General features: G+C 33.6%; 9 protein-coding genes across 13 annotated transcripts; 3 read left to right on the forward strand and 6 right to left on the reverse strand.

Annotated features, from left to right (window-relative positions):
• Nucleotides 1-396: 396 nt before the first annotated feature.
• Nucleotides 397-9,759, reverse strand: SUB (Leucine-rich repeat protein kinase family protein). The gene is made up of 16 exons (XM_088207384.1): nucleotides 9,168-9,759; nucleotides 8,691-8,820; nucleotides 8,537-8,608; nucleotides 4,649-4,714; nucleotides 4,455-4,526; nucleotides 4,278-4,349; nucleotides 4,121-4,192; nucleotides 3,701-3,766; nucleotides 3,495-3,560; nucleotides 2,940-3,313; nucleotides 2,444-2,847; nucleotides 2,086-2,357; nucleotides 1,859-1,997; nucleotides 1,432-1,547; nucleotides 1,140-1,296; nucleotides 397-984 (listed from the first exon to the last, which is right to left on the reverse strand). The coding sequence occupies exons 1-16, from the start codon at nucleotides 9,259-9,261 to the stop codon at nucleotides 922-924; spliced, it is 2,235 nt and encodes a 744-aa protein (XP_088063510.1). The 5' UTR covers nucleotides 9,262-9,759; the 3' UTR covers nucleotides 397-921.
• Nucleotides 9,760-19,050: 9,291 nt separating this feature from the next.
• LOC110817836 (uncharacterized) lies at nucleotides 19,051-20,383 on the forward strand. Its single transcript, XM_022046552.2, has one exon. The coding sequence runs from the start codon at nucleotides 19,227-19,229 to the stop codon at nucleotides 20,106-20,108; it is 882 nt and encodes a 293-aa protein (XP_021902244.1). The 5' UTR covers nucleotides 19,051-19,226; the 3' UTR covers nucleotides 20,109-20,383.
• A 1,024-nt stretch (nucleotides 20,384-21,407) lies between these two features.
• LOC110817914 (CTTNBP 2 amino-terminal-like protein) lies at nucleotides 21,408-25,165 on the reverse strand. Its single transcript, XM_022046632.2, has 2 exons — nucleotides 24,709-25,165; nucleotides 21,408-21,868 (listed from the first exon to the last, which is right to left on the reverse strand). The coding sequence occupies exons 1-2, from the start codon at nucleotides 24,964-24,966 to the stop codon at nucleotides 21,692-21,694; spliced, it is 435 nt and encodes a 144-aa protein (XP_021902324.1). The 5' UTR covers nucleotides 24,967-25,165; the 3' UTR covers nucleotides 21,408-21,691.
• An 8,748-nt stretch (nucleotides 25,166-33,913) lies between these two features.
• Nucleotides 33,914-39,916, reverse strand: LOC110817862 (LisH and RanBPM domains containing protein). Its single transcript, XM_088207607.1, has 7 exons — nucleotides 39,585-39,916; nucleotides 38,315-38,441; nucleotides 36,903-37,062; nucleotides 36,693-36,799; nucleotides 35,243-35,374; nucleotides 34,832-34,988; nucleotides 33,914-34,272 (listed from the first exon to the last, which is right to left on the reverse strand). The coding sequence occupies exons 2-7, from the start codon at nucleotides 38,363-38,365 to the stop codon at nucleotides 34,151-34,153; spliced, it is 729 nt and encodes a 242-aa protein (XP_088063733.1). The 5' UTR covers nucleotides 38,366-38,441; nucleotides 39,585-39,916; the 3' UTR covers nucleotides 33,914-34,150.
• A 3,128-nt stretch (nucleotides 39,917-43,044) lies between these two features.
• Nucleotides 43,045-72,155, forward strand: LOC110817739 (uncharacterized). Of its 3 annotated transcripts, none has more exons than XM_088207525.1 (23): nucleotides 43,045-43,700; nucleotides 44,491-44,584; nucleotides 44,710-45,087; nucleotides 45,237-46,435; nucleotides 47,252-47,323; nucleotides 47,823-47,897; nucleotides 47,992-48,913; nucleotides 49,102-49,232; nucleotides 49,415-49,636; nucleotides 50,592-51,206; nucleotides 51,334-51,543; nucleotides 53,201-53,250; nucleotides 65,466-65,509; nucleotides 68,321-68,548; nucleotides 69,340-69,447; nucleotides 69,621-69,716; nucleotides 69,888-69,980; nucleotides 70,077-70,159; nucleotides 70,425-70,712; nucleotides 70,923-71,056; nucleotides 71,184-71,279; nucleotides 71,367-71,472; nucleotides 71,783-72,155. In XM_088207525.1, exons 1-23 carry the CDS (start codon nucleotides 43,539-43,541, stop codon nucleotides 71,933-71,935), a joined length of 5,559 nt encoding a protein of 1,852 aa, XP_088063651.1. In that variant the 5' UTR covers nucleotides 43,045-43,538; the 3' UTR covers nucleotides 71,936-72,155. The 3 variants fall into 3 exon arrangements, with proteins under 3 accessions (XP_088063651.1, XP_088063652.1, XP_088063653.1); XM_088207526.1 differs by having other exon boundaries at nucleotides 70,926-71,056; XM_088207527.1 differs by lacking the exon at nucleotides 43,045-43,700 and having other exon boundaries at nucleotides 44,710-44,837; nucleotides 44,899-45,087.
• Nucleotides 53,476-54,671, reverse strand: LOC110817792 (alpha/beta-Hydrolases superfamily protein). Its single transcript, XM_022046483.2, has one exon. The coding sequence runs from the start codon at nucleotides 54,472-54,474 to the stop codon at nucleotides 53,518-53,520; it is 957 nt and encodes a 318-aa protein (XP_021902175.1). The 5' UTR covers nucleotides 54,475-54,671; the 3' UTR covers nucleotides 53,476-53,517.
• Nucleotides 72,156-73,566: 1,411 nt separating the features above from the next.
• SCPL32 (serine carboxypeptidase-like 32) lies at nucleotides 73,567-82,230 on the forward strand. 2 transcript variants are annotated; one of them, XR_015813332.1, is made up of 10 exons: nucleotides 73,567-73,895; nucleotides 74,191-74,298; nucleotides 74,447-74,542; nucleotides 79,553-79,645; nucleotides 79,725-79,807; nucleotides 80,573-80,863; nucleotides 80,980-81,116; nucleotides 81,270-81,365; nucleotides 81,465-81,559; nucleotides 81,751-81,888. XR_015813332.1 is itself a non-coding variant. In XM_088207653.1 (10 exons), exons 1-10 carry the CDS (start codon nucleotides 73,667-73,669, stop codon nucleotides 81,901-81,903), a joined length of 1,392 nt encoding a protein of 463 aa, XP_088063779.1. In that variant the 5' UTR covers nucleotides 73,620-73,666; the 3' UTR covers nucleotides 81,904-82,230. The 2 variants fall into 2 exon arrangements, 1 of the variants encoding a protein (XP_088063779.1); XM_088207653.1 differs by having other exon boundaries at nucleotides 73,620-73,895; nucleotides 81,454-81,559; nucleotides 81,751-82,230.
• Nucleotides 82,231-82,328: 98 nt separating this feature from the next.
• TPS04 (terpene synthase 04) lies at nucleotides 82,329-86,441 on the reverse strand. 2 transcript variants are annotated; one of them, XM_088207652.1, is made up of 12 exons: nucleotides 86,015-86,441; nucleotides 85,735-85,930; nucleotides 85,416-85,642; nucleotides 85,223-85,346; nucleotides 84,947-85,068; nucleotides 84,584-84,819; nucleotides 84,147-84,262; nucleotides 83,936-84,037; nucleotides 83,614-83,829; nucleotides 83,382-83,511; nucleotides 83,053-83,304; nucleotides 82,329-82,949 (listed from the first exon to the last, which is right to left on the reverse strand). In XM_088207652.1, the coding sequence occupies exons 1-12, from the start codon at nucleotides 86,361-86,363 to the stop codon at nucleotides 82,404-82,406; spliced, it is 2,616 nt and encodes an 871-aa protein (XP_088063778.1). In that variant the 5' UTR covers nucleotides 86,364-86,441; the 3' UTR covers nucleotides 82,329-82,403. The 2 variants fall into 2 exon arrangements, with proteins under 2 accessions (XP_088063778.1, XP_088063777.1); XM_088207651.1 differs by having other exon boundaries at nucleotides 84,947-85,080; nucleotides 86,015-86,440.
• A 7,200-nt stretch (nucleotides 86,442-93,641) lies between these two features.
• On the reverse strand, nucleotides 93,642-97,869 carry LOC110808483 ((E,E)-geranyllinalool synthase-like). Its single transcript, XM_022033991.2, has 12 exons — nucleotides 97,441-97,869; nucleotides 97,127-97,322; nucleotides 96,784-97,010; nucleotides 96,581-96,704; nucleotides 96,290-96,411; nucleotides 95,936-96,171; nucleotides 95,455-95,570; nucleotides 95,244-95,345; nucleotides 94,921-95,136; nucleotides 94,689-94,818; nucleotides 94,360-94,611; nucleotides 93,642-94,256 (listed from the first exon to the last, which is right to left on the reverse strand). The coding sequence occupies exons 1-12, from the start codon at nucleotides 97,793-97,795 to the stop codon at nucleotides 93,729-93,731; spliced, it is 2,604 nt and encodes an 867-aa protein (XP_021889683.2). The 5' UTR covers nucleotides 97,796-97,869; the 3' UTR covers nucleotides 93,642-93,728.
• Between the last annotated feature and the right edge of the window lie 16,508 nt (nucleotides 97,870-114,377).

The raw sequence follows: 114,377 nt of genomic DNA on the forward strand, positions 1-114,377 counted from the left end.
TCATCATAACTCCGCCGATAAATAGCAAGTGAAATTCTAAATCTCGTTGAATGAAGCATTACGTTCTAACCACCGTTAACCAATAATATTAATAAAGTATAATAAAATTTAAAGTTGTAACCTTCAAAATTGAGTCAAAAAAATATTAATCACTAGATCATATCATATCATGTTGATTGCTAATCTCTTGAGGGTTAGGTTTCATAAAATATAAATCTCTCATTAATTTGATTGGTTAAAAATAAGTTAGAAACAGGTGTAAACAAATCTACAGCCACAAACTAATGCAAAGACTAGATATAGGCCAAAAAAACAAGTCAGTCAATTTGGCAAAATTACATATAAAGAAAAAAAAAAAGCACACCACATGTGAGAGTTTAAAAAGGAGATGGGGACTTGCCATCAACAGATTCCAAACCTTGGATATATATAATATACATACTCTGTATTATATCCCAACCCCAAGTATAATTTTTGTTGATAACATCTGAATAAAGAATAACAAAGGATGACAAGTCAACTTGAGCAAACATTTAAACAAACTCACCTTACAGCCCAAAGCAACAGATTAACCAAAAAGCTTACATATCAAAACTGTAAAGAACTGCAGATATTGATGAACACAAACAAACTACATTAGCAAGTAGAATTTGACATAAACCATGAACTGATCAATATTTACACTACCATGTCTCTGATGGATAAGGAAAGGAGCTAAGGAGGCGAAAAATGTAGCTAGTTTACCTTTCAGATACCATCTCAACAAGAATTCAGGAAGGGATATGGTGACCATATCAAACTTGTGAGAGGCTCTCTCTGTCAACATCCCATATGTTTTCGTCTGCCAAAATTTTAGCCTCGTATGCATACCGTTTTTTACGTTTTGTTTTCTAAATCATCGCTCCTTGTTCCACAAATCCTCTAAAGCATGTGAACAAGGTCCTGGACAACTTCCGATGCTGGTGGTCTAAACCCGGGTTCCAACTACAAAAGTTTTAAACAAGGAAGAGAGAGAAAAGAAAAGGATTTAAGAAAACTTGCTTTTAGAACCTTTTTCTCACTATTTGGGAGGGGCGAGGATGCATTAATCGTAATCTAGAAACAGACCATTATAATGAAAGAGGCATGAATAAACTCACTTGTACACATCGGGATATGATGTCAGCAAAACGAGATAATGACTTGATTGGATACGCTCCATTTACAGCAGGATCAACCATTCTTGATAAGGCATCAATATCATGAAGCTGGGGAATAGCCCATCGAGCTAGAGATTGCTCTGCTCGAGGCCGTGTCCTGCACATTTTTTCCATCAGATATATATTTTTTTCTAAAATCAGGTATTTCAAATTAAAGAAGGCAGACAAGACAGAAATAGAAACAGATGTGAAGACCAAGCAAAAACATTTTACAGTTAATGGTCTTACTAACCTATCATAGGACTTCCGTCCCGTGAGAAGTTCTAACATTACAACTCCGAGGCTATAGACATCACTCTGGCAAGTATAGTTACCAGACTCAAGCTCAATCGCAGCATAACCTGACCACTAATAATGCAGACACCAGTTATCAGTCATAAAGTTATTTCATCTGTAGCAAAAAGAAACAAGAATGTAGTTACTTAGGAAATTCTCTCTCACTTCTGCGCCACACAAATTACTCCCACATTCTTCAAGTAATTCGAGAGATCAATGCCTATAACATCATCTATTAGTTCTTTTTTTTATGCCTCTTATTCGGCTTGTAATTTCTGATTTTCATTAAATTTTCAGATTTCTCCAAGGATCAATCAATTTCAACTATCGGTAAAGTTCACAACTTGATGCAAACCCAGTAAAGATCCCCTTGCAAAAATTACCTCACTTGTGGAGCAAGATGATAATAAAGGAGCCAAACCACAATCCGAAACACATGCTGCAAACTTTTCATCGAGAAGAATATTGGCAGACTTGAAATTTTGGTGCACAATTGGTGGCTGACAGACCTCATGTAGATACCTGTGCCAAAACAAAAAGGATAGAACCTCTTTGATAGTTGTATGACACTATCTGTATTTATATTTAGCAATTTGGTTGCTTTACTTACTGGAGAGCTCTGGCAGCTCCAACTGCTACTCGTACACGTGCACTCCACGAAAAACTTTTATGTATCTCCTCATCAATATGCAATGCATCATAAAGTGTACCATTTCCATAATACTCATAAACGAGTAGCCTTTGACCACACTCGTTACAGTAACCCACAAGCTCCACGATATTAGCATGTTTAAGTCTAGAGATACTCGATACTAAATCAAGAAATTCATCGTCACTCAGTTGAGCTGAAGTTGTAGCATGCAGTTTCTTTATGGCAAGTAACTAAAAAGAAGAATCAAGAAATGCACATCAGATGTCAGTATATGAACTATCAAACAGAATTGCAAGATTAATAAGCCTAATCAGACCTTTCCATCAGGAAGCTCAGCCCTGTAAACACTGCCAATCAGACCTTCTCCAATAAAATTTTCTTCAGAAAAGCTATCTGTATATTGCTGAAGCAATGCAATGGTGAAAACACTAACTGAAGATGAAGTTGTTTTGCTTGAAGAAATACTAGCTGCTTCTTCAGTCATAGCAGGACTTTTGGCAGCATTCTCAGCACGGAGGAATAAGGGGGGAGGTTGTGGTGGTTGCAGCAGCTGGTTAACATTTGCATCAACACGTTTCTTGTGTATCTCATGATCCTTATGCTTTGAACTTGCAGCCATTAGTGATACGTCTATTACTTGTTCAGGGTTCCTAATGGATCCCGTTCTTCTACTGTCTACTTCATATCCTCCTAGAGGTTTCAGCACTGGCTCATGAGGAACTGCCAAAACCAGCACTTCAGAAAAACTAAACATGGATAAAATGTAGAAATTCACCTAAGTCATACAAAAAGACGAACAAGAATGAACTTACCTTTCTCCATCTTGCACATGGACGGGAGTGAAGATTTACTATAGTTAGGCCCCTGTCCAGCGCCCTCATAAGCATCCATATGATGCTTCTCAGAATGTTTCGCCAATTGCCTGCCTCTACAGCATCTCCAAAGTGAAAAGCAAACTCCTGCTGTAAGAAGTACTATTGCTCCTATAATTACAATCAAAATGACCGTATCACTTTTCCAGAATTTGCTGGCTCTTGCAGAAACTGGTCTTTTTGAATCAGAAGGTCCATTTGCCTGTTTCCTGTGTTCTTCCTTAGAAGATGGTGGCCAAGCTGGAGAGGGAGGGAGTGCTCGTGGAGCCGAAGGTGTAGGAATAACAGTAGTATTGAAAGGATTTCCATCTTTTCTGCACAGAAGCAATTAAAATGACAAAAGAAGCAAGTAAAACTTCAAACAGAAAAACGCACCAAGGGTGATCGTTTGTAGAAATGCAAAAAGTACCAAGGCTTGGAAAATAAAATGATCGTATCACCAACATCCATCAATAATACTTAGAAATCTAAATATACAATTGCCGACCTCTTTACCTGAAATCTGGAATATTGTACAAATTCGCAGGTATAGGCCCAGAGAATAAATTATTCTCTATGTTCCTACGCAAAAAAAGAATAAGTATTAAATTGGGTTACTGAAATGATCTAATGGATACAAATTACAATTTTTTTTAAAAAAAGATCCTGTTAAATAGCTAAAACTTTTATGCAAATCTTAGAGAGGGATGTAAGAAGAATACAATTCTGTTAGGAAAAGATCCTGTATAACGTCAAGGATCCCAGTGAGTTTATTGTTCTGCAAGTTCCTGCAAATAAAAATATACATATGTAACCATTTTCTTTTAAGAAATAACATCTATAATAGATGAATTACTTATATATGCAAAGTGAAATGCTGACAACACATTTTACAGTAAATTGTAAAAAGTACAACTAAGGGCCTTAATAGGCAGAAACGCCATTTTAAGACTTCAGACAAAAACCATCCAGTTTCAAGATGAAATTACAACACTATGGTAGCTTTCGTGCCAATTTTTAGAATGGGGGAGCTTTTGAGTAGTAGGTTAAATTCAAAGATACAATGAGGGGGCTTTTGCATAGTAGGTTATATTCAAGGAGCTTTTACAATACACCCAAAGTTTAGTAAGTTACTGACTTACAATGTCTTAAGGGACGATAAACTCCCCATTGAGGGAGGTAGGCGACCAGTCAAATTATTATCAGACATATCCCTGCACCACAACATTATGATTACAAACACAACCTAGAGACATATAAGCAAAAGAAAATCCATATGATTTAGCAGAAAATGCTTACAGATTTATCAAACCCGTTAGAGGTTGAAAAGAATCTGGTATCTCCCCACTTAGATGGTTATTGTTCAATGCCCTGAGCAAAGCATGGTAAAATTGAAACAAGAAGGCCAGATTAACAGTAAGGAAAATTATAACAATTCAGGAGGATGCCAGAGTAAGCAACTATAATTAGACTTACAGGTCCGAAGATTGAGATAGCAAGGACAAACTACTGGGAATGGTTCCATTTAACTGATTACCTGATAGAAGACTGAACGAAGAAAAGAAACCAGATGGTTTGTCAGAAAACACAAGAATCATATGTGATCACTAATGTGTTTGAAACTTGAACCATCATGCTAAACTAACAACAAAGTTAGGGTTCGAACATACAAGATCCTGACAGTTGGAGGCAAGTTGTCTGGGATACTTCCTGCGATGTGATTATTGCTTAAATCCCTGTTAAATAAAATAGTGCAAAGCACTGTAAGTTCTCGACATGGAGAAACGAAAAGACTTGGCTAATTGAATGCTTCATTAGGTGATGGCAGATGAAACACATTACAATCAGAAAAAATATATAAGTATCAATTGTCTCCGTCATTATCATTTTTAACTAGGTTCAAAACAATCATTGAGGATCAGGATCTTACAAGCACTGACACATTTGTCGATGAATTCACTTCTAAGATATCTTTTAAGGGTTAAAATTTAACCAGTGAAAAAAATACACACACCACAATAACCTGCTTCATATGCGTATAATCACACAAAGTTAATAGCAAAATAAGAAAAGACATAAGATTTAACATGTTGCGGCAAGTATGTCTATATCTATGGGAAAGATTATGAAGAGACTTTGCATTATGATGAAAAATGAGAATACATCACTATAAGGTTGTAAACTTTTATATAAACAAAATACTCTGATTTCCTTGCAGAATATGCACAAAATATTCTCAGAATCAAGTCATATCAACACTACTATGTTATAAATACAAAAATAGAAGGCACAACAAGAATAGAAAATTGACATTCAATTTGTAATATCCAGATCAGAAATTTGATCCAGAAATAATTTTAACATTTTAAATATATAAAAAAATTATTTTAGAATTAATTTATTTTAATTTTTTATTGAATCGTTGGAAAAAAAAATATGTTAGAAATGAAACTGAAAATAATTTTGAGAAAAATAGGTAAAAATTTAGGTACGGGGGGTGTTTTTGAAAGAAAAATCAAAAACTGAGAGTCAGAGTGCAAATAAAAAAAATTTTGTCACGTAGAGCCGCCCAGTCAACAATCCCGACAAATCGGAGCACGCCGCGTAGCAAGCCGTGCTGACACGGAATGCCACGCGGGCGATCTGCGTGCCCCGCGATTGAACGGCCCAAGATCGATTCTGCGCGCGTGGACGATCCAGATTTGTTCTCCTTTTAAACGCAATTGGACGGTTAAGATCAAATCACGATGAACGGTGCAGATTCATTTCCTCTTTAAACGCGATCGGACAATTAAGATCAAACGTGATGAACGATCCAAATTAACGTGAGATAGGTATAAATATTTCGTATCACACTGAACTCAAACCATAGCCGCCAGCTTCCTGCCGGAGAAGAAGAACCAGTCGCCGGAGAAGGGAGCCGACCGCCGACCGCTGCCGCACCAGAGCCACCTCTGACTGCCAAAAAAGGTAAAAATTCTTTTATCCGCTCGAAATTTGATTCCGAACACCCATATCGCCAAATCGAAGCAAAAGGAACAACAGATGAGCCAGAAATCACGAGAAAACCCAATGGCGCCGCCGCGGACAAAACCCGCAACCTCCTCCGATGAGCCCTTCCCATTTCCCATTTCGTGCGATTTTTCTACCGTTGTGTTCACCGTTCTGTTTTCTACAGGTTGACCGAAGAAAAACTCCTGACCGTGAAGGTGAGCCGGTAAAGCCGCCGCACCCAGGAAACCCCACAACCGATAGATTTTTATTTTTTGATTTTTTCGGTCAACCAAGCCTCCCTAACGTCTTTTTTCGCAATAATATATATAAAGCCGGCCGAAACCGGCAAAAATTGGTCGAAAACGGTCAGGCCAAGGTAAAGCGACGCCACAGGCAGTGGTGTAGTCGCCGGAGCACAGCAGCACCGTTGTGGGCGGTGGTGTCGTCGCCAGAGCACGACAGTATTGCCGTATCGGAACTCCGAAATTAGCCAAAAATGATTTTTTTCACTGATTTGGATTTCTAAAGTTTTTTTAAGTACGTGACAAGTATTTTGGATTCCGCATGGATAATTCAGGAAACCTGGGGACCGCCAATAGGTGCAGTAGAAAGTTCAGTGTTTCAGACCTCGATTCGGGTAAGGATCTCTTACCCTTTTCTCCGTTACGGCAAATTGAAACTCAATAATTAATAATTGTGTGTTTTTACGAAAAATTAGAGAACTCTAAAATTAATTACAGGTCACTAGTAAAACCGAAATCGGTTAGTTCACAGTCGTTTTGATTTCATATTTATTTCCCTGTATTGCCTATATTTGTTTACTATTATACTGTGCGTAACTCAATTGATGGTTTTTTGGGTCTTTTTGGTTATTCTGTTATTTTTTTCCTCTGCATTGCGCGCCGGTATCCCGATCATTGATTATTTGGCGGTATGAAACTATATTATTGTTTAAGTGAACAGTGAGTATAAAATGAGATATGATTATTGCATGATTGATTATTATGCTGATAGAAATCTATATAGGAAAGACTTAGAGGGTACCCGAAAAATGGCGGATGGACTCGGTACATAAGAAACCCTACCGTCAACGTTATCTCAGTCGAATGGGGCTGGAAAATCCCTTACCAGGAAAATTTGGAAGATATGTTTCACCCTTATATCAGATGGGATATCGAAGTGGTGGCATGTTTGGCGCCCATACCGAACGGGGTATAGGAATGACCGGTTAATTGTTTAATTGGATATTGGACTCACGAGTAGGATGATATTCCTATGAACCCCAAGAGGTACCGGTAAGCGAGTAAAAATATAAAATGATCATTCTTATTATCTTTTATGTAATAAATAATAGTGCATGAATATGAATTTTTATAAGTTATTGTTGGAAAAAACTTATTACACAAAATAGAATAAATGACATTAAATTAAGTGCTTCATTGGTTATTTTTCTGATTTTTACAAATTTTCAGTTTTCCGTATCTGTTATTAATGTGATATTCTTACTACGCTAGTGTAACTCACCCATTCATTAAGTATTTCAGATCAAGAGGACCAACATCCAGATCTCAATCAACAATAAAGTTGCGAATAATTCACCACCTGAACTCCCTTCAAAAGTTAGTGAAGGTCGTTCTAGAATGCTCAGTGATTTGTTTTTCGTTTATTTCTTCAATTTCCTTTTGTTCTTTTAAAATGAACATTCTCGTATTTCTATTGAACATTCTAAATTATTGTGTAAGTAATACAAACCCTAACTCTATTATTTCACTTCTGTATTTAATTTATGATTTTATTTTATCTAAGTTTCTGGACCTTTACACAATTAAATATAAAATTTTAATTAGTATTAGATTTCTAAATAGTTGAAATTCTAATTAGTATTAGATTCCTAAATAACATATATATTTTCCATTAGTGCTTGATTCCTAAATAGTATAGGATTTCCAGTATTTTAATAAAGTATTCCTAATTAGATTTAGACTTCAAATTAAATTAATATTTCTAAATTATTGTGTAAGTAATACAAACCCTAACTCTATTATTTCACTTCTGTATTTAATTTATGATTTTATTTTATCTAAGTTTCTGGACCTTTACACAATTAAATATAAAATTTTAATTAGTATTAGATTTCTAAATAGTTGAAATTCTAATTAGTATTAGATTCCTAAATAACATATATATTTTCCATTAGTGCTTGATTCCTAAATAGTATAGGATTTCCAATATTTTAATAAAGTATTCCTAATTAGATTTAGACTTCAAATTAAATTAATATTCCTAAATAAGAATTGTAGGGTATGTTTAATATTAATAAAAACAAATTAGAATATTATTTTAAATTACAAGATTAGAATTCTCTTTAACAAGATCCAATGTAGCAACTCCCTTTGATAAATTGTAATTTATTTTCACAAAATAGATCGCTTTCGCAATAAGAACAAGGGTGTTAACCGTTTACTTAAAGATAACTTAGTTGTTGACCACCCGGTGACTCGATAATTAAGAGAACATAACATACTATCACAAAGATATTATATTTCAACTAAGCTACTACTTACACTGTTAAGATGGATGCAAAATCCCCCAGGCTATCGCTCAAATTTCCACCCAAATTCATGCCACTTAGTCTTCTGTAAACACAATAACTTGTAAATTCAGCAAACAGAAATCTTCATCAGTTGACGAACATAAAAACAAGAGGAACCGACATACATCTCTGTTATGTTTGAGAAGACACAGTACACGCCCAGCCACCCCTCACCACATGGGTCTCCTCCAAACGAAACCCATCCAGGAAGAGAAGGGGAGCCCAGAGAAACATACAAGTCATTAATTGCCATAACTGAAATTTCAAACATAAGACGCTAATCAATTTAGCTTTCCAAGATTATAAAAGAATAACTTGAAAACTTGAAAACAAAAGTTTGAGAACATAAGCAGATCAAAACAATCGTTCATCAATGTAGAACTTTTTATCTCTGTGTCTATCAAGCATAGTTAATCAGTAATTATCTACACCAGAAGTTCATCAACTTTCCGGCACATTTTCCCTTCAATTTCCTTCACGCTTTCAGGAGACGCAAACAGAGCATGATTGAAGGGAAAGTTTCAAGTTTTCTAAAATAAGCAGCAAGCAAACAAACAAAACCGAAAATTTTCTACATCATAAATATGAAAAGAAGACTATACCGTCACGAGCATCAGTCTCTCCAGAAACAGAAAAGGGCAGCGTTAAAACCAGTAGGGGGAACCCAAACAACATCCCCCAACTCGCAAAACCCATTTATCTTCTCAATATTGGAAGAACCCACCTCAAAGATCAAAACTTTTCATTCAAGCTCCGTCCTTTTTCCCGTAAACTTCCTCGGTAAACAAACACCAAACTTCTTGGCTCAACAAATCATGAAAAAGAGCGACCAGAGAGCATTGTACCGCAGGAGAGTGAGAGAAAGAGGGGAAAACAAGAACTAATAAAAGAATCTGAGGGTGAGAGGGAGAGGGAGAGGATGAAAAAAGGAAAGTGGATCAACGAATTTGAATTCTCTAGATTAGGAAGAGGATGAGAGAAGAGGAAAGAGGTTCAAGGATTCATCTTTTTGCCTCTCAGTGTTTTGGTTTCCATAGCAAGAGCTAAATTTTCTGTAACGGATAATTTGAAAGGGAAATCTTTTATGCATTTTTCTTGCTTTTTCTTTTCAATTTCCTCTTTTTTTTTCTCCACAAGAGGGTCCGATTTGTTGACAAGTGATAATTATGGGAGGTGAGTGTTTCATGATCTTCTCCCCGTGATGAATCCAATTAAAAAATAATTTTCGAATTTCTTTTCTAATGTTTTCTCCTTTCACTTTTTCCCCCTTTATCATTATGTCGTTTGCTTTTGTGCTGTTTGTGTCTCGAGTCCCTCAAGTGCCTTTTCTTTTTTTTTTAATTTCTCAAGGACCTTAAATTCTTTAACTTAATTTATAAAATAAATAAATTAAAATTTGCAATCTACGAAATTATTTTAATTAATTATATATAAATTATTATTCACTAAATAAATAAATTTTAAAAATTAAATACTAAAAATAAATTAAAGTCAAATATAATACAAACAATCTCGCACAATAGGTAATGCGACAAGTAATTTACCATTATATTTTCATAGTTTAATAAAATATTTTTATATAATATATTTAACTTTTGAAAAATTAACGGATTTTTTTTTTTACAGATTTCACTAATTTTTATATTAATTAATGTGATAATAAATTGAGTGAAAATATTATTTTCAAAAAATTGGAATTTTAATGCAATATTAATTAATACAACATAAATAAAAATAAAAATTTATTTTTGTAGAGAAAATATATAACTATAACACAAACAGGATAATTTAGTGGAAGAAAATTGAGATTTAAAATATATTTATTACTATTATTACTATATGAACATGATTGAATTTGTTTACCTTGTAAGTCTATAATGAAAAAATCACTTACCCATAAGTCTATGCAAATTATTACATAATAATGTATTATCCTACATATATTTAAATTATCTAACATACTCGCATAAATTTATTTATAAATCGATCTGTTTCGAATGTGGAACCTCGAACATTTTTAGTTATCATTTAAATATATCAAATTTAATTAATAGGCTTAATTTTGTAAATGAGTGCCAAAATTTTCACTAGCCAACCATACGTATATGCATATATATGCCTATACACACATGCAAAGGATGTGAAACGAGGAATGAGATAAAAGCGTAGGTGACAAGGAATGTGTTGGTTCGCGCAGGAGAAAGAAAAAAGTAAGCCATGACGACCGTTGGATCAGTCAGGTGTGATGGCCAACAAACGGTTGTGATTTCAAGATGGGGGAGGCCTTGGGCCCCGGTGGTCGAATCTGATTGAAAATCACAATCCAAACACGTACAGTTTCCTCACATGCGATGTTCGAGCCATACGACGGAAATCCACCGTGCGCCGCATTTGTTAAATTTCAGTGACACAAACCACACTTTGACTTTGACTTTGACTTTGACTTGAGTAATTATGTCGCGATAATATTTATTTATGTTCGTAAAATATAAAATAATATTGTTTAATTGTTGTATTAATAATTATTAAAATACATTTTGGAAAATAATTATCTGAAAATGATTTAAGGTATCCTCTGGAGTAATCTTGGGCTTTTGGAAAGTAATATAATAGACATAGTATTTGGACCACCCATTTCTTTTGGAATTGTAAGTACCCAAAATTTTAGGAGATGGTAACCATTGACATTTTGTTTCATTCACTTCTCACCAAAAATTTCCTAGTGAATTGAATAATTTGATTGATGACTAATTCAATTTATGGGCATATACATATGTAATTTAATGTGTATTGTTGTTTTAAAGTATAGTTAATTTTATTTGTAGTATAATGAAGTCGCTAATTTAATTTTAAAGTATTAAATTGTCTCGAGTTTAATGTATAAAATTTAAATTATTATTTTTAATTTTATGAGGAGTCAAGTTATAAATAATAAAAGTATTTAATTTTTTTATGTGTTTTTTAAAAGGTTATGGTACTTAATTTAAGTTTAAGATTATTTTAAATTGAAAAAATCAAACATTAACCATCGAGAAGATGAGGGTATGTTTCTACTTTGCAATTAGTGTGGATTGGGTCAAAGACTATTTTGCCAACATATAAGAGTGTTGTTCCTATTAACTTTTAGTGGTAATTTCAAATGCATATGGTGGCATTAGACAATCGAGATAATAGTCTTAGTTTTCATCTCACATCACGTGTCGTGTGCATAATGTTATCTGTATGAAAACCTCTCATCGTGCATCATATATACAATAAGTAATAATATTAACAAATTATAAGAAAGTACATCAATTCATATGAAAATTTGTTTAGATACAATCGAAATGTGTTATATGGTGTAATAATCGGATCCGAAATTTGGTCCGAGATTAATTTTAACGTTAGAAAATGTATAAATATTTAATTTTAAAATTAATAAATTTTAATTTAATGTAGAATTATGGAAAAAAAATAAGTTGAAGATGAAATTAAAAATAATTTTGAAAAAAAACGATGAAAATTTGGGTACGTATGGTATTTTTGAAAGAAAAATCGAAAATTTGGGGTCATAATGCAATTACGAAAAATTTTACAACGTAGGACTACTCAGTCAGCAGCCTCGACGAACCCAAGCGCGTCGCGTGGCAAGGCATGCTGACTTGATGCCATGCGGGAGGCCACGCTGACGATCCGCGTGCCCGCGATCAGACAACCCAAAAACATTCCCACGCGCGTTGACGGTCCGAATACGTTCCCTCATCAGACGCGATCTGATGATCGCGATCAAATGTGATTAACGATTCATATTCGTTTTCTCTTTAAACACGATCGGATAGTTGAGATTAAATCATGATGAATGATCCAAATTCATTTCTTTTTTAAACGCGATCAGACGGTTGAGATTAAACGCGATGAACAGTCCAAATTAACATGAGACGAGTATAAATATTTCGTATCACACTAAATATAAACCCTAGCTGACAGCCTCCCGTCAAAGAACAAGAACCAGTCGCCGGATAAGGGAGCCGACCGTCGCCCGCCATTGCGCCGGAGCAACCTTCGACTGCCAAAAAAAGTAAAAATTCTCTTATCCACTCGGAATTTTATTTTGAGCACCCTCATGGCCAAATCGAAGCAACAGGAATGGCGTGTGCACCGAAGATTGCGGTCAAAGCCCGACGGTGCCACCGCAAGCAAAATTTTTCCACTATTGTGTTCATCGTTCTGTTTTCTACAGGTTGACCGAATAAAAACACCCAACCGCGAAGGTGAGCCGGCAGAGCCTCCGTACTGGAAAATTCCACCACCAATAGGTTTTTGTTTTTTAATTTTTTCCGGCCAATTGATGCCCCATAACGTGTTTTTTTGCAGAGATGGGTATAAAACCGACCGAAAAAGACCAAGTCGAGTCAAACCGCTGCTGCGAGAGGCGGTGCCGTCGTCGGAGCACGACAGTTCCACGTGAGGCAGTGCAGTCATCGGAGCACGACGGTACCGTCCTGGTGGAACCCTAAAATTGGCCAGAAAAGGATTTTTTAATACCAATTTTGAATTTTTGGGATTTTTTTAGGTACGTGAAGCGTATTTTAATCTCTCCAAAAAAATTCAGGAAACCCAGGGATTGCTAGTAGCCACAGTAGAAAGTTCGGTGTTTCGAACATCGATTCGGATAAGAATCTATCACCTTATACTCTGTTATGGAATTGAAGCTTAGTAATCGGTAATATAGTATTTTGTACAATTTAGAAAACTTTGAGAATAATTATAAGTTATTAATGGAGCTAGAACTAGTTAGTCATTTATTTGTTGTCTTGTGTAACTGATTGTTGAATTTACAGCTTTAAATACATGATCATATATTGGAATGGTCGAATGATTCAGTTGTGCTTCCTTAAAATATATATATCGCTTGTCTTACGTGATTTACGGTTGATTTGTAAAATTGAAAATTAATATGCAAACAGAAAACTGTTTGATCATATGAATTAATGAATGGTAGTCTTACTAGATATCTTTAGAGATGATGGATGGACTGGGTACATCAATTCATATAAAAACTTGTTTAGATACAATTGAAATATGTTATATGGTGTAATACTCAGAATCGAAATTCGGCACAAGATTAATTTTAACGTTTAAAAATAAATAAAAATCTAATTTTGAAATTAATACATTTTTATTTAATGTAGAATTATTGAAAAAAATAAGTTAAAGACGAAATTAAAAATAATTTTGGGAAAAATGGATGAAAATTTGGGTTTGGATAGTATTTTTAAAAGAAAAATAGGAAATTAGAGGTTAGAATGTAATTAAGAAAAAATTTACCACGTAAGACTGCCCAGTCAGCAGCTTCGATGAATCAGAGGCGTTGCGTGGCAAGGCACGTTGACTCAGTGCCAGACCAGAGCCCACGCTGGCGATCCGCGTGCCCGAAATCAGACGACCCAAAAGCGTTCCTACGCACATGGACGGTTCGGATATGTTCCCTCCTCAGGTATGATCGGACGATCGCGATCAAATGCAATGAACGATCCAGACTCTTTCCTTCTTTAAACACGATCAGACAGTCGAGATCAAATCGCGATGAACAGTTCAGATTCATTTCCTCTTTAAACAGGATCAGACAGTCGAGATCAAATGCGATGAATGATCCAAATTAACTTGAGACGAGTATAAATATTTTGCATCAAACCGAATCTAAACCCTAGCCGACAGCCTCCTATCGAAGAAGAAGAATCAGTCGTTGGAGAAGGGAGTTGCTCGCCGCCGCACCGGAGCATTTTCTGACCGTCAAAAAATGTAAAAATTCTTATATCCGCTTAGAATTTGATTCCAAGCAACCTCATGGCCAAATCGAAGCAAAAGGAACGACGAGTGAGCCGAAAACTGTGGGTAAAATTCGTAATATATTCCAATGAGCTTCTTTCAGTTTCTCGTTTCGTACGATTTTTTCACTATTGTGTTCATCATTATGTTTTCTATAGGTTGACCGAAGAAAAACACCCAGCCGTGAAGGTGAGCCGGCGGAGCCACCGCACCAGAAAATTCTACCACCAATAAGTTTATGTTTTTTAACTTTTTTTGGTCAACCGATGCCTTCTAACGTGTTTCTCGTATGGATGAATATAAAACCGACTAAAAATTACCAAACCAAGGTAAACCACTGTTGCAGGCGGCAGTGCCGTCGCTGAAGTACGGCAGTCCTGCATGCCAAAACCTCAAAATTGGCCGGAAAAGGATTTTTAATACCGATTTTTAGTTTTTGAGGTATTTTTATGTACATAAAGCGTATTTTAATCTCCACATAAAAATTTAGGAACCCCGGGGACCGTCAATAAGCGCAGTAGAAAGTTCAATATTTCGGACACTTATTCAGGTAAAAATCTCTCACCTTATTCACTGTTATGGAATTGAAGTTTAATAATCGATAATATGGTATTTTGTGTAATTTAGAAAACTTTCAGAATAATTACAAGTTACTAATGAAACTGGAACTGATTAGTCATTTATTTGTTATCCTGTATAAGTGATTGTTGAATTTACAGCTTTAAATACATGATGATATACCTGAATGGTTGAATGATTCAGTTTTGCTTTATTGATATATATATATATATATATTGTTTGTCTTGCCTGATTTATGGTTGATTTTTAAAATTAGAAATTAATATGCAAATGAAAAATTGTTTGGTCATGTGAGTTAATGAATGATAGTTTTACTGAATATCTTGAAAGATGGTGGATGGATCGGGTACATAGGGAACCCTACTGTGAACGTTGCCTTATACCAGACGGGTCATCAAAGAATGATATTTTCAGTGCTCATACCGGACGAGATATGGGGACGACCCGATTCACCCTTATATCGGATGAGGTATTAATGTAACAGCCTGGAATTTTGAAAAAAATAAATTATAAATTAAATGCGGAAGCAAAACAATAAAGTTAGAGTTTACATTCCTTACACAATAATTCGGATTATGCAATAGGATTACGGGAATAACTCTTTTAAAATAAATAATAAAAAATAAAAAAAATAAATGGAAAGTAAACAAGTAAGTATCCTATTTGCAACTCTTTTGAGAATCGGGAACCTGATCTTAGTCCTCCTGATCTAAAATAATTAATGAAAGAATGAGATATACTAACCCAGTAAGAATATAACAGTACTCACCGATACATAAATAAAGGTTAGTAAAAATCATGAAAACAACTAATAGAATTCTTAATTTAAGTAAATTCATTTATTATAAATAAAATCATTTTCGCATACTTACCATAGTGAGATTTTCAAAACTGACCTATAGAGCTAATAACATAACTAATATCATAATCTCATATTCAATCAGTCAGAACAATAACTTTCACTTTTATCTACCTACTGGTATCGATAGGTGTCCATAGGGATGTCCCTACTAAGTGTGAACTATTATTCAACATTGTCAACTACCTGGTCATCCCCACACCCCATCAGGTATGAGCGCCAAAAGTATCATCCCTCAATACTCCATCTAGTATGAGGGTGAAATGGATCATCCCATACTCCATCTGATATGAGTACTAAAAATACTAATCATCAATACCTGTCCGGTATGAGGGTGAAAAAGACCGTCCCTATACTCCGTCCAATATGAACGCCAAAAATACCAATTCTCGATACCCCGTTCGATACAAGGCAACGTTCATAGTAGGGTTCCCTATATACTAGGGCTGTCCACCATCTCCCAGAATATCTAGTAAGTCTACCATTCATCCATTCAGTTAATTAAGAAATTTTCCATTTACATTTAATTTTTCAGTTTTCTAATTTAACTATAAATCACGTAAAACAAGCAATGCATGCATCAATGAAACACAATTGAATTATCTATCAATTCCAGTGTATTATCATGCATATGAAACTGTCAAATCAATCAATAGTTAAAACATGACAAACAGTAATAAATAACCAGTTCTGGCTCTATTAGTAATCTATAATTAATTATCAAAATTTTCTAAGTTTAATAAAATATTGTATTATTGATAATTAAACTTCAATTTCATAATATGAAATAAGATGAGAGATTCTTGCTCGAATCGGTGTCTAAAATGTCAAACTTATAGCTGCGCCTACTAGCGGTCCCTAAATTCTCTGAATTTTTCTTCGGATATAAAAACACACTTCAAGTACCTAGAATACAACAAAAAACTCAAAATTGGTGTTAGAAATTCTTTTTAGCTAATTTTAAAATTCCAGCATGGCACCACCGCTTTGCTTCGACGATAGTATCGCCGTCCATGGTGGCAGTTTGCCTTGGGCAGGCCATTTTTGACCAGTTTTGCCGATTTCAGCTGGTTTTGTACTCACCCTTGTGAGAAAACACGTTAAGGGGCCTCAGTTGACCCAAAAAAGTTGAAAAACAGAAGCTTACTAGCGGCAGAGTTTTCTGGTGTGGCAGCTCCGTCGGCTCACCTTCGCGGTTGAACATTTTTCTTTAGTTAATCTATGGAAAATAAAATGGTGAATACAATGGTAAAAAAATTACACAAAACAAAAATTGGGAAGGGTCTCATCGGAGGCGATTTTTTATTTTTTTCCAAGCTTTACCCACGGTGTTCCTCTCATCCGCTGGTCCTTTTGCTCCAATTTTACCATGAAGGTCTTCAAAATTCAATTTCGAGTGAATTTAAATTTTTTTTACCTCTTTTGGTGGTCAAAGGTAGCTCTGACACAGCGACGGGCGACTCCCTTCCCAGCAATTAGTTCTTTTTCTCCGGACGGAGGGGGGGGGGGGGGGGGGGGGTTGGGTTGTTTTTGGTATGAAGTGGGGTATTTATATCTGTTTTCCTCTAATCTTAGTCATCCATCGCGTTTGATCTTAACCGTCCGATCACGTTTAATAAATGAATGAATCTGGACCGTTCATCAAGATTTGATATGAACTGTACGATCGTGCCTTAGGAGGAAATGGATTCAGACCGTCCACGTGCGCGGGAATAAATCCGGATCGTCCGATCGTCAGCACACGGGTCGTGTGCCTGGCCTCCTGTGTGGCACTACGTCAGTGTGCCTTGCCACGCGGTGCATTCTGGTTTATCGGGACTGCTGATTAGGCGGTCATACGTGACACGTTTTTTTTAAATTGCATTTTGACTGCTAATTTCTGATTTTTTTCTAATTTTTATATTAAATAAAAATTTATAAATTAAAAAATTATATTTTATTGTTTAATTTAAAATTTTTAAAATTAATTTTGGGTATTATAATTGAGGGATGATATTTTTGGTACTCATATCGGATGAGGTATGGAGATGGCCTGATAATTGACAATATTGAATATTAGTTCACGCGTAGTGGGACATCCCTATGGACCCCCAATGATACCAGTAAGCAAATCAAAAGAGAAAGTAGTTGTTATTGCTCACTTGAAAATGAGGTTGGAATGTTATTTGAGTTATTGTCTCTTCAAGTCGATTTTGGAAATCTCGCAACGGCAAATATATACAATAAATATTTTTCCTTATGATAAATGAATTTACTTAAATCAAGAGCTCTATTGATTATTTTTATGATTTTTTCCAATCCTTAGTTTCTGTATCGGTGAGTAATGTGATATTTTTATTGAACTAGTGTAGCTTACCCTTTCGTTAACTATCTCAGATAAAGAAGATAAAGACTCAGATCCCGATCAATAAGAGGGTTGTAAATATTGCACTACCCGAATTCTCTTCAAAAACTAGTGAATATCGTTATAGAATACTCTTTTATTTGTCTTTTGTTTATTTATTTGATTTTAGTTTATTATTTTGAAAATAACATTCTGGTACACCTATTGGGTATTCTAAATTATTGTGTAAGGAATATAAATCTTAAACTTCATTGTTTCACTTCCGCATTTAATTTATAACTTTATTACTTTTTAAGTTTTAAGTCTTTACATATGGAGTTGATTACCAATTATGCAGAGAGATCAATGTAAATAATTTTAATAAATAATTTTTTTTTTAAAATAATTTTATTTATAAGTTAGCAACATCATAGTGATTTAATAATTAATAATTTAATAATTTAATTAATGATTATAAGTTTTGATCTCATTAAAATATATAACTTATCACTTTATAAATATTTTATTTAATAAATTTAAAATTTAATTAATTAAAATATTAATAAATTAGAAAGAATAAATTAAATTTAATTCTATGAAGCTACTAAAAATCTTGCAAAAAAAAAAACCTCATTATATAAATAACTTTTTTTAATTATAATAATTGCAGTAAATTTATGTGAAAATTACATCAAAGACACTAAATAAATGAATAAACAAATTACTAAAGGCATGTGACAATTCAATATCATCTTATTTTATTTATTTTTGTAGTCATCTTATAGAAAGAAATTTATTTTACCTTCCCCGGGTAAATTCTTTTTACTATTTGGTAACTTTCTGTAAACTCTGTAATCCGTATCTTCTTCAACCGTAGAGAGCTATAAGAATTTAAGAGCTTTCATTGACTCCTCCTCCTTTATATGTATGTATGCATTGACATCTTCAACCACCTACTCTCTCCCCCTCTTCTCTTTCACTCTCCGCCATTACCACTCTCCAAGCTCTCTCTCTTATTTTACTCAAAATAACTCCGTCGTCTTCCTCATTCCATTTCTGATTCTGGTTCGTTAAATCACCTCTTTCCTCCATATGGGTTGCTGTGTAAGCACCAAAGCTAACTGCAACATTGAGGATAAAAACCAGAAGTTGGAGTCTGAATCTGAATCCTGCAACGGAAAATTCAAAAATGAGAACAGAGCACCTCCTCCTTCTCTGCTAGAAGAAGAAACAGTAAAGGAGGTTTTGTCTGAAACTCCTAAGCTTCCTTCTCTTGCTTTTATCGAGCCAGATGAGAAGAAAAACCCACAAAACACAGTCCTCGAAAAGATTCAGGAAGCAGAACATGATCTCGAGATGAAGACCAAGAAAGTCGCCATTACCACCACCCCCGCCGTCAACGTGGACGTTGGGACCAACACTGAAGATGCAGAGTCCGAGGTCTCGGAGATTTGCAGCGTGAGCATGAGCGAGAGTGTTTCTGTAAATGAAAGTATTAGGAGAGAAGATGAAGAAGAGGTGAGACAACAAAACCAGGTGAGGTTGAGATCGCCGGGGAAATTGCAGAAACCATCGTCGGCGAGTAGGAATCGGGTCGTGGGTAAGTCCCCGACTCGAAGATCCGATCCATCACCCGCTAGAAGAAACGGCACAATCGGCATTGGCGGTGTTGAGTCAGTGAAGATAGTTCAGGGAAGAGACGCGAGTCAAGGGATAAGGAGAAGCGGGTCAAGGCCCGACCCAAGAAAGAAGGACCCCGGTGAGAGTTCCGGGAGGAGGTCGAAATCGCCGGCAATCAATAGATCTGAAATGGGTCGGAGCCCGTCGGCGAGGAGGACAAACAGGTCGCCAGGTCGTGTCGGGTCGGATTCATCGGAGAGAAAGAACAGTAAAATGGAGAGCAAGTTAGAAATCACCGATACTGAATCACTAGAAAATCCACTTGTCTCCCTTGAATGCTTTATCTTTCTGTAACACAGAGAAGAATATTCCGGCCAATATTCCCGCCGGCGTCGCTGTCTTACCTGCCGGAGATTCAGTGGAAAAAAAGAAGAAAAGATCATGTTCACCTTTGTTTTTTTGGCCTGAAGCTTTTGTGAGTATGAAGTCAAAAAGTCAACGCGATTAAAGGCATGTTTGGATGCCCAAAAATGAATTATTATTTTTTTTTTGGGTTAAACTCATTTTGGGTGTTCATCTTTGTACTAGCAAAGCAAAAGATTTAATGTCTGGAGGTACAAATTACAAAATCTCTACTGTTCTATTTCCCACTTCTTCAATCTCAAAAGCACAGTTTAAAAATGTTTCCTTTAAAATACAAATTTAAGCCGAAGAAAATAAAAATTAAATCTTTTAATTTATTGTTGCTGGGATTGGGTGAATAATTGATTAGAGAGAGAGTTATTGTAATGGTAATTAATAAAGTTAATCCTTTTTTTAAGCAAAAAAGCTTCTCAAATTACTCTTGTAAAGCAACAAGAATTCGCATGGGATTCCTCATGCTTTGGCAATTCCCCCCAAGCTTTCCAAACCAAAAAAAAGTTGGTAAAAGTATGGAATTCGAAGGACATAACATTATAGAACAAGAGTAAATGATTTGAGTTTGAGTTTGAGTCTTACTTCTGAAGTAATGATCTCGGTTCATTATTACGCCAGAGTAGATTAAGAAATGAACTTAGGATTCGATTATATTAAGAACTGAAGATGGATTTCAAATTTGAAGGGATAAGGGTATGTGATAGAGTTTTGGTTTGATATGATATAACGGTAAACAAAGGATTGATGTTATGTATACGTGTATAGACAGAATGGAGTATGAGGTTGCAGGGATTTAGGTTGAAAATTTGGAGAGAGAGGGAGGGAAATCCAGTTTATAGCCGTTAAGAAATTGGACAAGTTAGTGGGTGGTCCTAATTTTTATGTGGATCGTTTGTTTGGTAGGCGAGAAAGTTTCTGTGATTTTGGATTGTTGCTTTGGCTGTCTTCTACCATTAATAATACAGACAAAAACAAAAACCCTTTTGCAATCCAATCAAATTCAAACACTTTGGGCAAAGAAAGAATGTTCCAAAACATTCAAAATTACCCAACATTAAGACAACGGATTTAGGGTTTTGGTCTTTCGGTGGAAGATTAGGTGTTCTAATACTCAAAATGGAAACTTGGGCTACTCAATAATCATGAAAAGGCCTACTTAACAATTGTTAAATAAGATCTTAGAGTAATGTCCAGAGGAGTTGGGAAAGAAATGCAATTTTAGAGTAACTGAGGAGATTTTGGTAACTTAAGAGAAATATAACCATAAAATTTCGTTTTGATTCTGAAAACATAAAACAGATGGGAATACCAAGCCAGCCAACTTCTATATATCCCAATGCTACCTTCCCCATCTGAAAAAGTAATGGCAACTATATACACTACTCTGATTATATTGATATATCCAGCCAAGAAGATGACCCAGAAAAAAAAAAAAAAAAGAAGAAAAGAAAAACCCCGTTGTATTCTCTCAAATGATTGTAGCTCGGTGTTGAATCCTTGCGCGGAAGCAATGGCTGTTTTCAGCTTTCCTGCATTGAGGTTGAATTGGAATTATTTGTATTCGGAAAGGAAACATGATGATGGTGAGGACAGAAAATGCATCCCGGAGGACAAGACACCGGGGCTGGCTTAGCGATGAACGTAGGAATATCTTCTCCGGGCATTAATACAGAAACTCCGTTGGAATAAAATGTCATCTGGATTTAAAAAAATGGATCAAGAAAACATCTTATATAAATATGAAATAACTCTTGATTCCAACACAAAATTATAAGAGTGTTCTAAAAGTTACAGCATATATCACAATTTCAAATGCGAAGAAGACAACCCACATTTCTTTTTTCCCAAAAACGCTGAACCAAAACTGGTGACGGAAATTACAGCAGTAAAAAACACAGAACTGAATCATATTTACTGAGCAGGTTAACGTCAGACGTGAGTCAGGATAAGTGAGTATTTGAGTTCATGCACCAGCTGTTAACTTCATTACAATGTAGTGGGAACCCATATAGGAATCAAATATGTATATATAACTGCATGCCTTGATTGATCAAGGCTATTAAAGATACACCCCAACAATATTATGGTCTCAGGTAGGTATCCTAGGCAAAAATTATATATACTATTAAATCTTGGCAATGACAAGTCTAAGCATCAAATATTAATTCTTCACAAATTTCGAATGAGGTTTCGGAATATCATATCCAAGGAACAATTGTAGGAAGAGAATCCTATTGATGAGATCATTTCAGCTAAATTTCCCCCAGAACGGAAAAAAAAAAAATTCATGAACCAAGAAACTGTCTTGGTAGCTGAATTCAATCTATCTATTAAGGGATGTAATCCTACAGACTAAGTATGAAGATTTATACTGGTTTATGTACATTTTAGACGATTCTTTGTAAAACTGCATGATTTAGGATAAAAATCTAAGATGGTGTCAAAACCAATTCTGTCTCGTAGCATAATGTAATCCTATATCGATCAAGTATGAATACCTATAATAATTTATATACATATTGAGCAATTCTTACTAATACCATATGATTTTTTATAAGAACCTAACATTGTCATCGAAGTGTTAGATTTGGGTACTGTTGTCAGCACGAGGCCACACGAGTTACCACATTATATCAAGGTTCGTATTTTGTTGGGTGTTGCAAAGCTAATAACTCTAATAAAGTATTAGGCAGAAGATGACAATAACTCTGAACTTGGACAAATGCAATGTTCCCCCCCAACCGCAGCTCAACAAACATCACAGGCCATTTCCTGTCTAAACAGATTATAGATATGAATATGGTACATAAGGTGTCTTACGAAATGATGTAACCGGACGGTTAGTGTAGATATTCTTTTTTTTCTAAAATAGCTATCACTGTATTTTAACAAATGATTAAGGCTAATCTAATCGGATGGGTTCCGAAAAATGCTCCCAAGATTCATGGTTAAGACTAGACTAATAAGTATCAAACCAACCTTTAAACAAAGCATATTTCTTTTCAAAGCTAATGCCATAACCCCATATCAAAAGAATCTGGCCCTCAAATTGAACAATATAGCTTTGAGAGAGTCAGTGGGCCTTGTGTGTTCTTCAAAAGGTATGGCAAATGGTAGACCACAAACATGTTCGTACTTAAGAATATTTTAAAGCAAATCAACCTGATTTAGGCTAATCTAATCATCAACTAACATTAATCTTAAAACATATTTCTTAAGCAATAGATTGATTGAAGCCAATTATCTTAGAAACTTAAACTGATAGGAAAGGAACCAATCAATTATTTAGATTTTCACATGTCCCCTCACGCATAAATCATGCACAAGCCTATGAAACGTTGTACAAACGAAGCTAATAGAATTTGAACATTAGACCTCTGACGTTGATACCATGTTAAATAATTGATTAAACTAATTATCCAAAAAACGTAATCTAATAGAAAATGGTCCAACCAATTATTTATAGTCCAACAATATTGAAGAATGTTAATAAGTTTAGTGAGGCTAAATGGGATGTATTCGTTTAAATTTAAAGCTAAAAAATAAGACACTGAACTAATTAACAAAGACTTATCCAAAAACAGGGGGTGACCACCTGTCCCCTAACCCTAGTCTTCAGCCATCTAGTCTCAAGACTATTTGGTTATGGGACCAAGTATTCAATAGACAACTACTTGGATGGGCCATTTTCCAGCAACCATAACTACTTAGACAGCACAGCTATTTGATTAAAATCTCCATGGAAAAATCTAACTTGCAGAGTAAGAATTAATTGTGAAAATTTATCAAATCTGTTAACTGGGTATTGTTTTACCAATGTTTGGAACTTTGATGACCTGGATTAAGACTGTAATAACATTGAGATTCTCACAAGTGAAAAGGGTAAAAGGAAGAGGAAAGAGTAAGACAGAAAGTTCTAATCTTTGGTATGGGAGAAAATGATCAAAATCTAACTGATAGAAAGTCATAAATCCTGGAGATAACCAAAGAGAAGAAAAAATATTGGTGCATATATGATGAAATACCGAATAGTATTTAAGAGACAGTAAGAAGATTGCTGAAATCCCAGAAGAAATTTAAGAAGATAGAAGACCAAAAACTCCTGAAATAATAAATTCACCACTGACAATTTTGCAAGTTCATAAAAGATTTTACTGAAAAATAATGACAACAGCAAAATTTTGTGTCAGACCCATAATCATCACTGTTTGCAAGACAATGAAAACCACCCCAACTGTCAAAAGGACTTCAAAATGATCTCCTTTAATTTTATCACTAAATGGTTTCTTACTTTCTCATGAAAAAGAACCAGACAAACAACAATTTTAGATTTATCCAGAGAAAAATTCCAAATTTGCTCGTCAAGCAAACAACTTTAAACACAACCCAGAAAGGAAAACCAAAGAACACAAGAAAATGAATGGATGACTAAACAAAAGATGCAAATTTGAACACTAGCCAGAACTGAAAAACATCAGTCTAGCAAAATACATGCAAATAATCAAGCAGGAAAATGAAGAAAAAGGGGGAGACTCACTTTGGGTGACTGAAGACCAAGCTTGCCCGTCTGAGATTCAAGGTCACCAGCATGGGCTCTGGAATCAGGTGGAGAAGTGGGTCTAAGGAATCTCTCAACGATAGCCATGACCAAGAACATGGAGATAAGAATGGCAGTGGCAACAAACCCAAACGACACCGCATTGACTGAGTTGTCAAAATGTCGCCAGTGTTCTTCTCTCTGCAAGTTCAATGGAGATCCAACCGGTGGCCAACTGCTGCTACCTTCTTGTCCCATGTTTTTAGGGTACCCTGGTCCTAGTTCATTACGTGGGTCTTGATCATGGCAGTTCAGTTCTTGAAACAAAGAAAGAAGGATAAAGTTATGGAGACAGTCTTAAACCCAAAGCTTTAGATTCACACTAGAATCAAAGTTTGGTTCTTCCAAGCAAGCTCTGCAAAAGGAGGGACATGTATGCACATATATATTATATCTACGGGAAGGGAGGGAAAAGGAGATATCATGAATACCAACAAAAGCTCTAGTCTTTAAGGTAAAAAATTTAATTTATTAATATATTTGTAAGATTATAATAATTAAATTTGATTAAATTTCAGTATGTTTATTAAATTTTTAAGTATAAAAACACTATTACAGTTATATTTTTTCAATTAAAGTACCATAATAAATTAAAAAATTAATATAATTTTATATTTATTAAAAATATATATATATATGTGACTTGGTGTGATTGAAAAAAAGGGGAGAGCTTTGGAATTTGGAGAAATTTTTTCTTAATGAAAATTTCTTTTGGACTATATGGTAAAAACCTGAGCTTGCTCTTGTACATATTAGAAATATGACTTACCAGTTTTTAGTTGTTCGATAATTCAAGTTGGACTTTCTTGCACTTCCATATGAGGTATACTATTTTATCTATTTGTTTATAGTATGGGGTGCATAAATTTTTTTATATCTAGATAAAGTATAGAATATAATTATTTAAATATAATTTGCATAATTTGAATGATAAATAAATTTTTTAAAGCCCAAATTTATGAAGGGCATTATTTTATTCTTGAAGATTAAGAAGAAGAATTTTTTTTTTTTTTTTAAAAAAAAAAGGAAGGAAAAGAAAAAGAAAGAACTTTGGGGAAGCAACTTTTGTAATTGTAAGGCTAAATATTTCACAATCATTTGGGGGGATACCCTTTAAATTAGGGGACATACACCATGCAGATTAAAAGGTGTCAACTTTCCCTATCTACTATAATTATTATATATTTTATAGTTATAATTATATAAATTTTCTTTTTTAGGGTACCCTAGTGTCTGGATCATGACAAGCACCCATTTAACGTATATATACCCATATCTATATCTATATATATGTATATTTTGTTGGCTAATGGACCCATCTCCCCCAACCAAACACACCCTTTAGCTAGGACACACTACCCTACTAGACTCTTGCATGTTTATCTCATGTGAATTTCCATAAATGCCCCTTCTTATAGTCCTTAACAATATTTTTTACCAATATGTAAATAGCTCTAAAAATTACTGCGGTAAAATTATAAATTACCAAACGAGACCCAACTCGCATTAAAACCCTCTCACATGCACCGTGTCGGGTTATTTCACCATGTTTGCCTTACTTCCTCAACTCCATGGTCCCCACCTTTGACATCTTGCCACGTGTCAATATCAGCGTCGCCCTCTTCTGCCACGTGTCATCAGATTAACCTATTTTCCTCCTTCCGCGTTGGTCAGAACCGACATGTCAGCTTCCAGTGTCGGCCTTTTCAGGTGGAAACCGGCATGTGGACATCCATTTCTCGAGATTCTCTTATCATTCCAACGGTCCAGATCTCCTCTCCCATTCCGTCAAATCTCAGCCGTCCGATTCGTTTTGCATGGAGTTTCTGGCTTCGGGGTCAAAGTCAAAGGCGTGGAGATCTGACGCGTGCGAGAGTGGTGGTGACGGTTCACACGTGCGAGTTGCGTGTGTGGAAAAAAGTTGACCGGGGGTGTGTTGTCAGGGGGGTGGGTCAGTGGGGTCAGGTGTGTGGTTGCATGGCTGAGCGAGCTGATGGCTCACGTGAAACCGTCTTTTGGCTCGGGTCACTTTCTCTTCTTTTCATGTTAATTGTCACTTTTGGGTTGATGACTTATCTCTCAGTTTGGGCAACGCAGGCCTCCAATGGCTTAATTGTAATATTTTTTAGGTCACCCAATTTTTTATTTTTTATTTTTTATTGTTGGGTTATGGGCCCAAATCTGGGCTTTCTTAATTGGGCCCAATCGAAAATCAAATAACAAATTTAGAAAATTAATAATAACACATTTATATAATGTAGAGGTTTAAAAATGGCCAAACATGGCATAATAATATGAGATGGGTCATCAACCCTTTCTTGTTTTGGACAAGCAACATCAAGAAAATTCATATGCTATTCTCTTTTATATATATATATAATTTTTGGGGTCTAAATCTATTGGGGACAAAGTAAGATTACTTCTAAGCTACTTAAAAGTTGTTTAACCTTTTTTAAGTGATCTATGCTCCATTCACAAGTATATAATTATGGAATTATGGTGCTTTTCATGGATAATATATATTATGAAGTGTTTGGATAATCATATTAAACTCTTGGAAATCTTTTAATTCAAGAAAACCTTTTAATCAAAGAAGAAGAAAATTTTTATCACAAGGTTGTTCTTGTTTGATCATATAGAGTGGCAGATCATTTACTTTCTCAATAATGATAACAATGGGAGCATCGCATCAAACAAAAATAACTAAAATAATGTTTATATATATAAACTGTTATGTAAAATATTTTATAAGATACAATATGTCATATGATTTCACTAGATATGTAATTAATTGTATTTTTTATAAATAAATATAAAAATATCTATAAGTTATTATAAAATAATTGAAGTTTATAAGAGTTTAACAACACAACAGTGCTGTAAAATTCCTTCTCTCCCTCGTGTTCTGTTGGTTCAAAACCCATTCATGCATTTTTTGTGGCTGTAGTGTTAAATATGTGCATCATTGACATTGTTTTTTGAGTATTTGGTATGTACCTAAAAAAATATAGATGGGTTCTCCTTGGAGCTATTATTAAGTATAAAAGATTATTTGATATTTAATTTTCATGAATATGATCTAATATATAAATTAGAGAATTTAGCATTTTGAGGTTAGGTCCATTACCTTTATTCTGCATGTTAAGTTCGCTATCATATTATTCATATGATCTTTTCGTGCTTTTAAACAATCATTAGAACTAAATAACCTGTTATGAATTATCACAATTTGATCAGGTAGTATATCAAGTTGCCACATTCTTACCATGAGATTCCATTTTTGTACTTGCATGTCATACAACTCAATAGAGCTACGCAAAATTGTAAATGGTCTCCTTTTGTCAGAGTCCTCTTTGTTAATGAATCCACCAACAACAAGAACTTTTTCTTCCCATGCTACCCTTATATATTTGTACTTCAAGATACTCATGTTAGGTAAAAAAGTCCACTTATTAAGATTGGGATCATACAACTTAGCATATGAAATTCCCCTAGTGTTAGCCACCATAGACTTATCCCCTGCCAGGTAAAATTTATTCACTTGCAGTACAAGCAAAATTATAATGTGGTATTTTTAATGATACACAATGTGACTGTTGATCTAATTTTGTATTATAGCAAAAATCAATAAATAATACTTTAGTGCAAACATTTGCATATTTACAATTCAATTGATATGAATTACAAGTTTTCTTTTTGTAACATAATCAACTTCTAACTATGTAAATTGATTCATTAAAAGAACCATAACAAAACGTTTTAGATCGTGATCATCAGTTATGCTTGAAATTGAACTTAAATAACTCTATGTACTATTAGATGGATTGTAGAGCTCTATCCAATACAAATACTCATTCGTGACTCAATTTTCTATGAAGAAAACAATGCATACAATTGATAATTTAAAATACTTAGTTTTGGTGTAGCAATTCTTACCATAAACGATGAACTAATTAGAGTTTTAAAAAATTAAGAAATAATAGTAGCGATATTAAAAACAGTGATATTTATTGTATTGTATGATAAGTATAAGTGAAATATAATATGAAGGGCTTTTGCGGGACTTAGAGGAAGAGTTAGCCCTAGAGGAAAGGAGAACAAAAAAGGGCATGGTTTGCGGCCATGGAAGGTGTGTAGACCTTAGAAAAGGACATGAAACCTAATTATTCTGTTGTTGATAATGGATCACAATGACTAGCTTTTGGTGGGTTATTGTCTGTCTTTAGCATTGTACTTCTACCAAGATTTGGGTTGATTCCAATATTAATTGATTAGACTTTGAATGATATATATATATATATATAACATGCTTAATTACCTTGACAAATCAATGTAATTGGTCTCTAACTTCCTTGATTTATACATAAATTTTGTTGTATTCTTGATTTGGCTTGACAAATGAGAGGGACAGTATCCATTTTCTATTTTTCTCAAAAAAAATTTCCTTGATCTAGTGAGCCCACATGTACCCTAATCACAGGCAATTCAACACTAAAAACCCATTGAATTTAAGTGTTGGGTCTAATACAAAGACAAATTCATCAATTGATTTTCCTTTTTCTTTTTTAATTTTTATGAATTTGAATCGAATGTGCATTTGGATTTAGTTAGGATGTGAATATATATCTATATATATATATGACCATGTGACCATCTGACCACATTTTCTTGAATCAAATGAGTAGAAAGAAAATTAGAAACAAAACCCATTTGATTTTAGTAACTTATACTACTATTAAACTATATATATATATATATGTGTGTGTGTGTACTAGCTTTTATAATGTATATAGTACAAAGACATCACAAACAGAGAACCCAAAAGGATTATACAAGTCTGAAAAAGCAAAATCTTCAAAAAAAAAAGGAAGGGTCTGAAAAAGCAAAATGAAAAGATATGAGTAGGGAGCAAATCCATATGAGATACTACAGAATGATACACAAAAATCTTGAATCTCACACTTTTGTTCTCATTAAACCAACACAATTAGCTTTGGAATTTGGCCTATGAGTTTAGGGTTTGGTTACCAAGAAAATGTATATATATATATATATATATGTTATCCCTTTATTCATGTTCATAAAGTAATTCAGCAGCATGCTTCTTGGATCTTCATATAAATTTCTGTTAATCATGCTTTTCAATCTTTTTTATATATAGATTTGAGTCAAAAGTTTGTTTTTCTTTTTTCCTTTTCTTTCAATTTCTAAGTTCAAAAGATTAAATACATAAAATAGTTAGCATGTGAGGAGAAAACCAATGAAGTTGAAAGTGCAGTCAGATTTTCTAATGCAGATTGTTCTGCCAACTCTTTTGTGACATGTTTTGGTCGCTCCATTTTATCTTACACTTTCTGCTGTTAAACTTACTTTAATAAGAATAATTGGAATCATATGTATATATATATATATATAGTTTATGTTAATAGATATTGGGCTTAAAGAATGGACTCTGTGCCCAAACCCACAATGCAAGGGAGATCAAAACTGCGAAATTTCATTAAACTCTTGCAAAAACAATGGTACAGTGTGAGCATGTTGTTCTGTTCGTGCACCATTTTTATCTAAAATACAAATATCTCGTCTTCTCCAAAATTCTTACTCGAACGGCTGATTACAAAACCCTAAATAGGGTTTACTCTCATGCGATGGTTTTTTCTCCGGATTTGTTACAGTCTAGATAACGTTAGAATATTTAACAAGCAAAAAAAAAAAAAATGATGTAAAAGTATGCATATGTTTATATTGGACATGTTTATATTTAAAAATCGTATACACATATGCATACTTAATACAGTTTTTAGAGAATAATATTACGCTGTAGAATTGACTTATATGTAATTTATTCATTTTTGTTGGTTATATATGTATATATATATATATATGCAATTTGAGTTCTTGATCAATTACATAAAAATACAAAAGTAATGAAAGATTTGGTGGAGAAATAGGGTTTAGGTCTCTGTCAGTATTACCTTTTAAGAATGTATAGATATACCATCAGCTGTTTGGCACACAGGTTGATATATGGAAGAGAATAGTAACTCTTTTTGGTATTTTTCATGTCAATAATTGAAGAAAATGACTACACAAAATTAATGAATGAAATTGACATCAGATTCCCAAAGGAAAACTTCCAAAATGCAGTTCAGAAAAAAAGCATATAGGCATATACATACATACATATATATATATATAAATGACTTTACACTTACATTTGTATATTTGCAGAGAAAAACCTGTGTAAAAACATGAACAACCTGGAGGCACTATAAAAAAGGAGAGAGATTACAAGAGGGAAAATTTTATATGACAATTTTTCAAAGAGTTGAGAAAATAGAGTAGTATCTATATTATAAAGAAAATAAGAGAGAAGATGAAGATAATGGGATCCATGGAGAGCCAACGAGCATGTATCTATATACATATACATGTATATATACATGTATGTATAGGTTTATAAGAGGGGATAAGATGATGGATCAGAATGGCAGGTCATCAGCAGGTGGGACCGAAGCAGCAGAGCCATATTTGGTAAGCGTGAGTAGAGGGGGGATAAAAGAGAAGCAAGCAAGGAGTTGTTCAATGAGACAGAAACAAAGAGATGATGAATTTAATGCCAATAATAATTCAAATAAATAATTCAAAAAGGCACCTACATACGACATACGACATACATATACATATACATATACATATACATATACATATACATATACACATATGCATACATAATGTAGCAAAGTGAGGCCATTAGAAGTGAGGAAGAGAAGGTAATCATATTACCCACATTGTCTTCTATTAAAGACAAATTTGTTTGGAGGTACATGACAAGCTTTGATTTTGATTTGTCATTGTCTTTCCATTTTTTTAAAAACCCAATTTTTGGGGAAGGTTTTTTGAATTCTTTGAAGATAATTAAGAATGGATTTAAATAATATACACCATTAAAAGGGCATATTTAACCTTTTAGCAAGTTATAATTCAAAAAAAAAAAAACAATCATCCATTCCGTTAATTAAATAATACGTATATATGGATAAAAATACAACATTACGACATACAATATTATTGTCTAATAACAACACAGAAAACGTAAAAAAAAAAAATATGATTGAAATTTACGTTATGATTAAAAAGAGTTGGAAGTATTCAATACGTTTGATGTTGTGTTGACATAAATAATAATAAAATATTTAAAAAAAAACACGCATAATATATATCCTATTAATGAAAATACACAAAAAAGTACAATTCATCGTTTAATGTATACCCAGATACAAAATGTTCGAAACACCTACCGAATAGTCAAGGCATGATTGGTGAATTACAAAAAAAAAGGGTAGAAGTATGGGTAACATTGAATTATGGGTAATACAATATTTTAATGAGAATACAAGTATCCAAGATTACACACTAAATGCACAAAGTGTTCAGAACATAGATTGTATAGTCAAGGCATAGTGGGTGAATTAAAAAAAAAAAAGGTAGAAGAAGAAATGGAATTATGGGTAATGTTTAGTTAAGTGGTTGAATTGGGGGGAGAATATTCTGGGAGAAATATCTTTTTTTTTTTTGTGGGGGGAGAGAGAAAAAAAAGGTAGAGAGGAAACTCATAATGAAGCGGCGTGTGATACGGATTCGTTGGGTGCTAGTGGACACAAGTCTACAACCAAATGAACCTCAAGAATCTGATAGTGATTCTACATAAAATCTCTGAAGATGAGTGATGGAATTTTAGCATCCCAATGTCATTTCCATAATCACTACAAAACTGAAAACACTCCTTTCCTCTGCAATTTTCTCCTCAATTGCTTTCTTTTCCTCCTTCAAAAAAGTGGATGCCTTCTCTTTCTTTTTTGTTTATATCCCAACAACAACAACAACAACATTGGAACAGCCACCCCTTTTCCTCTTATCATCTCTCCTCTCCTCTCCTCTCCTCTCCTTTTTAAGTAAGCCTCAACCCACATACTGTTTGCTGCTATAATATTATATAAGCAAGGTCTAGGATCTTTTGGGTTTGTGTTTGTAAGGTAAGTTAGATGGGTGTGATGGGGAAGAAATTGGAGCGGGTAAGCAGTTATGGGAAGAAACAATGCAGGAATCTGTTTTGGAGAGTGAGAGCAGCAGTGAAGAAGACGGTGAAGAAACAAAAGCATTTCAAGTTCCAGTATGATCCTTCCAGTTATGCTCTCAATTTTGACGATGGCAATTCTTCCCATCATCATCACTATTCAGATTCCAAATATGTCATCTGGGTTTATGTTCTTTGGGTCAAATCTTGACTCTTTTTTCTCTTTCTTTTTTTGGGTTTTTGGCATTCTGTTCATTATTAACATGATCGGTCGGTTGTACTTGTAACAGGCTTTGGCTTGTGATTAGGGTTTAAGAATTGGGGTTCTTCAATGAAATGATTTTATTTGGTTTTGTTTATTCATCCATTGTTTCCATTATTTTCTGACCAACCAATCTGGTCATCTTCTGCCATTTCCATACCATAAAGAAGGATTGATTCCAATGTCAGCATTCCCTGCTGAAACAGTTAGCTTAGCTACCTCGTGCATTGTCTTCTGCCCTGCCAGAAGCTTGAGACTTAAGGAGGTCGTTTCTTACTAGCTGAAAATATCAGCATTTACATTTTTTATAAAAAAAATTAATAAATTTTTTAATTTACCAGTTTACTCTCTTTCTGGTTTTAATTTAATTTTTTTGAGGCTGCTAACTTTTGATTTTTTATATTAAGGAAATTAGCCCAAATTTATTTGTTTATGTTTTTACTTAGAGGGAAAGTCTTTTTTTCCTAATCTTTCAAAAGTCATACAACAAGTGACTTATTTATCAAAAAAAAATCTAATTATATATTTCAAAATTTTGCAAATTCAGATACAATTGTGCCTTAAATCAGAAACTACCATGTGATTTATATGTAGAACAGAGTTTTGCAAGAGTATATACATCCATCAAAAAGAAAAGAAGAACAGCCATGTTTTTCCCATGGCTTTTCTCTTTTGTTTAATCAAGAAAACAATTTTGTTGTATCATCATGACTTGTTAACAGCAAGTAGATTACAGCAATTCAATTTAACACCAATTGATTTGTAGGCTGGAGCTTCAATTCAAGGGGGTCACAGTTTAGATGGAATTCCCACAAAGATTGGTAATTGTATTGACAATCAAATTATTATACACCCACAAGCCCATTCCCACATTCTAAGAAGAAGAAGATCAACCAAATCTTGATTAAAAAGAAAAATAAAAACATTCAAGAAAATGCCTAGCTAGTCACTGATATAAGGATACAATCCAAACTTTCCTATTTGGTTCCATGCATTCAATCTAGAGCCACTTGAATTCCCCAAAACAAAGGTACAAGATTGAATCAAACTGCAGGGTCTTCAAGTGTGGCAGTAGATAAATCTTTTATCCTAGGATAAGCAGCTTTCTCATCTAGTTGGGTCTGAGCCCATACCAGCATCTTTAACAAGCTTGGAAGTTTTGGATCTGGTGTCCACAAAACATTAAAACATTTATTCCCAAATCATAGGAGAATTATCAATCTTCAAGGTACATATATTATATATATATAAAACATACGAAGCTCATAACTGGCTTGACATGTATAACATGTATTTCCCTTCTGGATTTTCAACAGCATTAAATGAGCAATAAAGCTTTGACCAACAAATGTTGATTAAAAAAGTTTTTGACCAAATGAATTGGCTTAATGGCGGAAGTTGAGAAATGACATGTTCTATGAAATTTATCTGCTGTCCAAATTCATAATAATCCAATATGCCTGCATAGTCGGCAACCAATAGACTTGAACAGCAGTAACTAGCATTTTTTTTCACTTCGTTTGGTTTTAAAAAAAGCATTAAGCAAAGTAGACCATTACAACCATTAGTGCACACATGAATAGGCACATGTCCGCTTGCATGTGCCACAAAGAACATTAAAATAACAGAGTAGCAAGTTAATAACAATATCACGTAATTGACATGGCAAAGAAATTCAGACCACAAAGCAATGTGCAAAGCTTTGGTAGACAGCAATGACCAACCTTTTTCATGACTCTGGCTTGTGAGAATAGCTGCATTCACCTCACTTGCCGTTTTCAAACGCTGTGATATGTCCAGAAGCTCTCCAACTGGGCAGTTGGAAACATCCTCAAAAGCCAGCAATGCAACAGTTCTCTCCAGCTCTTCTAAAAAGCTTTGCTGCAAAAAGATCCCAATTTTCTTAAAACCTAAGTACCATAACTAACTGCAGGAACAATTTATCAGAAAAATATATAACTTTTATGCTTGACGTGGTCATTTGGACAGATTTTATAGAACCCATCCTTGGGAATCATGCTAAATAGGGCAGTCACTGACGAAAAGAGAACAAAACCTGAAATTTTTCCAAAGGAAAAAAAAAACCAATGCACAAAATAAGTAGATCTAGAAAAGTGAAGTAAGCCAATATCTACATTTTCTTCTCCCCTTGGGGCAAGCTCCTCCTGAGCAAACTCCAAAGCCTCCTCTACTTTTCCATTCCGAATTAGTTCTATCAACCTCTGCTGTTGAAGATGGAAAAACAGTTGGGGATTTGTGTCCAGTATCTGCAAACAGCGTTTTCAAATAACAAAGATTTAGGATCAGAATGAAGATGACTTATTCAGGCAGCCACAGAATTCTACTAAAGAAAAGAATTTTGTATATGGGGAGAAAACTAGAAAAAAAACACGAGTTCTATCTATCCTTTTTTATTGCATGTATCCCACATTGATACAGAAACACTTCTCAGAAATGAAAAAACAAAATTCAAAATGTTCCTCAATTCTAAGTATTTTATTAATGAGAATTCTGCGTTGTCATGGAGAGCAAGAATAAGAACTTCTATCAAGTGGCGGTTAGTCCCTCCTAGAAAAGCCTCCAATTCTCAAATTCCATCCACAAGCAACTGACAAATTGGACAATCGTAAGTCTCTCCTTTCAAAACACGATTTCTTTTAAACAGAGTATTATTATTCACGATATATCTCATAAAAGGCTTACTTCCAGATCAAGACATTATTGGGGTGTTAGGTTTGGCTTATTTTTGGATCAAACATTTTATAAGCTGGTTTGACCCGAAAGTAGACCTATAGAGTGCTTGTTTAGTTCAAATTAGCTTATAAGCTGCAAAAGGTAGAAATACTTACTTTTTTCTTGGCTTATAAACCATGCAAAAAAGCCAATTTTTTCTTTTATACTTTCACGCAAAATATCACCACTAGAAATTGTTTAATTTTTGTTTCGGTATCCTTTCTAGTCATTTGGACAAAGTTTTCAATTTATGAGCATATTTTTACTAACCACTCATTATTTATGTGGAGCTTATAGGCTAAACAAGTTTATACTGACCAGACACATCTTTTACTTATTTTATAATAACCTATAAATGTTTCATAATAAGCTTACCCATTTATATGCTAAAAAAGCCAACCAAATGACCTCTATGTAGAATTCTCTTGGGAAAAGTACATAATGACAGCAATCCTTCCATAATTAAAAAAAAAAAAAAAACTCTTTTTAGAATAAACGTTGCCAATCAAAATAATTCATTTAAGGAATAAGTTGAAACTGTAAAGAGAACTGCCTAATTCTGTATTCTTATTACATGCACGTCAACGACTACCTAGTTTTGAGTGAGAAAGTACTCAAAAGCTTTATTAGGAATTTGGCCTTCAATTTTATTGCCATAACTAAGATTTATAACTTTATTTGGGATAAGACGAGGTCATAAAAACTACCTTTAACTTCCCATAACTGAACACTCACAAAGAAAAACACAAAACACACAACAGCAAAGTATTGACAATGTGATGAATCATTAAATCATAAATGCCAATAAAACGTATTTTGATGCTAAGCTCACAAAGGAAAAAACTATCCTACCTCAGGATTTAAATCATTAACTTTCTCAATGGCATCCTCAACATTTCCACACTGTACGGCCTTTTTAACAGCCATGCGATCCGTGATTGTTGCAAGATCTATGTCTGCTGTTTCTTACTAAGGAAAAATAGATAGGTCAAAATCAATTATGATAACAAAAACACGAACACTAACATTAGTAGTAGGCCACTGATGAATCATAAAGGATACGTTCAGTTCCAGATTCCATCCGGAATTTCTCAGCAGCATCAACATAACCCTCAGTGACGAGAAAATTCATCACCAATTTATTCATGTCTTCTTTCCTTATTTTTACATCGCTCAGTTTCTTTTCCCACTCTTCCCTTGTAATAACCTTTTTCGATGTAGCCTGTACAAGAAAAGTTTAGCACTAAGCAGATTTCCAAACAGAAAAACCACTAAAATTATCTAATTAATTCAGTTAATCTTTTACATGCTAATAGTCCAACAAAATATACTGAAATTCCACCCAAATAAAAAAAGAATGTATTGAAATTCCCCAATTAAATATCTAATCATATGGAAAGAAACAAGAAAGTGCTTGAAAGCATTTGGTCTCTTTTTGCAAGAATTAGAGATTCTTGCTTCCAAATTTCATTGACATGGCATCCAATCCTCAATGAAGAGGAGTTGGAGAACCTCATAAAATTTTTGGCTTTTGACTTCATCTGAATCTTTTGCACATAGGTGCACCCCCTTGCACCTGTTAATCATATCCTTCCTCTCTTTCTCTTCAAAAAATTGCCACCAAAATCAAAGTGCAAAAGTTATGATGTTATTCTGAGGCTAGTAACCAAGCCATTATGCAAGAGAAACTCTTAAATGTCATTACTTAGCATCTAACTAAACAGAAAAATGCACATTCTCAGTTTAAATTGCACAATGGAATAAATTAGGCTAAACTGGATTGTTTCAGGACATGGGAACATAATGTTCTGTTATTCTGCTTGGTTTTTTCTGTCATTAATTTAACAGTAGAAGAATACCCAGTACAAGGATAAACGCCAGCTGCCATCATAAGGGTACCTAGTTCATTACCTTATGTTTTATTCACTCTAGTACAGCTATATATAGTACTCAAATTTGTAGAAAAATCATGAAGAAAATATCTAGGAAAACTCATCTTTTCCTCTCTAATATTATTCTTCTTCTGTCCTCTCAGCTCTCCTCTTTCTCCTATCTTTTCTTCCTCTGCTGATCTCTCTTTTCTGCCTCCTCCAGCCCTAACATCTCCTCAATTATTAAATCAAATCTGTTTCCCGGCTGCTGTTACACAACCGGGTTCTTGACAGGTTAATATCTTGCTTTCTATATGTTTCCTAGGATTTCTCAACAATTAAACAAATATCATGATAATTCGTACGAACAATATTTATTATTGGGAAATACTCTTACCAAGTTACCAGTTAACCAACTGAACTGAAAGCAACAATTAGAACGACAAACAATTATCATAAACATTTTCTTGCAATGCAGAAAAAAATTATATACAAACGACATCCATATTCTCAAATAGCAAAACCAATCGTCATAATCACTCAAAACCCACTATTTGAAAACCAGTATTACCAACTATATAACTTTAAAAGAAATTCAATTACCATTTCGTCAATCTCTGCTAGCTGTCGAATCACAATCCAGAACAGTGACATCAGAACACCAACTTGACTCCCATTTGATATATCATCCAACAGCAAAAAGCAAATGTTCCCAAACGCACAAATCTTCCTGCAAACAAACACCCAAGAAAAAAGAATAAAATTGATTTTCTAACAAAATGAGAAAATTAAGTAAAGATATATTATAGCCAAGCGAAAGAAAGCAAAAGATCTCTAAAATATTTGCTTTACCCTTGCAAAGAAATTCCAAAAGACCTAACTTTAGTGGCAACTTTGCTGCAGTGGCTACAAGAATACGGTGGAGCATAGAAGTAAGTCTATGGGAAAATTCTATCTTTTTCAATAAAATTTCTCTGGTAGAGAGAGAAAGTACATTGAGAGACAGATAGTCCATAATCATTATAGCAATTTATTAGTTTTCAACATCTATGATGGGAGTACTTGCGACTCTTCCTCATCTTTTTTGAAAATTGGATTCAGTTCCTTAGAACTTAGATATGACAACCTAAAAAATTTCAGGGCATCGATCACACTCTCATCCAACTGTCCTGACCAAAAAACTTCCCACATCCCCATCCCTGATCCACTGGGAGAATTCTTCACTGCCCCCACTGGAATTCCCAGCCAAAAATTTCTCTTTCAGTTTTTGCTTTTAATACTTCAACCTCTCAAATTAAATTAAACACCAGATTAAAATTAAATGTTCAAATTGTTCCATAAAAACATCAATCCAGGAAAAAAAAATTCAAATAGTTCAAGATAGAGGTAACAAAATCATTCAAATTTTGGAATACAAAAAATAACAAGAATATTCAATTCTTCTATGCATTGAAATTGGGTTAATTCCAAAATCTCCTTATATTTTCATATTTGAATCAAATACTAATAATCATTTTAATTAAATCAAGTACAAATGCAACATGAAATTACAATCTGTCATTTTTTATTGATCAATTTTTTGTCAACTATATTTGATTCGTTTAACCAGCTGCAATTTCTTCCTCTTCTACTCATTTACCCGTATAAAAGTTAGAATCAAAATTGAACCTTTTAAAAAGTCATTGCTAACTGATTGAATTGAAAAGTACCAAAAGCTATTTTATACAAAAAAAAATGAAAATACAGTGGAGGGTTTTGAGATGATAGCCGTTCAAATTGTTCCAAATATACAACTTACAAGATCTAAATCTAAAATTGCCATGAACACACAACTCACAATATCCAAATTCCAAGAGTAAAGAGTCAGTTTTACCAGATCGAGATGTAAGCGAGGGAGCACGATCGTCGTCGCACGGCACGGCAACCACTTGTTTTGGAGCTACACGACGGCGGTCCGATGCCCTTCGAGGTGCAACTGCAAGAATGCGCGGCAGACAGACGGGTGGCTGGATCAACCTCGGGGTGTAGACAGAAGAACAAAAGAAGATCTCGGTTGCAGCCGCACGAGCCGACGGCCGAACCTACACGAAGCCCTGCTCCGTCACGAACGGACAGCGGTCACTGAAGGAAGTAAACAGAAGAGAAAGACGGAGAAAGGGGATTGTGGTCTAGGAGAACTAACGAGAGAGAGAAAGGGGGATAGCGGGAGGGAAGACTTTAGGTTTTTTGTTTTCTATTTATTTATGTCATTTACAGAGGTTTGCTTATCAAATGTTATGATTTGAGAATTAAGTTGGAAAAAATGTGACTCCATTTTCTTTTAAGGCTAGTTCGGTATTAAACTATTGTCACTACTTATCGATAAAGAAAGAACGAACTAGTGACGATAGGTGGAAGATTGAGTGAAAAAGAAAATTAAAATATAGACAAAAATTTAAATAATTATTGTGGTTACTTTAATTAAAAAAATATAATAGTTATAAAATATTCTTTATATTTAGATTATAAATACTTACTGAGACGAGACATAATTTAATTATTGTAATCTTATTAACATATTATGAGTTCTTTTAATGCTATCGTATTCTAAATATGACTAAAGTTTATTTTTTATGTTATGAATGATGTTAAAAAATAAATTTGAAATTTATTAGAGTAACTCGGTAAAAATTTTATGTTGAAGAAGTGTGTTAGTTTAAATTTGGAGGCAAATGAGATGGTCATGTGTGCTCATGTTATATAAAATGATATAATCAATAAATTAGATGCTGTAATCAACAAAAAAAATACAAATTCAAATAATACGAAAGTGAGAGTGAAAAATGCATTTGAACTTTATCTTAACTACATAATACGTACTCATTTCTTGATGTTGAAAGTTAAAAAAAATAAGTTGATGTATTAACAACATGTAGTTGTAACATCTAATAATAATCACATGTTTATAATATAAAATAACGTTGGTCTACTAAACGATAGTGTCAGTATCAACAACAATATCCTTATAACAAAATCTTTAGAAGCAATTTTTATGATTAGTTATTGCCAATAACTGATTTGGTTGACATGTCTTATTTACTAAGTATCAGTTGTCACAATATTATTGTAAATATTAACTTTTACATATTATTTGAATTAAAATTGATAACGGTAATATCAATAAACCTTGTAATAAAATATGTTTAATGATAGAAAATTAAAAGTTTTAAAAAAATAACACTGATTAGATTACATAAGATAGAACATTATAAGAAATATCAAATAAGAGAAAAAAGTTAAGGGGTTCAACATAAGCCCCATAGCATGCGCTTCTATAAATGCACCAACTTATGCACTACTTATAGGTCGTGTTTTTACCCATTGAATCATATTAAATGATATTGAGCTATTTATTTAAGTACATACAAATTACTACGATGGTAATATATTTGATAGTTATTTATAATGTTTAATTTGTAATATTATATTCATATTCTAACTTTTATTTCAATAATAATATACCTGTAATAATTAAGAGATTAATGGTTGATTGAAAGATAATTCTTTTTAACTATATATTCTCACTTTTTCACATAGACATAAACATTAATAGGGATACAATAGAAAAATTCTATTACTTTCAATTTTCTCTTCTACTTAGAATCTTTTAAAAAAATATAAAATTTTGTTAGTATTAAATTTTTTAAAATAATTATTGTGTAAATTTAAATAAATATATTTTTGTTTTATCAAAGAATTTTCTCCAATTGAAATTGAAAGCAAGTTAAGTCTTAAAAAAACTTAAAAGAAGATGAAGATCATAGACGAGAACTCTCTGAGTGCTTACAAACTATTATACTTCAAACTTTGTCATCTCTTCTATTTTAATTTATGCATTATTTTTTCTACTATATTTTTTTATTTTTTATTTTGCTATTTTATTTTATTTTAATTCTGACAAAAAGTATTTTATTAAAAAGACTGATGCTTATAATATTTTAAACATGATTTCTATACAATTATAAGTCCATTCTTATATTTATTACCTCATTATTCATTTATTTTTACGTATTATAATATTTAAACATGATTTCTATACAATTATAAGTCTATTCTTATATTTATTACCTTATCATTCATTTATTTTTACGTATATTTGCTTATTTATTACATTTTAATTTTTTAATTTAACCTTATAAAATATCTATTAAAGTTGTAAGTCAACACGTGAACTTAAATACGGTATCTACGAATAGCTAATTCTAACTTCTCTTTTTAAGTATTTAATTTATTTTTTTCTTATCAACTTCTCATTTTATACCCTTTTTTTTATTAGTTCTCATATTTATTCAATCATTTATTTGTCTTATTTTTATTATTTTTTCTTATTTGTATATGATGATCAAAGTGGGCGATCTACGTTCTTTTAACGTTGAAACATAATCTCTACTAAAACTAGGTTTTATTCTTTCTTTTTATGTCTTCATTTTATTTTTTTTCCACATATTTATATCTTTTTATTACATTAGTTCTTATTTAACTTTTGTTTAGTTATTTTTTTTATATTTATTATTTACTTTATAATATTGATTTTATTTGACATTTTAAGATTGCATACTATAACTATAAATATTTTACTTTTTTTTGCATTATTACTGAGTTTATTATACTTTTGAAATTGTACGAATATAATATAAAATAATATCGTTTTATTTTTATAATACTATTTTATTGCGTTATTGATTGTATGATTGTACTGTACGGAACTATCCAATTTATTTTTTTTATACTTTTCTTACTCACAGTTTATCTTATTACAAGGTTACTTTTATATTAATTATAAAAAGTGTAATATTTTAGTAATAATTTATTATAAAAATTATATGAAATATGAATTTAAGATAGTTTAATTTTAGGCGAACTTAATAATTCTTTAAGTAACTAAGTCAAACTAAGAATTATCTTAAAAAAAATTAAGTTCAAGATTTCGATTAGTGTGCTCGATTTTTTTTTTGTTTTCTCTTTGTTGCTCACGCTTTTACGTTTGAATTTTTAAAGAAATTAAAGCTTAGTTCGACTTTTATACATTATAATTATGTGTAAACATATATGATAAATTTAAATAAGATAGATTCATATGTTTTCTCTAATATATGATGATTTTGTTTGTAAAGAAAATATATAATATATGACGTGGCAAATTAATCTCTTTTTGTTTTTAAGTTGAATTAAATTTTTCTAAAACTTCATTAAATAAAAAAAAAAAAAGAAAATTCATAAAATCCAGAGCTGACTCCAAGTTTGAAAACGACAAAACACAGCTTGAAATTTTCTACGTAACCAACCAACCAACCAACCAAGCCGCAAAAGCTACCTGCCCATTCACTTTCCCTCCTCCTCCTTTCAATTAAAAAAGGAAATTTCTCGTGAAAATACAGGCACCCCTGATTCTTCACGATTCCTCTTCGTCTTCTACCATCGAACCCTTCCTCTGTTTCATTTTTTGTTCTTTTTCAAATTTCCGTTTTTTGTTTCTTCTGCTATTTTTTTTCTTGTAATTTTCTTTTTTTTTTTTAAAGACCGAGAATTTGTGAACTCAAGCAAGAAAAGTCGCATCTCAAACAAGACTGACCCGAACTTTCTTAGAAACTTCCCTCTTCTCTCTTTGGAATTCTTCGCCTGTCGGTTTCTTTTTTAATTTTCTTGATTTTCTTGGAGAGACCCAGATTTGGATTTTTTTTGGATCAGAGGTTTCGGATTTCTCGGGTTCTGATCGTTTGGAGACTTATACCGGGAGTTTGGGGTTAGGGTTTTTGCTTAGGGTTTCTATCTTTTGGTTAGGGACGTGATGTTGACGATGGAAGATCGGTTTTACGGGCACGGGGACTCCCCGGTTGTCGCTGGAGACGATGGAGGCGGCAGTGGTGAGGAACTGGAAGACGGTGAACATCTCATGATTGATCTCGATGCGTTGATTAAGATTTTGGACGACAATTCTGACCCCACCCAGGTAGGTTTGGTACTAGTTGTGTGTTATCGAACGGGGCTGCGTGAGCCGGGAAGGCTAATGTCGTTGAATTCTGTGGAGTCTTGGGGTGGAATTGATTATCTGGCTTCACGTTGCATGGTGTATACTTGACTGAGTAAAATTCAACTTGTACTGCAACTTTTAACTGGTTGGATCATTTGATGTGATTTTAAGTTCATGTTTTTATGGCCCAATACTGCTTTCTCTTCCCCTTTTTTCCCGAGGAGATGAGTTCGGAGATTGGTTATTGGTGGATGCCTATAATGGCTAACATACATACGGAATCGTAATTCTGTTGATTTTGAAAAATTTCAGTAAATGATCGCCTGAAATTAGTTAATTTAGGAAAAAAAAAATGGGGAACATTTGGCAAAGAATATGATGTGTGCATTTGGCCTTGGAGAGTAGTAGAGGAGGAATAAAGTGAGATACCGAGCTTAATAAGTGTAGATAATGAAGCATTTGAGTGAACTAACAGTTAAAGAGTAATATACGTGTCTATATAGAAGTATGTTTTTGAGTGTGCTCTCAGAACTCTGTTGCTAGCTCTCAAAGTACATAAGTGAAAAAGTACCCTGCAATTGTTAAATTAAGAAACAAGCCTGAAGGGGATAAAGATCTAGGCATGATTATCGTTTCCTTTTGCATCTTGCCTTTCTCTGCATTTCTATTTTAAAGCAAAATCATGCATGCTTTTCAACATGTTTTCCTAAAGGGCTTTTCAATGAGCATTCAGCCATTGGATGCTGAACTAATTATCTTAATCTTGCAGGGGAGTCAAGAAGATCAGCCACCAAACAATTTGTCTTTTGAAGGTGATTCAGCTCCATATGCTGGCAACCTTAAAGAAACCCTGTCTCCAAATGGTAGGTTTATGTTAGGAAAAAAATTTTGTAGCAAAATTTTTATGCACGGTTAAATGTTAGGAGATCACATATGTGATTTATTGGGAACTTACATTTTTCTTGTTTCTTTTTGGGTTTTTGTTTAGGATCTCAGGTGCTTGATGTGACTCCTTGTTTGGAGATTGACCACCTATCATACAACTCAGATGGTTCAGATTCAAAAACAAGGGGTTCAAGTGGTTCATTCATATGCGACGAGAATCTAGATCAGCAGGTGCAAATTCCTTCTCCTGCTCATACCTTATCTGCGAGTTTTAAGGATTGGTTTTCAATAGGCCAAGAGGTTGGCTGCATGGAGAAGGTTGGAGTATCCCACTTTGAGATGCCTAGCTGTAGTACAGCATCTAGTTTTGAAGAAGATGTCACCTGTTCTTCAGATCATGGGAATAATGTAGTTCTCAATCTTATGGAGAATGACGCTGGTATTAATTTCAGACGTTTCGAGGAGGGATTTCACTCCAGATGTATGTAAATTCTTTACTACAACTTTTGGCTAAACTTATCTATTAGGATTTGGATGCTCGCAAACCTGCTCTGGGTATTTTCATGCATGCTTTCTATTTGACTGAAAATTTTAGTGGACTTGCTAATGTTTGTTTTGTGAATGTTGCAGATCGATCTAATAGCCCCATTAAGGAGACTTCAGATGTAATTCGTGAATACAGTAGTGCTTTCTCTGAAAGTAGGTTTGGAGCCCTTCAAAATTCTTTTCCTGGAATCCTGGAGACTTCATTGGTGGGTGCAGATATGTCTTTGGCAAATGTTAGCTCTACTGCGTCTACCATCTGTCAGAATTATGATCTCAATCATGATTTTAACCATTATTCATCAATATCATCTTGCCTTAATACTGGTTCTTCAAATTTCCACACGTCCAATAATCCTAATTTTCATCCTTTTTCAATTAATGGAGGTATCATCAGTAACATGAGGGGTACAATAGGTGAGTTTCCAGCAGAGAATCCCTGCTCTGATACTAGAATGAGTTTGAATGCTCATGAGAGAAGAATTATGACATCTATGTCAGAGGTGTCAGTGGATGATTACCCTGATGTAAAGGGACTGAATTTCAGATGTGCAGGTGCTAGTCATGCTTCATCTATATATGGTAATTCTTTGTTTGCTGCTGATAGATTTGCTGAGGACAAAGCATTACCTCAGCAGTTCAGTTATAACCACCAGTTCAATGGGGGAAGCCATTCTCTTGACATGATTGATGAAACTATTGGTACAAGGTCATATTACAATGCGCATGGCAAATTATTTGTTGCTGAGGACTCAAAGCAGCCTTTGCCTGGTATTCTTTCTTCTTTTTCTAGTCAGATGCCCATGCTTCATGCACAGGATGAGAAAGTAAACATGATGACTTTATGTGAGAGAGCTTCACATTTTCAGGATATTGTTGATGAAAATTTTAGTAGGTCCTTGGTTGATAGTAGACATGTGAATACTTATGCCTCGGAGCAGTATTTGCCTGTTGATGAGTCTAGCAATCAGGTAGGGTATGCAACAGAGAAGAGAGATGATAAAAAGCTTCAGTTTAAGGGCGTCGATTTTCACCTTTCCAATGTCAGCCCAGATTCTACTCTAAACAAGTCGTTAGACTGCAGATTTCGCACTGATGGTGACCCTGATGTATGTATTATTGAAGATGTCAGTCAAACTGTGCAAACCAATCAGGCTGTAGTGCTGACAAGAACCTGTATTACTCCGCATCAATCTGTGTTAAATGATTCTATTCCTTTCTCTGGAGGTGGAGGTCTGAGGCTTAAGGCCAATGATGAGCGGTTGATCTTTCGAGCTGCATTGCAGGTTGGTGGTGGGATATAGAGTTATGATTCTTTGACAATTTTGTGACATATGCTAGCACCATGAAGCGTGTGAAAGTTACTCTTCTTTATCTTTGTGCAACCAAATTGATGCTGCTATGCTGACATTTTAACTTAGAAGTTCTGTTATGTCATTTTAACTTTTGATCTGATAAAAAGTTTCCAAGTTTGTTAGAGTTTCAATGGAGGTAATTGAGTACATGTTGCTTTGGATTTATTAGTCGTAAAGGTCAAGCAGTTCCGTACTGATGTCAGTGCTGTTCTTTATGCTGTGCATAACTGCATCGAAGTGCATTCCCAGTAATGCTTAAGAGTGTTGCAGCTTTATCTTGCAAGAGTTTAGAAACAATATTACCCTGTACAACAAGTAGGCTCACCAACATTTTGTATGTGTATACGTAAAAAGGTTGAGTATTTGCCTATCTGAGCATTCATCCTAATTGAACTGTCTTTTGTTACCTTAACTTTTCTGTCTGTATTGTTCATGTGTTTCACGTCTCGTCCTTCAATTTTTATTGTTTCCTTTTTTGGTTTTATTGGAAATTTTCCTTCTTTCTCCAATATATTACTTAATCATCATGATCATAAAGGATGTGGGCTTTGGCTAGTAATTGAACCAAGTAAGTGGTAGACCTGCTTGTTTTCACATTTTGGGGTACAAGTGGTCTTTATTTTGAGAACACCATGCATAATGCTGCTAGACTTTCTTAATGATGACTTGTTTTATAGCAAGTAAATTGTTTTATGAATCTCTAGTTAAATATGATGTCCTAAGAAGACTTGTTTACCTGTGTTACAGGATCTTTCTCAGCCAAAGTCAGAAGCAAGACCGCCTGATGGTGTTTTAGCTGTACCTCTCTTGAGGCATCAGGTTTCTTTTCTTCTTCCTTTTGATTAAAATGAAAACTTCAGTTGTTGAAACTTCAGATTTTCATAAGTTGTATTAGAGTTGGTAAATAATCCTAAGGAATGATCAGTTTTAAGAGAAGAGATTAAGTTGTTCCCTGATGGAAATTTAGGGAACTTTTCTTCTGCTTTAGACTGGCATCTGAATGAGTTACCTGGATTTTGGCACCTGTACTGGCTAGTTTTGTTTGAATATCATGGATAAAGCTGGGGTAGAATAATTTCCAATAGAAGCATAGTTGGATACTTGCTTTTTACATATTTGTCTCCTTGCATCTTACTGTTCAGAATCACATTGATTTAGATGAAAGTAATGTTCATGAACTGACATATAAGTTTTAGTTAACTTTGGGAAATCAAGTGGTTGCTTCTGTAAAAATAATGATGGAGATGAACTTCAGACATTTGGTTGAAGGTTTATTTTTGTCACCATTCCTGATAACTGTCAATTAATTCCTGGACAGCGAATTGCGTTGGCATGGATGGTCCAAAAGGAGACTGGGTTACACTGTTCAGGAGGAATTCTTGCAGATGATCAGGTTTTTTTGCCTATGGTCTCCATTCCTTGTTTGATAATAAACTTTTAACAATTTGTTTGATTTCTTTTGGATCCATTGCAATCATCTCCTGCAGGGATTGGGAAAAACAGTTTCAACAATTGCACTTATACTTAAGGAAAGGCCTCCATCTTTTAAAGCATTTCCAAGAGATGCTAGGAAAGGTGAATTGGAAACTTTAAACTTGGACGATGATGATGATGGCGGTTGTGGAACATCTGAGCTTAATGAAACAAAACAAGAATCTGGTTGCTCTCAAATTAACAAGCCAAATGGAAGTGCACCAGAAGGAAATTTTATGGGGCAAGGAAAGGGAAGGCCAGCTGCAGGAACCCTTATTGTTTGTCCCACGAGTGTACTGCGGCAATGGGCTGAGGAGTTACAGGACAAGGTGACAACCAAAGCTAATCTCTCAGTTCTAGTATATCATGGATCCAATCGAACAAAAGATCCCTGTCAGTTGGCCAAGTATGATGTTGTCCTTACAACATATTCAATTGTGAGCATGGAGGTTCCAAAGCAACCTCTTGCTGATGGGGATGAAGGCGAGAAAGAAAAGCTAGAAGGTGAAAGTGCTGCACTCATGGGTTCTTCTTCAAATCGGAAAAGAAAATATCCTCCTAGTTCTGATAGAAGGTGCTCCAAGCACAAGAAAGGAGTTGATACTGCACTGCTGGAGTCTATAGCTCGGCCTCTTGCAAAGGTGGGATGGTTCAGGGTTGTTTTGGACGAGGCTCAAAGCATCAAGAATCACAGAACTCAAGTTGCTAGGGCCTGTTGGGGCCTTCGGGCAAAACGTAGATGGTGCCTATCCGGTACTCCTATTCAGAATGCCATTGATGATCTTTATAGCTATTTCAGATTTCTTAGATATGACCCTTATGCTGGATATAAGTCATTTTGTTCCACTATTAAAGTTCCTATTACTAGGAATCCGACAAAAGGGTACAAAAAGCTACAAGCTGTCCTAAAGACTGTGATGCTACGGCGTACCAAAGGTTAGACCATGAATAGTTGTGCATTATTTTCAAATAGGAATGCTGTAAACATTTTTTTTTGAAATAAAGGAACACTATAAACATAATCGTAAGTTTTTGCTGATCATTCCATTTATATGGTAAATGCATTTTATATTTAATGTACCTCAAGTTTGTTGATTTTATCCTATGTCAATATGAACTGTTAGGCACCCTTCTTGATGGGGAACCGATTATTTCCTTACCACCTAAGGTGGTGGAGTTGAAAAAAGTGGATTTCACTAAGGAGGAACGGGATTTCTACTCTAGATTGGAGAATGATTCACGTGATCAGTTTAAAGTATGGTGCCAGTTTATTTTTTTTATATTATTTATATTTCTTTTGTGTTGTGCATTTCTTTTTAGAAGTTTTTACCACTCAAGTTTGGTACAATCTCAAAAGATGTGGTGGTAGTAGGCACATGCATATTGCTTTGTATAATACCTGACTCTATAAGTGTGTAATTATTGTGCTGCTATCAGGAATATGCTGATGCTGGAACTGTAAAACAAAATTACGTTAATATTTTGTTGATGCTCTTGCGCCTTCGTCAAGCATGTGATCACCCGCTTCTTGTGAAGGGCTATGATTCAGTTTCAGTATGGAGGCCCTCAGTTGAGAGTGCAAAGAAGCTTTCTCATGAGAAACAAGTGTATCTTCTGCAATGCTTGGAAGCTTCTTTGGCAATTTGTGGCATCTGTAATGTATGTAGCTATTTTTGTTATTCTTTTACTTTAATGATCTCATTGATGGTCTAGTGTTATTTCTATCTCATACATATTGTATGTTAATTTGTGATATAAGCTTTCTGGTTAGAGAAGATCACCCATCAATCAAGATTGCAAGAATGGGGACTCTAGGATATTGTTTCTCAGTTTTTTGATTAAAAGTTCATTTGATTAAAAAGAGTTTGTAGTCTTGGCATGCTTGACAGTTATTATTTATATAAACTTCAGATGTTAGGGTCTCATAGCATTGTTGATACTTCTTAGTTCTGCTCCTGGTGATTAAAAATCCAATTATTTTTCAGCTTTGAATTTTAGACTTGATTTATGCTTTGTGTTCCCAGTGAAAATGATTTGGAGATGCAGGTTTTGGCCTGTGCTATAGGTTGTATTCTGTGAGTTAAATTGTAGTGATGGTAGTTATGGTGATAGTGATGATATCTTGCTAACCTCAAATTGAATTTTTGGCTGATAATGGCTTGGCTGGCATATAAACTAGACTATTTGCAGAGGAAAATAAATAAAAATTTTTAGTAACTTGACTTTAAATCCAAGAAATCTCTAATATATCTAGTCATAAGAAATTCTGAAATTTCCTTGCAATAATATTTACAAAATCTTTCCTGATCTCAGAATAATGCATAGGCCTAAATTGAAAAAGTTACTATTCCTGAACGTTGGTATAAAATTAAGGCAATCAATTATTTGAGATGTGATTATACACTTGATTAAGTTGCATAATCATTCAACTGATTTCCTTTATAGAAGGCAAGAACTGAGTCTTATTGTGCAAAATTAGTGTTCTGAATTCTTGCATGAGTTCCTTTATTTTTTTTCCCTCCCCCCTGTCATCAGCTTTCTGGTAATAGTTGGGTGAGCAATTATCTTTAGCAACTCTGACAATATATATTTTTTTTCTGCTCTCCCCCAAAAGGATCCACCTGAAGATGCTGTTGTTTCAGTCTGTGGTCATGTTTTCTGCAAACAATGCATTTGTGAACATCTTACTGGTGATGACAATCAGTGCCCTGATACAAGCTGTAAAAGTCGACTTAATATGTCTTCAGTGTTTCCAAAAGCCACGTTAAAGAGTTCTCTGTCTGAGATGCCTGGGCAGGATTATCCTGGTTCTGAACTTGTGGAGACAGTTGAACCTTCTTTTGAGGGTGGTTCATATGATTCTTCCAAGATTAAGGCTGCTCTTGAGGTCTTGCAGTCACTGGCCAGACCACAGAATCATATACCGCCAAGTAATTCCTTACAGGATTTCCATGTAAATGATGTATGTCCTGAAAATTCATCTGAATGTAATGCAGGGGCTCCACTAAAAGATATTTCTGATACAAAAAAATTGAATGTAAACAAAGAGGTAGATGCATTAACTAAGATAGTTGGAGAGAAGGCCATAGTGTTTTCCCAGTGGACACGGATGTTGGATTTACTTGAAGCTTGTCTTAAAAATTCTTCTATTCAGTATAGAAGGCTTGATGGAACAATGTCAGTCATTGCCAGAGACAGAGCTGTCAAGGATTTCAACACCCTGCCTGAGGTTTATTAGATTCATGTCTCTTTAAATAAATTTTTGATGTATAGTTAATATTCTACATCTTTACTTAGGGTGTTGTATTGGTGTTTGTGGGGAATATATTGATGAAATATAGTTTCTTTTGCCTTAGGTGTCTGTTATGATTATGTCTCTGAAAGCTGCTAGTCTCGGACTGAACATGGTTGCAGCTTGTCATGTTCTTCTATTGGACCTGTGGTGGAACCCCACGACTGAGGATCAAGCAATTGATAGAGCACATCGTATTGGGCAGACACGTCCTGTAACAGTTTTGCGTCTGACAGTTAAAGATACAGTGGAAGATCGTATTTTAGCCCTTCAGGTGCAGCTTCTCAGCTAAATGAAATATTTTCTCCCTGCTTATAGTTTGTTTATTTTCTATTTATTTTGTCCTATTAACTTATGTACCTGTTTGCTAGATTCTGGGCTCAGATTACCTTTAATGATAGATAGTCAATATAGATGTTGTAGGCATGTGTCTACTTGGCATTTTGGAAAATTTTGGATTTTTTGATCAAATCTTGTGGTTAGATGTAATAATTGTTGAAATTATGCTAGTTTACGTGTTAATTATCGATATTGTGCCAGTCTAGTTAGATACTGATTGGTCATGTTGTCAAAATTTTGGGTGGAATGTAAAATTTGCTTGTGTTATATTTTAATGCTATTGAGAGGAGATGGATTTAGGTATCAGCCAATGCCAAGGATCATGCCAATTGTTTAACTGGATGCAATATGAACATAATGTGGATTAGAGGTTGACTTGGGTCAACCTTCTGCTATCACAATTAAATGCTTCTGTAGAACAATGGATTTCTGTGGTCTTGGACTTTAAATAATCCATCCTAGTGAAGCATAGGTCAGGTCTAACTCAGTTTGCTATAGCCTACTAGATGTTAGGACGCCTAAGATAATTGGGTTGGGTCAGAAAGTCGGTAAATTTTTCCAGATAAAGGCACACTGCTTTGGAATGACATGTTTGGCAGGTTATTGAGATTTTGGATGTTAGCCTTGAGATTTTGAAAGTTTCTTTGGCGTGAAATTTATGAAATGAATGTCCTCTTTTTTGCCCTTAAATCAGCAAAAGAAGAGAGAGATGGTGGCATCTGCATTTGGAGAGGATGAAACTGGTGGTCGCCAGTCTCGCCTGACAGTGGACGACTTGAAATACCTGTTTATGGTGTGATAGGAGTATATTACAAGATTCGCCAGATCTAACTCAGATACAAATACAGGTCCTTTTTCCAGGTAGCTGCAATTGTTGCTGCTGCTGGAGTAGCTGAAGTTGAAGCCTTACTTGACCATAGTTTTTGAGGGAGACTCTTTTGACAACATTTTGTGAATATCACAGAAGAATCTACAGGATCAAATTTTTTGTTCGTTTTGATATTTTTGTCTAACAGTAGACCTTCACTCTCTCTCTCTCTTTTTGAACTCATTTCTGGCTGGTTATATTGTATAGGATGTAGAGGTTAGTTAGTAGTCTATACCATAGTATAGGAAAGTTTCTGATTAGATTCTTTTTTCTTTTGGAAGTGTAAATGATAGAATTTTCCTTCTTTTATAATATCTTGTTTTTTACAACATTCAAAATTTAGAGTTACTAATGAGTATTGTTTGGAAAAAATTATAGATGGATGAATATCTTTTAACAGCCAAATGTGCGCTTCCTTTTTTACTTTTGCTTTTACTTATGGTACTGTAAAGAGTTTGAAGACTCAAATGTGTTGTTGATATATGCACTTGTGTAATCTGTTGTGTTGTTGATATATGCATTTGTGTAATCTGTCCTTGAGAAGAATATAAGGACCACAGGAAACAGAACACAATGAGTAAAGGAATAGAAACTCGAAAAGGAGAGGAAAACCGAGAAGGGCTGGAACAAAAAGTGAATCTTGTACTGTAATTAACAATTAAACCTAAGAAACTTTTTAGTTCTGACGGTTTTTGTCTACGCATTTTTGTTATCTTCTTTGCAGAATTCTCTGTTTCTTGAAGATTGGAAACATTCATGCACAGAAAATAACTGGTAAGTAGAACTTCCAAGTTTCAGCCATATGTTAGAGAATGAACTCGGATCCAACATAACCCTTAAAAGAATTTCTTTGGTACTTCACATTATCTGGTATTTCTTCAAACAGGCATCCTTGATCCTTTTCATTATCTGGTATTTCTTCGAACAGGCTATAAAACAGTAGTATAAATAATGCAGTGTAATGTGGTTTTCATGAACAGTTCAATGAAGACAATGAACTAATCAAACATAATATCAATTATCAATGAGAATAAGCAGCGATCATTTACATCTATCATTCAACCAATTCAGAATATCTCCACGAACAATTTCAATGTTTTCATCAGTTTCACCAAACAGCAGAGAATGCATCATACCCTCATAGATCTTTATACTCTTGGCTTGGCTCTTAGCGTTCTCATACAAAGCTCTGCTCACGTTTGGATCAGTAACAACATCTGCACTTCCATGTAATACCAAAAATGGTATCTCAACATCGCAAAGCCTTCTTCCCAAGAAATCAGTCACCCTCAGCAGCTCAACAACAGTCCCTAATCGCGGTTTCCCTCTGTATCTCAGCGGGTTCATCTCCCCTATCTGCTTCTTTGATTCAACTTTGATGGATTTATATAACAGATCTTCCGTCGGTACAATAGCCAGAGTAGGTAAAAATCTTGCTATAAATGTTAAAACCTGAGGAATCGGCCATCTGGGTTTTACATTATCAGAGATTTTACACATGGGTGCAACCAAAATTGCTCCGTTAAACCCTTTTGGATCAGCAAAATGGATGAGAAGACAGATCGCCCCGCCCATTGACTCTCCGTAGAGAAAACAGGGCAACCCATGAAATCTTGGGTTCTGTTTGGTGACATTGAAGAAAGAGAGATAATCCTGCACGACGAGATCGATGTTGGGTACGTAACACCTCAGCCCTTGAGATTGGCCATGGCCTTCCATGTCGAGCGCGAAGCAAGCGAAACCCATTTGGGCGAGGAAGATTGCCGTTGACTGAAAAGTCCAGTTCATGTCATTCCCGTATCCATGAACCATAAAGAGTAGGCCACGTGGAGAGGAAGATATGGGGAGCCATGATCTTGTGAACAGACTTAGGCCTCTTGGCGACGTGTAGAATGATTTTGACCCTTCTATGCCTTTCAGCTTGTAGTACTCTTCCTCTGGCATGTTTCCCCAGTAGTGGATTTCTGGTTCCCGAGTTTGTCCTTGTTGGTCTTCCATTTGAGAGAGAGAGAGAGAGAGAGAGAGGCAAGGAGATGTTGGGTTCTGTAGATTTGTGTGGCTATTTGTTGAAGTAATCGGATTTGGAGACTTTAGTGGTGTTTGGTTATGTCGTGTTGGATTCTTTCTGGGGACTGAGTTAACTCGCAACCCAAATTTGCCTCGTCCACCAAGTTTCAGGTCAGACTTCTGAGCGCTTTGGGTTTCCCATCTGTTTCTTTTTCTATCTTTATCATATGCCTTTCAAATTTTTAGCTTAGATTAATTGCTAAGATAGCCGACAATCTTGATCCAGACTAATTATTATATATTTTTTATTGGAATTAGAAAAAGAAGTATGTAGTTGGCAAGAATCCAAAATTTTATTGGAATTAGAAAAAGAAGTATAAAAAATTGGATTCTAGCCAACTACTAACTCAACCGCAATTTAATGGTAGAACTACAGTTTCTGCATTACTCGACAATAGTTACTTTTTGACCAAATAGTGAGAAGTCCTACTAATACTTTTTGACCAAATAGTGAGGAAGTCCTACTAATACTTTTTGACCAAATGGTCTGTAGAACATTGGACTGGTTTACTTATCAAAATGTTATATAAGCTTTAGATGGATGAGCTATTATTCTCTTCCCTCTGTTAGGTTGTGCACTGGCGTGTTGAAATTGAATTTAAATCCAAAGCATGACAATTTAATGCTTGGACATCATCGATTTTGTAGGACAGAGTTCTAAGTTTATGTGGTTGTCGGGTTCCAATATCATGCTAAATGTAGTCAAACTATGTCGTGAGTGAATCTTTTATTTTTGTGCGTAGTTAGAGAGTGTTTGAGTCAGTTTATGCAAATCTTCCTAAATCTGTAATCTTTAGTAGATTAAAGATAAGTAACTCATGTTGAAACTAGAAAATTCTTTTGAAGTATCTTTCTTCCTTTTTTTTATCTATTAAGTGCACTAACAACTTTTGTGTATACAAGTTTTGATGTGTTGGACTATATGAATATGACATTAAATTATATAATAGAATTGTCCATAAGTTCATGATTACCATACTCAGTCTTTCTCTCTTTACTTTCGAACGCTATGATGATAGATTACGTGTAGTTTATATTTGTAACCAATTTTTATATCCTACTTACATCAAGTTCCGCCCCAAGGGAAAATTTCTCTATTACATAAATGCTCTTCATCCATGAAACAACACTTACCAAATGATACTGTTCTGAAAATTTACATGGTATCAAAGCTGATCTCTCTTTCTTACAAATTGAGTTTTACCATCTGGGTCTTCCACTTCATCTCATTCTCTCTCTCCTGTCCCTTCTTATGTGGAAATCTTTATCCATTCCCATTTTCCAAGGATAAATGTGCTTAATCAAGCTGACGGTACCAGTGAATACCCTCCATTCACGATCGTTGATCATGCAGGCAATGAACAAACCAAACCAAATGGTCTTCTCTGGAAACAAGTGGATTCTTTGGTCTTTTTCTGTATCAAGCCACTGTTTCCTCTGATATAACGTACAACCTTCTCAAATTAAATAAAACCTTAAAAGTCTGTCAGACATGGCAAGAGATTGAACAACTTGTTAATAATCAAGTTCATACCCCTAGCACATCTCAAATTTCAATTCTACAGCACAAAAAAAATGATTACACCTTCTGCTTCATCATACTGCTCCTGATCAACCAGACAACTTCTGATTTCCTGAAACTGGTGCTGTCTCTCATATGACTGCAGAACTTCTTCTTAGCATGTTTATTGGAAAGTCATGTTTGGTGATGGGTTTCTTCATCCTGTTTCTCATCAGGGCTCTTATTCTCTCTCTTCTCATTATGTCTTTTTCTTTAAATAATGTTTTTGTCGTTCCTTTTGCAAAATCAATTTAGTTTTTGTCAAAAAATTCAGAAGAGACAATAATGGTTCTATTGAATTTACTCCGATTTATTTTTGCATAAGGATCTAAGTACATGGACTCTACTCCTTCAATGCAATTGCCCGAGTGACATATACTTATTCTGTCCAACTTCATTGTGCTTACTTCCTCCAAAGTTCCTCCAATTAGCTTTGCTTACTTTGAATTGTCTTCTCAGCAAGATTTATGGCATCCTTGATTCACTCATTATGGATCCTCTATTCTAGCAAAAATCAAGCTATTGCCAACATTTCTTCCCTTAGGGTTTATTTCTAAAATTTTTTCTTGTACCCTCATTGCATAATCAGAATTTGTTTCACTACAGAATTTGATCTTGCATTGTCTGCAGACATTTATGGACTTTTAGTGACATCCTTCGATATAGATTGATTTTCTGAAGCTTCAGTTTCTGCTTTTTCCCAATTGCAGTGAGCATTCCCATCAACTTTGATATTTCTTGCCACAATCACTTTCTACATTTGAATGTCAAAGACTCTACACCCTTTAGCATTGCTGCTAATGCCCTTTATGCTGCCAACTTTAGCTTTTTCGTTCGGCTTCTCTCTTTTAACTTCTGGAACATGAATATAACAAACACTTCCAAACATCTTCAGGTGTGTTACTGCTGGTTTTGATCCATAACAAAGTTCATGTGGTATCCTTCAAGAAGGCTATTTTGAAGGTAAATTGCTTTGTGCACAACTTTTCCCTAAAAATTCTTTGGTAATTGTCTTCTCAAACAAATATCTGGCCATTTCAGTGATAGTCCCTCTTAATCGCATCATTTTGTTGAGGTTTATAAGGAACAGTAAGTTGGCGATGAATCTCAACTTCATTCAAGAACTTGTTGAAGTTCTTGTTGGTGTATTTACCATTATCTGATCTAATGATTTTGATCTTCACCTCACTTTGATTTCTACCAAGGTTTTGAAACCTCTAAATTGGAAGACTTCAGATTTTTGCTTCGAAAAATACATCCAACATATTTTTGATTAATTATCAATAAATATTAAAAACTACTTGTTTCTATTAAGAGAGAAGTGCTTATTGGTCCACAAAAATCAGTGCCTATCTAGTGCAATTTTGGTTGCTCTCCAGGCGGCTTTTTTTTGTGTGGAAAAACTAACTTCCTATTCTTTCAAAATTTATGGATTTCACACCCTTTATTGTGCTCCTTAATCAGTGGCATATTTTCTACTAACTCTCTTCTATATAGGTTTTTAAGGTTTATTGGTTGCAGTGCAAATTTCCTATTTCAAAGCAAAAAAATCATCATTTTTGCATGCACTGTCCCATTATACTTTGCTTGCTTAAGCAATGTAAAGTGTACATTAACCGTTCCTAAGTGAGCTTATCCACTAATACAAACAATTCATAACTTATTAACCATAATATAAAAACAATTAAACTTGGACACAACTTTGGACTTTTGCTTGGCAGCAAAAATGCCAAACAATAACATGCTCTGGAACTGGTTGGTTTCTTGAAGTGCCAAGAAACAGCTTTCTGTCCGATGTCCCAGTCTGAGCAGAAGTTATCTGCTGTCTCTTCTCAGTTGGTAGCATGACTTGGATTCTTAACTTGCTTCATGAGCTTCAATTTCATATAAAGTGTATTTTCTCTATTATGGGTGTGATAATGTAAATGCTATGTATATGGCTGCAAATTTAGTTCAACATGCTCCTCTAAAGATTTTGAATTGGATACTTATTTCATTGGTGATAAAGTCCAATCTAAACAACTTCAAGTTCGTCAAATTCCAAGTCAAGAACAATTGAGAGATGTCTTCACCAAAGGTCTCACTCTGAGATGTTTGCAATTATTGAGAGCCAATCTGATATGGAACCCAAGATTAATATGCAATCTGAATCTCACGCATACACAATTAGTATTAAAATCTCCAAACTTAACCTACAAGTAGCTTGTAATTGGAACTAAGGTGATTAGGATGAAAAAAAAAAGGATTGATTAAAACGCCATAAGAAAACCTTGATGAATTGAAACCAATTCTTGATATAACAAGAATATTGAAGAATCTCACAAATTGCAAAGATAGCCTTTGCCCGAAATTGTTTGTCAATAGCATAATGAAGAAAAAGACACCTAAGAGAATCTTATATAGGGAATGCAATACTAATCCTAGTCCCTTAAAGGAGTAGGAAATAATCTTAACCCTTAAATCTAATTAATCATAAGGTTAACATTTAATATAATGGTAAAACGTAATTATAATAGGCAAAGGAATAATCAATCCATGTGGATTAATGAATCCTACATGAAAACAATTCCCAATCATTATAGGAAAATGAATAATTAATCCATGTGGACAAATCCTACGTTGAAACCAATTGCCATTCATAATAGGAAAAGAAATAATTAATCCATGTGGATTGATAAATCCTACATTGAAACCAACTCCCACCCCCTAATGATTCCTATATAATCCTATGTGGCATAAGGTCCCACTTTACACATAAGAAAAAATAATAAATAAATTTAACTTAATTAAGCGAGCTTTATTCTTCATGAATTTGAGCATGCAAATTCCGCCCGATGATTTGTATAAGATTAATGGACTGCTTCTTCATGTGACTTAGCGAATTCGGCCCATTTCTTTCATGATCCTCCAAATTCGACCCAAGCCTTCATTCTTCATTGATCTTTTCTTGGACAAAAGTTTGAAAGGCTTGCTTGAGTCTTTTGACCAGTAATTTAGTGAGTACTCCACTAGGCATAATGATGTTCGGCCGATGTGGCCTATGTGTATTTTGAGTTGTGTTTACACCATGATTTGTGTTTATACTATGCTCATCTCCTTGTACACGTGCTCTATGCTTTGTGTCATGATCTCCATCACAATCTTTGCATGCTCCTATACGCAGGTTGAGAGGGAGCAATAGATTATGTATAAGTTTGTTATATTTGCAACTATCTTTCAGATCGTGTTTACAAAATGTTCCACCTCAAGGTGGGTTAATCTTTCCTGTATATATAAGATTCGTCACTGAAAACAAGACTCATTGAGTGAACTATTCTGAAAAGCCAGACATAGAAGCAGATGGATGGAATTCTTTTATTAAAAATGTTCTGGATTTAGAACAACACTTTACATCCATTGGAAGCGCTTATTGAATTCACATTATAATTTGTTGTTGTTATTTAATGCTTTTCCATCTGTTGAACGGTAAATGCTGTCTCCTAATTTTTAAATTTGAATTTCTCTAGTGTTAAGATTAATCTTTTGATCCTCCTAATCTTTAAATGAGACTGGGCAATACGCACAACGGAACCAAATGTGAAAGTTGAGGCTAGTAGTTTTCTTCTTATCTGCATATGTTCTGTTAAATTTATTTTGAACAGGGAAAATAACACAATACAATGAGAAAAATTCAGAACTCCAATGTAATTTCACTTTCCAATGGAAGAATCCTCACTACAGTGCAAATAAATTTATACATGTTATCCTGGCAAACTAAAAGGAATCAAAGACGAGTTTTCTTCTAAAAAATTATGCCACTTTTTTAGCATGCTTGACTGGAAGCTGGAGGATGAGACTTGTTTAATCATGGTTTAAAGCAAGCACATGTCTTTTGGTTTATCCATTCAATCTTGAAGATAATGCCAATGTTAGGCAGGTCAAATTTGAGGTGCAGTGACCAATTTTTCTTTTGTGAGTGGTAGTAGGAACCTTAACAAGAGATTAAACAAAAAGAGGAAACGAAAAAAATCACTATAATGGTTTTAGTATACTAGTATAGGTAGACTTCAGTATAGTGGCCTGCCCCTTAGTTCATTTCGAGAAAGAAACTTGATAGGGTTCACTGAGACTACTAGGCCAAGAAAGGTTTTCATTGGCCGAAAAATCTTCTTTTTTCCTATCTGTTATGAGAAAAAATTTCTTTGTTAACATGCTAAATCATCCATGATCATTGAAACATATCTGTGTTGATGGTCTATGCATGATACAAGTTTTAGAAGGAATAAGCAGATATATCTATGTCAAGCAATTCTTGTGTTGAGTTTACACGAGAATCTTGCCAAGCCATTTAGCTCTAATTGAGCTATACTTATCTGGTTGTCAGCACAGAGCATATTTTCAGTTGTAACAAATCAATCTTCTTCTCATCAATTAGTACCCAGTCTATCTGAAGTCTCATCTTCATCATGAAGATGATAACTCTTGTACCCACCAAAAGAATATTAAGTGTTAAAATTTGTGCGCTTTATGGCCATTCAGATCAGAAGATCAAATGCCATTATGTCTTTTTAAATATGTATTGTCTGCAAGAATGACATTGGAGTTAGCCTAATCAGAATCCCCTTTTTGTCCTTAGGGAATTTAATTTTTTTTTTCACATGCTAATGTGTCTTTTCATGTTTCAGAATGGTCAGACAATCACTCATGGAAACACCAACGCCACACATCAAATATAGACTCTTGCAAGTGCATAGATACCCAATTTAATATGGGGAAAAAAGGATGGTCTAAGCACTTGTTTTGTGTAGCCTAAAATAATTTAATCAAACTCTGTGTTCAAGCAATAACTTTTTTTAGCCTAATTTTTGTGACATGTGGACAGAATGTTTGGTTTGAGGTAATCATGCAAAGATTTCTCCTTTTAATTCTTTAGTAGCATTTACTTGTGCTTTTTCCTTTTCGTTCAGGACAGGAAAAAAGCTATGGTAAGTTGTGAAATTAGCAATGAGTTAGTCTTTTCTCCTTTTACTTGTCCCCAAGTAGAGAAAACAGAGCTTCTGCAGAAGATTGTAATGTTGGTTATTTGTACTTCAGCTCAAAATAAGAGTAAACAAAACTGGAAAGTTCAGATACATCACAAAAAGATACATGTTTATTTCCATGAGTTAATTTCACCTTGTTCACTGCCTCATTTTCTGGACGTGGAAGACAATCTTACTTCACTTTTACTAAACCCTTTGGTGAAACTATGGCGATTTTTATACTGTCTATAGAATTAGAGTGTTTTAAGTTAGACTGCCTTCTGAAGAAGAGTTTTCCACTCACTACATGAAAGATTGAAAATAGTTTCTGGGTAGAATTAAGATAAATTTGATTAATTAGTGAGACATTAGTCTTCATGAATGGTGAAAGTTCACTGGGTAGGGTACACTTGAAGAAACGATTAGTGTTGCTGACACGTAAATTCTGAACCCTTTAGTGTCCAGTAACTAAAGTTCATGATGGACCTCATTGATGCCATGTTAAGATTTCCCCTTCTGCTTAACAGTTTATCAGTCTTGTACTTGATTTGATGTCTTGCTCTGTGATGGTAAATGTTGACTTAGCTTCTGTCTTAGTGCGCTCTATCTCAACCTTAATTAGGTCACTTACCTGGTGATAAATCCTTTCCCATTAAGGTGCAAAATCAGAAGTTAGATTGATATGGCTGCTAAAGCCTACAATAATTGTCTTTTTGTGCAAGAAGCTAATGCATAAAAGATTGATCTGTGATTTCGCACATAGTGATGCAAGACAAGTAGCTAGAAACTCTAACTTGTTTAGCCAATAGTTTAAACATAAAGAAAATTTGGTTGAGAAATAGAGATAGGCGAGAGAAAATTTGAAATCAAGGTGAAGAATTTTAGAGAGAAACATAGTAAACAAGATAGATCGGACAAAACAATATTAGAAGAATGAAAATAGAGAGAGATAATAGCAAATATAATCCTAATAAAGAAATTATTATTTATCCGTCGTTTTTTCTTTTTGTTGGTAGCAACTAACCTTTATATAGACATTAATTAAAATTATTATGGTGAATTATAGAAAAAGAAAGTCTAAAAGATTTTAAATCCTGTAGAACTTAATCTATCTAATAGGAAGCTGTTAAGAAGTGTACATTAGGGTGACGTTAAGGTAAATGATATATTATCAATATACTATGATCTTGGTGATCTTTGTAACTAATATTACTTTCTTGTATTGTTACCATTCACTTATAAATATATAGCCCTTATATTCAATAAAATAGATAACAATTCGTTATTTCACATGGCATTAGAGTCCTAAATTAAAAAAAAAACCTAAGGTCATGTTTCCCTCTTTATTTTCGGATTCCAATAATGAAAATTTATGTCAAGATGTATGTGAATTGGCAAAATACAAATGTGTTGTTTTTCCTCTAGTAATAAAGGAAATAGTTTCCCTTTTAATTTGGCTGGCAATAATATTCGTGGACCTCCAATAATAAAAGAAATAATTTTTCTTTTACTCTAAATTAGGTTTTGATCATGTTGTAAAATTATCTTTTTAAAATCTAATAACGTATTTCTTTTATGAACAATTGTTCTAGCATAACCTGGCTTTTCTTGCTAACAAATATGAGATTAGCCACGTTATTTTTCTATTTCACAACATCATCAAAACCTAGTTTGAAATAAAAATCAAATGTTTCCAAACTGATAATGCCCTTAACTACTTTAACTAAACATTATCTTCATTCTTTCAATAGGAAGGAGTTGTTATAAGTTCTCCTGGGCCTATATTCTACAACAAGTAACATGAAGGAGAAATAGCCACTTACTCACTAGTACACATGCCTTCTTGTTCTAAAACCATGTATCCAAATATTAATGGGGGAGAAGTTGTGTTAATCGCCAATTACCTTATCAATTGATTACTATTTAGAGTACTAGACTTCCACAATGCTAAGGAAGTTTTAGCTACATTCTTCCTTGAGATTAGAGTCACCAATAATCTCATCCCTCGTGCCTTTGTCTATGTTGTCTATATTCACATACATGAATTTCGAAAATTGAAACTTGACCTTAGGACGATCAAGTGTGTTTTTATGGTATATTCACTAATATAGAAGAGATATAAATATTATCATCCATCTACTCAAAAGTCTAATGTATTCGCTGATGTTACTTTTGTTGAGAGTAAGTCTGTTTTTTATCGTTCTTATTTTCAGAGGGAGACTATGCTAGAAGATGAGGAGGACTCATTCTTTGACATTCCTTCCTTATACTTAAATACTCCACCCTCTAAATCCCAATAGAAAACCAGAGCCCGCAAAATGAGTTTAGACCTTAAACCCTATAAAATGTGTCTGAATCTCAACACATATAAAATCTACGTTTTTCCTAAGTGCATTCGAGAAGAAAAATTTGGATTCTGATTTGAATCAAGGATCCGAATTGGACATTGAAAATGAGTTAAGCATCGAGAATCACATTTCTTCTAATAATCATATGCATGTTGCACTTAGAAAATTCACAAGAGTGAATTAAACATTTGCTCTATTCAATCTCAAATTTGTCTCTTTTGAAAAATGTTCACCACCACACAAGAATTTTTCTTATAAGGTTAGATGTAGTGTCCATCTCTAAAATATTCTATGAGACGTTAAACAGTAAGGAAGAAAAAAATACTACGAGTATTGAAATATAGGCACTTAAAAAAAAAAATGAAATCTAAAAAGTGGTAGACTTACTTAAGAGAAAGAGACCAGTTCCATACAAGTTGGTGTTTCCTATCAAGTACAAGTCCAATGAATAGAAAGGTAGAAAGCAAGATTGGTCGCCAAAGGGTATATCTAGACCTATAGGATTGACTATCAAAAAGCATTTGTGCCCATTACAAAAAAATACCTTCCTGTATGAGGAATTGGAAGAAAAAATTTACATGAAAATTTTTCCGAAATTTGCCAAGGGAGTAGTAACAAGTAAGGTATGCAAAATTGAAAAAGGTACTGTATGAACTAAAATAATCCCCTCGGGTATGGTTTAAATACTATTTATGAGGTATAAATACCTTATTCATTAAACACTCAGAATTAGGAGTCACAGTCCTCTTAATATATTTAGATAACATAATTGTTACATGAGATTATGAAGGAGAAAAAGTGGTCCTCAAGCAATGTTTGACTAGAGAGTTCAAGATTAAAAAATTACAAAAATTAAAATATTTTTGCAGAATAAAGGTGACCTATTCAAAGTACAGAATATTTATTTTATAACAAAAATATATTATAGACATTTTGAAAGAAATTGATAAACGAACATGCAAGCTTTTTAGTGCACCTGTTGATTTTAATCATAAACTGGAACAGGTAGAAGAAGACCCAAATATAGATAGAGAAATGTACTAGAGACTAGCGAGAAAATTAACATACTTGTCACATACCTGACAAGGCATTGCATATGTAGTTAGTATAGTAAGTTAATTCATGCTCAAGTTTAAAGAAGTGTACCTATAAACTGTTTACATAATGCTCCACTACTTGAAAGGTACTTGGGAGAAGAAAATATTCAAAAAAAATAAAACATACACTAATACATACTATGTATGATCACTAGTTGATAAAAAATTCACTTCTGGATATTGCACATTTCTCGAAGGGAATTTGCTGACTCGGAGGAGGGAAAAACAAAATGTGACGTTCTGATCTAGTACAGAGTCAGAGTTCACGGTTATGATTCAAGGAAACTGTGAGCGTTTATAATTGGACATAATTTTAGGAGACTTGAAAATTCAGTAAGATGAGCCTATGAGACTCTACTGCGATAATAAGTCAGCAATTAATACTGTTTACAATGCATGACAAAATTAAGTATATTGAAATAGACAGACACTTCATCAAAAAAATCTATATAGTGGATTGGTATGCACACATACTTGCCCTCTATTTCACAACTTGTTACATGTATAGACTAAAAGATTGATTACTCCTATATTTTTTACAATTATTTGTAAGAGGAGAATGAATAAGATCTATTAACCAGCTTAATAGGGAGTGTTAATAGGTATATATTAGGTTTACATTAGGATACGAGTTATATTAGTAATATATTCTGAACTATTATGATCTTTATAATTAATATTATTTTTTTATATTGTTACTGTTCACTTGCATATATAGAGCTGTATATTCAAAAAAAATAAATAATTATTCATTCTTTCACATAAACAAAATGTTCTAAAATATTATGATGCATAAATAAACCTAAATAAGCTAATTGACTTAAAAATACAAGATAACAATAACTATTGCAGAAAAAAAATATTTTTCACTGAAAACTTGTTCGAAAATAATATATTCATGTTCTGTATTATACAGTCTAACTTTTGATAAGCAGGGGCTCATCAGTCACAACGCACAAGGTTCGCCACAAAACTCCATCTTTCTACTTTGTGATGATTATATTCTTAGAAACAATTAGTTTTTAATAGTATATTTTAGGGGCACCACTACTTTGGAATATATACTTCAACATCTTTGCACTGGCACTTTTGTATAACGTGATAATTGATTGGAAAAGAACATTTCTAGTCAATGTGCTTTTAGATATTGCAACATGCTGTATACCCTTGCTATCCTTTTGTGCAATCATGGTTGTGTATATTCATATCTTAGACTTTGTAACAGTACCTCTGACATTTGAATGATGAAACTATCCTTGGTATCAGATAGTGATGTTGTTGGTAGTTTATGATGGCATTCCAGGAAACTTCTGAGGACAACACTGGTCAGAATTGTTTTTTTTTTCTTTTTCTTTTTCTTTTTCTGCAGAATTAAACTGTAAAAAAAGAGATGTTTATTCTATTTTTACCAGTTACTCAATACAGGTAATTATTTTTACCAATTTCTCAACAAGCAAATAAACTCATAATTATGTTTAAGCTGAATTAACTGAACTAATACATGAAGTTCTGTTTTGGGAGTTAATAAATAAATTTTCTTCAATAGTTTCAGCTTTTTGTTGCTCTTTCATTATGGTCATTTTGGCTAAATGCGAAGTGAAAGAAGGATGTGGATTTTTCTGTCTTATTAGGGTTTGTTTCTTAGTTAGGTTGAATACAATTTAACATTATGGTCTTTTGTTTGGACGGTCGTCCCTTGAGGACTTTAACCTTTCTTTCTTGTTTGTTTCTCCTCTAAAAGTAGTTTCTTTTTAATTCGAATTTCCAGCAAAACTTTGGAAAAAGATGATACTCTTTATTTCGAAAAAGCAATGTTGACTGCATTGATTAATTGATTAAAAATTTTGAGTGAAAACTTCAATAAAACCACACTCCGAATCCTATTTTAATAGTGTAATTAAAAAGTTTTGATATATATTTTTTGGTTTATTGATATGATAGTACTTATAACCAACATGTTAATTCTTTTATTTGTTAAAGATGATTAGTACATTAATATAGTAAGTGTATTTTTCTCGTTTAACCTTTTCTTTATTGTTATAGTCTTTTCCTTTAAGAGGGTATTGCTGCCTGTACTGGGCCATATATCTTTTTGTCTATACTGTTGGTGATACTGCTGCCTATATTGGTGACCATATATTGTATCTCCTATATTGTGACATCCTCTGAAACTCAAGGTGGTAGAAACTTTGCCAATTGAATTTTGCTAAAGAGTTCATGAATTTGTTTGGATGATAAGTGTTGGTAAGATTTTTAGAATCTGGTAGAGGAGAATGCGAAGAAATTGATAGTGTTGAAAAAACTTAATGGGAAATAGATAACAGACGAAGAAAAATTATTGTTGTGTTATTTTAGATGCTCTTTTGCACATTATAATTATATATACTAGTAAAGTATACATAGAACTAACTATATGATTATAAAATTAAAAGAAAAATATTTACAGTTTAATGAGAAAGATAATTCTGATAGAAACGGAAAGTAAGTGATTCTAGAGTTATGACAAATTATTCATACAATTATGTTCAATAGTCAACAATCCACTCAAGATGGTGCATTGATAGCCATATGCCCATCTCGCTAATTAAACCATGGCATTGATGACTGCTAAGGCCTTAGATGAAGGCGTCAAGTAGTAGATCATTAGGAAGTCTTGTGGTCTATATTTAGAATATCACTGTTTATTTTTTCCTTAATTAAGTGTCCATTGATTTTAATATACCGTCATGCTGAATGTAATTACGTGCAGTACTGATTGTTACCTTGTTGTCGTAGTACAGTATTAGACAATTTCTGTTTAACATCCTCAATTTATGTAGTAATTTCTACAACTAAACTAGTTCATATACACTGTAATTTTGCTCTATATTCCACTTTTGCACTAGGTCTTCCTAAGGAGTGCCTATAGGGTTCTTGTTAACCATCATCCATAATATTTAATAGCAGAAATTTATACAAGATACATATCTAAACAATACTTAAATATGCACAGGATTACACAGACTGAGGAACTTGAAAAAAGTTTCCTTATCTGTATTGTTTATTAGGAACTTGGACAAATAAAGCAGAAAAAATATTGATATCAACAGAAATCATTTCCTTGAGTACATCCGGATGAGCTAAAAAATAATAAATCCCCACCAATTAACATAATGATTTCAGTTGTGTAAGACTGCAAAGGAAAGTTTGAGAAAGTGTTTCAGATAGACATATATATTTACATGTTTAGAAATTTATGGGTGTACAAATAAGATGCTCCAAGTATCCTGAAAATTAGCTTTTTCTTATCTCTAAACTAGGCAGAATCTTCAAGTAGAAGAAAATATATCATTCTTTCACACTACTTTAAGCTTTATAGTCATATTTTTGAAAAAAGAAAAATAAATTACATTCATTTAAATGATCAAGATGCTTCTTGTGATCATGATTCAACAACATTGACAAAAAATGGAGACTCCACCAATTCTTGCTTGTGCATGAATACTCTAGAAACCGCCTAAAATCCATGTCAGATACCATAAAGTTTCCAACAGGATAAAAATTATGGTGCCACATAGGACTATTCTTCCATGTCTTGTAATGCATATTTTAAATTAGCGCCCGGATTAAATTGATTTTCTTTGACTATAAATAGACATGTGGGTGTTATTCTTCTTCTTCATCCTTTATTGAATGAGCTGTTTGTATGTTTGGCATTCTGTTGCAGTATGGATATTTTAATGAAGGTGACCATTTTGTTCACCTTAGTTCTTACTACTCTCGCATCTGCAGGGCCTGTTTTTGGAATTAGAGAGCGTCAATGGGTCAATCAAAAGAAATTAAAATCAATGGCAAGTGAAGATCTTGTGACTAACTTGCCTGGTCAGCCTCATGTAGAATTCAAGCATTATGCTGGTTATGTCACTGTGAATGAGAAAAATGGGAGGGCACTTTTTTACTGGTTCTATGAGGCCACTACTCTCCCTGATGATAAACCTTTGGTGCTTTGGCTTAATGGAGGTAAGTGGATGTTGCTGTATACATTATGGCTATTCTTTGGATAGTGAGTTTTCTTTTTCCATCCAGATGTTAAAATCATTTGCTTGATGCCACTTGGGCTGAGCTCAGACCTTAGGTTTGAATAGCATGTAACTAACCAGAATGGCAATAGTTGTTCTTTTGGCTCCACTAAGAGAGAATGTGTATTCTTTTGATTGTTAGATTGTTGCATTCTTTTTATAGACCCTTGCCTCTCTACTATTCTAACTCCTTGCCTAAGACTCGGTAATCCAACAATTTTTGAATCTAAACCACCGACACTTAAAAATTCGAACTCAAATTATTTATGATGTGTAAGTTGAGACATTATATGAAACTCAATAATCACATATATTTTTGATCTAAGATTAAAGAATCATAAGTATGTAGGATATCTAACCCACTTACGCTTATCAATAAATATCTTATGGGATTTTAGAGCCTAATGCATGCACTGGTGGGAATTTTTTTAATTACATTGCTTTTATTGAGGCCAACTATATTCCCATACTAATCTTTGAGGGAATAAATCTATAGTTTATTTTGTAGTTGCCTTGTCACTAGACAGACCTCCCTGTCATACAGACAAACTTTTAATTGATAATGCTTCATGTTGTTTATGCTTGTATTGAGGTCAGCCTTTTTCCACCTAATTGGTGGTGGGGAGCATGATTTTCTTCACCACAGTTAGTCTGTGTTTACCTTATAAAAAAATTTGGTCTGTGTCTTATATATGTTCTCTAACATGATGACAAGTTTTCTCCATGTTCCAGGTCCTGGGTGTTCTTCTGTAGGATATGGAGCAACACAGGAAATTGGTCCCTTTTTGGTGGACACTGATGGACAGGGAATTAAAATTAATCCTTACTCATGGAGTACAGGTACGAGTTCCGCAAAACTATATCTATTTGAAATTTAATTTTGTTTGGATATCAATTTAATTACATTGAAGAGGCACTCTTGCTTTTGTAGCTACTCTGACGAACCTCTTTATAGTGCTCCATTTCTGAATATAATATCAAATTATATATTTTTAATGGCTGTGATGATGCAGAAGCCAATATGTTATTCCTGGAATCTCCGGTGGGGGTTGGCTTTTCTTACTCAAATACAACTAGTGATTATAAAAATTTAGGTGATGACTTTACAGGTCAGTTATGTAAAAGTACTGGGTGCATTTATAGATGCTTTCTTCACGTCAGATGGACTGCTTCTTCTCCATATGCGTGCTATAAATTTATGTTATAGCTATTCCCATATAATTAGGGAACTGTAGTTCTAATTTTTTGCAATGTTTTGTTTTCTATATGTACTGCTTTAGCAAATGATTCTTATACTTTCCTGCACAAGTGGTTCCTGAAGTTCCCCTCGTATAGGAAGCGAACCTTTTATATTGCAGGGGAGAGCTACGCAGGTAATTTCCTCTTTAACACTGACCAATTTTCTGTAATCTTTTTGATTTTATAATCGTTTTAATTGTATTCATTTTCTCGTCGATATTTATTTGCAGGAAAGTATGTTCCGGAACTGGCTGAACTCATATATGACAAGAACAATGATCCTTCTCTGTACATTGATCTCAAGGGTATCCTGGTATGTTCTTCATGGAATAGTAGTGAATTCTAGAGTAATTTGTTTTTGACATGATAACTGTTCTAATAATTTTTCCGATTGATTTCCCAATTGGTTACGCCAGTGATTGTTGTTTGCATAGTTCTCTCTCTTTATGTAAGAGTATATGTATGTGCATGTGTATATATTATACACATATATATATGTTTAAGTAATTAGGAGATTGTGCGAAGATATGGTTCTGGGTGTGAAGGTTAATGCTAAGCTCTTTCCTTGGTGAGTCCAGCTGGGTAATCCTGAAACATCTGATGCTGAGGATTGGAGAGGTCTGGTGGATTATGCTTGGAGCCATGCTGTGGTATCCGATGAAACTCACAAGATAATTAAGGAAAATTGTGATTTTGGTAGCGATAATACGTGGGAAAATAACAATTGTAGTGAAGCTGTTGATGAAGTACTCAAACAGTACAAGGAGATTGATATATATAGCCTCTACACCTCAGTCTGCATTGGTGATACAGCAAATTCAGAGGACAGCAAAACAAAAATCATGATGAAGCGCTCGTCTAAGATGGTGAGAGAGAATTCACAAATTTTCTTTTATGGATAATATAACATTCACATATTTCAAGAAATAACTTATATCTCTCTATGACACACCTTGAATTGATCCGCAGTTATACTTAATTTAGTTCAGAAATATTTTCAGTAAAATAAAAAACTAACTGCTTTCGTTCAAATTTTTTGTATGGTTATTAACGTAATGATTGAGGATTTTCTTTAGCAGATGCCAAGGATAATGGGTGGGTATGATCCATGCCTTGATGAATATGCGGAGACCTTTTATAACAGACTTGATGTTCAAAAGGCCTTGCATGTTAGTTATGGTCGCCATCTCAGGAACTGGAGCATCTGCAAGTAATCATACGCTGCTGCTTTTTATATGTTGCGTGGAACATAATAACGATGCACATATTTGCGTTTTTCAAACTTTCTAATAATGAAATAATTTATGTTAATTCATTACATCTCTCTTCCTATGCAGTTCGGTGATATTTGAGGAGTGGTCATATTCAAGACCTTCTGTTCTTCCCATATACAAGAAACTGATTGCAGCTGGACAAAGAATATGGGTCTACAGGTAAATATCCTACCTTTTGCACATCATATATTATATTGGTTTCTGGAGATTTCAGTTAGTGATACCAGATCTAATGGTGTTGGTCAGTGGAGACACAGATGGAAGAGTTCCCGTACTGTCAACAAGATACAGCTTAAGTTCTCTGGGGTTGCCTATTAAGATGGCATGGCGACCTTGGTACCATGAGAAGCAGGTAAACTATTGATCAAGATGATGGGTAGAATGAGAACTGAAAATTCAGCTGGCCTTCTTCAAAAGTTTTGATTCTCTTCTAAATCTCATTATTTTCCAAATCATCCATAAATGTCAAAATGTTCTCCACTACAAAGTATCAACTTTTATTATAAAAATAATATTATTAGATAATCAATTAAAGTCAAGTTACTAACTAAAACTAATTAATCGAAACTAAAGAGCATATAATTAAGATGACATGATATTCCTACGGAACTCATCCTAAACAATTAACTAATTGAGATGAGAGTCTTATTATTTTGGAGCAGGTGAGTGGGTGGTTTCAAGAATATGAAGGCCTTACATTTGCCACCTTTAGAGGTGCCGGCCATGCTGTGCCGAGCTTCAAACCAAGCAGCTCACTTGCTTTCTTCTCAGCTTTTCTCCAGGGAGTCTCTCCGCCTTCTTCAAGATATGTGTAGGTGAAAGATTTTTCTTTATATTTATATGTTGTAAGTAGCAGAGGGAAACTATATGCTATATTTGGAGGGAAAAAAAAAAGTAGAAAAGATCCTCAGGTGCTCATAATCTCTATATCTCTTGGATGGTCGAATATTTTCAAAGAAACTCGTGCAGATCTATGGTTTAATTATACCATGTTCGGATCAAATGAACTTTACTTATAATATTACGCTTGCTTAACGTGATTTGTAAGTAAATAAATCATTGAAGAGAGTAAAAAGAATCATCAGTTTGAAATTACAGCGAGCTAGAGTTTGAAGATCAAGAGTGGTTTGTACTGTTTATCAGAAAATGTTACGAGATTAGGCTCATAATATTAATTAGCACTAATTTATTTAGTCGTTAATTAAAATATTGATATTTAAAGAATAACATTTTAAAGTTAATATTTAATTTATAAATGTATAGTTACTAGTTATTGATAATGAGCTGAATATACTTAAATCGTAACAAGAATACATTAAACTACAAAAGACATATATATATATATAAATATTATATTTCTTTTAAGAACCTTAATTCAAACATAAGAAAAGTATATTACTTCCTTCTCTTCAGCAGACTCCTCATTTCTTGAGACCAAATCTCCCCGTACTGGTTTTCTTCCCATTACCTTTCTCTAGTCAAATACTCATACGAAAGTATACTTTGAAACAAATACGAAGATCCTACGAAATGCTTTGTCTTCGGAATGCATATGATCGACAATATGGCGTTGGTTGCCGAGCTAGAGTTGAGGAATAATGACTGTTGGAAAGCATGAGTGCTGCATTGGCCATGAACATTACAGGTTCGACTTGCGTGATAACTAAGATCGACATTCTGGTGCAGCATGGCATCAAATACATCTCCAAATGGAACTACTATTGTGCTTTCTTTCGGAGTAGATTAGGGTTCTATTTTACTTTGCTTTGTTGTTGGAGAGTAAGAACACAAGGAGATAAAGATGATGGGTTCAAAATTCATAATTCAAAATTTATTACTTCAACTTTCAATTATTTCAACTTAATTTGAAGGAGATTAAAGCAATCATTTAATTAAAATTTGATTTTGCATTAATTTTAACTTAATTCATTTTTTAATCCTAAATTGTAAAGTCATAAACTATTTTCTGATTTTTTCCAAACAAGCCTAAAGTATTTATTAAATACTTTTTAAATTGAATGTAAATTACCCATTCATTTTTTAAGAAAATGAAAACTTACCTTGAGAGTTATTAATAAAATAAAAATTTATTAAGTAGATAATTAATAAAATATATAAATTGAAAAATAATAAATTAATTTTAGAAATAATAAATATTTTATTAATGATGTAGCTACATGAAATAAGACTTATACCAAATTTTATATATATATATATATATACACACACACTATTAGAATTTTTTTTTTTGTTTTTTTGGTATAATGAATATAAATTAACCATATTTATATCAAATAATTAATAGAATGATATAATACTTTATTAGACTCCATCATTAGAGTAGTTTGTCTTCTTTCGCATCTATTAATGCATATCTTAACCAGTGCATGCATTGAATTAATCAGATTTTATCTGCTCAAAAAATTAAAACATGATCAGTTTTTATTCCAAGAATTAATAGCTATAAATGTAGATGTGGTTCTTCTCCTCCTCATTCTTCTTCTTCTTCTTCTTCTTCTTCTTCTTGTAGAAGACTCTGTTACAGAATGCATGTTTTAATGAAGATGAGAGTTTTGTTGAGCTTGGCTTTGACAACTCTCACATGGGCAAGTGAAGATCTTGTGACTAACTTGCCTGGCCAGCCTCATGTAAAGTTTAAGCATTACGCTGGCTATGTTACAGTGGATGAGAAAAATGGTAGGGCACTTTTTTACTGGTTCTACGAGGCTGCTACTCACCCAGATGATAAACCCTTGGTTCTTTGGCTTAATGGAGGTAAGTGACTATATGCTTGTTTATATATATATATATACATATGCATATAATGTAATATCTCATTTTGGATGATGAAATTTTTTGGCTTAATGGGAAATGAATGAAACTTATATGCTATATATCTAGGGTTTTACTGATTTGTGGGTTTTCCTTTTTATTTATGGTTTTCTTGATTCCAATTGGTCTGATTTATTCTCATTGAAAAACCAATTAGTGTTTTTTTAAAAAAAAAAATTAAATTCTAAATGATTTTCTGTAAATATGATGATCAAAAGTTTTCTCCATATTGTTGCAGGTCCTGGGTGTTCTTCTGTAGGATATGGAGCAACACAGGAGATTGGTCCCTTTCTAGTGGGTACTGATGGAGAGGGAATTAAATTCAATCCTTACTCATGGAATAAAGGTTATACATATATATATATATATACATTTTTTTATATATATATATACGCACACACATACGAATTCTCCAAAATTAGTACAATGGTTGCTTTTATAGTTCTCCATCTGACGTAATATCAAATTAAGTATTAATTTTTTAATGTCTGCAGAAGCCAATATATTATTCCTAGAATCTCCAATTGGGACTGGCTTTTCATACTCAAATACATCTACCGATTATACAAATTTAGGTGATGACTTTACAGGTGGGTTATATATATATATATTATATATATAAAGTTAAATTTAACGATTTTTTATCTGCTTAAGTTTTAAATTTAAATTCAAATCAATCGTGAAATTGTTTCACGGTTGGATACGCAAACATACAACATGTATATATAGATTTCGGTTTTTTTGATCTTATTACTTAATTGATGTAATATGTTTCTATCATTTTTACATTCTTATATATATAAGAATGAAATAAGAAGAAATATAGTTTTCTTCTCCAAAAAATACAATTCATCTAAAAACAGGAAAACAGAGAATATCGCATAACCTTACTCTGTTTTGCTGCTGTCTCTCTCTCTCATCAACTTTCTCTCTCTAAGTTCGTTCATCCATAGAGCTTCCTTTGACGCTCACTTACTTACGATCAACAATTGGTATCAGAGTCAGGTTCTTAAGGGACCAGAAAATTAACATACCCTCAAAAAACCCGATGACATCCACTGGAAACTCACCTCCCCCACACTTCAGCGGAGAAAATTACCATGTATGGGCAATCAAAATGAGAGCCTATCTGAAAGCCTTAAGTCTGTAGGATGTAATTATGGATGACAGTGATCCCCCTCCACTAGGGGACACTGCCACTCTAAACCAAATCAGAAGGCACGAGGAAAACAAGGCCAAGAAACCAAAGGCTATTGCTTGCCTTTTCTCGGCTGTCTCGGATAGGGTATTTTCAATGATTATGAACTTTGAATTAGCAAAGGCTGCTTGGGAGAAATTGAAGGAAGAGTTCAATGGAGGAGTCAGAAGCAGGAAGTTAAAAATCTTGATACTGAAGAGTGAGTTTGCATTACTCAGAATGCAAGAAAATAAAACAGTGAAGGACTATGCCTCTAAACTCTCGGATATGGTAAATAAAATGAGGCTGCTTGGGGAGGATTTTCTGGAATCAAGGGTAGTAGAATAGATTCTTATCAGCTTACCTCCTAAATTCGAGTTTAAAATCTCAGCCTTGGAGGAATTTGCCGACATTGAATCGATCTCCTCGGCTGAGCTAATAAACAAGCTTCAATCCAGTGAGCAGCGGGTAAATATGCATGTTTGACAACACACCGAGGGAGTCTTAATTTCAACACAGATTAAAGGAAACTTTTCAACACAGAATCAAGGGAGAAGGAGTGAAGGGAATTTAACTGGAAATCAAAATTCCAGTAAGCAAAAGAAATATCCTCAGTGCAACATTTGTTCCTTGATAAATCACCCTGAAAATGAGTGTTGGTACAAGGGAAAGAAAACCGTTCAGTGCAACTTCTGTAAAAGGCTTGGTCATAAGGAGAAATTCTGCAGACAAAAACAGAAACAAGAAGGATCGCAACCAAAGTAGGAACTACGACATGCCAATGTCACCGAGGTGTCCAGTGAGCAACGCACTACAATTCTCGTTGCTTCAAGTGATCAGTCAGTGGAGGACGATACCCTCTGGGTGGTAGACAGTGGGTGCACCTCCCACATATGCAAGGATGAGGCCCTGTTCGTGTCACTTGACAAAATAGTCACAGGCCAAGTACGAGTTGGAAATGGTATGTTGGAAACCATCAAGGGCAAAGGTTACATAGCCATTGAAACCAGAGAAGGTAGGAAGCATATCACTGATGTGAATTTTGTTCATACCCTCTCACAGAATCTCTTGAGTATGAATCAGATGACTGATCGAGGCTACTCAGTTGCATTCAAGGATAATGACTACAGGATATATGATCCTGCGGATAGATTGTTGCCTTCATCCACAAAAAAGATCAAGTCTATTCATTGAAACTCAGAGAAGTAGTCGAGAAGGCCAGTGTTGCCACTGTTACAGAAAGTGAGATATGGCACAACCCCCTTGGGCATTTTCATGCGGCAAGACTACAACAACTGCAGAAGGGATGCCTAACCGAGGACTTCCCAAACATTACAATCACTGAGTCAGTATGTGGTGCTTACCAGATGGGGAAGATGGTAAGGAATTCTTTCCCTTCGCGAATAGATTGGAGAGCAGAAGAGAGGCTAGCACTCATACACTCCGACATCTGTGGTCCGATGACAGAAAACTCCAAGAGCGGATGCAGGTATTTTGGTTTGTTCATAGATGATTTTTCAAGGATGATTTGGGTTTGTTTCCTGCAGAATAAAGCTTAAATCTTCGGTAAATTCAAAAAGTTTAAGACTATGGCAGAGAAGGAAAGTGGTTGTTTGCTGAAGTGCCTAAGGACAGATAATGACCTTGAATTCAATTCCAGAGAATTCAAGAACTTTTGTTTTCAGAATGGAATCAAAAGGCAGCTTACGGCACCATATTCACCTTAACAGAATGGTGTCTGAGAGAGGAAGAACAGAACCATTGTGGAGATGGCAAGAAGCATGCTTGCTCACAAGCACTTGCCTAAAGCTTTGTGGGCTGAGGCAGTAAACACTGTCGTGTTCCTGCTTAACATGCTGCCTATAAAGGCTGTGAAGGAGATGACACTTGTAGAGGCCTGGAGCGGCATCAAACCATCGACTAAGTACCTAAAGGTGTTTGGCTCCGTATGCTACTGCCATATCTCAGATAACAAGAGATCAAAGTTAGAAGAGAAGGTTGAATTGTGAGTATTTTTGGGTTACAGTACTGAAGTAAAGACCTATCGAATTCTAAGCTTGAAAATAAACAAGCTTATAATTCGAAGGGATGTTATAGTGAAGAAAGGAGCTACTGGAATTGGGAGAAGCAGAAGGTCGAACCAGACTGTGTGACAGTGGAAGAAGGAAGAAGATCTCTGTCAGTATTAAACCTAACTCAGGCTGAGGAAGAAGATGATGAAGATGAAGAAGATGAACTAGAAGGGAGAACAAAAATGAAAAGCTTAGCTAACATCTATGAAAGGTGCAACTTTGCTTCAAAGGAACCTTCCTCTGTTGAGGAAGCATTTAAGCAGCAAGAGTGAAAGCTTGCCATGGAAGAGGAAATCAGGATGATCGAGAAGAATAATACCTGGTCTTTGGTAAAATCAAATGCAGACAAAAATCCTATTAGAGTCAAGTGGGTGTTCAAGGTGAAACTAAATCCGGACGGGACAACAAACAAGCACAAGACACGGCTTGTGGCAAAAAGGTACTCCCAACTTCCTGAAATCGACTACACAGAGACTTTTGCTCCTGTGGCCAGACATGAAACAATTAGACTCATGCTGGGCATGACAGCTCAATTTAGATGGAGTGTGATGCATTTGGATGTAAAGTCGACCTTCTTGAACAGTAAGCTGAATGAAGAAATCTATGTAGAGCAGCAACCAGGATTCATTCAGCCAGGAAAGGAGAAGCATGTCTACCTTCTTCACAAGGCCTTATATGGCCTCAAATAGGCTCCACGAGCTTGGTATGATAAGTTAGATACATATTTACTTTTCTGTGGGTTTGAGAGAAGTAGCAAAGAGACTACACTGTACGAGAATAGAAAAGAAGATAGGTTAATTACTGCAATATATGTTGATGATATACTGGTGACAGACAAAAAAAAAAGATGTTGGAGTTCAAGCTAAAATTGAAAAAGGAATTCAAGATGTCTGATCTCGGGGAGGCTACTTACTTCCTGGGAATGAAAATTCATCAAAGCAGCTTGGGTATTTTCCTTTCGCAAGGAAAGTATGCCAAAGAGATCCTGAATAAATTCAACATAGATCACTGTAAATCAGTACCTACACCACTGGTGTCCAACTTGAAGTTGTCAAAGGACGAGGAAGGTAGCAAAGTTGATGAGTGAAATTACAGAAGTCTGATTGGGAGCCCCCTGTATCTCACGGCTTCTAGACCAAGCGTTCTATTTGCAGTAAGCTTGCTTTCAAGATACATGGCTTTATCGAGGAAATCACATTTACAAGCTAATAAACATGTGCTTAGGTACTTGAAAGGAACCTGTAATTTTGATGTTCAATACAAAGCAAGAGCTAAGAGTGGATTGGTTGGCTACAGTAACAGTGATTGGGTAGGAAGCATGGAAGGTGCACGTAGCACAAGTGGGTACTTGTTCAAAATTAGCTCCGATGCCTTCTTATGGGTATCTAAGAAGCAAGATATTGTGGCACAGTCCACGACTGAGGCTGAGTATGTCGCTACAACTACAGCAGCTAACCAAGCAATTTGGTTGAGGAAAGTGTTCGATGACGTAAAGCTGGACAAACAAGGACCTACAGTGTTGTATGTAGATAACAAATCAACAAATGTCATTGTGAAAAATCCTGTGATGCACGGGAGAACTAAACACATCAACGTTAAGTACCATGCTATACGTGAGGCTGAGAGAAATCAAGAAATCAAGCTTATACATTGCTCCAATGATGGTCAACTTACGGACATTCTAACCAAACCCCTGTCTAAAGCTAAGTTTGAGGAATTGCGAAAAAAGATGGGGATTGGTGGAAAAATCATTAAGGGAGAGTGTTAAATTTAACAATTTTTTATTTGCTTAAGTTTCAAATTTAAATTCAAATCAACTGTGAAATTGTTTCACGGTTGGATATGCAAACATGCAACGTGTATGCATGGATTTCGGTTTTTTTGATCTTATCACTTAGTTGATGTAATCTGTTTCCATCATTTTTGCATTCTTATATATATAAGAATGAAATAAGAAGAAATATAGTTTTCTTCTCCAAAAAATATAATCCATGTGAAAACAGCAAAACAGAGGATATCGCATAATCTTACTCTGTTTTATTGTCTCTCTCTCTCTTATCAACTTTCTCTCTCTAAGTTCACTCATCCACGGAGCTTCCTTTGATGCTCATTTATTTATGATCAACATATACATATGCAAAAATACTGGGTGTATTGATTAACTTTATGCCTACATGCTGATTTCTGCATATCAGATAGACTATTTCTTCACTAAATGCATATATGAATGAAACATCTATGCATGTTATCAACATATGTTATACATATATATATATATATATATTTATCCACAGGTACATTTCTAATTTTTGTTTTTTTTCAAAATTTTGTTCCTATATGTACTTCTTTAGCGAATGATTCTTATTCGTTCCTGCACAAATGGTTCCTGAAATTCCCTTCGTATAGGAATCAAACGTTTTACATTGCTGGGGAGAGCTACGCAGGTAATTTAATTTCTCTTCAATATTTTGATTTAGTTATGTCTCATATTCATTCTTTAATGGATATGTATGTAATTTGCAGGAAAGTATATTCCGCAACTGGCTGAACTCATCTATGACAAGAACAAGGATCCTTCCCTTTATATTCGTCTCAAGGGTATCTTGGTATTTATATCTATCTATACTCTTTCAAAAAATTGTAATTGGTGCATTTTTAACAGTGGCAACCATTTCGTTAGATTTTCGAATTGAATTGAGTCCAGAAATGTTCCATTTTTGCATCTATATGAGTACACATATATTTTTTTTGTTAGTATAAACTCATACATTCATGAGCTACATACGTACACATTACAATATAATTAAATATAACTTGCAAATAATAAGATACAGAAGTACAATTTGATTTGAATGTATAACTTTTTAGAAAAGAAGAGACATATCATTTTAGTTAATATAAATATATTTGTGTATACAGACATGTAAGTTATTAAAAATAATAATTTATAAATTTCAATATGTTTAAACTTTTTATGTTATTAAAAAATTAAAAGTTATAGATATATATATATTTTTAGATGATTTACATATTAAACTTAAATATGTGTCTTTTGAGTTTTTCTATATAATTTATGTTTTAAATGTAATTATGATTCATTAAACTTAATAATAATACATTTATTTAGAATTTTAAAAATTGTGTTAATAATTATATATCAGTGGCGTACTTGAAAATTTTTTTATAAGTTGAAAAAATTGAGTATTTTTATTACTCTTTCCTTTTTATTTCCCTAATTTTCAACAAAGTATTATTCATAATTAACGATATCTCTTAAAATCTTTTTCCAACATAAGTATGGTTCAGATTGTAAATGCCAATGCTTATATGCCCTATATAATACATGTATATATTTACTTTGGTGGGTGCAGTTAGGTAATCCAGAAACATCAAATGCTGAGGATTGGAGAGGTTTTGTGGATTATGCTTGGAGCCATGCTGTAATATCAGATGAAACTCACAGAACAATACAAGAAAACTGTGATTTTAGTAGCAATAATACATGGGACAATAAGAATTGTAGTGAAGCTGTCGATGAAGTACTCAAACAGTACAAGGAGATTGATATTTACAGCCTCTACACCTCACTATGCCTTGCTAATACAACAAATTCATGTCATAACAAAATGCCTCAAGTCATGATCAAAAGCTCATCCAACATGGTCAGAAGTTAATTTTTCTTTTAAGGATAATGTATATACCAGTATATATATATAAATATATATATTCCACCATGTATATATAAGTGATGACCCAAGGTTCAATTTCATTTTGGCAGTTGCCGAGGATAATGAGTGCTGGTAACTTTGATCCATGTCTCGATCAATATGCAAAAATCTTTTACAACAGATTAGATGTTCAGAGAGCTCTGCATGTTAGCGATGGTCACCACCTTAGGAGCTGGAGCATCTGCAAGTACGTTATGCATTGTTGTTATCTTATATTTATATGTATATATATATATATATATGTATATATGTGTTTTTTAATTAGGAGATATTAGTGCAAAAATAATTTGCAGTGTGTTTTAATGATGAGAAATTTACCCGCAAAAAACCTCAATTGCAGTTCCACTATATATGAGAACTGGTCAGATTCAAAAACTTCTGTTCTTCCCGCATACAAGAAACTTATTGAGGCTGGAGTTAGAATATGGGTTTACAGGTAAATATATGTTGTAACTATCTTTACACATTCTACATATATATATATATAGGTTTATGGAGACCAAATGCTTAATGGTGTTGGCCAGTGGAGATACAGATGGAAGGGTTCCTGTACTGGCAACAAGATATAGCTTAAATTCACTAGGTTTACCCGTTAAAATGGCATGGAGACCCTGGTACCACGAGAATCAGGTAATGGCTGAAAACTAAATTTTTATAACAAATATAAAACTTTAAAACTTAATTGTATCCAAGAAAATATTAACATTAAATTTTAAGAAATAATTTAATACTTTTATATATATATATATTTATATATGTATATCAAAGAACTAATTTGCAAATTAGAGATGAAGTTTTGAAATATTAGATTTTTGGAGCAGGTGAGTGGATGGTTTCAAGAATACAAAGGCTTAACATTTGCCACCTTTAGAGGTGCCGGCCACGCCGTGCCAAGCTTCAAACCGAGCGATTCACTTGTCTTCTTCTCAGATTTTCTCCATGGAATCTCTCCACCTTCTTCACGATATGAGTAGCCATTGGAGGTAGTATAGAAGGAGAAGGCCTTCAAAACATTTTAATCTTATCAGCTTTAATTTATATATCATATAATAAAAATCATTTAATATTTTCATAAAAATTACTTATAACATTTAAAAGAATAAATTATTCTGTTAATATACTAATGATCAGCTTTTATATGTTTTAACGATATAATTAATTTTAATTACTGCACATGCATGATATTAATATAATAATAAATTCACCAAAATGTGCACATAATATATTAATTATCTACAAAATATTATTATCCGAAATATATCTATCAACCATCAACAACAGTTATGTATAATTACGTAATTATATGTTTAGGCTGTAGAGAGCAATCATATAAATGAAATTAATATACATACAAAAACGTTATGTGTAATTTACTTAGTTATTAAACACATACCATCTATTATTATAAACGTTATATATGTATTAATAAAATGTTAAAATATTAAAAACACGTCCAATAATACAACTGCCTATATCACACATACATAGCAAACAGAGGAATCTGTATTGAAGAGGCCATTTTGTTATTATAAGCAAACACTTGAAGAGGCGGCTTAGAAATCTGGTGCGTAGCAACAATATTTATCCTGCTGTTATGGTATTGTTTGAAGGGTGAAGCAACGCGAGAGTTGATTCTTAGCTGATAATCTTTCTTCAATCCAGAACTCGCATGGTGAGGAAGTTGAGGAAAAGACTGCTGCTTCCATGGCTTTGAAGGTTGAACAGCTAGAGGAAGATAAATTGCTTTTTGGACGTCTTGAAGAATGTCTATGTGCGTATCTGTATTGAATCGATTGCAGGAGTGGAAAAACATTTGAAACACTTTGAAAATCGATAAATGGAGTTGCTTGCATGATTTAGGCATGTCACTTAGATCGTCCATTAAAACATGCTCAAGTAACTCTTTGCTCTTTTTATCAATTATATCTTTAACATATGCCACAGAGTCTTCAATCTTAACATCTGGATTCTCTCTCATATGGAGCAACACTGAATTTAACTTGCCTTGCTCCTGTTCTTTCTGCAATGGTGTAAGCTCCATTAGTAGACATTATAATGCTTCTGGAACTATATATCTATGTATATGTATATTATAGTGATTAACCCATTAATTAGTCAATTACCTGATAGCTTTGAGTATCATTCAACAAACGACATATCAACATGACTAACTTGGTAAGAGTCTGATATTCATAAGAGAATGACTTGAATATTTCATTAGGTAAGCTTGGATTCAAGAAGCATGCAGCTGGAAGAACTAAAGTGTGTGCAGCAATGGAAATCATGCCAGTTTGCAGGTATTCATCCATGGATGGTACACATCCGGTCTTGCTCCATGTAGCTTCTGTCAGCCATGACATGAATGTTTCTCTCCACTAGCCAATAAAATGTGGCATGTCAAAAACAAAATATTCTCATAAATTTATATATGTTCATAGAAACTAAATCTTACTAGATCCCGGACATGGTTGGTTATATCAATCCCTTGGTATTGGAGATATTTTGCTGCAAAATCTGTAACAATATCATCAAGTGCATTGAAGATTTTCTTCTTGTGGCCAGTCAAGCCATTAGAATCCCATCTGGAATTTTATAATGTATAATAATGTTATTATTTCAATCTAGTCAACCCAAAAATATTTCTTAAAAAATTAATTCATACATATATATATATATATATACACCTTTGAACTGCATCAGCAAGGATTTGCAAGTCATGTAAAGAACCTTCCATGTCAAAAAAATCGTCGGCAACTGTGATGAGGATTGCTGCCTTGGTAAGAATGATTCGTACATTGGAGTAATGGTCTAGCGCATTGGAGGCTGCAAAAGCGAAGTAGCAATCTGTGGTTTTCTCCCGAGCAAATCTCATTTTATCAAATCCCCACTTTGTTGTCCACCTTTTTCACGACAATGGAAACCGCCAGTAAAGAAAAACATTCTTATGGGATGATAATTGAATATATATTTGAGTAAATACGTAGATATTTTGTGATATTTATTTACCTTTTTAGCTGATGATCGAGTTCATTTTTGTATACTGATTGTCGATACTCGAAGTTTTTTGTAGCGAGTTGGATAAGCTTGTTGTTTTGAAGATTTGATAACCTGTTTTTAGCAATTATTATTTATAACATTAGTAATACCCATAAATTTACGTTCATAAATATATTTATGCATGTATTTATCTGTAAAGACAAGAGAGAAAGATCCAAACCTATGAAAGGATGCCTTGCCCATCCAGCAAGCGTTCGAATCTTTCTGTTCAATCCACATTCTGTGTTCAAGATGATCCAACCGAGCAATCCATGGACTTCTCAGTTCATACTCAATCTGCTTGATTTTTTAATAAAAAAATTAATTCATAAAAATATATGAACAATAAATTAAAATGGCCACCCAACTTGAAATTTGTTCATTTGTACATATTGTTTCTTCTTTGCTACATATTCATATGGATATTTCTTTTCCTAACTTTATTTTGGAACCACGCGTTCTCAGACAAAAACATGTTTTGATCTTGAAAAAGTCAATATATATAATGACAGTTAATCATATGAGTATATTACGTCTATATACATATTTTATGTATAATATGAGTTATATGTAATCGTGTTGAACTTAAATATGCGTGGCTGGTGACAATAAATTTACCATTGTGTGAAAATTGGGGATTGCATGGTCAAAATTAAATTGATTGGAAGAGGTAATTTGCAGAGTCTTGTGTAGCAGCTTTTTTGAAAATGATCTTGCATCCTCAACTTCATATTCCCCGGTAAACATAAGATCCGTTGCCCTATAAACATTAAGCATGATGGAGGAGAAGTCTTGACAATTTTCTTCCACATGGTTCCGAAGTTTTTTGTCATTTAAGAACCAACAAAACATCCCTGTAGGTACACAGATATTTAGAAGTAAAAATATATATTTTTTAATAATATTATTATAAATAAAAGATATGATATTAGTTATAAGTATTATTATTTTAAACGTTTGATCATAATAAATAGAACATACGTGGTGATACATTATACCCCTGCATCCGTAGTATTCTAAAAGCCAACGAGTCCTTGTATAGTTGCGTTCCGATTGAGCTCATTTTCGGTATAATTAACTTTGATTCTTTATCCTTGTTGTTCCTGTCCGTCGCCCTCCCCACCCCCATAAAAAATTAAGCACTCTTGTAAATTGATTTAATTAGCATATCCCCTCAAAGTCCACATTATTATAACAACAAGTGGATTTAAGGTCGAAAAAAATAAATAAGAAATGCTTTGTTACTTAATTAGTTACCTGAAAACTTGTTCCAAAATTCTTTCTATCTCATCTTTGAAATGCTCAGTTAATCCAAATCTTTGTAATTGATTAATCATGCAAAGCTTTATTAGCTCATCGTCCGTTGGATAAACAGATGACACTGCAAATTTTTAACAGTAATACACAGTTAACTATTTGAATCTACCATGCAACAACAGATTAAGCTTACCTCCATAATCAGAAGAATTCTGAAGAAGAGATTTTAAGTAAGCTAAAGTCTTCTTGTTCCCAGTAAGCATAAAAAACTTTGCAGTGGCAGCGGGTGATTGGAATAACGATCCATCATCACTTAGTTGCTTAACCATGTCTTTTTGATTAATTTCATATGTCCAAGGCAATGCTTCTAAGTATGACAATAGAGGATAGCCGTACTGCTCGCATTCTATTAATTTCTCACTGTAAATTATTAAGAAAAAATTATTTATACTCAGCCCGTATATATACATATATATTGTAGAATTAGGGAATTGAATGAAATGCATGAGAACCTGTCGAGAATTTGTTGTCGTTTATAGAACATCTCCGTTACTGCGACACTCAGTTTATTACTAAAAGTCAGACGCAAACCAAATGAATGTGCAATTTCGACCATTCCAGGAAAAATAATGGCAAACCAACGAGGACAATATCTCTTATAAATGTTTCCGATAAGTTTCTCTGCATTTTTCTCTAAATAAACTAACCCTGCAAAATATTGATTAATTATATTATATAAAATCATAATTTAGTTATAATGTATAGATGAACTTAGAGAATGGAGATACATACCTTTCCGGATATTGGATTTACCAATATTCCATTTGTTGAGTGCAAGAATGCAAGCAAGAGTTGCAGTAAGAGACTCAATAGTGGGGTCACCATGAGCATCGCACTCGCCCCAAAACCCTTCTTCTGTCTGGTTGTTGAGCACCCAGTTCAAACAACCAGTGAACATGGGTCTAGCCAATTCACCATCTTCATGGTTTTGAATCATGGCTAACCATGCAGTGTCATAAGCAGAAGGTGCAATGAACCTGTGAGGATTCTCCATCAAGTCTTGCAATATTTTTTCTTTTACCTCCTTAATCAACACCTGAATATCTCTAAAGAGACGTGAAGATATCTCAACAGTCGACATGATATACCCAAGTATTGTTTATATTCTTGTGTATATATATATATATATAGTTATAAGAGTGTTCGACTAGTATTTCCTTTTAGTCTAGATTTGATATAGATTTTATATATCTAGTGTTCGGCAAAGGGTGATGGTCCAATGAAAAGAGAAACCCTACCGTTCATGATATTGACCTACCATTATTTTGATTTTCTTTTTTCTTTTTAATTATTTTGAATAAAAATTATTATTTAGATTTTTAATAAAAATAAAATTAGATGAAGTTTCTTCTGTTTAATATTTAATTATTTTTAAAGTTTTATATTAATTTATTCAAGATTAATATAATCATAATTTCATATAATTAATTAATGATAAAAAAAATTAATTCAATTTTCTATCCACCCCAAGGTAAAAAGAAGTAAAAGAGGCTGGTGAGTTCTTGGCGTGGGACTTAGAAATCACATGATAAATGCCGGCTCTTTTATCACGTCTGAATTTGAGCACATGCACCATGTGGGATCGATAGGGATGGAATACAAGCTTACAAAGCTGCTGACATAGAAGTGGGGTTCACTTTGAAAATATTACATGTATTAAATTCGTGCGGAACCAAGAGATCAATGGTGAGAAATGAACTTAATTATTAATGTTGAAACATCTATACTATGTAAGTTCACTTTCATACTATAATCTTGCAATTAAAGGACATCTACCTTACATGATGGTATTCGATATTACGTGTTTATTTATACATTACAAATTATACCTACTTATTTGAAAAAACACTACTATGACTACCATACAAGAAAACGTCAATAATTTAAACGTGATTTTAAAGAAATAGACAAAGAAGGAAGTGTTTGAAGAAGATTAGAAAATAACCGTATTAAAATTGTAGAGAAATGGAATTTTAAATTTGATTTTTGGATATTTTAAAATTATAACATATATATGTTTTTCTTTATAAACTATCTATGTCACTAATATATGTTAAAATATACGAATTTTAATAAATTAAAAGTAATTTCTAATTAATACATTTTAATTTGTTAATTCCAAATTTCGGACATTACCCTCATCTAGAAAGTTAACCATTGTACTCGACCATGTATATTCGCCTCAAGGAAAAGAGCAATGAAGAAGATATTGAGAAATCCACCACGACAGACATCGACAAATTCGCTGTCATCCTAATATACGCATTTCATTAGACTGCACTTTGCAAGTTTGAGCAATAAAATTTTATTGTTGTTGAAGTCCAAATTTAATTAGTTCTTAGAATGACAATTTTCATCCATAAAGAGAGTTTATACTCATGATTAAAATTTTAAACTATCTTGTCATTGACGGCTTAATGAGGTCCCTTGAGAGTTCGTTATTATTTTTTTCTCTACGACATTCATGACTTACATTTATGTAAAACCAATTATTGATTAATGCATTTTAAATTTGCTAATTTTTAATTCTTAATGATATAACAATTATTATTATGTTCTTATTAAGTAAACATCTAATGTATCTTATCTTTTTAAGTAGTACTTAATGTTATATGTGTTCTCAGATTGTGTTATCGCTCTAATCTCTATGGCTATTGTCATTATATGTAACTTAAATTTTTTGTGCACACACCACTACCAAACGACTCATGGTGATGTTAAGAGTAATTCTAAATACACATTTCCTATTTTGTGACTAAGTCATCATTAGATCAAGGCCCTAAAGAATATGGAGAAGCCTATAAGCAAACTTATAGAAGATTAAAGATGCACTGTTTGATTAAAATGCAAAAATAAAACTGGGATTACATAACTAAATTTCTTGCAAGAAGGCCTAATTATTATTCCCAATTACTAATATTAGATGTTAGGTAGAAAGGCCTAATTATTATTCCCAATTACGAATATTAGATGTTAGGTAGAGAGCTTAGGAAAGTGTTAGGCATCCAAGTCCAATCAACTTAGAAGTTGGTCACCTCTTACTTTACTATTTATAATCTATTAGTCTATTTGTAACATAACACTCAACATTTCATTATTTTTATTTTTATTAATTATTATTATTTTTTATATAAATATAATTATTATTTATATGATTTTAATTTAATTTATTTAAATTTAATTAATTTAATAATAATAATAATAATAATGGTAAAAATTGGTTAGGGATTTAATTGAAAATAATTTTAGAGAAAAAGTGTGAAAATTTGGGTTATGGAGATATTTTTGAAAGAAAAATCAGAAATCGGAGGTCAAAACGCAATTTAAAAAAGTTACGCCACATCAGCTACCCGGTCAACAGCCCCGACCAACCAGGACATGCCAAGTGGCAGAGGCGTTGACGCGGGAGGAGTCACGTGGGCAATCCGCGTGCGCATGATCGAACGGTTGAGAACCGTTCCCGCGCGCACGGACGACCCAGATCAAAAATACGCATGGACGACTCAGATTGCATCGCGCACGGACGGTCTAGATTGAATCGCGCACGAATGGCCAGATTGAATGTGATGAACGGCTCAAATTCACTCCCTATTTAATCGCGATCGGACGGTCCAGATTAAAAGCGATGGACGGCCCAGATCAAAAGCGAATGAGTATAAATAACTCCATCCACATCCAACCCTAGCCGCCAGAGCCCCCCACCGGAGAAGACAGCCCAGCCGCCGGGGAGCCGACCGCCGCTGTATTGGAGCAATTTTTGACTGCCAAACGAGATAAAAATTTATCCTCTTGCATGAAATTCAATTTTAAACCCACCCATGGTAAAATCAAAGTGAAAGAAGTGGCCGATTGGCCAAAAAACGCCGCCGAAGCTAGGCGGCGCCACCACGGGGTGTTTCAGAAAATGCCTCTGATGAGGCCCTTCTCGATTCCCGTTCGATGTGATTTTTTTACTGTTGGGACCACCGTTTTCTTCTCTATAGGTTGACCGAAGCAAAACACCCAACCGCAACGTGAGCCAGAGGAGCCACCGCACCGGAGAGCTCCACTGCCGGTGAGTTTCAGTTTTCTGCATTTTTTCGGCCCACCAAGGGCCCTAAGTGTATTTTCTCGCAGGAACCGGTACAAGTTCGGCTGAATTCAGCCGCTGGAGCATGGCGGAGCCACCGTCGCCGGAGCATGGTGGAGCCACTGTCGCTGGAGCATGGCGGAGCCACCGTGCCGGAATTTCAAAATTGGTCAAGTAGGTGCTGGGTCTGATTTTTGGGTTATTTGGGACACTTGTAGGTACCGTAAGCGTGTTTCAGTTTTCGAATGAAAATTCAGGAAATCCAGGGACCGTCCGAGGCGCAGTAACCATCTAGTTTTCGGTGTCGAATCAAGTAGGGACCCCTCACCCTATTTTCTATCATGGAATTGAAGTTTGAATAAATAATAATACTTTATTTTGTACAAATTAAATAGATATGCATAATTAATTACGATTGCTAATAGAGCCCGAACCGGACATTATTCTCTATCGATTCCTGTTTGATTTATTTTACAGTTTAGATGCATCATGATATCTGATTTATCTATTCTATAGTTTTAAACGTATGTATCACCGCTTACTTCACTACTGTTTGATTTTGAGAATATAAGATATGATTATATTGTTGGATGCACGTTACTTGTTTATGTATTTATGTTTGATTTGGTGAATGAGACTAAGAAAAAATAGAAATGGGATGTGATATGATAAATGGATAAGATGACAGCCTCACTAGATATCCTGAAAGATGATGGACGGACCAAGTTCATAGAGAACCCTACCGTGAACGTTGTCTCATATCGGGCGGGGTATGGAAACTTGGTCATTTAGCGCTCATACCGGACGGAGTATGAGGACGACCTGCTTCACCCTCGTACCGGACATGGTATTGAGGTTTAATGTCTTGGTGCTTATACCGGACGGGGTATGGGGATGGCCCTAAAATTAAGATTGTTAATGAAAAGGGTTCACGTGTAGCGGGGACACCCCTATGGATCCCCATGGATACTAGTAGGCTGGTAAAATGAGAAACGGTAATAATTAGTTATTGTTAATGAATATGAATTTATGATTTGTTCTATGTTACTGATTGTGCATGAAGTTATGATCTGTATGATGTTATTATCTTTATAGGTTGTTTTCATAGGTTCTCCAAGAGTAAGAAAAAGGAAAAATGGTTTTAATTTTAATGAATGTATTAGTTTAAAATTTGTGTTCCATTGATTGTTTTTGGTTTTCTATCAACCTTTATTTCTGTGATGACGATATATTGTAATGTCCTTACTGGGATAGTGTAGCTCATATCTTATTTAACCATTTCAAATCAAGAGGACCCGGTTCTCGAGCTCGATCTGCAAGAAGGCTACGAGTAAATGTTAGATACTTTATAGTTTCTTTTATTTTTCTATTTTTCGTATTTCTTTCAGAGATTTTGTTCCGTGATATTTGTTAGTACTGTTGAGTTATCGTGTAAGGGATGTTAACTTAACATTTATTTCACTTCCACACTCAAATTATTATATGCATTTCTTTTTAAATTTTCGGGGTCGTTACACTATCATTTTATTAATTGACCTAAATTATGCAAATTTTAAAAAAAATTAAACAATCATCATCACATTGGGTACTAAAAATAGTAAAATTATTGGAGAAAAATACACTACAAAATTGATGTACAAGAATATACAAAGCTTGCAAAAAAGGTGATCTTAGGGCTTTCCTCTTGATTATATGCATTCATTCCCAATAATATATAAATAGTGCACTAATCATAAAAAAGCCTCTAATATAAAATAAAAATAAAGTACTAGACCATGAAGAGGATAAAAGATGACAAAATCATTAGTTAAATGATTAATTTAGGTCAGTTAGCTAGGTTAAAGTATTTCTTTAGGATCAAGGTGGCATGTTCTAAGAGAGAGATTTATGCTTGCTAACGAAAATATGCTTCGAACTTGTTGTAAGATTCAGGAACTTTGGGTGGAAGGACTTCAAGGTTGCTGCTTTGTCAAAATCTCAAATTATCCAAAGAAGATGGAACTCCTATTTCCAATGATAGCATGTACAAAATGCTAATTGGGAGACTTATGTACTTGATTCTCACAAGACTATACTTATCTTATTTTGTGCATATTTTTGAATTAATTCATAGAATAATCAAGAGATAAACATCTAGATGCAGCCTATAAGATTTTAAAGTATATTAAGCACTCTCTAAGACAAGACCTGTTCTACTTGTGCCATTTAGAGTTGCAGACTAATGCCTTTTGAAATAATTATTAAAAGGTTTGTTCAGACACACGATGATCCATAATTGAATATTGTATTTTTTTTTTAGTCTTCCTTAATATCTTAGAAATTTAAAAAGTAGTGGATAACGTCACATTCTTGAGTAGAAGCAAAATATATAACAATGATGAGATTAGTTATGCACTGACTGGGAAAAATATCTCATGAATCATCTGAATGTTAAGTATTCGTAGATTGTTAATTTGCATTGTGATAGCAAAACTGTAATACACATTGTAGCTAACCTTGTCTTTTATAAAAGAACTAAACACATTGAATTACACTAAACACATTGAATTACACTGCCATGTAATTTGAGAGGTGCACAATAGAGCATCGAAACCAAACACATAGGGATAAGAGATTAAGATACTTCCCAGTAGACAACTGCATAATCATTAATTCATGATGAAATTGGAAACATCTACTCTTCATCTTGTAGAAGAATATTGAAAAAATAACTTAAACCAACTCGAGAGAAGAGCCGTAAAAAAAAGTGCATATTCTCATTAAAAAAAGATTTCGATGTATTATATGTTTATTGATTTATTAGGGTTTAATGGAAATAATTATATGTGATGCATGTGTATGTTTACTTGTTTTACTTAATGATATATATAAACGTCTTTTGCTCATTTAATCGACGTGTAAAAAAATAGAGAGAGAGAGAGTGAGAAATAAAAGCTTTCAAACCTATCAAGGTTTCTTTGATGACTCACCTATTTTTGATGTCTTTTGTTAGATCTTGTTGATCTTCTTTCATAAATATGTCTCCAGATCTCGCTTGAGTAGGTTTCATTGTTCAAGATTTACAGAATTCAAGAAATTTTTATTATTAGTAAGAGATTTTTAACTATCTCTGATACTATCTCCTGTGATTAGAATTATTATAAAGTATATAGATTTTTCTTCTTTTTTTTTTTTCCTAAGAATGTAATATTTTTAAATATTACTTATATTCTTCAATTCTAATATAAAAGGAAATGTAATATCTAGCAATTAAGGTAGATCTGTAAATTTCATGATTATTCGTGTATAGAAAAATATGAAGACTGAGAAAGACAATTAGAAATCTTATTAATATTAAAATTGGATTAGTGATTTTTTTTTTATATTTATTTTAGGATTGATATTAATCAATTGAATGAGAAAGTAAACAAATATTTTAATTCGAGTTTAATTACTGTTTTTGTCCATTAATTTTCTTTTATTTTTTTTTATCATTTTAATCTTCCATACTCTGCTAATATTATTTTCACAATCTCATTTTAAAATTTGTTAATTAAATATTATTTTCATGATCTTATCTTAAATTTTGTTAATTCTATATATTTTTGCAAAATGATTATATCCTGCATGTTGTGATTAAGAACATGATATATATCGGGAATATGATAAATTGACAACGTCAATTTTATAATTTTTAACTATAATTTTTAATAACTTATAGTTTATAAAACTACCAAATTAATAATGTCAACAATTATTGTTTTTAGCTTAAAAATAATTAACTATGTAAATAATATTTGATTGTGTTTCTTTAATTTTTTCTTAAATCTTTTAAAAAAATTTCTTATTTTCATTGTTTCACCAGATTGAGAAGTTAGCATAACATATCGGTGAGCACTGATTCAATACTCGACCATACCATATCAAACGAGACTAAACTTAAGATCAAATAAAAATAAAAATTTGACCTAAAGATCGGATTAAATTTGTATTAATTTGAATTTTGAATTCAAATCAATCAATTAGCATCTTCACCATTGTGTACTGGGATTGTCTAACATGTTTGAGTACGATGCTTTGTATTTATTTAAATAGTACTTTATTATTTTTCTTTTTTAAATAAAATTTTAATTTCAAAAAATGTTTAAATTAATTCCTCATTGTTAATCCAAGTTAGACCATTATTTTCATATTATTTGAACTCTAACATGGCTATGCAACGTAATTTTTGTAAAATAAAATTTACATCAATATATATATGTAGGAATATACGTGATCTTTAAATCTAAAATTTCATAAATATATAAGATATGAAATAAATATTAAATTTAACAAAATTAACGTTTTAAAGATTTTGTAATTAGTACATCTTTCAAATTGAAATTTTATTTCAAAATTTCAAAGATTTAAACTCTTTAAATAAAATAAAAGTTTAAAAGGCTTTGCAACAAAATAGAGGCATTCAAATGAAATTTTTGGGCAAAGATATTTTGTTATTATACGCCAACACTTGAAGGGTAAAGCAATGCGAGAGTTGATTCTTGGATGATAATCTTTCCTCGATCCAGAATTCACATGATGAGAAAGTCGAGGAAAAGACTGCTGCTTCCATGGCTTTGAAGGTTGAACAGCTAGAGGAAGATAAATTGCTTTTTGGATGTCTTGAAGAATGTCTATGTGCGTCTCTGTATCAAATCGATTGCAGGAGTGGAAAAACATTTGGAACACTTTGAAAATCGATAAATGGAGTTGCTTGCATGATTTAGGCATGTCACTTAGATCGTCCATTAAAACGTGTTCAAGGAACTCTTTGCTCTTTTTATCAATTATATCTTTAACATATGACACAGAGTCTTCAATCTTAACATCTGGATTCTCTCTCATATGGAGCAACACTGAATTTAACTTGCCTTGCTCCTGTTCTCTCTGCAATGGTGTAAGCTCCATTAGTAGACATTATAATGCTTCTGGAACTATATAGCTATGTATATGTATATTATACTGATTACCCCATTAATTAGTCAATTACCTGATAGCTTTGAGTATCATTCAACAAACGACATATCAACATTACTAACTTGGTAAGAGTCTGATATTCATAAGAGAATGACTTGAATATTTCATTAGGTAAGCTTGGATTCAAGAAGCATGCAGCTGGAAGAACTAAAGTGTGTGCAGCAATGGAAATCATGCCAGTTTGCAGGTATTCATCCATGGATGGTACACATCCGGTCTTGCTCCATGTAGCTTCTGTCAGCCATGACATGAATGTTTCTCTCCACTAGCCAATAAAATGTGGCATGTCAAAAACAAAATATTCTCATAAATTTATATATGTTCATAGAAACTAAATCTTACTAGATCCCGGACATGGTTGGTTATATCAATCCCTTGGCATTGGAGATATTTTGCTGCAAAATCTGTAACAAGATCATCAAGTGCATTGAAGATTTTCTTGCTGTGGCCAGTCAAGCCATTAGAATCCCATCTGGAATTTTATAATGTATAATAATGTTATTATTTCAATTTAATCAACCCAAAAATATTTCTTAAAAAATTAATTCATACATATATATATATATATATACACCTTTGAACTGCATCAGCAAGGATTTGCAAGTCATGTAAAGAACCTTCCATGTCAAAAAAATCGTCGGCAACTGTGATGAGGATTGCTGCCTTGGTAAGAATGATTCGTACATTGGAGTAATGGTCTAGCGCATTGGAGGCCGCAAAAGCGAAGTAGCAATCTGTGGTTTTCTCCCGAGCAAATCTCATTTTATCAAATCCCCACTTTGTTGTCCACCTTTTTCACGACAATTGAAACCGCCAGTAAAGAAAAATATTATTTTGGGGGTAATAATTGAATATATATTTGAGTAAATACATAGATATTTTGTGATATTTATTTACCCTTTTAGATGATGATCGAGTTCATTTTTGAATATCGATTGTCGATACTCGAAGTTTTTTGTAGCGAGTTGGATAAGCTTGTTGTTTTGAAGAGTTGATAACCTGTTTTTAGCAATTATTATTTATAACATTAGTAATACCCATAAATTTACGTTCATAAATATATTTATGCATGTATTTATCTGTAAAGACAAGAGAGAAAGATCCAAACCTATGAAAGGATGCCTTGCCCATCCAGCAAGCATTCGAGTCTTTCTGTTCAATCCACATTCTGTGTTCAAGATGATCCAACCGAGCAATCCATGGACTTCTCAGTTCATACTCAATCTGCTTGATTTTTTAATAAAAAAATTAATTCATAAAAATATGTAAGCAATAAATTAAAATGGCCACCCAACTTGAGATTCAATTTGATTCCTTATGATTTAAGATTTTTCAGTTTTTGAACTTTATGATTTTTCCTTTGATAATTCACCAACTTTTTATTTAGTTTTTTGAATGATGTTTGAACCACAAGATAATCAATTATAAAAAAAATCACAAAAATTTAAAATTAAAAAATCTCAAGCTGTAACGAGTTAGTATAAATATGATAATAAATCATGTTATTATATTAAGTGCTTGTATTTTATGGGTTGTACCTGATCATGTTGAATTTCAAACATATGCATGATGGGTGACAATAAATTTACCGTTGCATGAAAATTGGGGATTGCACTGTCAAAGTTAAATTGATTCAATGAGGCAATTTGTAGAGTCTTGTGTAGTAATTTTTTCGAAAATGATCTTGCATCCTCAACTTCATCTTCTCCGGCAAACATAAGATTTGTTGCCCTATAAACACTAAGCATGACGGTGGAGAAACTCTGATAATTTTTTTCAATATGGTCCCGAAGTTTTTTCTTATTTAAGAACCAACAAAATATTCCTGTAGGTACACAGATATTTACAGGTAAAAATTTATTTCTTCAATAATATAATTATAAATTAACATTAATTATAAATACTATTATTTTAAATATTTTATTATAATAAATAGAACGTACGTGATGATATGTTGTACCCTTGCATCCGTAGTATTCTAAACGCCAACGAATCCTTGTATAGTTGCATAGCGACTAAGCTCATTGTCGTTGCAATTACATTTGATTCTTTATCCTTGTAGTTCCTGTTTTTTTTTTTTTTTTTTTTTTCCCCACATCCAAAATTAAGCATGCAAATTAATTTAATTATTATATTCCCTCAAAGTCCATATATGTATAAAAATTATTATTTTAACAAGTGAATTTAAAGTAAAAATAAATAAATAAGAAATGCTTTATTGTTTAATTAGTTACCTGTAAACTTGTTTCAAAATTCTTTCAATTTCATTTTTGAAATGCTCAGTTAATCCAAATCTTTGTAATTGACTAACCATGCGTAGCTTTATTAGCTCATCGTCCATTGGATAAACAGGTGGCGCTGCAATTTCTTAACAGTAACACATGGGAAACATAGCTAACGAGTTAAATCTACAATACAGCCAATGAATTAAGCTTACCTCCGTAATCAGAAGAATTTCGAAGAAGAGATTTCAAGTAGGCTAAACTCTTCTTGTTCCCAGTAAGCATAAAAAATTTTGCAGTGGCCGCGGGCGATTGGAATAAAGATCCATCATCACTCAACTGCTTAACCAAGTCCTTTTTATTAATTTCATATGTCCAGGGTAATGCTTCCAAGTATGATAATAGAGGATAATCATACTCCTCGTATTCATCTAATTTCTCACTGTAAATTATTACTAAAAAGTTATATAAACTCAACATTTGTGTGGGTATATATATATATATATATATATAAATTTATATAGTGGAATTAGGCAATTGAATGAAATGTATTAGAACCTGTGGAGAATTTTTTGTCGTTTATAGAACATCTCCATTACTAGTAGACTGAATTTACTAGTAAAAGCAAGACTCAGACCAATTGAATGTGTAATTTCAATCATTCCAGGGAAAATAATGGCAAACCAACGAGGACAGTATCCCGCATAAATTTTCCCAATAAGCTTCTCTGCATTTTTCTCTATATATGCTGATCCTGCAAATATTAATCAATTATATTATATAAAATTATAATTCAGTTATAACGTGTGCATGTCTTTATATAAATACACGTAGATGAACTTAGGTGTGTGTGTGTGTATATATATATATACCTTTCCAGACATTGGATTTGCCAGTATTCCATTTGTGGAGTGCAAGAATGCAGGCAAGAGTTGCAGTAAGAGACTCAATGGTGGGGTTACCATGAGCATCTCGCTCGCCCCAGAACCCTTCTTCTGTCTGGTTGTTGAGCACCCAGTTCAAACAACCAGGGAACATGGGTTGAGTCGGTTTACTATCTCTATGGTCAGGGTCTTGAATCATGGCTAACCATGCAGTGTCATAAGCAGAAGCTGCAATGAACTGTTGAGGATTCTCCATCAAGTCCTGCAACATTTCTTCTTTCACCTCTTCAACTAGTGCCTCCATACCCCTAAAAAGGTTTGAAGATATCTGCGCAGTCGACATGATCTGCCCAAAAATTGTGATGCAGTATTATTCTTGTGTTTATATATATATATATATACTTATAATAGGAGTGTTTAGCTAATATATCTATGTCGTCTAGATTCGATGTAGATTTATATATACAGTGAGGAAGAAAATAAAAAATTTAAATTATATGTAAAGGGTGTTGGTCCTATGAAAATGTGAATATAATGATATAAAAATATGAATCCATTGTCCTTCTTACAACTAAGATTTTCTTTTTTGATAAAAATCCCTACTTAAATATTTAATAAAAAGGCATTTCTTCTGTTTAGCATTAGTAAAGAAAACAAAAATAATAATGGTGACTATTTAAAAAAGTTTTAATAACCAATTAGAAAGTTCGATACAAAAAAAAAATCATATCAGTAGACTAAATATTTATACCATATTTTTTTTTTTAATTTTTTAACGTGAAAATTACAATTTATAGTATACTTAGTATGTAATATTTTTAAAATTCGATATTTAATTTGTTTAAAATTAATATAATTAGAAGTCATGAGATAAATAGTGGCTCTTTTATCATGTCTAAATATCCACACATGCACTACATGGGTTCAATAGAGATGGAACACAGGCTTACAAAGCTGCTGATGTGGTAGTGGAGTTCACTTTGAAAATATTACACGTTTTAAATTTGGGTATTGGTATAAATCATGTGAGATCTAGAAACCAATGGTGAAATATAAACTCATATATTAATAATGTAATATCTATCTTTGTAAGCTCAATTTACATGTCTAGTTATGCGCCACAAATGATATATACTTATCTAAGAAATATTGCTATTTTATGCTACAATAAAAGTAGTGTTATGAATCTGGATGTAATACCCAAACTCAGAATTTGGTTCGAAATTAATTTTAATATTTTAAATATATAAAAAATTTATTTTTAAATTAATCTATTTTAATTTTTGTTGAATTTATGTAAAAAAATATGTTAGGGATGAAATTAAAAATAATTTTGAAAAAAATGGGTAAAAATTTGGGTTCGAGAGTATTTTTGAAAGAAAAATAAAAAATTAGGAGTTAAAGTGCAAATAAAAAAAAATTTACCACGTAGAACTGACCTGTCAGTAACCCTGATGAATTGGGGTACACTGTACCTTGTGGCAAGGCACGTAGACGTCGGTACCACGCGGGATGCCACAAGGGCGATTCGCGTGCCCCGCGATCGAACGACCAAAGATCGATCATGTGCACGTTGACGGCCTGAATTTATTCTCTCTTTAAATGCGATCAGATAATCGAGATCAAATCAATGGTGCAGATTCGTTTTCTCTTTAGACATGATCGAACGGTTGAGATCAAATGTAATGAACGACTTAGATTAATGCGAGGTGAGTATAAATATTTTGCATCACACCGAACCCGAAACCTATCCGCCAGTTTACTGCCAAAGAAGAAGAACAATTCGCCGGAGAAGGGAGCTTATCGCCGACCGCAGCCGCACCAGAGCCACCTCTGACTGCCAAAAAAAGTAAAAATTCTCTTAACCACTCAGAACTTGATTCCGAGCACCCTCATGGCCAAATCGGAGTAAAAGGGATGGTAGTTGAGCCAACACTGTAGGCGAAACTTGGTAGAGCTGCCGTGACCAAAGTCCCAAAACCTCTCCAATAAACCTCTTTTCGATTCCCGTTTCATATGATTTTTTGCCATTGTGTTCAACATCTTTTTCTGTGAGGGTTGACCGAAGAAAGAATCTCAGCTGCGAAGGAGAACCGATAGAGCCGTCGCACTTGAAAGTCCCTCATCGGTGAGTTCGGTTTTCTATGATTTTTCGATTAACGAGACCCCTAACATTTTTTTTTGCAGGAATACGACCAAACTGCCCCAAAAATGAGAGTTAGAATGCATGAATATGAGTTTTCATAAGTTATTGTTAGAAAAGACTTGTTATACAAATATAAAATAAATGACTTTCTTTATAGTAAATAAATTTATATTAAATTAAAGGCTCCATTTGTTATTTTTCTGATTTTTACCAATCTTCAGTTTTCAATATCTGTGATTAGTGTGATATTCTTACTGAGCTAGTGTAACTCATGCATTCTTTAACTATTTCAGATCAAAAGTATCAAGATTCAGATCTCGATCAACAAGAGAGTTGTGAATAGTTTACCACCCGAACTCCCTTCAAAAACTAGTGAAGGTCGTCGTAGGATTACTTAGTTATTTGACTTTCGTTTATTTTTTTAATTTTCGTTTGTTCTTTTAGAAGAGACATTTTCGTAATCTTATTTAGCATTCTAAAGTATTGTGTAAAGAATGTAAACCCTAACTCTATTATTTCGCTTCCATATTTAAGTTATAAGTTTATTTCTATTTAAGTTTCGGACCTTTACACTGGACTTAGTCGATGAAGAAATAAAAGAAAAAGGAAATATTTGAAGAAGAATAAAAATATGTATAAAAATTACAGAGAAATTAAAGTTTGAATTTGATTCATATAGATTTTGGATATTTTATTACAATATTTTTTTATAAACTTTATATCTCACTAATGTAAAAATCGCCAGTATTCCATTTATTGACGGCTACATGAAGTCCCTAATGAGCTCTTTATTATTTTTTTATGACATTCATAACTTATATCTACGAAAAGAGATTTAAAAAGAGAATATAAAATTTTATAGTTGCAAAAAAATTAGAGATACAAGAAGAAAAATTAGAGACTTTAATAATGATTAGGGTTGATTGAACTCAGAAGAAGTAAAGAAGAGTTGTATTGATTTGAGAATAAATTTAGAGAGAGTGTCGATTGTGTTAAGAACTATAATTGTTAAGATTTTTATTATAGAAGAGAGGAGATGGAGTTTTATTGTGGAAAAAGAAAAAAGAACCAATTGCTTAAGGTGTTGATGACAGAATAAGGAAAGAAAAACAATTTAAGTTGAGAGATAAAAAAGTTACGGGGAGAAGATATAAATGGAGGGAAAAATTGCATTGATGGATATCATCTATTAAGAACTTAAGCTTGATTTGAGAAGAAATAAAGGAAGAATGACTTTATGGTCCCCTTAATTCTACTAATACTGGTTGGTCCAGACCTTCTTCACTTTGAGCTGACAACATTTAACTTTTTAATGACCTCGAAGGGGTAAATCTAGTCCATAAAAGATGAATATAATAACTTATTTTTTGAATTCCAATTATAAAAGTAGCAATAAATAAACTGTTCATTTATATTTGATTTGATTGAGAAATCCATCATGTAAGCTTAATCGTAATTATATAAATATATTAATCAACACATATAATCCTAACTAACGTGGATGTTAATTTTATACTCTCACAACTTGAAAATCATTAGTGTTAAGATCACAAAGACTTGGGAGATGAACCAAAAATCTATGTTTATAAGGTGATTTAGACTTAATAAGCTGAAAGATATTTTCTGACAAAAGCACAATTAATGACCACGTAATACTATTAGGGAGTCTAAACTCTTGTCAATTAGATTTCAATTTTGTGGATGCCAAAGTATGTATAACTTTCATTCTTAGGTTTATTCATCTTTATTCTTCATGACGATACCTTGTAGGTTTATACATTTTTCTCATTCTGCCAACGTGATCCCTTTTCATTTATTTACTTTTACCCCATAGGCTTATCCTTCATTTTTATTTCTTTTTCCCTCTCATATCTTCTACTTATCTCCTTTTCTTTGCATTTGTTGTACTCATTATCTTAAGATGTGCAAGAATTTGATTTCTTAGTATAGAGGTACATTAGTTGTTATAATGATTTTGTAAAAAATAAAGAAAAGTGTGAAGGAGAACCAATCACAAAATCATTCTCAAGATAACATGTTATATATCTTGGTTCGATTTATCATTATTGTTTTTTGCATTTATTATAGCATGAACTTTGTTTTTAATGGATTTGCATTAAATTTTTTTTACTTAGAGTAATCATAATTATATATATTTTTTAATTATTAGCATGTTAATAATATTGATACTCATGATTCTTCGTACACAAATCACACACCAGTACTTGACAATAGATATATATTGTGACTTAACTTATTTTATAAGTTTGTAATACATTATAATAGAATTAGATTTTGTGAAACTGAATTAGTATACTGTTGTATTTGTATATTATTTTTATGGATGGTAAATGAATTTTTTTCTTTTGTTCTTGAAAGTACAGATTTGAGTATATGAAAAATGTGAACTTAAATATATAATATTATATTTTGATTTGGAAATAAAATAAAAAGTACAAAAATAATATTTATTTTAGTAACAATAAATGTGGGTAAATTTAATTTGTTGCACTTTAAGAGTGGTGTCCCTAAAACATATTAACTACGAAATACATGTAACATTTTAAAACTTAATAATTCCGTAAAACAAAATTTACGTAGAAATTATAAAAGAAATTTTTATTTCACTCATTTATTATTATATATGTTAATTTATTTTGGTATTTAATTTATTTATATTTATTATGAAAAAAATTTCAATAAATGTTATTTATCATACAATAGATATATTATTTTTTAATTTTTTTATTAATATTTTTTAATTAAAAATTAAAAATAAAAACAAAAGTAAAATGCCCTAATTTTGCCTATAGTAATTTTATTATCCTTTTTAGCTTTATTGTATTATTATTTTTGTTATTATTATTATTATTATTATTATTATTTTTTTTTTTTTACTTTCACATATTCCCAAAATTCACTATTTTAAAACTAATTTCTATTTAATTCAATAAATTTCAAAAATTAAAGTGCAACCCTCTCAATATAACTGAATGCCTCAGTTTAAAACTCAAATCCAAACATAACAAAAGTCCATATCTCTAAAGCCCATTTTTTTCAAGTAATTAAACCCAAAAGCCCATTTTACTTCAAAATTAAGCCCAAATAAAAGCCCGGCCCATGCACTTGTTCCTTCAACCAAAACGCCACCGTTTGAAGCTTCAAAAACACGTGAAGAAATTATAACCGTTTGAAGCGTCAAAAACACGCGAAGAAATTAAAAGAGGAGCGGGTTAGAACACGTGAGGAAATTGTGACCGTTTGAAGTTTCAAAAACACGCAAATAAATTAAAAGAGGGGAGGAGAGGGGAGCGGATGCAGAAATTCGTGAAGAGGGCTCGCGAAGACGATAACCTCTGGGCTGAGAGCAGGGTGAACGAGCTCTGCGGTAACGAGCCGTAAGAAAGATGAGCAGAGCATTCCTTCCGCCGGCCTTTATAGGAGTTAGGGAGCGTGGTGAGCGGGTTAGAACATACATACATACATACGGGAAGGTTTGCAGAGCGATGGAAAGCGGCTATCGGCAAGATCGTGGCTCTTACGAAGACCCGTCTCCATGAGGATCACAAAGGAGTGCCACCTACTACTCTCCGCGAGGTTTCTATCTTGCGTATACTTTCTCGCGATCCACATGTCCTGAGGTAAACACCCCATTTCTCTCTCTCTGCTTGTTTTCTTTTCCCTTTTCCTCTTTCTTGCCGCATCTGCGCTGATTTGCTTTTTTCAGAGGTTCTCGGTTTCTTTGATTTTTTCGAACTTCTTATGTTTTTGGGTCTTCTTGGTAGCGTTTCGTTTTTAGATCTCGGGTGATCGGTTCTGACACCCACTTTTTTCTAGTGAAAATCTTCTATGTGTTTCTTACAACATAAGCCCTAGAGTTCCTAATTTACGTTTTGCCTTGAGATTTCTATTTTGTTACCTTATAGCTTTTCTTTTTGTTTTGTCAATTGAATGGTTTTCTCATTTGGGATCTTGATGTGACCCATTTTCTTATTGTATTTCTTACAACTGCAACTGCTAGAAAGGCAGTTTCTTTTTAAAGAGTTGAAACTAGCTGCTAAATTTAGGTCCAAACGAGAGTAGGAGATTCTACATTTTCTTTTTTGAAATCTATCATCATTTTTGGAGAAGGTACTAAATTTCAAACTGTGTAGTCTAATCCTTGATTAGTAGCTTACGGATGGAGTTTGTATAGGGTTTCTCGGCTAGTTGGGTGGTGATCTTCTATAGCTTCGCGATCCCATAAAATTTTCTGTTTCCCAGTTTCGTTCCTTGGAATTATTATACTAAATTTTGTGATATGATTAGGTTAGATAGACCTCAATGCATATATTGGGTTGGAATTATTATACTAAATTTTGTCTTGCATGTTTCTTAAGCTTGTTGGTGCTCTTTGCTTCTTGAGTTTACTCGAGAGAATAAAATTAGGTATCTGGATAGAAGAATGAAGCCTACGAAATGATCGTGTAAGTGGGTGTGCGTTTACTTAGTCATGCATAGAAGAATATATTCCAGAATTGGTTTAAGCTAACACGTGAATGATGTATTGTAGGATTTCCTTTATTTAAGATATATTATGGCATGGCAATCCAGTGGGTATCTGTGGGTGCAGGGATGAACTACTCAGCTGATCATTTCTCGATACATGGAGTTATACAGATTCCTATGTTTTGGTCATGCCTTTCCTTTTCTTGAATGGATGCTGGTAGTTTTTCCTATTATCATTTAACCTTTGATTTTCTTTACATTTTTTTTGGGACTCATGCGGCAGCAAGGTAATAACAAATGCCTAAATTGCAACAAACTGAAACTTTCATTTAGATATGCTGGACTGAAATAAGAAGAAAAACATTCCAAATTCTACCCAATCTCTTGGGAGTTTGTTATTAATGGTTCAAGTTAATACTCTTGATTTTTTTTGGGTCATAAATTTAAATTGTTTTGTTTATCAAAATGAGATACTTGCAATGCAATCCCTTCTGGAAAGTAAAAGAGAAAGAAAGACTTTGAAAGGTTCATTGAATTTCTAGAGAGGCAGAAGTCGAGATAAGAATAAACTCTTTTTACACGTGATTCTCTTTCCTTGCTTGAATCGACTTGGGTATAAAAATAATCTTGCAATTTTTCTGCCACTTTGCTGCAGTGAGATTAAATATGTATAAATGGTGCTTATGTTGGAGCGGGTGGAACCTATTGATGTACAGGAGTTGAAATTAGAAGGAAAGCATTTTAAGTTTTAGTGAATTGCTCATATTGGGTCCTTCTTTTTTCCCCTATATGCTTCCTTTTTGAAATCGTCATTTCTTTTAGATTTAAAATTTACATTGTCATATTAACTCAAGAGATGTATTTTTTGTTGACTAATTAGGTGGTGCCAAATGATTGAGATCGGTAGAAGGATGAAAGAAACTAAAGGTTCCCTGTGCACGCAGTGATTGACATGTTATTATGGTTGATAAAATTATGAAAATCAATTAATCTAGTTTTTAATTGTCTACCTCTTGCTAAGTTTGTAGCTAGTGGGTGGATTTGGAGTCTAGGAGACTCATTTCAAGTGTGTAGCGTCTAGGCTCGATTTCTACGGTGGTTACTAATATTTTTCGATTTTTGACAGTTCATGCTAATAATCTCTCTCTCTTTCTCTCACTTCGATAATTTTTCTGTTGATATCCTTAATTAGATCTCGTTGCCTCGATTTTTTTAAAACATTGATTACATTATATCTATTCGACGTTTAAGACATATTCATTGGCGCATCTAATGCAGTTGGTGCTTTTTGCTTCATATATTTGCTTGAAGGTATCTAATTAGACGCTGGAAAGAAAAAGCTAAAGTAAGAGTAATGTGCACTTTGAGACGGCAAACCAATTGGATACTTGTAGGCCCAGAAATGAATGACTACGTCATTTCTTAATGATCCGAAATTTATCTGTCTTCCTGGATTTGCTAATCCCTTTCTTCTGCTCTTGAATGGACTCTGATAGTTGTCATATTATCATTTGATCCTTGTTCTCTTTGTATTTTCTTTGTGATTCTTGCTGCAGCCAAATCATTGAAAGAATAATAAGAGCAAACTGAACTTTTCATTGAATTCCTGGAGTTCAAATATGGAAGACTTTCAAAATTTTAATCAAATCTCGTGTTTGGAGCTGATATGGACTCTGTATGCTTGGTTTGACTTCAGTAGTTCTCATATAATCTTATCATCCGTTACTTCTGTCTGATTTCTTTGTGCCTTGTGACTTTCAAAATTTTAATCAAATTTTTTGTGTTTGGAGCTGATATGGATTCCGTATGCTTGGTTTGACTTCAGTAGTTCTTGTATAATCTTATCATCTATTACTTCCGTCCGATTTCTTTGTGACTTGTGCTGCATGGTATTGATAGAACGTTGTTGAATGAAAAGATGTTTACTGCATTGGAAGAAACTAAACTTTCCAATAAGATACTGTAGTTGACATAAGCAGGAAGTTGTTAAATTACAATCCGTGTCTTTTATTAGGAGTCAGTTTTCTATTTCGGTTCATTTTCCCACTCCTTATATGTTTTACTTTTAAACTTCATTCATCCAAATTGATAATTCTTCCGCTAGTTATTAGGTTTTGTCATATGGTGGCAGCGGGGGAGGATCGATAGACGCAAAAGATACCCATGCACGTGTGTTGTTAGAATATCAAACCCATTGATAGGATGATTGAAGACTATTTTCTTGCAACTTATAGTTGTTTGTCCCTTGTTTTTGCTTGCTGTTGCCCATTTTGTAATAAGTATACCTGGCATGCAGATGTTGAATTCAGATATATTTTTCAGCTGTGTGGTGTATCGGCCTTATGTGGAAGATGATCTTATGTTGCTTTCTCTCTTTTTGTCTCTCTCTCTCTCTCTCTATATATATATATATATAACTGTTCCTTTATCCTTTTGAGTAATGGTTCCTTGGAAATCGTTAATATTTTATTATTCTGCCAATCTTTGTTCTATGCAGGTTATTGTTTACAAACCACCATGCATAAACTGGATCTTTAAGGCACATCTTACCTGGTGGTTCCGCTCTTTGGTCTTCTTGATTTTGTTAGAAGGATGAAGCCACCGGAAAGAAAAGATAGAGACTTTTGAAAGGTTCATTGAACTTTGTATGTCGGGTTTCTTCTAATCATATATAGTTAAAAAATGAGTTTAAGGTAACACGTGAATGATGTAATATTGTTAAGGCTGTAGAGTTATTCAAGATAGCGTAATTTGGTATGGTAGGCTAGTTGAGAACTTCGGGTGCCAAACTATAATAGGGTGCTGAAATATCATTGAGATTACACCTGCTAGCCGGAGTATATCGATCTGTGTAAGACATGCCTTTCCCTCAGTTGAGTTGACTTGGGTATTTTTTTGTGATCTTGTCACCTTTTATTTTCCTTGCAAGTTCTTTTGTGCCTCGTGTTGCAGCTTAAGCTTTGGAAAAAAAAAATGTTTATATCAGGGCACCTTGAAATCTTCTAGAGAGGTAGAAGTCAAGATAAGATGAAACTCTTCTTATGTTTGATTATCTCTCCATGCTTGAATCGACCTTGATAGTTTTTCTACTATCAATTAACGCGATATTTCTCTTGCCATTTTTTTGCCACTCTGTTCCAGTGAGATCAAATAAGTATAAATGGTGCTTATGTTGGAGCGGACGGAACCTATTGAGGTATATGGGTTGATATTAGAAGGAAGGAATTCTAAGTTTTAGTGAATTGCTCATATTAAGTCCTTATTTTTTTTCCTATATGCTTCTTTTTTTAATTGTTCATTTCTTTTAGGTAAAAAATTTACATTGTCATATTAATTCAAATGATGTATTCTTTGCTGAATAATTAGATGGTGCCAAATGATTGAGACTGGTGGAAGGATGATAGAAAATAAAGGTTCCTTGTGCATGCAGTGATTGGTACGTTATTAATGGTTGTTGAAATTATAAAAATCAATTAATCTAATTTATACCAGTCTACCTCTTGCTAAGTTTGTAGTTGATGGGAGGATTTGAAGTTCAGGAAACTAGTTTTGAGTGTATAGCCTCTAGGCTCGATGTCTATGGTGGTCACTAATATGTTTTGATTTTTGACGGTCCATGCTTATCGTCTCTCTTGCTTTGAGAATTGTTTTGTTGATATCCTTAATTGAACCTCGTTGCCTTTATTTTTTTAAAGCACTGATTATATTATATGTAAGCGATGGTTAAGGCATATTCATTTGCAAATCTTATGCAGTTGGTTCTCTATCTTCACTCTTTCTTCGTCGCAGGGACCTTAAGTCTCACCCCCTTATGAATCAACAGACAATGTCGTTTATGATAGCAGATCTGGGATTAGCTCAGACATTTATTCTTCCAATGAAAAAATATACTTATGAGGTAAAATTTGTTTATTTGTTAACTGTCTTATTGTATGCAAAATATAGCATTTTCAAATGTTGGTGGACTCTGGGTGTCTTTATATTTTTACAAATTTTATCTCTATGGTACAAGACTCCCGAAATCTTTTCAAGGGCTATCCATTACTCAACTGCAGTAAATATATGGTCTGTTAGTTGTGGCTATCCATTACTCAACTGCAGTAAATATATGGTCTGTTAGTTGTATATTTGGTATACATCATTTCCTAATTTATTTTTTAAACTTTTTACACTTGTATGTTTGGTTAATTGTTTTATTTTATTTTAAATTTTAGTAAAATTTATCATTAACCAAACACTTTTTATCGGAGATTTTGAACTCTAACAGCTCCTACATATTTTAAGGGAATATATAAGGAAAAGAAAAGAAAAGAAGGGAATATATAAGGAAAAGAAAAGAAAAGAAAAGTAAGGCAAAAAACTGAAGGAAGGGAAGGAAAGGGAAAGGAAGGGAAGAGAATAGAGAAGGGAAGGGAAGGTTAGGGTAGGGTAGGGTAGGGTAGGATAGGGAAGGGAAGGGAATACAGACATACATTGACGAATATACATGAAGGGAAGGGAAGGGTACGTATGCATACATAGATACAGACATACATTGACGTACATATAAGGAAAAGAAAAGAAAAGTTAGGCAAAGAAAAGAAAGGAAGGGAATAGGGAAGGAAAGGGAAGAGGGAAGGGAATAGGGAAGGAAAGGGGAGAGGGAAGGGAAGGGAAGGGAAGGGAATACAGATATACATTGACGTACGTATATACATTGACGAATGTACATAGAGGGAAGGGAAGGCTATGCATACATTGACGTACATATACACACATATGCATTAAATGCATACACACATATGCATTAAATGCATATATACATACGTACACACACATATATATACATACATACATATGCATACATATATAAATAATACACACACACATACATACATATAAATGCATATGTGTATGCATATACATACATATGTATACATATATACATATGCATGCATACATACATAAGTACACTCATTAATAGATACATACATATACCTAAAGAGAGCACTTAAAGTATTTGCTACAACTTTTCTACACCCTCAAAGATGCTAAATTCCATGTCAATTTAAAGAATTATATATTTATACAAGAATAAGTTCTCTTTTTAATAAAGAACCTTGAGTGCTAGAAAAAAAACATCTATACCTAACAAAATTAAGTGAATATACAAAATTGTAGTCATTTTATTTCTAGCTTTTCATACATAATCGGAAATGGAAAAGGTTGATCAAGAGTCAAAAGTCCCAGTCCTTTGTCTCCCTCCCCCTCTCTCCTATTCTTTATCTCTCCCTCTTTTCTCTCTCCCTCTCTCTCCCTCTCTTTCTCCCTTTCTCTCTCTCCGTATCTTCCTCTCTCCCACTCTCTCTCTCTCTCTCACTCTCTCTTTCTCTCTCTCCCTCTCTCCCTCTCTACCCCTCTCTCTCTTCCTCTCTCTCTTCCTCTCTCCCTCTCTCTCTCTCACTCTCTCTACCTCTCTCCTACTCTCTCTACCTCTCTTCCACTCTCTCTCACAATCCCTCTCTTTTTCTCTCCCGTCTCTCTTTCACTCCCTCTCTCTCTCTTACTCTTTCTCTCTCTGTCCCTCTCTCATTCCCTCTCTCTGTCCCTCTCCCTCTCTCTCCCTTTCTCCTCTCACACTCTCTCACTCTTTCTCTCCCTCTCTCTCTCCCACTCTCTCTCTCCTACCATCTCCCTATCTCATTCTCCTCTCTCTCTTTTATCTCCCTCTTTCTCTCACTCTCACACTTTCTATCTCTTTCTCTCTCCCAATCCCCCCTCTCTCTCTCCATCTCTTTCAGTCTTTCACTTTCATTCTCTCTTTTTTATATCTCCTTCTCTCTTTCTCTCTCTCCCTCTCTCTCTCCCTCTCTTACTCTAACTCTCTCTCTCTCTCCTTCCCTTTCCCTCGCCCTCGCTGTCCCTCTCTCTCTCTCCTTCCCTTTCCCTCCTCTCCCTCTCTCTTCCTCCCACTCTCTCTCTCTCGCTCTCTCTCTCCCTCTCTCTCACTCTCTCTCACACTCTCTGTATCTCTCTCTCTCTCCTACCCTCTCTCTCACTCGCATTGCCCCTCTCTCTGTCTCTTTCTCTCCTTCTTTCCCTCTTCGTCTCTCACTCTCTCTTTCTCTCTCTCTCGCTCTCTCTTCCTCTCACTCTAACCCTCTCTCCTCTCTCTCCGTCCTTCACTCTTAACTCTTTCTCTCTCTCTCTTCGTCCTTCATTCTCACTCTCTCTCCCTCTCTTAGTTTCTTTCTCTCTCTCTCCCTTCCTCTCCCTCCCTCCCTCTCCCCCTCTCTCTCCCTTTCCCTCTCTCTCTCTCCCCCTCTCTATGCCTTTCCCTCTCTCTCTCCCTTTCTCTCTCTCTCTCCCCCTCTTGGCCTCTCCCTCTCTCTCCTGTCTCTCTCTCTCACTCACTCACTCTCACTTCCTCTTTCTCTCTCTTTCTCCCCCTCTCTCTCTCCCACTCCCTTTCTCTCTCCCACTCCCTGTCTCTCTCTCTTTCACTTTCCCTCATACATAGATATATACAAACATATATATGCATTATATGTATATACATACACACATGCATGCATACATTCATGCATGCATACATATGTACATACGTACGTACATATGCATACATATATACATATGCATTCATCGATACATAAATACATACATATCAGTACATACGTACATACGCATGCATACATAAAATGCATACATAGATACATAAATACATACATATCAGTACATATGTACATACGCATGCATACGTATCAATACATACATGCATCCATACATATATACATATATATATTCATCAGTACATACATGCATGCATACATGCATACATTCGTACATAGGCATAGATGCATATAAGTGCATACATACATACATACATATGCATACATAAATACATAAATACATACATATGCATATATACAATCATACTTATGGATTATGCATACACATATCCATATATGCATATATTCATCAATACATCTATGCATGCGTACATGCATACACATACATTCACCAGTACATACATGGATGCATACGTACATTGAAACGTACGTGCACACATCCATGTGTACACATGCATTAAATGCATGCGTACATATGTACACACACATATGCATACATACACGAATAGTACACACACATACATATATATAAATGCTTACATGCATGCATACATATATGTGTACATTCATAAATACATACGTATACATACATACATACATATACTTAAAGGGAACACTTGGACACTGATCTCAAGAAATTGATTAAGAGTTACCACTAAGTTGGAGAGAACATTCCTGCTAAAACGGTCAAGACATGGACAATTTATGGTATTATGTTTATATTTTCATAAATTTCAAAATTTAAAGTTGATACCAAAAATCGTAATGAATTCTGCAGAGTCTAGTGTACTAACTCTGTAAAGGTGTTGCTTTTGCTGCGCGCATGCAGTGTTATATAGGTATTTTCTTCAATCTCCACTTAAATTAGACACATAACTTGTTCTTATATTGCACTCTTTTTTCGTCGCAGGGAACCTTAAGCCTCACTTTCTTATGGATTGACAGACAATGTCTCTTATGATAGTATATCTGGTATTAGCTCGAACATTTACTTTTCCGATGAAGAAATACACAAGGTAAATAACACGCATGCAGTGTTATCTTAATGAACATATTGCAGAGTCTGGTGTACCAACTCTGTAAAGGTGTTGTTTTTGCCACGCGCATGCAGTGTTATATAGGTATTTTCTTCAATCTCCACTTAATTCAGATACAAAACTTATTCTTATATTGCACTTTTTCTTCGTCGCAGGGACCTTAAGCTTCACTTTCTTATGGATCTACAGATAATGTCGCTTATGATAGTATATCTGGGATTAGCTCGGATATTTACTCTTCCAATGAAGAAATACACTCATGAGGTAAATTTTGTTTTTTTGTTAATTGTCTTACTGTATGCAAAATGTAACATATTCAAATGTTGGTGAACTCTGAGTGTCTTTGTATTTTTACAAATTTTAGCTCTTTAGTACAGGACTCCTGAAATCGTGGGCTATCCATTACTCAATTGCAGTAGATGTCGTAGGGACCTTAAGCCTCACTTTCTTATAGATCGACAGACAATGTCACTTATGATAGTATATATGGGTTAACTTGGACATTTACTCTTCCAATGAAGAAATACACTCACGAGGTAAATTTTGTTTCTTTGTTAACTGTTTTACTGTATGCAAAATATAACATATTCAAATGTTGGTGGACTCTGAGTGTTTTTGTATTTTTACAAATTTTAACTCTTTAGTACAGGACTCCTAAAATGGTGGGCTATCCATTACTCAACTGCAGTAGATGTGTGTTATGTTAGTTGTATATTTAGTACAAATCATTTCTCAATTTTTTTTAAGACTTTTTCATTAGTATGTTGGATTAATTGTTCCCTTTTATTCTGAATTTTAGTAGAGTTTGTCACTAATTAAACACTTTTCACCGAAAATTTTGAACTCCAACAGCTCCTACATATTTTAAGGTAACATGGCCATTTTGATGATGAAAAGAAAGGAAAAGAAAAGAAAAGAAATGAGAAGAAAAGGAAGGAAAGGAAAGGAAAGGAAAGGAAAGGAAAAGGAAGGAAAGGAAAATAAAAGTAAAGAAAGGGAGAGAAATGAGAAATGTTAGATTAATTGTTCCATTTTATTCTGAATTTTAGTAGACGTTGTCACTAACTAAACACTCTTCACCAAAAATTTTGAACTTCAACTGTTCCTAATATTTTAAGGTAACATGGCTATTTTGATGATGAAAAGAAAGGAAACGAAAAGAAAAGAAAGGAGAGGAAAAGGAAAGGAAAGGAAAGGAAAAGGAAGGAAAAGAAAAGTAACGAAAAGAGAAGAAAAGAAAGCAAGAGAATAGAAAGGAAGAGAAATGAAAGGAAAGGAAAGGAAAGAAAAAGAAAAGAAAGGAGAAGAAAAGAAAGGAAAGGAAAGGAAAAGGAAGGAAAAGAAAAGTAATGAAAAGAGAAGAAAAGAAAGGAAGAGAATAAAAAGGAAGGGAAAGGAGAAAAAAAGGAAATGAAAGAAAAAGAAAAGATAGGAAAGAAAGGAGAAGAAAAGGAAGGAAAGGAAAGGAAAGGAGAGGAAAAGGAAGGAAAGGAGAGGAAAAGAAAAGTAAAAAAAAAGAAAAGAAAAGAAAAGAAAGGAAGAGAATAAAAAAGAAGAGAAAGTTGAGGGAAAAAAAGGAAATGAAAGAAAAAGAAAAGAAAAGAAAGGAAAAGAAAAGATAGGAGAGGAAAAGGAAGGAAAGGAAGGAAAGGAAAGGAAAGGAAAGGAAAGGAAAAGAAAAGAAAAGAAAAGAAAGGAAGAGAATAAAAAGGAAGAGAAAGGAGAGGAAAAAAAAGGAAATGAAAGAAAAAGAAAAGAAAAGAAAGGAAAAGAAAAGAAAAGAAAGGAGAGGAAAAGGAAGGAAAGGAAGGAAATGAAAGGAAAGGAAAGGAAAGAAAGGAAAGAAAAAGATAGAAAGGAAAAGAAAGGAAAAGAAAAGATAGGAGAGGAAAAGGAAGGAAAGGAAGGAAAGGAAAGGAAAGGAAAAGAAAAGTAAAAAAAAGAAAAGAAAAGAAAGGAAGAGAATAAAAAGGAAGAGAAAGGAGAGGAAAAAAAAGGAAATGAAAGAAAAAGAAAAGAAAAGAAAGGAAAAGAAAAGAAAAGAAAGGAGAGGAAAAGGAAGGAAAGGAAGGAAATGAAAGGAAAGGAAAGGAAAGAAGGGAAAGAAAAAGATAGAAAGGAAAAGAAAAGAAAAAAAAAGAAAAGAATAGAAAGAACAGGAGAGAAGAGAAAGGAAAAGAAAAGAAAAGTAGAAAAAATAAAAACATACATATACATAGATACCTACATCCGTATGCAAATACATATACATATACATATACATCCATACATACATATATCTACATCCGTATGCAAATACATATACATATACATATACATCCATACATACATATATCAGTGCATACATGTATACATATATACATATATACAGATATACATACATTCATTAGTGCATACATACATATATTCATCAGTGCATACACACATACATGCATATATACATTGAAATGTCCATACATACATTCATGCATACATACATATGTATACACTTACATATGCATACATGAATAGTACACAGAGATACATATAAATGCGTACTTGCATGCATATGCATCCATACATACATATGCATGCAAACATATATACGAACATTTATAAATGCATACATATACATACATACATATACCTAAAGGGAGCACTTGGATA

The sequence above is a fragment of the Carica papaya genome, chromosome 7 (assembly GCF_054855325.1).
Source record: "Carica papaya isolate Zhongbai chromosome 7, ASM5485532v1, whole genome shotgun sequence".
Taxonomy (NCBI): domain Eukaryota; kingdom Viridiplantae; phylum Streptophyta; class Magnoliopsida; order Brassicales; family Caricaceae; genus Carica; species Carica papaya.

What these genes read in the sequence shown, in the direction of transcription:
- LOC110817914 (XM_022046632.2), bottom strand. Translation starts at nt 24,966, where the DNA reads ATGGGACAAGAAGGTAGCAGCAGTTGGCCACCGGTTGGATCTCCATTG. An exon ending in TTGGTCTTCAGTCACCCAAA is followed by an intron (nt 21,869 to 24,708) that starts GTGAGTCTCCCC and finishes TTTTAAATCCAG; the next exon opens with ATGACATTTTATTCCAACGG.
- SCPL32 (XM_088207653.1), top strand. Translation starts at nt 73,667, where the DNA reads ATGCATGTTTTAATGAAGATGAGAGTTTTGTTGAGCTTGGCTTTGACA. An exon ending in TCCTTACTCATGGAATAAAG is followed by an intron (nt 74,299 to 74,446) that starts GTTATACATATA and finishes TAATGTCTGCAG; the next exon opens with AAGCCAATATATTATTCCTA. An exon ending in TGCTGGGGAGAGCTACGCAG is followed by an intron (nt 79,646 to 79,724) that starts GTAATTTAATTT and finishes TGTAATTTGCAG; the next exon opens with GAAAGTATATTCCGCAACTG.
- LOC110817836 (XM_022046552.2), top strand. Translation starts at nt 19,227, where the DNA reads ATGGGTTGCTGTGTAAGCACCAAAGCTAACTGCAACATTGAGGATAAA.
- TPS04 (XM_088207651.1), bottom strand. Translation starts at nt 86,363, where the DNA reads ATGTCGACTGTTGAGATATCTTCACGTCTCTTTAGAGATATTCAGGTG. An exon ending in TAAATCCAATATCCGGAAAG is followed by an intron (nt 85,931 to 86,014) that starts GTATGTATCTCC and finishes AATATTTTGCAG; the next exon opens with GGTTAGTTTATTTAGAGAAA. An exon ending in GGCAAGGCATCCTTTCATAG is followed by an intron (nt 84,038 to 84,146) that starts GTTTGGATCTTT and finishes TGCTAAAAACAG; the next exon opens with GTTATCAAATCTTCAAAACA.
- LOC110817739 (XM_088207525.1), top strand. Translation starts at nt 43,539, where the DNA reads ATGTTGACGATGGAAGATCGGTTTTACGGGCACGGGGACTCCCCGGTT. An exon ending in GGTGCTTTGGCTTAATGGAG is followed by an intron (nt 68,549 to 69,339) that starts GTAAGTGGATGT and finishes TCCATGTTCCAG; the next exon opens with GTCCTGGGTGTTCTTCTGTA. An exon ending in TCCTTACTCATGGAGTACAG is followed by an intron (nt 69,448 to 69,620) that starts GTACGAGTTCCG and finishes GTGATGATGCAG; the next exon opens with AAGCCAATATGTTATTCCTG.
- LOC110817862 (XM_088207607.1), bottom strand. Translation starts at nt 38,365, where the DNA reads ATGTCACTGTTCTGGATTGTGATTCGACAGCTAGCAGAGATTGACGAA. An exon ending in CCCCAAGGGGAGAAGAAAAT is followed by an intron (nt 34,989 to 35,242) that starts GTAGATATTGGC and finishes ATCTTTTTGCAG; the next exon opens with CAAAGCTTTTTAGAAGAGCT. An exon ending in AAGCCAGAGTCATGAAAAAG is followed by an intron (nt 34,273 to 34,831) that starts GTTGGTCATTGC and finishes TGTGGACACCAG; the next exon opens with ATCCAAAACTTCCAAGCTTG.
- LOC110817792 (XM_022046483.2), bottom strand. Translation starts at nt 54,474, where the DNA reads ATGGAAGACCAACAAGGACAAACTCGGGAACCAGAAATCCACTACTGG.
- LOC110808483 (XM_022033991.2), bottom strand. Translation starts at nt 97,795, where the DNA reads ATGTCGACTGCGCAGATATCTTCAAACCTTTTTAGGGGTATGGAGGCA. An exon ending in CGACAAAAAATTCTCCACAG is followed by an intron (nt 97,011 to 97,126) that starts GTTCTAATACAT and finishes AATAATTTACAG; the next exon opens with TGAGAAATTAGATGAATACG. An exon ending in ATGATACTCAAAGCTATCAG is followed by an intron (nt 94,257 to 94,359) that starts GTAATTGACTAA and finishes ACACCATTGCAG; the next exon opens with AGAGAACAGGAGCAAGGCAA.
- SUB (XM_088207384.1), bottom strand. Translation starts at nt 9,261, where the DNA reads ATGGGTTTTGCGAGTTGGGGGATGTTGTTTGGGTTCCCCCTACTGGTT. An exon ending in TTTGCATCCATCTTAACAGT is followed by an intron (nt 4,715 to 8,536) that starts GTAAGTAGTAGC and finishes TTTATTTAACAG; the next exon opens with GGATTTAAGCAATAATCACA. An exon ending in CTGAGCTTCCTGATGGAAAG is followed by an intron (nt 2,358 to 2,443) that starts GTCTGATTAGGC and finishes TCTTCTTTTTAG; the next exon opens with TTACTTGCCATAAAGAAACT.